General features: G+C 51.7%; 2 protein-coding genes across 9 annotated transcripts; one reads left to right on the top strand and one right to left on the bottom strand.

The window, feature by feature from the left end:
- The first annotated feature begins 29,203 nt into the window (after positions 1-29,203).
- TP53INP2 (tumor protein p53 inducible nuclear protein 2) lies at positions 29,204-52,628 on the top strand. Of its 2 annotated transcripts, none has more exons than XM_063349783.1 (4): positions 29,204-29,387; positions 38,576-38,917; positions 42,612-42,741; positions 44,149-52,628. In XM_063349783.1, the coding sequence occupies exons 2-4, from the start codon at positions 38,794-38,796 to the stop codon at positions 44,399-44,401; spliced, it is 507 nt and encodes a 168-aa protein (XP_063205853.1). In that variant the 5' UTR covers positions 29,204-29,387; positions 38,576-38,793; the 3' UTR covers positions 44,402-52,628. The 2 variants fall into 2 exon arrangements, with proteins under 2 accessions (XP_063205853.1, XP_063205852.1); XM_063349782.1 differs by having other exon boundaries at positions 42,432-42,741.
- Positions 52,629-56,005: 3,377 nt separating this feature from the next.
- NCOA6 (nuclear receptor coactivator 6) lies at positions 56,006-106,901 on the bottom strand. 7 transcript variants are annotated; one of them, XM_063350510.1, is made up of 16 exons: positions 106,811-106,901; positions 99,517-99,619; positions 93,194-93,345; positions 92,816-93,090; positions 89,664-89,819; positions 88,959-89,081; positions 87,349-87,477; positions 84,787-85,602; positions 81,836-81,982; positions 79,781-80,900; positions 70,480-70,601; positions 66,579-69,584; positions 64,758-64,826; positions 62,763-62,799; positions 59,984-60,156; positions 56,008-56,718 (listed from the first exon to the last, which is right to left on the bottom strand). In XM_063350510.1, the coding sequence occupies exons 3-16, from the start codon at positions 93,271-93,273 to the stop codon at positions 56,672-56,674; spliced, it is 6,300 nt and encodes a 2,099-aa protein (XP_063206580.1). In that variant the 5' UTR covers positions 93,274-93,345; positions 99,517-99,619; positions 106,811-106,901; the 3' UTR covers positions 56,008-56,671. The 7 variants fall into 7 exon arrangements, with proteins under 7 accessions (XP_063206577.1, XP_063206580.1, XP_063206573.1 ...); XM_063350503.1 differs by having other exon boundaries at positions 56,010-56,718; positions 59,984-60,132; XM_063350504.1 differs by having other exon boundaries at positions 56,017-57,402; positions 59,984-60,132.
- Positions 106,902-107,186: the final 285 nt, after the last annotated feature.

The following is a 107,186-nucleotide window of genomic DNA, read 5'->3' as shown; positions in this document are numbered from 1 at the left end:
TTATTGGCTATAACACCTGCCTGCTTTCGGTTTTGCCAAAAGTATCCACCTCCCAATTCATATGCATTTAATTTGTGCGAGCTACGTGAGTTCTCATTACTTTTCTTTGGGATTCTTAGGTAAAAACTGCTGTTAAATTGAAGGGTATTGCTATTTTTATAAATTGCTGGGAGAAAGGTGCTTGCCTTTTATTTGCTAGCTTGGAAAACAGATTTTCGTCGCAGACCGGAACAGCGGTGCTGCTGCTGATTGGCAGAAGACAGCGTGAGCTTTATGGTCTTTTATGGAGGTTAGCAGTGGTCTGTATCAAAAATGGAGTCTGAGTGATCAGCTCTTCTTTGGCTTCAAGGAGAAGAGTAAGTTGCACTTCAGATTTCTCCAAGTGGCTTCATACGCCAGGAAATGCCTTTACAGGAAAGACAGATCTCTTTGTAAGAAAGGAAATCAGCTTTTCTCAGCCCCCCCCCAAAAGACTATATTTCTGGTGCCACACTGAACATTTTCCACAACGAGCTTTAAATGGCAACGTTAAAAAAAAAATACCCAAAGAGGAAAGCTGTGATTCCTGCCAGCTAACTTAAGCTAACTAATCACCTAGTGGAAGCTCATCGTCTACACGAGGGAGAGATGGGCTCGGGCAGAGAGCTAAAAACTTACTTCAGACATCTTTCCTAGGTGGGGAAGGGCCAAGCTGATTATGTGAACTGAGCACTGAAACTCCGGACACCGGACTGTTAGACAAGACGAATCTAAAGACAAACAGCACCGTTCAGCTTTTGGGCTTTGTCTAAACAGAGCATTACAAACTACTCACCTTGACAGCAGCATCTTAAAAAATGGGCTGTCTCATCAGCTGGTGTCGACTTTGCCATCGCTCCGCTCAGCCTACTCAGGGCTGCACCACCGGGGCGTGTGATCAGCTCCCGCTAATAACATCGTGATGGACCCGGCACCCTTCTTCTAGGAAGGTCCCTGGTTAAAATCCCTTGCTGGGTTGCAGTGATGATTGTTCATGTCAGACTTGTGAAGGTTTATGGATCTGGTTGTTGGGTTCACTTCTGTCGTGAACCAGTGATTTAGATCGTGTAAAGAGCCACTGTCAAAGGTATTAGCAAGAGTTGTTTTAATGTGGTGTTGTAAACATGCGACTAAATAAAGGTCGATGGCGGGGTTCACTCTGTTACTTGCTGCCTGGGAAAACATACAAAGGAAAACTGAGTTACACTTGAGTTAGAATGATTCATAGAGAGACCGGGGACGCAAAAGGGTAAGGAGGACCCTCCCATTGAGTCACGAGGTTCAGGGTGGACCCCCTTGCTTTCTAAACTCCTGATGGATCTTAGGTGCGGTTAGATCCAAACTTAGCCTCAGACTTGGTCAACACTTTATGGCTAAAGGAAGAAAGAGTACGGAGAACCTTTCCTGTTGAGTCACGAGGTTCAGAATGATCCCCCTTGCTTTCTAAACTCCTCAGAGAAGAGTCTCGGTGCAGCTGGATCCAGATGGACTCAGATGTGGTCAACGGTTTATGTCTTTAGATTATATATGCGCAATCACTCCTTGATATTATTTAGCTAAGATGACAAAGTTTCATTAGTATCAATTCAACATGTAATCAAGTTACCACACTACAAGGTTATGCACAATATCGGTTGCTTACCAAAGATCTGCCATCGGTGAAAGGTCTCCCTGTCTCGAGGAGTAACCTTGAGAGGCGTCCCAGCTCCAGGGGAGATCATCACCATGCAGCCATGCTGTCTAGCAGGGAGAGCTCAAACAAGGCTCGCTTAAGCTGTCATATTTACGGGATAAAGTGGTAGGCTCGTAGTCAAATTACATGTGACGGAGATGGAAAAGGTATGCGTGAGACTCCTTGTACCCACAACTTTCTTTGTTCATTGACAAATGAGTCTTGGAAAAGCCACCTGCTATTCTTGTGTTAATCGCATGATCGGTGATCCAAGCTCGCATGCATCAACGCTCGCTGTGTCAGTCTGCTCCTTTGTGGGTTTTCAGAGAACAGATTGAAACTAGAGGAGTCCACGGCCTGGCTACGGCTCAGGCCTTTACCTCATCCAGAGCCTGCACCAAACCACTGCCAGTCTGGCCAAGGGGTCGAGCGCGCCCGTCACAGCTTCTCGTGCTAGTGCCTGCCTGAGAGAGTCATCTGCTTTGCACCTTTCTTGGCAAGTCTGAGGAAAGACCAGAGGTTAATGTGGTCTTGCAGAGCAGTGGGTGTTTCAGATCTTTTTTACTACAATGAGAAGCGCTTCAGGTGTGATGAGTTCATAGGTTTAACAGAGTACTCCTGTACCAGCATTTCAGCGGTGCTGTACTTTTCCACAGTATTGCTCATTTTAAGAACAGCCATGTACAGTTTGGAACAGTCTGTTTTACGCTCTGTTACATGTACTGTGCTTACGGAGGCCACAGACCCATGTGCAGAGACCCCACTGCCATGGAAGCGTGTCCACCACCTGAGCTAAAGGAAAGGAGAAGCAAAAAGGAGGAGAGGAAGGAACACACGGGATGCGTACACTGCCAAGTTGACGACACGGATTTCCAAATCAACATGATTTTCTTCATTTGCAAGGAACTCAGTGAAAGAATTGAAGCCAACAGGGTGTGATGGATGGAAAAACACTTGTTAAAACTATATGTTCTTCTTCCTTCGCCTTATTCACTCAACTTGAGGGGTGGGAACAGGCAGATGAGGTAACTCAGAGAACGTGCTGTGCACCTGGAAGCTTGTCAGCCCTTCCCATTTAGATCTAACCCAACTTGTTTACCTCTCTCTGGGATCCGCCATACAATCAGATGGGAAAGAAGTGAAAAGGGATCATCTGTGCATAACCAAGACTCTTGCAAACCAGCCCTTGCCTGAGTCCCCGCCCTCCACCCTCCTCCGTATTTCTCTTCTGTTCTCACATGATCATTTCCAGGGTGCGTTGCTAGTTGCAGAAGCGCAGGTCTTTTTCCCCTACCAGACCTGTGCCATGATGCCAGGTTCACCTTTTCCAACTGCAGTAATATGCTGGAGCACAACCATCCCCACTGCAACGGGGAATCACAGGTAGGGGGTTTGCTACTGTCGGCAAGGTTTGGATGAATTCTTTGTAGTTGTTCTGTCTCTTTTCAGCTTTGTGAACAGTCCAGCCAGAGGGAAGTCGTTAAGCGCTGGGGAAAAGAATGCAAGTATTTAAAATTTGGCCGCTCGCTGCAATGGGTTGTCTGCGACGTTAATCAGTGAGGTTGGTAGCTCTTGGCAGGGATACTGGAGCTCTGCCTTCCTAGAGAGGTCTTTCCACGGGAAGCTGCCCGAGACCCGTGTATTTCAGCAGTGACCTGTCACAGAGGCGGGGGACAACATGTGAGCCGTTACAGAAAGCAATGCGTTGGAATGAGTCCAGAGCAGCTGGCTCTCTGCTCCCGGGCTGCGTGTCTGGAGCAGTGTCACATCCTCTGTTCCGTGCGGAGCCATCCAAGGCCTTGAGCAATAGGTAACACGCTGGACTGCACTGGTCTACATACAGTCTACACGACTGCTGCTCCAGGGGGCGTGTGACCGTGACGCGGAGGAATTCAAACAATTACATTTGCACGGAAAGCCCGGGAATTAAAGATTTTTTTTTTAAACAATCGGTGTAAAAGCGCCAAGCCCACAAACCTCACCTCTTTTGTCTCCCTAGCTAGCAAAGGTCTTGCTATGCAGGGAGCCCATTTTACACAGCACCTCTCAAATCCTTCATTTAACCTCTGCCTCAATCTTGAAGTCCAGGTGAAGGTGACAGGGGCAGACCCGGGCTCTTCAAAGAGCAATGGGGATGCTGAGCGTTCCCCATTGAACTTTGCAGTTCAGGGGAAAAAAAACGGATACTTCTCCAGTGGGGAATTTCAGTGGGCCAAGGTATCACGGTACCAAGACGTTCACACTGTCCAGGCTGGGAGAGTATGGTTAGCAGTGAGGAACCCACCCGTGAAATGGAATTATTTCTGTCTCTCTCCTCCTTTTCATGGAGGCACTGACTAAGTCAGTAAACACGGTACAAAGCTTTTCCATCTCCTGCTGCCCACCGGTTACTGATGTAAGTCCAGCTCATCTACTCACCAGTCAACAGGTCAGACCCACACGACCGCATTCACTGATCACTCCTTCACAGACTCACTGTTGACAGAAACCAAACTGAAGAGGCTCAGGCTCCCACATTCTCAGACTGCAGCCAAAAACAAAAGCAACTTAGATTTAGTGGTCCAGGAACAAGGTTTGGTTAATACGTCATTGCCCTAATAACAACCGGGAGCTGAGGCCAACTGAATATAGAGAGATTAGTCCAAACACAACCACCACATGTCGCCAGGAGCCCCGGTTGTAGAGAGAACCCAGCCAAGGACAGTTCAAACTCTTTCTTTCAAGGTTTAAGACAAATTCTGACCAGAACTGCCCGTTCAGAGAGGAGCGAGAAGCTGAGCTGCCTGAAGATGAACAACATCTTGTTGTAGTTTAAAAAAAAAAAAAAAAGAAGAAAAAAAAATATTTAAAAAGGAATAAAAGGGGTATGACTGCTGTGGACATAGGTGACTGGGAGCCAGCAATGAGGCTGTCGGAAAAGCTTTTCGGCAAAGCAGGGGGGTCAGTGCAATCCCTGCCCTCTTTCCATCACCGGAGCTCCCTTGCTCTTGGAGCCAGAAGCGCTGCAGTGACTGAGCCAATCTTGATTAGAAAGTGACCTTTAGGAGCTCTCTGGGGTTCACAAATTTCCCGATTAGCTGTCACTTGAACTTTTTTTTTAGGTTGCTGCTCTAATTGCTGTATTTAGGTAGACCCTGAAGCTGTTAATGCTTTTCTTGGACAATGGGATCACACATTCGGACACGACATCGGTTGCATCCTGGTGGCAGATTAACCTGGCTAACGAAACAATAATGAAACATGTTGCTATCGATTCCCTCCCCTCTCCTTGCTGAGGGAAATCACTTTGTCTTTGCTCTGCTAAGTGCATTCAGCACTTTGACTTCTGCATATTTCTGTGATTTTAATACATCAAAGAGCCTGATAGCAATTTTGACGTGGTAGCAAATTTACAAGCCGGATCTGCAGTATTCAAGACAATATTTGCAACTGAATATACTTCTGGATCTTCTAGATTCACTCATTTATAACAAGCACATGGGGTTTGTTCTGATCAAGTAGAATATTGGCTTTCGAGTCCTTTGTACCGAAAGATTGGGTCAGATCCAGGATCCTGAGGACACAGGCTGAGCGTTCACAGCCAGCAGCACCGTTTCCTTCCTCTTTTCCAAGCAAAAAAAAAACCCAGGCAGGTCTGTAACAGCTGGAGCGAGGAGAGACTGGAAAGGCCAAGTGGGTTATGAAAAGCCACTCTCTCTATCGCCCTCTGTTTTCCTCTGTGGGAGGCCAGTGGGACAACATGGTCTCAAAGGAAAGCAGATCTGAGCTCAGCTTGGGTCAGCCTCACCCGGCTTTGCAAAGGGAGTACGTCACCCAGCTCAGCCCTGTCCCAGCTGCGGAGGAGCTGCTGGTGAGAGCAGGACAAGGAAAGCAGAGGAGAACAAAGCAGACGCTTCCTCGGGTGGGTTCCTTCCACCCCCTAGGAACTGCTGGTCCCCCCCTGCCTGCGGCAGCAGGACCGTGGGTGCAGGAGATGCTGCTGCTCAGCACCGTGCCTTCCCCGGGCATCTCACGCGTCCATCTCCTGCCCTCGCACGGTTCTTGCCGACCGGCAGCTCCGCTGGTAGCACACGCTGTTGTTTTGACGCACATGGCTCGGTCCTTTTGCTTCAGCCTTCGCTGCCAGTGTGATAAAGCGGCCGGTTTGCATGACAGATGCATGACAGATGTTACACAGGAGTCTTAGTGTGTTTTAAGAAAACAAAGTTGATTTTTGGCTGGCAGCTGCTGAACGGTACTGTGCCTGTGCGTGCTGCGGGGACTGCTAGAGCAGGGCGTTTTTCTCAGCCATTTCATTAGATGTGTTTGTTTTCAAGGCAAGCGTGTGTTTTCAGGCAAAAACCAGGTGCAGAGAAGCCCCGTCAGCAGCCCTGCTCTGACCCAGGCACTGGGAACCCATTTCCACTCCATCCCCGAGCAAGGCGTCCCCAGCCTGCCCGTCCTTCACCGCTCTGGCACAGGGACCAGCTCGCACAGCAGAGTTTCCAGTGGAAGGGTGAAAAAGCAACCTGTGACCTCCCAGCCAACTGGGACCTCAGCCTCAGGAGGGTTTTGGGCGGAGGGATGCGTGTGGGTCCTGTAGAGCACCCGAGCAGCCCTTCCCGACTGCTGAGCGTCAGGTCCACCGGCAGACCCGTCCTCTCCTGGCATCAGCCTCTCACACCTGATGCAGCCCCAGGGCGCTGCAGAGGAGGTGTCTGGGGGTTTGTCCTGTCTTTCTCCCTATCCTTCCCCAGGAATGTGGAAAAAAGGCAGGTGGTGTATAATGCTACACACTGTAGGTGCCCCAGAGGTTTCCTGAGAGGGTGGAGGTGGCCGCAGGGCCGTGGGAAGTAGAGCGGCAGAGCCCGTGGGCACTTGTGTGTCAAATCTTGCCAATTGCTTTGCATTGTAGAAGCTCAGCGTTGTCTCAAACCACTGAAGTATGCATTTAGATTCTGTATTCCTTGGAAATAAAGGCATACAGGAATACAGAATCCACCTCCCTGTGTGCAGTTTTGGTTACGGTGAAGTCACGGAATTGAAGTCATGGTTTGAAGTCGTGGAATTGCAAATTCATCCTGCAACAAGCTTTCCATCCGTCCCTGCTACGTAGCAGAAGACAGCAGTGCTGTCCTTAGGGCAGGGAGCAGCCCTCACTCGGAAAGCCAAGGCTAAGCTAGAAACCAGGTAAGGTTCTGGATCAATATTTTTCCAGCTAATTCTCAGAAGGGACGGGAGGGATCAGGCTAAATGATGACATAAAACATTTAAAGTCAGGTGATGTGCAACCTCGTCCACAAAACATAAGCCCAACTGGTGAACAGCTTGATCCTGGTCCAAACCACTACAGCCAAACCAGCCCCAGCCCTGGGAAGCGTCATTTCCATCATTCGGTAACCCTGGATGACACCTAGAAGTCCTCCTCTTCCTACTCCATTAATTCTGTGGATATTGATTTGTACTGAAGAAACACTGTTAGTTCCTGGGAGACCCCCACAGCAAGTCCGTTTTTAAGGGCTGATTGCTGGAAAGTGTAACGTTGCCACCTGGGGTTTCAGCTGCAATCGCAGGGATTAAATCCAAACAAAGAGGGCAATGTGTAAAACCGGATTAAAGGCAAAGGAAAGCACGGTTTACTCTGCAGTTGAATTTCCATGTCCACGCTGCGTTGAACCGTTGGAGGGCTACAAGGCTGTGGCAGAGGGGGCACTTGGTGTGTGGGGCACTTGGGGCCGGTCATCTGTGAGCTGGAGATGGGCCAGGCACAGGCGGGATGGGGAGGGCCCACTGGCCTCTGTGCTGGTCTCGCCTGTAACGTCGGTGGCTGTAACGTCTGCGGCTGTAACGTCCGCCTGCCCTGTGCTCCTCTGTCAGCTCTGCCGTGGAGAGGACACCACGCGTGCAAAGAGCAGCCTGCAGGGAAGAGACTTCTCTTGTTGCCAAAAGGATTTCGTTATCTCAAGGGCGGTGAGCCCCTGGCCCAGGTTGCCCAGAGAAGCTGTGGCTGCCCCATCCCTGGAGGGGTTCAAGGCCAGGTTGGACGGGGCTTGGAGCAACCTGGGCTGGTGGGAGGTGTCCCTGCCCAGGGCAGGGGGGTGGAACGAGGTGGTATTTGAGGTCCCTTCCAACCCAAACCATTCTGTCATTCTCCCTGGAAGGAGCCACGGGGGAATTACATGCCTTTCCTAGCCAAATCTTGCAACTGAAGTTAACCCAAATGTCCTCCTAACGTCATGCCCCCTCAGCGGGCACTACGGGGTCTGAGCCAGCATTTTGTACAGTTTTTGTTACATTATGAATATATTAATTTTTAGCACTACTAGGAGTTGTGCTAACACACTCCCTGTTGAAACAGGCAAAGGGAAGGGTCTGTTTTTCTTTCGCAAAAGGCGAACCCAAGCAGAGAGAGGTGAAGCCGCTCGCCTCAAATCAGCTGGGAGCAAATCTTCAGACCCTGAGCCCAGCTCCGCAATCCTAATCCCCTGGTTCCCTCTGCCTGGGACCCGGTAATTCAAAACAAGTGCCATTTTCTGGGAGGACGGAGAGATGAGTGGAAGATTGTCATAGAAAAGGAAAGGCCACTGAGCCAAAACTGGGTGACTGAGTCATGCCTGTTATTGGAAAATGAGAGCCCTGAGCCCTGCCAGCAGCTCTTGGTGCACCCAGCGTGGAGCAGCCTGTGCCTCGAGGGGAGCCTGAGCTGGAGGAGGAAAGAAAATTGTGGGGACACCAAAAGTCCTCCCCGCACGGTGCCATCCCCTCTTCATCCTCAGGGTTTTAGCTGTGGCGGCTCCTCGCAGCACAGCTTTCCCTCCCGGTGTGGAGCAGGAGGACATGCCCAGAGCGAAGGGTGTCTTGAGCCCTGCATGAAAAAGACATCACGCTTGTGTGGACGATGAGGATATCCGCAAGATAAAAACTTTTCTCGGGGCCCAAGGACCGGCAGCAGGCAGGGCGCTGATGCCACCGGCTGCCGAGCCCCGCTGACTCAGAGAGGACGCCGTGGAGGTCTGCGGGCTGGCCGCCCTCAAGGGACAGTTTCCAAAATTATAGCGGGGGTTACAGAAGCTCAGTTTCAGTCCGTCAGCTGGCGGGCGGTGTGGACAGACGCTTTTGGGTAGCGACCGCCCGCTCCAAAACCTTCTTTTTGGTCGTGTCGCTCCTTCTGAGCAGCTGCAGGAAAGCTGCTGGCGTTACTCTGGGGAAACCCCTGCATTTGCCCAGAAAAGCCCTGCTGTTTCCACCTGCTTCCTCGTGTCAGGTGAGCTTCATAGCAAGCCCAGATCTCTGGCAGTTCTCCGTCCTGGCAGACGTTGCTCTGCTGTAGGAGAAACCAGATCAGGAAGAGATGTCAGAGATCTCTCACAAAGAATTGGATCTCTGCCTAACCATCAAACAGCTTGTTTTCAACATTAAAGCTTTTGATTTACAGATTTATTTAGCTTTAAAGATGCATGCCTCTTTTTTCAGACTCGAGGAAGACTCAGAGTGCCCAAAGCCTATTTTTTTCCACTTCAACAAAGGCATTACCTCTCTCTACAAACCCCACGGCTCCTGCTTTCATATGGATTTGCCGAAATTCCCACTGGTTACATGCCTGTCACAATACAATACATCTTATTTTGTGGGCTAAGATGGACTTTACATCCCTCCCATATATTCACAGAATCACAGACTGGTAGGGGTCGGAAGGGACCTCTGGAGATCACCCAGTCCAACCCCCTGCCAGAGCAGGGTCACCCAGAGCAGGTGGCACAGGAATGCGTCCAGGGGGGTTTGGAATGTCTCCAGAGCTGGAGACTCCACCACCTCTCTGGGCAGCCTGTGCCAGGGCTCTGCCACCCTCAAAGTCAAGAAGTTCCTCCTCATGTTTAGGTGGAACTTCCTATGGTCAAGTTTGTGCCCGTTACCTCTTGTCCTGTCCCTGGGCACCACTGAGAAGAGCCTGGCCCCATCCTCCTGACACCCCCCCTTTCAGTATTTATAAGTGTTGATAAGGTCCCCCCTCAGCCGTCTTTTTTCCAGACTAAAAAGACCCAAATCCTTCAGCCTTTCTTCATCATAGAGGTGTTCCAGTCCCCTCAGCATCTTGGTAGCCCTTTGCTGTCCCCTCTCCAGCAGTTCCCTGTCCCTCTGGAACCAGGGAGCCCAGAACTGGACCCAGCACTCCAGAGGCGGCCTCCCCAGGGCAGAGCAGAGGGGGAGGATGACCTCCCTCCACCTGCTGGCCACACTCCTCTTGATGCAGCCCAGGATGCCATTGGCCTTCTTGGCGACAAGGGCACATTGCCGGCTCGTGGTTGTATTGAAGTAATTCATTCTATATATTCTACATATTCATGCTGAAGCCCAACTATACCTGCGTCCTACTAGCAAACATTTTAGGTTGGACCTTTTGAACCACTAATTAGTTTTTATTTGCATACCAATTACTGCAAAAAGCCTGACCATAGAAAATACTACCAGGAGTGAGGGATTTGGGAGCCCAAGTCTGGTCTTTCTGTGCCCACTGGCCTTTGGGGGACAAAAGCCAGGCTAAAATACGGGGTTCTTCTCGCTGTCTGATGACCTGCAGTACAACAGCGCTTTCCGAGCGGGATGCGCCGTGCTGCCGACGATGCTGAGGAGGGAATGGGGACAGGCTCGTCCCCAGCTGGCTGGGGCCGAGCTTGCTCCCCCACGGTGACGCCTTCTTGTGGATGCTGCCCCTGCGGTGGGGGTGCAGCAGCCTGACCCACAGTGTGGGCACTCTGCTGTCACCCCAGGTGGGTGCGGAGTGTCCAACGTCTTACTGGGACTTTCGGCTGGGGCACCCCACGGTCGTACCCCTGAGCTGCTCTGGCTCTTGGAGACTCCCCCAGGCACAGCCATTCCTGCAGCGAACCTGCACGAAAGCTCCGCATCTACTCCCACCCTCTGTCCCATTTCTGTCCTCTCTGGGGATGAGGAACAAAGGAGTCTCCCCAAAACCACATTCCCACATAAATGGTCCTTCACTGGAGATTTTCCTTTAGCCCATGCTGTCTCCTCCCTCCCGGAGAAGGGGCTGGCCCACATAGAAAATACGCTGGATTTTTTAATTATAAAAGTTTGCAGGTCGGGATGCAGCGTGGATGGTCCTTCCCTCTGCCCACACCACCCTGACGTGTCAGAAGCCCCAGTGGCCTCAGCTCCTCCAGGTGATGGGTGATCCCAGGGGCGTTGGGACCATGGTCTGTGCAGTGCTCTGGGGCTGCGAGCAGCTCCCTTCCCGGTGGTGTGGGTTGCATCAGCCGGGCTTTCCCGGGTGACCACACAACCTCTGGGTTGGCAAACATCCATCTCGCGTGACAAACCCCACCGGACCCTACGGCGGGGAACGTGCTCATGTTTTCTTCCCTGGCAGCAGATGCAGCTCAGGGTGTTCCTGCCTCACCCCAAGGCCTTGTCCAGATGCTCCCAGGCTTTTAGGGTTAAAAAAAAAATATCTCTGCCCTCCTTCTGCCCTGGTTCAATGTGGTGGCCATGAGCAAACCAGCTTAGGGAACCAGCTGGGGTTGTTTTGCCCAGGACAGCCCGTACCGCTGGCTGAGCTGGCTGGGAGGTGCCAGCACCACCATGTTTCATGCCAGCCCTGCCATGGCTTCACGTGCCTGCAGCGTGGCAGCAGCGTGGGTGAGGTGGGCCCTCCGAGCAGAGGACCCCCACTTCCCCCGCCTGCTGCCAGGCAAGCACTGAGGGCTGGCTCCTTGCAGGTCTGAGGGTGATCCTGCCCGCGCACAGGTCACCCCAACCCTGAGTGCTCCTGGAGGTCTCCCCATGACACCAGCATGGTGGGGTTGGAACCTCCCATCACAGATGGGGGGTGTCAGGAGGAAAAGGAGGGGGACAGGCACTGCCAGGGAGGGGGCAGAAGTTCAGTCAAGGTGGGACAGTGCTGTGGGGAGCGGGGCTGGAGGGGAGCTGGTGGCTGGTGCTGAGGACCGTGGTGTTCAGACCTGCCGGTGACTCAGCTGGTGACATCTGGTCCTCCTGCCTCCCCAGGCCTGAACCTGGGGCCATTTGCGGTCATGCATGAAGCCTTCATGATGCATAACTTGCTTGGCCATGACTCTGTCACCGCTCCGGATGCTCAGCGTGGCTGTTGGGTGCTCAGCCTTGTGACCGGCTCTCTGAGAGGAGTCACCCCCTGGTTGTTTTGTCCTGTGGGACCTGTCTCTTTGAAGTCCACACCCAGCCTGTCCTGTGGTGCGTGACTCGGCTGCCGCCTGCCCCGGGGTCCCTTCCCTCGTGCCCATCACGCGTAGCCTGAGCTGCCGACCACAGCCCCATGTTCTCCCCACCCCATGACCGGGTGGTGGGTGCAGGGCCCGGGGTGCTCAGCGAGGCAGAAGGTTTTGCTGCTGCCTCTCAAGAGGTGGTTGATGACCCTGAGGGCAGGCCCCTGCCGTTGCACTCTGGGTGAAGGGAGTGTTGGGGCTCTCTGACCGCATTGGGATCTCCCCGCCCCTGAGCTGTGAGCTGTGGGGAAGCCAGTGTGAATTTCTGGCCATTATTTGGAAAACGGTGTCCTCCCCATCACTGCCATGCCAGAGCATCCCTGCACCCAGAGCTGCTGTGCCCCTGCCCTGCCCTGCACCCCTGCCCTGCCCCGGCCAAACCCCCCCACCCTGTGTCCTGCCTGGTGAAGGATGAGAGCACCGGGGTGCACCCTGTCCCCATGGGGTGTACCATGTCCCATTGGGATGGCCCCTGTCCCATTGGGGTGGACCCTGTCCCATTGGGGTGGACCCTGTCCCGATGGGGTGTACCATGTCCCATTGGGATGGCCCCTGTCCCATTGGGGTGGACCCTGTCCCATTGGGGTGGACCCGGTCCCGATGGGGTGTACCATGTCCCATTGGGATGGACCCTGTCCCATTGGGATGGACCCTGTCCCATTGGGGTGGACCCTGTCCCGGTGGGGTGTACCATGTCCCATTGGGATGGACCCTGTCCCACTGGGGTGTACCATGTCCCATTGGGATGGACGCTGTCCCATTGGGGTGGACCCTGTCCCACTGGGGTGTACCATGTCCCATTGGGATGGACGCTGTCCCATTGGGGTGGACCCTGTCCCGATAGGGTGTACCATGTCCCATTGGGGTGTACCCTGTCCCATCGGGGTGGACCCTGTCCAATCGGGGTGCACCCACTGCCTGCCGCTACCTGTGATGGCTCTTCCTGTCCTTGCAGGGAGGGACCCCAGGGCGCAGGGGGGAGTGGAGCATCAGCCCCCCTGGGGCCGGGGCTCGCAGCCCTCCCCAGGTTGTGGGGGAGTTGTTCCAGACTGTATCGGTGCCACCCCGGCACCTCTGCCACCTGCGTGCCATGTTCCAGACACCAGTGGCATGTCTGCGATGGTAACCACGGTCGTTTGTGGGGGGCTGAGGGAGAGCGAATGCAAGCTGGGCTCTGCCCCCACCAGCCTGGCACCCCTGTGTCCTCCCAACCCGCCTGCCGATGGACTCTTCCCACCTGCTGCAAACGGACGGGGCGACACGGTAGCGAGGACAAACGGACAGACCCTGGGAGTCCCCCGCTCCGCTCCCCCCCACGGCACCCTTTGCTTTGCTGCTCCCCCGGGCAGCCACAGGGCACCGGTGGGTTTGATGGCCATGGTGGGGACACACATCCAGGTCATGTGGCCAAGGAGGGACCAGCCCAGGCTGCGCAGGGTGTTTGGAGGAAGCTCTGAGGAGGTGCTGTCCCTCTCCCAAACCTGTATCTCCGGCTCCTCGCCACCCCCGGCTCTACTCGCCCGGCCGGATTGCTCAGGCCGGCTCTCCCCAGTTTTTGTCCCCAGGTGTTTTTGATCCCGGGCGTTTTGGCCAGTGCCCGCCCTGGCTCGGCTGCCTGCACTCGCGGTGGCAGGAGGCAGCGGGAAGGTCTGCTGGACGTGGTCCTCGCTGCCGCGTGGCCCCTGCGCAGCCCCAGCCGCGCCGTGCCGGTGGCACCCCGCCGTGCCCACAGTGCTGGGCGCCGAGGAGACCCTGACTCGGGTGCTGACCCGCTCGCTCACCTCCGGACCTCAGGGAAGCAGGGCAGGGGTGTACCGCCCTCCTCGGGTTGTTGGTCAAATTAATTCGTCTTCTTTCTGCTCCAGCTTTGTCTCTTCAGCTCGCTGACAGAAAGAGGCGGCGATGAAAACACCACCTTTACCTTCCTGATTATAGGGTGGCACAGGAGCAGGTGGAGTCCCACTGACTTCGGAAGTGTCTTCCTAAAGAGGAGCATGTCCGTGAGCGCTCCTCTATAACGAGAACCTCATGAACCAGCCCCCTGATGCCAGCCCCAGTGGTGGAATTACGACGTTCTGGCTCCATCCCAACTGCAGCGTTGGCGATGCTGAACCAGGCACACCTGAAATACTTTATCACAACCGAAAGCACGGTTTCTATCCTCTCTCTTGCTTTTCCACCTCCTTTCCCCACCACGGCGGAGGTCAGGCCTGGCAGTTGGCTCTGTCCCCAGCTTTACCCTCTCACCGGTTCAGTAAATCCCCCCTTGCCCAACACCCCAAGTACCCGGGGCAGGAGAGCGGAGCTGGCACCGGTGCCTGTGCCTACCCCGGCTGCAATCACAGCCGGCTCTTGCATCACCTCGCCGGCAGCATGCAGTTGCAGAAGAGCAGGAAGTAAAAAGTTTTTGGTTTGGTTTCATTTTTATTTTTTTTTTTAAACGACCCGAGTTATAGAAACACACACACACAAATTATCCAACTGGGGCAAAATGATGGGGTTTGCAGGAGAAGCGGTTCTGCAGGAGCCTTTCCTCTAAGAGTGCGATGGCTCAGAGGTGAAGAGGTTTGCAGCCAGAGAAGCAGTAGCGCTCCTAAACGCGCTCTTTCTGCTGCTGCCCTGCTGTCATTGCTTTCATTCAGGGGAAGAGCTTGTTGAAATAAAATTCCTGTCCGTGGCTTGCCTGGGAGGGGATGCTGCGGGGCCGCTGTAGGGACTTGGGGTTGTTGATGCAGGGACGGGAGCTGGGATGAAGGATATGGGGGTGATTTTTCCCACTGGACCCGTGCTTTTGGTCCCCCTCACTGCGGATCAGCCCCTCACAGCCTCACTGGTGTCTGTCCTTGCGCAGGGGAGCGTTCGCCTAAGGTTACCCTGGGCTCACGGGCGCGATCCCACACGGGTGCCGCTGCCCGGGTGGCAGTGCCGGAGAGAAGCGGTGTCGGGGGAGTTATTCCCAGCGCTGCCTGGCTTCAGCCCAGCTGGCTGCCAACAGCAGCCTTTGCTGGACGCGTGTCACGGTGCCCTCGGTGAGGTGGAATCGAGCCCCATAACTTTGAGAAGCGGGTGGCTGGAGGCGGAGGAGGAAGAGGAGGAGGCGGCAGAGTTCTGGGCTCTGGTCCCTGGTCCTCCGCCTGCCCAGGTCACTGCTGGCAGGCAGAGCGGGCAGAGCCATCCCTGCCCACTGAAGCACTGCCAGCTCTGCCCCTGAATCCCACAAAGTGCCGTTACCTTCTTGATCCATCTCCAACGGCACTTCCAGCAGCAGGTGATCCCGCTCCCGGGGGAGGAAGGGACAAAGCTCAGAGGGACCGTGAACCCCTGGGTTACCGACTCGCGTTGCAGCGGTTCCCCGTCCCGTTCCTCCTCACGCTGTGGGTTCCCCCCAGCCACCGGCCAGCATCCTGCCCCGCACACCCGCGGGCAATTCCCTGCGCCGACCTCGCCTCTCCGGCCCCTTCCTGCTCTCAGCTATAATGATGGGGTGTCACGGTCCCGCAAAGGAGAGGCGAGGATGGCAACGCCTGGCACTGTTTGTGAGAGCTTATCTCTGCCATACCACGACACAATGTTTATGAAAGAAGTCATTAAGAAGGTCCGAGGCATCGGGGAAGGTCCGGTCACAGATCTTGGAGGCGTGTTTGCGTTTCTGATGTTGCAAAACCGGCTTCCTCGGTAGCCGAAACCAGGCTGCTGGGGCTGGAGGTCAGGAAGGGCTGATGCGAGTTGGGAGCAGAAATGCCGGGGAAGCACCTTATCTCCCGAGGGGAATGCCGTGGGGAGCGGCGCCTCTTCCCGTGCCCCGTGTGCTGAGCCGGCTGCGTCAGACGTGCCTGGCAAAGCGTCCATTTACCTAAAAATCCATGAATAAAGTGCACCTGCAAACATCAGCTGATGAAGCCAGCCTCGTGCTCCAGGCGTGACTCTGTTCCCCAAAGAGACCCCGCTGCCGCAGGTGAGGCTGTTTCTTGGCAGCTTGGATCTGCTGCCGGCACCGGCGGAGGAAGATGCCGGGCTGCCGGGGCTCGCTCAGGCTGCAGTTAATGAGCCGTAAGGACTTCAAAGGATCTTGGACCTTTTTCAAGGAGACTTTCCTATCTCATTTCAAAAAGATCACAAGGTTTGTCCTTATCAGACACCTTTTATGAGCTTCCTTCTGCCGTTGTCTCGGTCCTCACGCTCAGGGAATTAATCCCAGGAACTCGTGACCAAAAATCACTGAATGTCAGAGACACGCAGAGCTGCTGGATCTACTTTGGTGCCCACCCAGAGCTCTGGAGATCTTCTCCCGGGAGAGAAGTCCTCTGGTGTCTGGGGACCGCCTGCATGGGCGAAATTCCCTTTCTCCCCTCCTTCTGCCCGCCGGTGTTCACCTCTGCTCCCCCCGGCCGTGCTCGCCCTCCTCGGCAACTGATGTGCCCAAATGGCTTGGTCACTCCTGCACCTCAGTGGGTCAGGAGATGGGGAAGCGGCGTATTTGTCAGGCCAAGATGTTGGCGGGGCTCCGACAGGCTGCGGGAAAAAACCGCCCCCCAGACCTGGCTTTAAAGCCCCAACCTGGGCAAGCAGAGACCCACTGGGGGCAACTCAACTGCAAAGTGCCCAAGGCAGCGGCGCCGCCGCGACTGACCCAGCTGCCGGGCTCAGGGCTGCCGGGAGCCCCTGCCCCCAGAGCTCCTGCAGCAGGTTGCCGTTCCACGCCGTGCAGGGCAGAGGGCAGGGTTAGGCCTTCACAGGGCTGTAAAATGCCGGAAAACTGGACGGCTTCCCACTCTGCCGTAAGCGGAGCTGAATAACCTGCCTCAGGCGGCAGCAGCCCCTGCCCGCACCTTCCCCTCTGGCTTAAACCAACGGCAAAGCCATTTCTGAAGTTCAGGCTCATTTGGGCAATCTGGTGGCCGGCTGATGTCACTGCCGGCAGGACGACCAAGCGCCTACGCCTTCAAAAGGCGAGCGCGGATCTGCTATGGAAATCTCTGGCGCAGGGGACGTGTTTCCCTGTGACCGGGGCTGCGCAGACCCCGGGCTCGCTGCCTCTCCTCCGCCGGCGGGATGCTTGCTCTGGCAGCATTTTGGTTGCCCGCTTTCGGAGTGCCCTGAGAGCTGTGGCAGAGCGACCTGGGCTTGTGTCCGACCGAGGTACGACATGAACCCGCTCTGAGCACATCAGCTGGGACGGACGCGGACCTTTAAAAAGCCTGTCTGTCTGCAAGTGACACTTAGCTATGCGCCGGGCCAGCCAGCGCTGCAGCCGGGAGCCAAAACTTTTTTGTCTATATTTAGTGCATTTTTCAGATAACCCTCTTGTTCTATTTTTGGGCCATGTGCTGACTTAGGGCCCGTTTTTTGCTCTTGCGCTCTGCTGTATCACAGGTTCAATGCCTTTCCATTTTCGGGCTCCTCAGGTACTCAAAGGTTTGGAAGGGGTTTGAGGAGAAGGCAAGCAAATGGACTTTTGGGCTTCTTTATTAATGTTCAAAAAAAGGCGAGAAAATTAATTTTTTAAACATTTGCATGGAGCAGCAAGTCCTGGAAACCGTAAAAGGCCTTTGCCACCTCTCCCTCCTTCCAACGAGACCTCCGGATGAATGGAAACTTGGGCTTCATGTGCGAAAAGGTGCCGGGGGCATCTTCTGCCTTGGGTGGGTTTCGAAGGTTTCATCTCTGTGCGCATCACGGAGAGAGCAGAGGGTCCGAGAGCGGTTTCGGTGACGGGTCCTTATAAGGCTACTGTGGCTGGGCTCCGTGAGAGCCACCCTCCCGGTGGGAGAGCTTGGCCGGCGGGACCAGGGCGCCTGCCAAGACCCAATGGAAACGCCTGAGAGCAGAAACCTTCAAAGCAGCCTGTGTTTTGCTCTTTTTAAGGTCAGCTCCTTGGAAAGCACCATGCCTGGGCAGGCCACCGTCCGAGGAGCAAACTGACAGGCACACGTGTCCCCAGCAGCCCGTGCCGGTGCCGCGGGGTCCCTTGGCTGCTCCCGTGATGGGCCAGAGCAGCGTCTCAGCCCAAGTGCCGGGGCAGCTCCACCCCCTCGAGCGCCTGCTGTGCTCTCCCCGTTATGTCAGAGCTCTCTGAGGTTTGAAAAAGCAGCTACGGCTCCCGAGATCCCGGGGAACAAAGCCACCACGCTTCGATGTGGGGTTGGGCGCAGCCATTGCAGCGCTTCTGCAAGACAAACCGGACCAGTCCCACCACCGTGCCTGGTGCGGGAAGGGCGAACGCCGCAGAGCCGCGTATTGCTGTGTCTCCCACCGTGCTCTGCGCTTACTCTGCGACCAGAACCCAGACGGTGCAACCCAGAGGTGTCACCCAGGCACAGGGTGACCAGGGATTGCATGTCTTTTAAAAGCCCTGTATGTGTCAAAGGTCTTGGGATGGTCCCAAAGAGCAAAGGAAAAACTTTCCCCTTGTCCTCTCCTCTCCTCAAATTTGGAGTCCCATCTCCAATGTCACTGCCATCCTACCTCCTCTCCCGGCTCCCGGGGAGGGTGACACGGTCCTTCAGTGAGGTGCCAAGGTACACACAGCGAGACTCTGCCTTGCGTCAGTCGTCTGGAGGAGGATTTTCGAAATGCCACGGAGTCGTTGAAGGCTTTCAGTCCTCTGTCACCCAGCTCTGCGGTGTTTATCGCCAGCCCAGCCCGCACCCGCTGCGGCCGGCTGCTCACAGAAGGGCAGAGCTGCTGACTCTCGCCTGGCTTGGGGGTGACCTCGGTCCCAGCCTGCAGCACCCCACCAGCACCGGCAGAGCTCACCCAGCACCCAACCGCGGCAGGACCCCCCTCCTGGCCCCGGTGCTGGGCTGCCGGAGGGTGCCCTGCCAGCACGACCAGATGCTTGGCAGCACCTGGAGCAAGCGTGGCCATTAACGCTGCCCATCAGTGACTGCGGGCAAGCGGAGGTGGCTTGTCCTCAGGATTTTAGGAGTCATGTTGCTCATGAAGCGCAGCCCCGTGCGGAGGGGCTCGCTGCCGGCCGCGCCGAAGGCAGCTGGGCTGCGAGGGGGTGGTGATTTGGTGCCTGGGCGCAGCCTGACCGCGGGAGAGGTGCAGCAAGAGGAGAACCAGAGCCACAACCACAGCCAGGATGAGACCAGGGCTCGGCCCTTCTGCTGGCCCTGAACGTTCTTCACTTGTCCCAATTCATCTGGGACCTGCGGGCAGCACAGCCCGATGCCTGTCAACTCATCTCGTGTCAGGCCCCAGGCGCACAGCGGCGGGGTGGGAAGCTTTCCCATGATGGCTGTGCGCCGTGGTCGTGCACACGTGGCCATGGCTCCTGTTCCCATGCACGTGGCCATAGCTCAGCCCAGAAACTCCGAATGACCCCAGGAGCACAGAAAATGAAGCCTGGACGTTCGCAGCTGGGTTCGCAGCCCCTCTCTCCAAATGCCCATCCCATGCCCGGCTGTCCGGAGCTGTGGTCCCAAATCTCACACTGCTCCCCCATGGGAGCTGGGTTCCTTCTCCGGGCTGGGGCTTCGGCTTTGCCGCTGGCGTTGCCGCCAGGGAGTGTTGCTGGCCGGGCTGAAAATAGCCCAAAGCTAATTTTAACCTCGGCCGTGTTGTATTTTTCAGGTCATTGGGGTGTGGGGAGGACGGGGCCGGGGCATGGCGTGCGCGGGGATGTGCGCACCCGGGCGTCTGCACAGACATCAGACCTCGGGGGAGGCGCCCTGGGTGTGACAGCAGGGGATCTGTTCCTATCCACTCAGCGCAAAACCAGACCGCGGATTAAGAGAAGACTTTAGTGTTCCCTTCCTCCCCTCGACATAGCGAAACCTGCCCAGGGCAGGACATTTATAGCCGCCCTCCCTTATCGGGAGCTCTCTTGGGTTTCACTCCCGGCCTTGTGAAAAGTGGGGGGCAGCGCTGGGCACCTGCAGCACCCAGCTCATGCTCCTCGGAGCCGCCCCATTTCATAGAATCATAGATTGAATCATTGAAAAGACCTCTAAGATCATCCAGTCCAACCATAAACCTAACACTGCCAAATTCACCGCTAAACCGTGTCCCGAAATGCCACATCTCCACATCTTTTAAATACCCGCGTAAATGACCTGTCCTTCCTCCTCACCCCAGTGCGTACCCCCTGGTTTCCCATCGCAGTCACTGTCAGGTGCCGTTAAAAGTTGTGTGTGATGGGTGCTACACTGGTTTATTCAGACTCGCAAAGAATTTCAGGGGTCTCCAGTTGGATGCCCCTGGAGCCAGGGCGTTTAGATCATGCAGCACAGAGCAAGGGAACGAGGAAGGGAATGGTTGGAAAAGAAGAATCATAGAATCATAGAATATGTCAAGTCGGAAGGGACCCAAAGGGTCGTTGAGTCCGACTCCGTGCACCTTGCAGGACCTTATAGCAGCCTTCCAGTCCCTAAAGGGGGCCTACAGGAAAGATGGGGAGGGACTATTCATCAGGGAGTGCAATGAGAGGATGAGGGGGAATGGTTTTAAACTGAAAAAGGGGAGATTTAGATTAGATATGAGGAAGAAATTCTTTCTTGTGAGGGTGGTGAGGCACTGGAACAGGTTGCCCAGAGAACTCGTGGATGCCCCATTTCTCTGTGAGCAGCAAGGCGGGGGAGATCTCCTGGCCTGGTATCACACGGCTTCTGTTGGTGTCTGTGCCATAAGACTCCCAAGACTTTGCTCAGTGCTACCATCGCCTTTACCGCAGCCACAGGAGCTGGACAAGGAGGAAAAGCCCTCCCTCGGAGAAATGCAACGCGCAAATTGGGGAACTTGCTCCAGGCTCTCCATCAGCTCCCTCCTCTCCATTTTCCACACCTGGCTTTACAATCTTGCTTCAAGAAGGAGATAAAGAGCTGCTCTACAGGGACCCGAGAGCAAGGGACTCTCCAGGGAGAGACTCCGAGCCAAAGTGCCGAATGGGCAGGGGGATCCGGGGTGGGGGGTGGGGGTGGGTGGATGGGAGCAGGATCATGGAGCCGCTCATTGGAAGCACTTGGGAAAAACTGCAGGCAGCCAGTCCCTGTGTCCCAGGGAGAGCCGGGCCAGGGTGTCTCTTGTCACCCCAGGGCAGCTGCAGAGAGCGGGTCCCTGCCTGGCTGCCCCCTAACCCCAGGGGACAGGGAGTCGGGGGGCTGAGACAGTGTTGTGGGAGCTGCCATCTCTCCCGGCCGGCACCTCGTAGTCTAAAGACACCGTAGAGTGTAACTCACCACAAGGACAGCCATCAACACAGCTGAGACACTACCTGGAACAGGTCCTCCAACAAGTGGTGGATAAACCCGTCCTTGTCCCAGGGATCCTACTGCATCACAAACTCCTTAGATTGCGGAAAACTCATTAACGAGGAGAGAGAAAGTAGAGGTGAGTTGGTGCTGGTGACCTGGCCAGGGCAGCTGAGTGCTGCGTGGCCGTCCCGAAGCTGCTCCCGCCAGGGGTGCTCTGGGGAGCCCTTTCTCTCCAAAATCAGGACAAAACCAAACTGCAGGGCAGAAAACTCCTCCGAAGAGGAGTGATGGGTTCACTTTTCCCCACTTTACTCTGACCTTCTGGGATGGGGATGCCCGTGATTGAGGATTCGGCTGTGCAGTTTGGGTGGGAGCATGGGCACCTGGAGGAAAGCCTCAGGGAGCAGTTTTGTCTTTGCGCCAGAACTGGACCGTGTCACCGTGTCACCGTGTTACTCTGCCACAATGGTGGCAGCCAGCAGCGGTATCCCGCTGCTGGGGAAGGTGTGGTGTGACCCTGTATCGTCAGGTAGAGGGACCAAAAGGAAGGGACATGTCTGGATGGCACCAGCAAAGTGCAGGAGAACCGGTCTGGCTAGGAGACACTGCTCTGGCCACTCTTCAAAAGACCTTAGCCAAGCAAGCAAGGCCGGGCACCCACGGATGAGTGATTTTCTTCCCCCCTATGATTTTCCCATCCCCTGAAATGGAACACCCAGGCTTCATTTTATTTGCTTTTAATTGTTCTGGCAGGAATTTGAGCATAGAAAGTGTCTTGTCCCAGGGAGCGAGTTAAAATAAATTGATGCCAATAAATGGAACTGCGAGCAGATGAAGCTGATCCCGATTAAAGGCCAGCGTGCTGCCGGTGCCCACCATGGGGGGGGAAGCCTGCGAGGGTGCTGCTGTCGTGCTACGTCCTCCGTGATCACCAGGGCCGCCTGCCTCAGCCCCGCCGCGTTCTCATTGAAGTGTGTGCGCTTCCAGGGCTCCAGCTTGACCAGGCAAGTAATAATCAAATCCATACTGAACCGTGGGGCCGGACAATCGAGGGCTTGCCCGTTTATTTGGCTGCAGCCCAAGCAGCATTCTTCACCCTTGCCGTGGGATGGCTGAGCTTCCCCTGCCTGGATGGGTCCCCAGGGCTCCGTGCTGTTCTCCGGCAGGACTGACAGCCAAGACCCCGTCTTGCACAAGACGAATCTGTGGCAGGAGTCAAAAAGAGACAGAAACCCTCTCGTGCAAGAGCTGACAGCTTGCAGGTTGCTAGATTCACCCCGCCTGGACGTGCACAGCGCCCCAGCAGCATCCCGGTGTGCCCTGTCCTGACCTGGCGGGCTGCAGCACCTCCGGTCACCGAGGCATGGCCAGGCTTGATCTTCCACTGGCCTGGGGTCAGCTTAGGCAGGATTTAACCCTGACCTTAAAGGGTCCCTGAACACTGATTCAAATGCTCATACTCCTTTTGGGACACATGGCTGAGCTCGAGGACTTGAGGGCAACCAGGGAGCAATCTTGAGTAAAGCATCACTCGGCAGAGCACTGGCCACCTCATGACACCTGTCTGGAGGGGGTCACTTCCAACCCAGGGTGCAGGCAGAAGAGCCAGAGATGTGTGATCTAACCCCTGAAAAATCAAACTGCCCCAATTTATAAAAGCTGCAAGCCCCCGTGATCGCCGAAGCTACTCAGGGGGTGTCAAATGTCTGGGGGGACTTTATAGTCCTGAGGCACCCAAGGGCCTCCAGGGTCCTTGTCCAGACTGTTTGGAGTCAGCAAGGACCATAGGAAGAGCAAGACTTGAGCTGGGGTCCATTCCTCACCTCTGCACCATGAAGTGCACGCTCACCCCACGGAGCACACACTCCCCTCTATGGAGAACACCCCCCCCATGGAGACCACACCGCCCCTATGGAGACCACACCGCCCCTATGGAGCACATCCCACCCCTATGGAGAACATCCCTCCCCATGGAGAACACACGACCCCTATGGAGCACATCCCACCCCTATGGAGAACATCCCTCCCCGTGGAGAACACACGACCCCTCTGGAGCACATCCCACCCCTATGGAGATCACACCGCCCCTATGGAGCACATCCCACCCCTATGGAGAACATCCCTCCCCATGGAGAACACACGACCCCTATGGAGCACATCCCACCCCTATGGAGAACATCCCTCCCCATGGAGAACACACGACCCCTATGGCGCACATCCCACCCCTATGGAGATCATCCCTCCCCGTGGAGAACACACGACCCCTGTGGAGCACATCCCACCCCTGTGGAGATCACACCGCCCCTATGGCTTGTGGCATGAGGCCTTTCGGGGGTGAGGCCGGGGGCCTGGGAGGTAACTGCTGCTGCTGGAAGCCACACGCGGAGCCCACACAGGGAAGGGCGAGCTCCGGGGCGTATGCAAAGACTGAACTGATGAGGGAGGAGGGAGGACCATCCATCCCCCCCCCAGCAGAGGGGCACAGGGTGGCAGGGTGGGCAGGCTCCTTCTCTCAGCGCCGTGGTGAAGGTGGAAGCTGGCATCAGTCACGTTTGAAGGAGACCCCCTCGCTGAGATGCCACTAAGGATGAGACGACCCACGGCCGGCGGCTGTTCGTGGGGCAGCGGCTGGGTTCCCTCCTCCCTTGTTCTGCAGGGCGGACAGGGAGAGGGCAAACCTTTGCCTGCTCCCGCTGCCCGTGAAACTGCCTGCTCCCTCCACCGGGCTCTGGCCAGAGGTGCTGAGGCTGCCGGGGAGGTGGCAGTGGCAGGGGCTGCCGGGGAGCTGCTGTGCCAGGTCCCTCGCCAGCCCCTCGCTCCGCTGCCCAGTGGCCCTGGCTGCCCGCACCCAGGCCGGCAAGGTTACTCCACGCTGAGACACACACCCCTAAAATCGCCCTGGGTCAAATTACTGGGCTCATCTCACCAGCTGCTTATTTCCTTCTGTCCCAAAGCCAAGCGAGGAGGTTGTAGAAAACAAGGAGGTGTCAGTCAGAGGGCACACTGAGTCAGAGAGCTCCTGGGCTCGGGTCACGCGGGGCTGCTCGCGGCAATGGGCTCTCTGCGGCGTCCCCAGCTGGGAGGGACACCCCACCCCGGCCGGGTGCTGCCGCGGAAGGTGGCCAGCTTCTCCCCTGGTGACTCCCCCAAAGTTATCTGCGTCCCTGGGCAGCCTTCCCAACGGGACACCGCTGCCCCTGGCCAAAAGCCAGTTTGCAACCCTGGTTTCAAAAGATGTTTTGGTGTCTCCTGGCAGAAAGCTGCTGATGACCCAAATTCTAAACATAGAAACAAGTCCATTTTTTTTGGTAACAAATGCAAAACATCCGTACCGTGTTCATTGTGGGGAAACAGGTCTTTTTGTCAGAGAAGTGTAAATATAACACCCAGATGTCTTTCAAGTGAGGTCACCTCCTGGCTGTGGTCATTCTCAGAGTGCTCTCATGGTTATTTGCTCTAGGTAAACTCCTCCATGCTCCCTTGCTGCTGGAAAGCCGTGCTCAGAGCCTCCGGCAAATCCCAGGCCTGGGGCTGCAGCTCTTCATGTGATGGACCATCCCCACCTCAGGTGACGGGCAGTTCCTGCAGGACGAAAGGCTGGCGTGAAGCCTGCCTGCTGCCCGCTCCTTGGCCAGAGCAGCTGGGGAAAGCTGGCGAGCCAGGGCACCCTGTCTCCCCTGCACCCTTGGGTGCCACGCGGGCTGTGGCACCTCTATTGGTGGCGCAAAGAGGTTTCTTGGGGCTGGAGGGCTGTGGTTGTCCTGTAGGTGTGATCGGCACGCGTCCCCTCCACGCTGCGCTCAGGCTGGCATTTCTTGTCCAGCCCCAGCAGCTCCTGCCCACTGCAGAGCACATCACCACCCTCATCCCACGGGCGTACGAGGTGTCCCCAGGGGACGATCTGTCCCCAGCCTTAAAACAATCTCGGGTTCCCTAGTGCCCAGCCCCTCACAGAGCCTGAGGAGCCCCACAGCTCTTCTCCAGCGTGGGCTGGGTGGTGGAAGAAGGTGTCTGTGCCCACCGGGGGCTGGGAGGTGATGCTGGCAGTGGAGCAAGGGCAGGACGAAGCTGCAAAGCCCCGTGTTGGGAGCAGTGGGGTCCCGGCCATCAGGCAGCAAGTGACCAACAGTTGTAACAACTCCACTTTAACCAGCACCTGAGCCACACCATGTCCACACTGTCCTGGCTCCTGCAGGGACTGAGCTGAACCCGTCACCTGTGGTGTGTCTGGCCAAGCGCGGTTGGGTTTCCCTGCCAGCGTCCCTTCAATGCCAGCGGAAAGGAGAAGGGAAGAGGGAGGGGACACTGATGGGGAGCCCCGTGGACCTGGGCTGGAGCCCACCTGGGCCGCGGGTCTTGGGAATCTCAGGGGGAGCGGGGCCATGGGAGAGACCATGTTGGGCCCATTACTGATGGATCTTCCTCTGGCCACTAAACCCCATCAAGATTCCACTGAGATTTCTTAGGGACTGTTAGTTTTGCCCGGTTTAGAGAATTTTGAGAAGAGCCGACACCCACGGGCACACCTCCTGTCCCCAGTGCCACCACTTCAGGAGCCAGAGCTGCTCACAAGGAGAGCAATGAGGATTTTTTTAATGATGTAAAACAGCATGTGCTGCCTTTTCTTGATCTAGGGTACAGAAAACCAGCTTCAGGCAGGAGCTCCCAGGCAAACAGGCAGCGTGGAGGTAGCAGCCTGAGGAGCTGAAGCATGACAGACACCCGGACACTGGAGACGTGCGTTATTGGTGGCACCTCCCAGTCCGCTTTGCTGGGACTGGGTGGGCGTCAGGGTTTCTGGGCACATCCCAGGCCCCTGGAGTTGGCACCCTGAGGGCTCGCGGTGGAATGGGGGTGTGTGGGACAGGGTGTCCTTCTGGGGAAGGAGAAAGAGTAGCTTCTGCTCATTCCATTTTCCAGTTCTCTATTGTTTTGCGCAGAGCGTGTGTTTAGGGACTGTCTCTGTACATCGCACAGGTACTTCTTCATTAACTGCTCTTCCCAGCCCCAGCTGACGAGCACACAACTCACGAAATGGCAGCAAGCCACACGGCTCAAATGGATTGTGGCCTGCAGGCACCTGGGAGCTTCGAGGACTCCAGCCTGCTGTTGACCCATACCCCCAGGACATACAGGGCCACGGTTGTGAAATGCTTCTCCCTGGTGCTCAGCAGTTGCCCGTGTGACCCTGGCATCACCGGGCGTAATGACTGGGCCAGTGCTCCCCAGGCTTGGGGAAAAACTCATGCCAGGGATGGCGGGACCAACATCTGCTCAGGATGCAGCAAGGTGGCCCCAGGGACCCGCAGGGAAACCAGAGCAGACAGCTGGGGCCGGAGGGACGCCTCGAGACGCCCTTGCTCAGTCCATCCCAAACGCTGGCGACATGTTCTTGGAGGGCTTTGCAAAGGCCCAGTCATACTATTGTTTCCCGGTCTCTAATTTTTTTAGAAGTTTTGGGTAGCTGGACCCAGTATCTTTTTTTTTTTTTTTTTTTTTTTTAATAAGGGGCTGGTAAATAATGAAAGCCCTGGCTGATTTGCGTGCCATTTGTTGGGTGAAATGAAGCATGTGGGTTGCATGCCGGCCCTGCACCTTGCCAGGAGCCATCAGCGCTGCTTCCCAAGGCCTCTTGTGTGAAGCAGAAGCCGATGTGATCACCACCCTCTTCCCAACAGTCATCCAAACACACGGAGTGCTGCCGGTTACGCCTCTGAGCAGCAGAGCCCAAGGCACCTGCCGGTGTCGACTGGCGCTGCGACATACCGAGGCTCCAGCTGACTCTCCGTTTCCTGCGGGCAGGTGATGTGCAGTCAGCTGCCTGCTCTCCCTCTCCGGGCGCAGCCATCCCGGGCCTTGCAGGTCAGGTCACTGCAGCGTGACTTTCCTCAGTCACCTGGCGGCCAGCACCCCGCGGGAGCCAAAGCCAGGTCACCCCCTTTGCTAGGGTGAGCGTCCCTGCATCCCACCCTGGGATGCCACAGAGAAGTCGCTCTGGTTTTTTCCCCCTTATTCAGCGTCAACAGACACTGCTGTCGCCGGGGACCCGAGGAGAGGGCACTCCAACGCCCTGCTAGCCCTGCAGCACAGCCAGAAGGCAGAATGACATGGACCCCGGCTCAGGGTGGCAGCGTGGTCACCACAGGCTCATCGGCACACGAGGGCTAGGCGACCGCAGCTTCCTGACCGCTGTTCCCTGCACCAGCGAGATTAAAGTCTCCATTTCCCTCTGCCGCGCAGGCACGGCTGTCAACCAGCGCCTGAGCCCAGCCACCAGGGCACCCAGGGCCAGGCCCGGCAGGTACCGGCAACCTCCGGTGACTGCTCCAGGCTGCTGCGCAGCTCGCTCCTCTGCTCTACCGCGTTTGCAGCAGCGATAAACCCCCCCCCAGCAACAAACCACTGTGGCTAAGAACCGCCCGGGAGGGGGGCTGCCTCCCTTGTTTCGCAGCAAAAGAGCAGGGTCAGGGTGCAGCAGAGACCGAAGCATTGTCATCCCGTTAAAGCAACCCTTCCCGGGACGTGCCAGTGGGATTTGGGACAGTTTACTCTGGGATAATTTTAACCCTCGCAAGATTTGTTCTGGTGCATTTGTTTAAATCCACTCGTGTACGGCGGCGGGATTAAAGGTTAATTTCTGCAGTCCTGCTGCAGCCAACAGCAGCCACGGTGTAATCAGTCTGTGCAAAACGAGCGCTAATGAAAGCAGCAAACTGACACCCCCTGGCAGCATCTCTGGTCTTCAAGCAGGGACCAGACTGGGGGGGTCAAGCTTGAGTTACACCATAATTTCCAGGTGTCTCCTGCAGGTGCTTCCACCGCTACACCCAGCGGCGCTGAGCACCTCCAGCTCTTTGTGGCATTAATGGAAACTGCTGTTGCCAGCTGGAAACGCCCTCCGCGGGGCATCCCAAATAAGTGGATTTTCTGCTTCGAAGTGTTTCAAGCTTCACGGACTTCTGCTCCCCTCCCGGCAGAGTGGGGCGAGAGCTCTGCCAGGTGGCAGCTCTCCTCCTGAGATGGTTTACACCCTTCTGTAAAGGTCCTTCAATTACAGAAGACTAAATGTTATTTAATTTGTGACTGCGAGTTGAATAAGGCTCAATTAAATTCTGCCTCTTGTGAATTTGTGATGGGGAATTCTCACCTGTGGTGCCAGATGAGTCCTAACTGTACCATGCATGACTCAGGCCCCGAAACTGCTCTATTAATGACTGTTTTAATAAATGTTCTATCTTTATACGGACAATTTCCTGCCGTGTGATGAGCTTGGCAGGTTGTCAAACCAAACCTTGGTCCCGTGGTCAGCCCGTGCTGAGGGCGAAGGCGAGCGCGGTGCTGCCGAGCATCGCGGGGGCTTGCAGCACCCGCGGGACGTTCCGGGTTTCGGCCCCCCAGCTACCTGCCGTCCCCCGAGCCCCCCCCCCCCTCGGTGTGGGGGCTGGCTGGCTGGGGGCAAGCGGCTTTCACTTGCCCCCAACGCCCTCCTTTGCGTCCCACCAAAGTTGCTCTTGTCAGGAGGCCTCGGCGGCGCGGCAGGGCGAGGGAAACGGGTGTCGGGCGAAGGAAACGGGTGTCGGGCGAGGGGGGGGGTGGGGGCCGCCCCAAGCCCCGGCCCTCCCTCCCCGCCGCGGCCGGCCCGGCGCATCGCCTTGTCCCGCACCGCGGCCGCGCCGGGCCCGTCCGCGGCTCCGGTTCAATCGCTTTTTCACGCATTTCCTCCCTCCCCCCGGCTGCTTTCGCCGCGGTCCGGCCCCGCAGCTCTCCGGTTCCCCCGGGGGCTTTCCCAGCCCCTCGATCCCATGTGCCCGGTCCCGCGGGGACCCTGCGGAAACCCCCGGGGACACGGGAGGGGCCCGGCCTGACCCCGCGGGACCGGCCCCCGGTTGACACCCCAGCGGGACCCCCCCGGTCCGGAGCCCCCCACACACACACCGGTGCCCAGCTCCCCCCGGGGAACCGCGCTCCCCATCCCGGACCCCCCGCCCTGACCCCGCCCCCCTCCCACCGACCCCGCCCTCCCGCCGCCGCCTCCCATTGGCCGCTTGCCCCGCCGGCGGGCGGGCCGCTTTGTGACGTCACGATCAGCTGTCGGAAGGTCCCGATTTGTGCGGGGGAGCGGCGGGCGCTCGCCACAACCGCGCCAGCCCCGCCGGTACCGGGCACTACCTCAGCGCCTCCCCGCCGCTCCCTCCCGCCGCTCCCCGCCGCTCCCCGCCGCTCCCCGCCGCTCCCCGCCGCCGTGCCGTTACGGGCGAGGTGAGTCTCCCCCCGGTCAGGGTCTGGGGGGGGGGGTGGCTGCGGGGGGGGAGGGCTGGGCGGGCTCTCACCGACCCGGTGTCCCACGGCGGGGGGGGGGGGTGAGGGGGGGGCCGGGCGGCGGGGGGGCCCAGAAGGCCCCCCCCGCGCTTGTTGTTTGTTTCTTCATCACCGGATTAAGATTTGAGGTTGGTCTCCGCTGCTATTGGCTCCCATGTAATGACGTATGCCTCATTTGCGTATGACATTGAGACGTCATAAAGCTGTCGTCGTCCGTCCGTCCCCCCCCACCCCCCCCCCCCCCGTCGCCACCGGTCTCCCCCCGCCCTTCCTCCCTGCGGTGTCCTGCCGTGACCCCGCCGAGCGCAGCCTCTCCTCCCGCCTGCCGTACCCCGTCCCGAGGGGGGGGACACACACAGGGTCCGTGAGGGGGGGGAACGATCGTGGGCGTCCCGCCCGTGTCCCCCGGCGGCTCGTCGGGCGGTCTCTCTCCGCCGCGGCCGTTCCCCAGGCAAGTCGCGAAGGCGGGCGCGTCTCCCAGGGTTTGCCAGGGGCCGTTTCGGGTGAAAAAAACCGTGGCTTTTTGTAAAGGGCAACGCAAAACGTGTAATGCAGAAATATTTCCTATTTGACTGACTGCTTTCCAGTCGGTGCTTTTGAATCCCTCCGTCTTTAGCTCTCCGTTTACTTTGTGAATTCCGGCAGTTTCAATGAGATTTGGGCGTGTGCTTGGATATTTTCGTTGAGTTTAACTGTGATGCCCGCAAGGAGCCCCGGGCCCGTGCATAGCAGGTGAAGGATGCTGGCAGTGGCAGCCTGAGGTCCAAGCTGTGGCATCCCGCTGGGCCACCGGTGCGACACCACTTGTGTCCTGGGATGCTGAGCTCACGAGTCTGTCAGCATCCCGGGATGCTGAGCCCATGAGTATGTCGGGTACCACATGTAGCGGCTACTTTTGTTATTACTGCTCTAAGTGCACCTGCTTTGGGACAGCTCAAAAATGGCCCAAGTCCTAGAAGGTCGGCTTCCGTATGGGTTACATGCCTCTGCCTCGGGACCTCAGCAGCTTGGCTGAGCCTGGGAGGCGCCGGGCACTAAACCTGCTCCCATCTGAGAGGGGGGGGCGTCATCAGCTGGAAAACTTGGACTCTGTGGAGTGTAACTAGAAACGCGTTAAGAAGGCGTTATTGCTTTTGTAATTTTTTTTATACACGTATCTATACGTTTATGTCTCTTGTGTGCCGGGGAGCAACAGCCCTGCTGAGAGAGCCTGGGGAAAGGCACTGGCACCCTGGGGTCCCAAGCTGCTGGCTTAAAGTGCCTCCCTTGGGACCAGCAACACCCACTGCTGACGGCGGCACCAGCGAGGGCTGAGCTGGGCAGGTGCCGAGGGCTGTCACCAATTTGGCCAAGGCTTTGCTGGGGTAGGAAACCATCCCTAAAACAGGTGTTGGGCTCTGGTACAGGACTGTGCTGTACCTTTCTTTCCCACTGGGCTTAGTCTACAAAGTGCCAAGAACAATTTTTTTTTTTCTTTGCTCTAAAATAAATCTTTCCTCTCCTTTTATATCCCCTCTTCCCCCCCCCACCCCCCCCAAAAAAAAAAAGGAAAGCCAAAAGCTTTCTGCGGTAGCTCACTGTCACAATTAGGGACCCGTTGCATCAAACTGGTGCTTAACTGGCTCAACACAAAAGGAAAAACATAATGGAAGTTTTTCCCCTGGAGAATAAACTGATATCACCTACTCATAGCAAGACTGGAAAAACCTGAGATGTGAACTCTTATCTAAGAGCTTTTAAGCGCTAATTGCACGGCGAGCCGTGCGCAGGCAAGTCTCGCCCCGGCACACACGTGGCCCCGGGCGGGCTCGGGAGGAGCTGGTGGGGAGCTCGGGGCTCCTGCGATATTAAAGTCCAACCTGCCGGTTAGTGTTCAGCCTCCTGCGATTTACGGAGGGTGGAACGTCGGGGCCGCTCCCCCTCAATGCGAGGTGAAACATCCCCCCTAGGGATGTTTCACTTCGCGCATCCCAGAGAGGAAACTTCTAAAATTTCACAGGACAGCTCATGGCAAACCTAAAAATTTCCTGGTTGCTCAGATCCTGCCGGCCACTGAGAGATTTTTCCAGGGCTCTGTGCGACGACAGCAAATAGCAGAAGGTCGGGTTTGTCCTTGGGGCAAGGACCTTCCTGCAGCAGTTACACAAGGGAGCTGGCGCGGATGGGGACACCAGCTCCAGGAAAACCACCCCTGTTTCTGCAACCCCAAGTCCCCCTCCTTCAGGCGGGATCTGGAGGAGCGTGTGGGGACTCCAGTCCACACTGAGCTCCTGGGCTGGCAGAGGAGAGCCCTTCCAGGGCGCTGGCGTGGTCTGCCATTAATAATGAGGGTCTCGTGATAAAGAGGTTTTGGGGGGATTTTTCTAACTATTCTCTGCCTTCTCCCCCCTTCGCTTCCCTGCCCTGCAGGGGAAGAGGCTCTGGCTGTGAATCAGCCTTGCGTTTGCCGGAGTCCGTCTGTCCGTGCCGGCAGCAGCCTCGGGGGCCAGCCCTGCCAGCGCTCCCCCCGGGGAACTCCGTGAACGAGGCTGCTGGCGACGCAAAAGGAGCAGCAGGAGCTGTAGCGCGGTTGTTGAGGGACCAAATGCGTTAATCCAGCCCTGCCAAACTGTCCCGGGCAAGCCCCTGCCAGCTCTGGTCCCTTCCTCGATGGGGACAGATAGAGGACAGTGCAGGGATGCTTCACTTGCCATTCTGGGGTGATGAGCAGCCCCCCTTCCCTCTCCCCCTTCCACCCCCAGCTGCCGGACCCCCTTCTCCTTCACTTTGTGTTTCTGTGCCCGGTTTAGGATTTTGGTACATACAGCACGGCGACAGAAGCCTGTGAAACGCTTGTCTAATTTAGGTAAAATGAGTTGAAAATAACATTTCCCAAGTGGGTTGGAGGAAGGCACCTGATTTATACCTCCAACGCCTGCCATGATGACTGCGCGGGGTATTCTTAGCCCTGCCGAGGAAGGACCGCTTCTGCTGCTTGTCAGTAGCATCCCTCCCGCCGCCAAGTATTTATGGAAAGTTTCAGGGAGCCTGTTGCCATTTCCAAGCAGAGTTGCTGTTGTTCTTGCAGCCTGTGACTTTTGGGAGCTGCCAGCCCCGCGAAGCTGCGGCTCCTGCCCGGGCGAGCTCCTGGCACATCCTGGGCCTTTGCTGCCGATCCCTTTGCCTATTCTTAGCTCCTGGGGTTATTTGCAGTGATGGTGACTCAGAAAACTAATTATTGTGCCGAGGTTTCTGAAGGGGGGGAAAAAAAACCCAACTTGATGCATTACAGTTTCCTTACTCCTACTTTAACTTTTAATGTTTAATACCCTCTGGCTAGTTTTAAAAGGCTGTTGGAATTTCTGTAAGGATTCTGATAAACTTCATTCATTAAGAAATTCAGCTGTCCCCAAGTGAGTGTCACCTGCGTGCTGTCCCCTCGTGCTGGCAGCGGCCTGGGATGGGGTTGACATGCCAAGTAAGGGGGCTTGTGGGAGCCTGGCAAGGTGACGGCTGTCCTGCGGGGGTGAGCCCGGCTCTGGCAGGGGACAGGGGATGGGTGTGTGGTTCCTGGGGCCGCTCAGCCTCAAGGACATGGTGCATGGGCAGTCCTCTCGTGCCCCAGCGCTGGCCATACCTCCTCCATAGACGTTGGACGTCTGTCACGTATGAGTGCGCTGGCGGAAGAAAGCACCGGAGCTCTGACCAGCTCTGGTCGCTGGAGGGGCAAAGAAGCCACCTCCTGGTCCAGACTGCTTCTGTGGGCACTGTCTCTGCCTGGTGACAAGGCACTACTTGGGCAGCAATGACTTAAATCCCCTGACAGGGACACGTTCAGGTCCCTCCTGTGCCACAGTTCCCACGAGGCTGACGACCCCAATTCCCCCAGTGTAAATGGGGCAAACGTTTGCCGCAGGGAAAGCGGAGGCTTTCCAAAAACCTTTGGAGCTTGATCTGCCGATAGCTGTGGGCCATCCCAGCTAGAGAAGGGCTTGGTGGAAACTGCAGGGACTGAGGTGACATGTGGCCATCTTGCCATCTGGGTGCTGTTGGTAGCAGCCAGCCAAGGAGCCCTTTGCCTTGCAAAAGGGCTGAGAAAGTCACCCCCAACCTTCCATGAAGGTAATACTGGGAAGCTGATGTTCTCGGTGGCTTGCAGGGAGGGTCTGGAGTGACTCAGAGATGATGCACTGACCACATTGACCAGGAGCTGCTCCCTTCTAGGGTGGAACAGGCTCACAGAATGCTTTGGGTTAGAAGGGACCTTCAAAGATCACCCTGTCCAACCCCCCTGCTGTGGGCAGGGACATCTTCCACTAGACCAGGTTGCTCCAAGCCCCCTCCAACCTGGCCTTGAACCCCTCCAGGGATGGGGCAGCCACAGCTTCTCTGGGCAACCTGGGCCAGGGGCTCACCACCCTCATAGTAAAACTTTCCGTATGTCCAATCTAACCCTACCTTCTTTCAGTTTAAAACCGTTGCCCCTTGTCCTGTCACTACAGGTCTTGGTAAAAAGTCTCTCTCTGTCTTTCTTATGAGCCTCCTTTATATAGTGAAAGGATGCTACAAGGTCTCCCCGGAGCCTTCTCTTCTCCGGGCTGAACCCCCCCAGCTCTCTCAGCCTGTCCCCACAGCAGAGGGGCTCCAGCCCTCAGAGCATCTCCGTGGCCTCCTCTGGCCCCGCTCCAACAGCTCCGTCTCCTTCTGCTGTTGGTGCCCCAGCGCTGGAGGCAGCACTGCAGGGGGGTCTCCCCAGAGCGGAGCCGAGGGGCAGAATCCCCTCCCTCGCCCTGCTGCCCACGCTGCTGGGGATGCAGCCCAGGGTGTGGGGGGGGCTTTCTGGGCCGTGAGTGCACATTGCCAGCTTGCATCCAATTTGCCACCCACCAGTATCCCCGAGTCCTTCTCCGCAGGGCTGCTCTCCACCACCCATCCCCCCGTCTGTGCTGGTACTGGGGGTTGCCCTGACCCCAGGCGCAGGACCCTGCGCTTGGCCTGGTTGAACTTTGAGGTTCACATGGTCCCGCTTCTCCAGCCTGCCAAGGTCCCTCTGGATGGCGTCCGGTCCCTCTGGCCTGTCACAGCACCACTCAGCTCGGTGTCACCCGCAAACTTGCTGAAGGTGCATCTTGGAGATAAGGAGCCTGATCCCACCTCTTTAGCCCAGTGTTGCTGGGGATTTCAGAGCAGACAGGATAAAGTGAGGGTGAGGGTTAAAGCTCGTTTTGGTCCTTGCTTGCCAGGGTCTAGCTCCTGCCTCCACCCCGCGGGGTTGATCCTGAAGGCTCTGCCAGCTGCGCTCCCCTGCAGCTCCCCGAGTGCTACCGCGGACGGCCCTGGCAGGGCTGCTCCGACTCTCAGGAAGCCTTCGCACTCTTCCCTGGAGGCTTGTCTGATCACCCTGTCTGTCCCTCTGCCCAGCTCCTGCTCCGGTCGGCACAGGCAGCCAAGGCAGAGTCTGGCCAAGCACCCCCCGGCAGCCATCCTGCGAGGATCCCGGCCCAGCACCTGGGCTTTGCTGTCTCCGTCCACGCTGCCACCACCCCACGGTGATAGCCGGTGGCTTATTTAAATGCTCTGGGGAAGGATCCTTTAAAACGATCCATCTCAACTTTTGCTTTTGGGGGAGCTTCGAACTCTTTCCTGCTGCGCCCGGAGTTATCACAGCTGCCTGCGAGCCCCCGTCCCCCTTGCCCGAGCCCTCCTGGTGCGCCGTGGGTTTGCTGTAGGAGCAGGATGGCCCCTGACAACCTGTTATCCCAGGATAACGGCAGGGAGGGTGGTAATCCCAGGGCCTTTAATGATAGAGATAAGGAAAATGAAGTTAAATTTGAGGGAGGGGGCAACTGAAATGAATAGTATCTGCTGTGTCTTGTGTCTTCAGGAAAGAAAAGTTATCTTTGGGTTAGGGTGGGCACCTGTGGAGTCCGGACGCTTCAGCGCCTGACTTTCCCATCAGCACCCACTGATTTTTTGGGGACTAGTCTCTAAGTGGGTGCTGGGGGAATGAGCGCTGCTCCCAGGGGAACGGAGGGGGTGATCGGCTTTGCTACTGTCCCCTGATAGCTGCTGTGAAGTTTTAACATAATAAAAACATGAGGTTTTCTGCTCTGTTTTGACTGTCTAATTTATTATTTGGCTTTGACCTCGCTCGAGGATGAACTCCTTGCAGGGGGCTCGCGGGGCTGAGCCTGCAGAGCGGAGGGGAGCAGTGCGGCGCCATCCAGGCGAGAAGCTTCAGCAGGGCTGTGTGTGCCGAGCCAGCCCGCGGGCCAGCAGCAAGCTTGTTCTGGGCTGCCTTTGCTGAGGCAACGGGGAAATTCTCTGCCTGCGTCAGACCTTGGCCTGCGGTAGCTGCTTGGGTGCATTTCTGGGTGACCTCCCCCTTGCAGCCGTACCGGGGCCACCGGCCTCCTCCTGTCCCCAGCTCTCTGCTGTTGTGTGGCGTGTACGTCCGTGGGCTCAGGGCACAGCACAGGGGACCCTACTGTCCCAATCCCCCTTCAGCCCTGGTGTGTCACTCCGGGGAGCTGCACGGTCACGCTGGAGTCAGCTTTGGCTCAACACTTCTGCTGGCCTGGGAATGCCGCAGCTTGAAAAGCTCGGGAACCCGCTCCTGGCCTTGCACTGGGCCAGGGCACGGTGGCCTCAGGGGACCGGAGCCGCCCGTGTCTGCCACGGGCTGCTGGGTGCGACCTGCCCCTCTCCTCCTGCCTGGGGAAGAGCAAACAGCGGGATGCCCTGAGGCATCACCAGCAGGTAGCTGGGAGCAACAGGGTTTCTGCTACAATTAGACATTTAATAAATTTATTTTAAAAAGATATAATGTTAGAAGATATTTACTGAAAAGGCAAGTGCTCCAGGCAGATGCCAGACTTCAGGTGGCAGGCAGGGAGAACCGGTGTGTAATGGAGCCGTGGCTCTGCACCGCGGCCTTCAGGGCTGTCCTGGGTGCCCTGTGCCAGCCTGGCCCCAAGGATGGGCGCTCACGTCGGTCCCGCGGGAAGGAAATCCCCGCTGCGCTCGGCACGGAGCACGCGGGAGAGCCCAACGGGCCAGTTTCTATTCATTGCCCGGCTGGATATCAGCCCCTCTTCATGTTGTTTCCCCAACGTATTCTTACGTGTTAATACCCCCAGGGAAGAGGGGTGTCTGGATCGTTTAATCATGAGCATGCTGGAGGATAACGTGGCTTTGCTATGGCCGTGGTGGTGATGGGGGGGCTGGGGGGTGCGAGCTGCTTTAGCTGAGCCTGCCGCTCTCGCTGCATTCGGAGGAAATGACTCTGTCATGTCTCTGTGCCCCAAAACCCTCCGCTCGGTGCTTCCAGGGGAAGCCAGGAAGCCTCTTAGGGCGCGGAAGGGGGAATCCTCGCCGACCTCGGATTCACCGTGGCGAGAGGCTCTGTGAGTCTGAGCCAAGTCTGTTTTGAACGTGTTGTCCCAGCCGGGACCCAGCTTGTTTAGCTGCAGCCTCTCCCCGCCCCGGATGGATCTGGTGCAGGGTGCGAGTGGAAGGGACGAACCGCAGCGGTGGGGGGCTGCCACCCCACAGGCAGCGAGAAGCCCACGCTGCTGGGCTCCCAAAGACGCGGGTCTGCAGCTGGGCACGGTTGGAGCCGCGTGTGGGGGCACCTCTGGGGCAACTGAAGTCACCTGGGGCTTGAGACCTGCTCAAGGGGACAGATAGTGTCACGCTGCTGCCCGGCCGTGCCAGGGAGGGAGAGCTGGGAGTTGCAGGGCTGGTTCATGCTCTGGAACTCCCTTCTGCGTCCGGGGGTGGCAGAGATCAGGGTGAAAGGCTCCCCTTAATTTTTCATTTTCTGCCTTGCGGAGCAGATGTCGTACCTCACAAGGCACTTAAAAGAAGGCAAAAGGCAGGGAGATCCCACAACGGATAAATACAAGCGTTCCTGAGCCCCAGAATCACAGCAAGCACCTCAGGCCAGGCGCCTTTCCCAGCAGTGCTGAGGCTGGAGAGGCTGTTTTGTTGGTGGGGGGCATTTGGACCAGAATTGGAGCTGTGGGAGAACTGCTACAGATGCATTGTGCCTCCCTGTATCCTTCCCATTCCACGTTGTCCAGAGTAGATGGGGCTTCACCAGGATCCAGGACCACTTGCAGGCTCTACGCCGCCTTGGTTGACAGAGCCATGAACCGGGGGTTTGCCCTCTAAATGCACCCACGGCAACATGCCAAGCAAGGCAGCACGCAGCTGTCCCCTCTCCCCGCGTCTGGCTCTTGATGGCATTTTAATGCCCTTTAATATCTCTGGAACAAAAAGCATTTTCTCGGCACAAATAACGCTCTGCACCTTGTGGCTGCCGTCTGTCTGCGCCTCTCCAAGAGCTTTGCGGTCATTAATAAAATTAGTCAGTCCGAACCTCCCCTCCCCGAGCTGGGGGGAATCTGTTTCCCCGGGGGTGAAACAAGTGATGAGTGTAGATGAGACTCGTCCCGGGGCTGGGCTAACGCCATCCTCGCCCTGCCCCGCTGCGAGGGGTCGGCACGCTCACTGCCGCTCGCTCCCGCACGCTGACACCTGGGGGCTGAGACACGGCCCATAGCCAAGCGCTTTGTCCCGGGGCTCCTCGGAGGGTTCTTGTAAAGGAGCAGTGATGACACGTGTGACAGTGGCATCTTTGGGCTTCCTGGAGGAGCTGGAGGAGGGGAGAGCAGCCACGCTGGCATGGCTGATAGCGGATGGGTGGTGGGTTTTAGGGTCGTGCCGTCGGTCCTCAGATGGTCCAGCAGCATCACACCCTTTGCCCTGCAAAAGCTCAGTGCCACCAGCCATGCTCAGTGCCCGTTCAGTGCCGGGGGAGGCAGGTCCCAGCCTGACCGCGTTTGGCTCTGCCCCTGCCATCTCCGGCGGATGGGTCCCCTGGGACACACCGCCCGTCAGGAAGGGGACAGGCTTGGTGCTGGTTGGGGGCTGCAGGGTGCAGACACCCAGCCCTTCTCCGTTGCTTTCAGAGGTGGTACATGATGCCCTTGGAGATGCCAGCAGCTGGGACAGCCCATGGCACAAATCAGTGCCGGAGCCACCTTTTCACTGTCCCCTTCAGCCCGTCTGAGCCCCCCGGGATGCAGGAGGGCCCCACTGCCCACCAGTCCAAATGCGTTATTCCTTTGTTTTCCCTTTTACAGGCCTTTGCACTGAAGCCAAGTGAAGAACCTCAGAATTGCACTACACCCCATTTAACGCAGCTACAATTTCACTAGCAGCAAAGCGTCTCTGCCACCACTGAGACCTTTGAGGGCTGTTTTTTTCCCCTCCCTGCCCGTCGTTCCCGTCTCCTTGCCTGGAAGCCGGTGCTCAGCAGTAGCTCTAACTCACTGCCCATCCCAGTGGACCGCTCCCCACCATGTTTCAGCGTCTCACCAGCCTCTTCTTCAGCGACAACAACCCGCTGGAAGGCCTGGAAGAGCCCAAACCCTTTGTCGAGGAGGAGGAGGAGGAGGATGGCTGGCTCGTAATTGATCTTGCAGGTGAGAAAAGCCAGGGGACTCTTTTCCCACAGCCTCTGCTACAACCTTGTCTCTCTGGAGCTGGGCAAAACCCCTTGAGATGACAGCAGATGAGGTTCCACCACGTGAGATCAGCTCTGCCCTTCATCCCTCCTTCCCTGGTCCCCCCCTGCCCTGCCCATGGTGCCCAGCGCTGTGGTCACTGCAGCGGCCCCTGACCTGCTCCCCCTTTTTCCCTTCCCCTTCCTCTCCCAATGGTTGTTCCCGACTTTCCACCAGCGTGGGAGCCACAGCAGCATCTTCCCCAGCTGGGGCTGCTCCCGCCTGGGAGCCTCCAGGTGCCTCTGTGCCTGGCGGGACCCTGGCACAGCCACCAGCCCGGGGAGGTCACCCGGGGTTTCGGTGTGATCCTGCCCGCCGGGGGCTCGGTGGGCTGGGGGATGCCAACCCCCGTGGGCTGTCTGCCTGCGAGCTCCGTGTGCCTGCGAGCGGGCAGTACCGTGGCCTCGGCTAAGCTGTGCCCAGAGCAGTGCTTTGCCGGGAGGGACCGGGCTCAGCTGCTCCCCTGGTGAGAGCAAACCAGGAGCCTGTTCTCCTGGAGGAAACTCCAGTCCCCGGGTGCTGGTGGGGGGCCAGGGTTTTCTCCATGCCAGGCCTGTCCCAGCAGGGGTCGCGCCACTGGCGGTCTGGGTTTGGGTCGATCCGGCTGTGTTTGGGTCATTTGAGTCCATCAGGGGAGCAAATCTCAACTCCAAAGGGTTTACCTTCCCAAATCATTCCCAGTGCCCATGCCGACAGCACTCAGACAAGGGATGTTTGGCACAAGGTCCTTGTTCCCAGGGATGGCGACAACCATCCAGAGCCCCGTTGGACACCAACCAGGCGGCTCAAATTCCTTGTGTGCCGAGAGCTTCTCCAGCTCCATTAGGAGCTTGGCGTTTCTGTTGTAGGGTCGATGACTCAACCAATTGCAATGATAATTTTATGACCTTTTGCTTGCAAGTTGAGCAGCGAGCTTAGACAAACAAGCCTGCCTGTGCAAGGAGCTCCTCCAGGGCCACGCTCTGCTTTTGCAGCCTCTGGTTAATTGTGGTGCCCCAGCCCAGGGGACCACAGATGTATCCTGCAGGTGTAGGAGGAGGGTTTCGTTCTCCCTCTTGCAGGCATCTGTTCTCCGAGCAGGTGCTCTCTGCGCTGAGCAGAGCTCATTTTCATGATGCGAGTTGTTTGTTAGGGCTTTTTTCCCCCCTTGCAGCGAGCTGGAGAGGGGACTGGAGCATGGAAAAGCCTGGGATGGGGGACAGGGACAGCCCCGTGCCCGGAGGGAGCACTATGGAGGGCTGGTGGGGGCGGATTGGTGCTGTGGGCACGGGCAGCCGTGGAGGATTCCCTGGGCTCTCTGGTGGCTGTCCCGCGGTGGGGGGGGTCACAGCAGTGACACGGGATGAGGCTGGTTGCAAGGAGGACCCTGGAGCAATGGCCATGCAGCTGCCACATGTCTGGGCCAGCTGGCAACAGCTGCAGCGTGCCCAAAGCATGCCAGAAGGGGCCAGGAGTTTCCCCAGACGGAGGAACGCTGTGCTGTGCCCTCATCCCCTGGGACCGAGACTGCAGCCGGCTCAGCGGGGACCCAGGGATGACTTTGGTACAAAAGGCTCCCATTTTTTTTTTTTTTTTTCCCAATCAAGCTGCCAGGCTGTTGGCGCAGAGCCAGCTTTCGGCAGCGTGCCTGCCCGGGACCTGCCACCCCACTGCTAATTCCCACCGGCCCTGCCTCTGCCTTTTCCCGGAGCATTCCCCGGCTGGTGAAGGAATGATTTATTTCAGCCCTATTTCGGAGGCTGGAGTTATGCAAAGCACTTTAGAAACTAAACCCGCTGGCTCCAGCCCCCATCCTTCACCTTCGAGCCACGGCAGCCAGCAGGCGTCTCCCAGCCTGGCTCCCTCCCAGGAGCGGGGCAGCCTAACGAGCCTCCAAATTCGTTCCCTCTCAGCCAGGTCTTTGACCCACGTGTTGCAAAACGCACCCGAATCCACCAGATCTCCCGGAAGCGTTTCAGACGCCTCTCTCGCCCCATCACCTGGCCTGGCTCTGCTCAGCACCCGGGGCCGGGGGGGAGCAAAGAGCATTGCCTGGTGCTTAGTGATACGGCTGCCAGTCACCCAGGGATTTGGGGATCCTGAAATATTCCTTGTGACATTAAACCCCACCTTGGCAAAGGATGGGGACAGGTAGCCATGGACAGCTAGGGCAGGGTTCAGCCACGCTGGGTCCTCTGCTCCGGCTGCCCACAGCCCCCCCTGTGCGGGAGCGCTGCGGGACTGGGAATGCTCCAGCCGGGCTCAATGGCTGTCTCCAGCCTGGAATGTCAACAACTATTAATAGCTTGATATCCACTGACCTGAAGAAAGACATTCTCATGTTCACAAGGCTAATTGTGGCCTGCCCTAAGCCTCGGGCTGGGGCATCATCATCCGTGGCAGGAGCTGGGGACATGCCGGGTGGCGAATGCCAGCCCCGTGCTTCCTGCGCTGTGTTTCTCCGCCGCGAGAACACGCTCACCTCCTGATTTCTCCTGCACCCTCACCCAGCCTCAGGGTCACACGTGTCCATATGGATACTGCACTGCATCCCCACCCCATGAGACCAGTTCCCTTGAATCCCCCGGGTGAGGCCGGGAACCGGTCTGGGGATCCCGATGAGCCCAACATCGGGTGCAGGCTCCCTTCCCATAACACAACCGGTGATTCCGAGCGCAGGCAGCCCAGAAAAGCAGCAGCCCAAGTGCTTTTGCCAGGCAGCGGTGAGGAAGGGAAGGCGAGGAAGGCTGGGGTGCCTGAGGCGGGTGGGGGGCAGCTCCTGGAACAACCACCCAAAATTTGGCCTCTAATGGACTGAAGCTGAAGGTGCGGTGAAAACCTTGGCTGAAGAATTTAGTCCCCTGATTTCTTCCAGAAAAAAGGTGTGAATTGTTATTTTCCTCTGTGTGTGTGTGTGTGTGTGTGTGTGTGTGTGTGTGTGTTTGTGCTTGGTCTCAATGTTTGCGAAGCGCTGTGTGGTGTTTGCGAGTGCGGGTGGGCTGATGTTCCTCCGGCATGGCATGGCTCAGGTGCCGTAAGAACAGGCAAAAGCAGTATTTCTTGCTGGCTGGATTTCTTCCTTCACTTTGAGAAGGTGGGGGGAAAAAAAAAAGAAAAAAAAATTGCTGTGGTAAAACCTTGCTGGTTTCCCCCACTTTTTTTGGTTAAACTGCCCAACCAGAACCATTTCCATCACTTGCCGGCTTTGCAAAGCCGGACCCGGCAGCCGCCCCGGTGTGGAGGGTGCTGGGGTGGGGTGTTGGGGCACTGCTGGCGTCCCCCTCCCCACGAGGTCCCGTCGACGCCGGGCTCGTCTCTAGCGGTGGTGATGGCGGTGGGGTGTCTCTTGCACTAACGATGCCCCTTTCTCTCCCCCCTCCCCTCCCCACTGTACATGGTATGTGTGTGTGTCCCCGCTGCGCCCCGCATGGCTCTGCACCCCCGCCACCCCCAGGCAGCCGTGCCCGCCCCGGCGCAGCCCGGCGAGTGGGTGCTGGCGGTACCGGGCGCTCGGTGCGATCTCGCCCGACACCCCCCGGTCCGCCACCGCCGCCGGCCGCTTCCCCGGCTCCGGCCGGTCCCTGCTTGATGGACGAGAGTTGGTTTGTCACCCCTCCCCCCTGTTTTACTGCAGAGGGGCCCGGCCCCGATGGCGTGGGGAGCAGCCCCATGGAGGACCTGCTCATCGAGCACCCCAGCATGTCCGTCTACGTCACCAGCACCCTCGAGGTGGATGGGGAGGGCCCCGAGGACGATGCTGCCGGGTGAGTGTGGCTTGAAGGTGCTCTCTGGAGGCTGCCAGCCCCAGCACCCGCTGCGGGACCAGGGTGGATGGTTAGTCCCAGTGTCCCTGATCACCTTATACTCCTGGGAGTGTTTTGCCCGCTCTGCCCGGAGATGGAGTGGGGCTGTGGGAGATCTCAGCGTCCCCACATCCCACCTCAGGGAGCACCCTGCACGCCTGGCAGGTTGCTTCGGCCGGTGCTGTGCAAGGTTGGCAGCCTCTGTGTCCCGAAATAGACTGCTAAGGGGATCTCAATGCCATGTTGAGATGGCCATGGGTGCGTCACTGCGAGCTTGCTGCTGGGCGGCGGTGGGAGACAGCTGTGTCCTTCTGCCCTGTCCCAAGCGGAGTCTCTTGGTGATACCGCCTGTCACTCCACCGCCCATCCAGGGGGGTTCGCCAGGCTGGGCTTAAACACAGGGTTTTCCAGAGGTATGGCACAAGCAAAGCAAATCCAATGGGACAAGGTGGCCTTTGGGCACAGTGGTCCCCACAGGACCCCTGGCTCCCCCAGGCAGGAGGGTGCTGTAGCCCCCCCGATCCCCCTCCTGGCCCAGCACTGGGGTGCCCGCAGCCACAGGGGAGCGGGACACCACCAGCCATGGATGCAGGCATTTCTCCCTGCCCCAAGGTCCAGCTTAGCAGGGGGGACTGAAGTTAAACAGAAATAACCCAAATCTCCCTACTGCCCTCTCCTCCCCCAAGGAGACATGGGCTGGAACCCCCCTGCCATCATTCCCGGGGCCACAGCCTTGCTGCAACCCCTGGGGAGCTCTGCCCTCTCCCCATGGCTGTCCGTGCAGCCCGGCGGCAGCAGGAAAACCCTGATCATGCCCACGCTCAGCCCTCCTGCTGCTGGCCAACCCCCAGGTCCCACTGTGTCCCTGCTGTCCCCCAGTCACAGCCCTCCAGCATCTCCACTGGGAGCTCCTGCCCCAGTCAGGGAAGGAGGAAGAATTTGAGGTGAACCTCCACCTGGGCTAGGGAACACCATTCCTCCAGGGCTTCTCTTTGTAAAGTCTCCCTGAGGGCCACATCCTGATCTCAAGAGCTTCAGAGGAACCTCAACTCTGGAGGGTGCAGAAAGGGGGCCAAAGGGAGCTGGGAATGGGCCGGGACACCAAACGGGTCACAAGCGGGGATGGAAATGGGGCTGGGCTTGGCTTCCCTCTGCTGGGCTCAAGGGGCTGAGTCACTGTGGGGGACCGTGGGGACACCCCGTTCCGGGTGGTGCCTGGATTTCTCCCAGGTGTGCTACAGCCCGCCTGTGCTGGGTCCATCCTTGGGCGCCGTGTGACGGGGAGGGAGTTGGAGACCCCGGTCCCCTTCTCGCTGGGGTGGGGGAGGGCCGGGTGTCGGCAGCCGCTGACGGTCCCTTTCTCCGCAGGGAGGTGCCGGAGCCCCGGCTGGAGCGGCACGTGCCGCACCACAGCAGGTCCCTCTCGGTGAAGGCCGCCATTTTGGAGAAGGTCGGGCAGGCGCGGCGGGTGCAGCGGGCCAAGCAGCTGGCGGAGAAGCACCAGCTCAGCCAGAAGGCGCTGCAGCGGCAGAACCGGGCCCGCCAGCGCCCGCTGCGCCGGGCCAAGCAGTACGCCGGGACCTTCGTCCACCAGCCCTGCCAGCGCCACTGCAACTACTGACCTCGCCGGGACGCCCGCGCCGCCTTCCCCCGGCGCAGGGAGACCTCACACCCCCCCCGCCCCGGTTTCATCCACACACCCCCACACACCTGCGCCCCTGACCCCCCACTCCTCGTCTTCCTTCCCCCCACAACTTCACCCGTCCCTTTGTCCCCGACGCCGGCCAGGCCAGCAACCCCTGGAGCGACCGGCATGGAGGGCCACGCCGCCCCCCCGCCCCCCAACCCTTGCAGCCATGCCAGCCTTCACGCGGGAAATCGGTATTCCCGGTGAAATCACTCATTTCCAAAATCCACGGCGAAGCCTGTTTGTCCTGACGAGCCTGTGACGTCAGTGCCTTTCTTCATGACTCCACGTATAGCCAGGCTGGGATGTCACAAGCGGAGACACCGAGCGGAAGTGAAAAGAGCTACGACGTGACAAGATTTGGGATTTTTAGGAAAAATCTCATCGATGACACTAAATAATGCTTCCTCCCCCCAAAACCAGCAAATAACCTCCTTGATTTCTTAATGATGTTTTTACCGTGCTAAGACAAAAACCCCACTGCCCGTCCCATAAAGGGCTTGTCGTGGGGAAGAGCTGGTGGAAATCTTCGTGGCAGGGTCAGCCGGGCAGCTCGCGGTGCCTCATGGTGGTTTTTTTTTAAAGACAACCTTAAAAGCAATCTCAGGAAACAAAGCACCGTCCCAGCACCTCACCGGAGCCCTCGACGGCTGTGCCGGGAGGGGGTGGCCAGTGAAGGTGGCCAGAAGATGGCCAGCGGGAGCAGCACCATGACCGGTGGTCCCACCGAGCTGCTGGCTGCCTCGTCCGAGCGAGACCCCCTCCTCCTGGAGCCACTCATCTGCCCAAGCCGCACCTATATACGTACATCTATACGTATATGTGTGTATATATTTATGTATATATTCGGAAGAGGCACCGTTTAAGCCAAGGAGCATCGGCTGCCCCAGTGTTAATCCCTGGGAGGGGAGCGGAGACAGGGACTCTGAGCAGCTTCCCCGAGGTGGCAAAAGCACGTCGGAGCTGGTGGTGAAGGGATGCCGAAGAGGAGGCCGGAGGGAAGAGGCTGAAGTAAGGGCAGAGATGGACCTGGGAGCGGTTGCAAAGGGACAGGATGGGGCAGGCCCGGTCGGTGGGGCCGGGCGAGGGGATCGCTGCAGTGAAGCTGTAATGGAAACGCCTTTTTCCTCACGAAAAAATTGCATCCTTTCCCACGAAGGGCCAAATTCCGTCATGGGCAACGCTGATTTTTTAATGCAAATCCCTCCCCTCCCCATGTCAGACTCATTCTGCCTTTCAAAGGACACGGTCCAGGCTTTTCGCCGGCTCCGGCACCAGCTGAGGTGGCGCCGAACCCAGCAGAAATTTGCTGTTCCCCCCCCTCCCCGCCCAGCTCCCTCCCGTTAGAGACTGATTCTGCACTCCGTGCCCTTGGGGAAGATGTGGCCATCGTGTCCTGCTCGCAGCCAGCTCATAGCCCGGATTCCCACCCTCCGAGACAAGAAATACCCCAGCCCCCCCCCCCCAATTGATGATTTCACAGGAGTTTCTTCCATTCACCGTGTTATATCCCTTAATATCATTTTGGGAGCTGATATTTATTAATTTTTTGAATGAGATTAGACACAAACCAAACCCTCTTACAAGCACTAGCCCCCAGCTCTGTGCCCTGGGAGCCTGGACCGTGGGGGAGGTGGCTGCTGATGCTCACCTGCTGCGTTTATCTTCCGCTCCGATGACACGGTGTTCCCAAAAGCACAGAAAGAATGAAAAAAAAAAAAACCAAACCAATTTCTAATAGCTCTTTTCAGCCTTTCCCTTTCAATTCTTCCAGGCCAGTTTCTTGTTTCGAGTCCTCCTGAGACCCAGCACCCTCATCACACGAGTGACGTGGTGCCTCCTGCCCCCCTGGCTGTGGCAGCCGGTGCCCGCTGGGGCGGCAGAGATGCTGGGCCGTATTCTGCGCCCGCCGCACCGGTTTGGTCCGCTGCTTTTTCAGCCTTTCTGGTGAGCGCGGTGGCACCGGAGCTGGTTTTTCACAGCCGGTGGTTTATCAGCAAAGAGTTCCCCCCCCATCCCTCGGCATCGCCCGCCACTCCCTGGGCCTTGCCACAACCACCATCCCTCGCCGCCAAACCTAAGACCATGCTGGAGATCGCCCTGCTTCATCTCGGGTGTCTTCTCGGCGAAGAGACTGATGACTCCGTGACTTGAGGGGACTGTTTACATCCTTTGGCTTCCCGGACTTCACATTAAATGCCTTTTTTTGCCCCCCCCCCCAAAGTGATGCCTGGTATGAACCGGGAGCGTGGCGTTTGTAGGGATGGTGGCACTGGTGCTTGTGACGACAAGCAGGCGCTGAGCCTGAGCTCTCGGGTGTCCGATGGGTGTCCGAGGAGGTGCTGCTCTTTCCCGTGTGTCACTGGGTGATCTGCTCTGTGGCCACCGGGCGACGGCGTTAGAGGAAGCATTTTCTCTGGAGCCTGAATAGACATCGAGAAGTGGACAAGCCAAGCAACGTCCTGCCTCCCAGCCTGTTCTCCATTGCAAATTCTCCTCCTGCACATCTGAGATGCTGACAGTCCTTCCGGAGCACTCCCGAAAGCAGAGGCTGGCTGCGACACCGTCACCCCCTCTGCAGCTCCCAGGGGAAGATGGGCCGGGGGGCAGCGAGTTTGGCTGGGAACGGCATCACCGGGGCCGATCCTGCCACGTCTCTCCTACCAGGCCTTCCCGTGCCCACCAGTCTGCTTGCAAACGGTACCCCAGTAGGAGAAACCCCTCATCGAAATCCTCCTCATCCGTCGTGACCCAGAAACCCTTGGCTGAGCTCCCGGGGGCTCGGCGCAGCCATGGCTGCCGACGGCCGGCGCCCAGCACCCGGTTCAAACGGCCGATGTTGTTATTCCGTCCTGGTTTTCGGAAGCGAACGCAAACTGTTTTCTTCTCCTTTCTTCTTTCTGTGCCAGTCTGAGACATCTTTCGTCACGCTGTGCCCAGCCAGCACAGGACAGGAAGCAGAACGGTTATCACACTTTATATCAAGAGTATGTTTATAAAGGATTAATAAATTATTAATAATGTTTTCATGAAGAGGTTAATCCAGAGTCCTAGCATCCCGCAGGTCAACGGAGTGCGCTTACCACAGCATATATGGGCTCCCGCGACCCCCCCACCCCGTTGTTTGCACACTCGCTCGTGTATTAACGTCTAGTAATCACCTATTAACCCCCCGCAAAGCGACGGTCGATCCACCAGTGTGACCAGCTCTTCTTACGCTGCGGCAAAGGTGTGTTCAAACTGCGCTTTGCAGAAGCCCTGCGATGCGCCTCTCCTGCCCAACGGCGAGCACAAGACCTGGCCCGATACCAAATCTCCTGCCCGGTGTTGCCAGAGCAAGAAAACCCCTTTACACCGAGGTTACGAATCTCCTCGAATCTTAAAACAAACGAAAGGTGCTTAAAAACTGAGAACTTTTCCTGTCTGTGCACATGTGTGCACATGTAGATATTTCACAACATGGCATGGGTGTCCGGTAGGTTGTTTCGGGGTGCGGGTTTTAGTTTTTTAGGGGGTTGTTGATTTTTTTTTCCTTCCTCCCCCCCAGTATTTTCAATCTGTGGCTAGCTGTGCGATGCTCCCGACGGGAAGGCGAAGCAAACACAGCGCTGGCTGGCAGGGAGGCCCTTGGGCTGGTGTCCTGCTTGGAAGGCTGGGAGGAGCCTTGCTTGCTTTTCTTTACTCGCGTAGGGGGAAACTACAGCATGGACTCAGGGACAAACAAACACGCTGGGGTCTTTAAAAATGTGGGTTTGTTTTTTTTTTCCGGGCTTCTCTGTTGGGATGTGGGGTTTGTTTCTGTCTGTGAGGCTTTCGGTTGCGCCGTCCTGAAGGATGCTGTGGGGATGCGGCCGAAGCCTTTGGCAGCACGTGTCCGTGAGAGGCCGCGGGGTTTGATGCTCCCACGTAGCGACCACACGGAAAAGGAGCTGGGGCCACTTGTGGTGAGACCGTCCCTGAGCGGTGGCCCGCTCTCTGTTTGCCCGTGTCCCGAAAATTCACCTTACAGCTGCTAGAACGTGGCTGGTCCCTCCTCGGGCTTGTTCGGGAACAAGCAGGTACGGATTTTAAGCAACGAGCCTCCCCAAGGATTTGGGAAGCGAAGCGGAGCTGGGCTTTCTGTGTCAGCCGCAACTGGCCTGGCTCCCACTGCGGCCCTGGGATGGGGGAAGCCATCGGAGCAGTCACGTGGAGAAACGCTGCTGCGGGTGACAGGCAGGTTTGCGGGAGGAAATGTTTGCATTTCTTGCAATGAAAGCATTAAAAAAAAAAAAATAAAAATGCCAGCTTCGCCTGGGCAGCGCGGCTGTGCTGCCGACGTGGCTGTGGGGGCTCGGATGGCCCAGCAGCAGCTCCCCAGCCCCACGCTGGCACCGCAGCAAGGACCGGGCATGGCCGGGCAGGCGTGGGGACGTGGGGACGCTGCAGCACTGCCGGGAGCTGGTGGAGGCAGCAGACCCCTGTGGTGGAAAAAAGTCCTCTCCACCACTCAAAGTCCCCATGGGGTAGGGCGTCTTCTCTGAGCAAGGCACGAGAGATCTGCATCTCAGTCGCCTTCTTTCGGTACGGGGCAGGGCAGCCCGGCTCCGCAGCAGTGCCATGGATGAACCCCCCGCCCCGAAGCGAGTGGCGAGGCTTCCCCCCAGCCATCGGGACAAGACCAGGAGAGGCCGCCCTCCTGGAGAAGTGCCCCCTCTCGAGATGGAAACCAGATCACGCCAGGACACGGCTAAACCCGCGTATCCCCGTGCGAGCCATCTCCTGGGGCAGCTCCCCGCGCGGCTCCGCTTGCCGCGAAGGCAGGCCAGCAGCCACGGCATGGGCAGGACACCTCGCCGGCAGCCACGTCGACCGCAACAAAGTCCTTTCACCGAATTTTGGCTCTCGCTTGCACTGCAAAGCTTGGGGGAGCTGCCAGGGAAGGTGGGGCAACAGGCCTTGTCACCCGATGCTCTGAAACATGCGCTCACAAATGCGCTTTCCAAAAAAACTCTGCTGTAAAAGCTCGATCTGGAAGGGAAGAGATTCTTCCCACGGGAGTCAGCGTTTCTTTTTCATCACGGATAACACAAACACATGGCTCATCCCGAAGATCGCCGCTGTGGGAATCTTCGCTCTTTGTTTAGGCGTTTTTCTAATCAATAGGTAATTTTACATTTACATCTTACATTCAGCTCTGCTGGGGAGGAAAAAAAACAACCCATTGGATGTCTTGTCGTACCAGCCAGAACAAAAAAAAAGAAAAAGATAAAAAAAATGCTCCAGTGAAGTTCTAGACTTGACTCCCAGCTTTGCAAGCGCTTCTGTGGGGCAAAAAAATACCAGTTCCAGTGCGCCGCATAAAGCGGAAATTAAATTTCAGGTGAATTTATTGAAAAACAAGCACGTCCCCAAAGATGCAACCAGAGAATAATTAGAAACCAGCCAGTACAAAGCGGTAGGACACCTCCAGTCAAGAAAAAGGGTTCTCAGCATCTGCCTGTTGCTGCCTGGCCGAAGGCAGTGCCGAGCCTCCCCCGAGGCTTCCCCGAGTTGTCTGGGTTTAAAACAAGAGGCCACCCGCGTCCAGCTGCTGCCGCGGTGACTCTCTGGTCACCGGAGAGCGTCAACAGCCACCATTTCCCCCGGTGGCACGGATGTACCTCCAGCCTGCCGTGCCTCCTTTGCTCTCTGCGCTCAGAAATAGCTGCTGGCGGTGAGGGGGATGCGCCAGTACCCCGGCACCCCCCCAGTCCTCAGGGTTTCCCCCCCCACCAAGTCCTTCTCCACCACAGGACTGTGTCTGGTGACCTCCTCAGCACAGCGGCTTGCAGGGAGCAGAGCCCGAGGACAGCCACCCACCACGCTCGCAGCCTCTCCAGCCCACCGCCGTAGAATCAATCATAGAATCATAGAATCTTCATGGTTGGAAAGGACCTTTGGGATCATCGAGTCACACCAGCCGGGGACACTGAAGTGGGGGTTGATGGCCTCGGGGTTTCTCTTCTTCAAGACGGAGCTTTCCATCTCTGCCCTTTTCTCCCAGCTCTGCTCAGGACAATGGGAAAGTCATGGATAATTTCCCTGCACCTTCAAGGGCTCAGTCCTCGTCCCATTGACGCGACAAGAGCGGCTGTCAGGCGTCACATGAATGTGGCCGCAGAAGCTGGATGAAGCGGTGGGAGAGGCTCTGCGTGGTTGGGCAAGTCCCTCTTTGGGCAAGGGGCGTCCTCAGAGCCATCAGAGATGCTGCCTTCTCCCCAGCTCGACTCCAGGACGCTGGTGGTGGTGGAAGCACACGTCAGCCGCGGGCCCTGGACCACCAGCCGCAGCTTGGGCAGGAGGTGTCCCCACGGCCACCCGCGTCGTGCCGTTCATCGATGCACCGTCAAACAGCCTTTCTTTTGGCTTCTCGTTAACCAGACCCACAACTCTTTCCTTCGAAGGGTGAAGACGACAAAGATGAGCGGCTCCGTTTAGCAACCAAGATGGCTCTTACGTGCAGTCCTTTTTTAAATTCTTTTTCATAGAGGGGTGACACCCAGGGGTGTGTGTGTGTGTCCCCTTACACTCACTCTGAGCTAACACCTCCTGGGCTGGGTGGGGGGCGGGGGGGTTTGCTTTTCCAGCCCCATACGCAGAGCAGGAGGGATGCTACCGCGTGAAAACACTGCCAGGAAGCTTCGGCTCTCTTACAGCTAACCACGAAAATCCCGCTGCCTTCCGCTCCTATTTTATCACTGGGGGGGTGGGGGAGATTTTATTCCTTGCAAATGGAGGGGGGAAACCACCACAGTAAATTGTAAGCGTAGCTTAAAAACGGGTTGCGCCGGGGAGCCCAACGTCACCTCGCGTATCCCCGTCAGGGACGCCGGGGGCAGCTGTTGCCCAAGTCTCGCTGAAATCTGCTCCTCGGGGTGGTACCGACACAATTACGCTTTGGGAAATCTAGGGGTGAGGAACCAGCGCAAGGCGTTAACAGTGAAATAGTAAGGTTTTTCTCGTGTATCTGAAATATATCCGTACAGAGCCACTGAGCACTGCAATATTTTATTCGTATGTATCGACCTTAGGTATTCCGCTTGTAAAGCTCATCCACGCGCGTTATCCATCTCCACGTCGGACTGACTGTACTTGTGCCTTTCACCCTTTTTCATGGTTGGTCACCTTTTTTTTTTAACACAACTGCAGAACTTGAATAAATCAGTGAACTACAGTTAAAAGTCCTATGCAAGAGGTGACTGGGGAGTCAGTTCTCGAGATTTCTGTGTTTCTATGGCGTTTTAAAAGTAGACACTGGGATTTTCAGAGAAGCCTAACAGAATTAATGCCCTAAAAAGCATTTAGGTTTGGGGGTTTTTTTGTTGTTTTTTTTTTTTTAAAGCTAAAAAGCATTTAGCATTTCGGCTGCTAAATCTCTTAGGCAGCTTTGAAAAGCTCAGCCCAAACCCCAGTTCCTCACCGGTTTGTGCGTGGAGAGCGAGCAGGAGCGGCAAGAACGAGCACCAGCCCTTCGCCAGGACGGACGGCGCGTTCCAGAGCCGGTGTTTTCCTTTCAAGAGAAAGGAGAAGAAAGCGCTATTCGGTCGGGAAAAGGTTGCCTTAAGCCTTCCCTAAAACGTGTCGGAGAACGTTGACGGTCCCCGGCCGCCAGCCCTGCGCCCCCGGCCCGGGGCGTTGCGGAGGACCCACGCCGGGGAGCAGACGCCCAGGCAGCGGGTCTCGGCCAGCCGCGCGCTGCCGGATGCCTTACAACAGTGGGACGAACTTCCACACCGGGATGTTGAGAAGGAAAAAATAAAATAAAATAAAAAAAAAAAAAAAAAAGCCCCACGTTTTTCTACATCACCTATGCTGTAGGACTGCAACCTCGTCCGAAACTCGAAGCTAACAAAATAACGTCCTTTTTGTGTGTTACGTGTTAAATCGGTGTAAGCAAGGTTAGTAGAGAAAGGGTGTCTACTTGTCGTAGGACATTGTTTAACCATTTGCCGTGTGTCAACAGACCGAAGGACACGACTGCCTGGAATACGTTACGTAGCGTGCCTGTGCGTCTGTAACCTGGTTTTGGTTTTTAGGTTGTAATGCTGTCTTTTGACTGAAAAAAAAAAAAAAAAAATCTAATATAAAGAAAACCCACAAGAAATAATAAAAAAAAATAAATATATATATTTAAACTCTATTTTGTGTGTATTCCTCTAAGGCCTGAAAGCAAGCCTGTTTGCAAAAGGGTTGGGGTTTTAAAATAAGCTTTTAAAAGTCAACGCCGTGACTATGAGAGACAAGTCGATAGAAAAAAGTCCCCTCTGCAGCGAAGGACGCACAGGGCAGGGGATGGTACGGGCCGAGTCGCTGGAGGGAATTTTTTTTCCCCTTCCCCATTAACAACCACGAAAGCTCAGTAGATGATTGCAAGGGCTAAAGCAGATGCTGAGTGCCCGGGGAAAGCCGTCCCGCGCCAGCCCCGTCTCTTACAGCATCAGCTGTTCCTCCGAGCACAGGCACAACAGCAGCCTGCTCCCTTCTGACCACCCGCCTTACACCTGAGAGGCAAAGAGGCGCCTCCGAGGTGATTAAGAGCTTGGAGCATCCGACCGATGAGGAGAGGCCGAGAGCTGGGACCGCTCCGCCTGGAGGAGGGAAGGCTCCATGGGGTCCCACCCCTGTGAGCAGATACCTGATGGGGGAGGACAGAAGAAGGAACCGGACCCTTCTCAGCCCAGGGGCAGGATGAGAGGCACAAATTGAAGTCAAAAAGGAGAGAAATTCCACTTAAACGTAAGAAAATGCTTTTTTACTGTGAGGGTGGTCGATGACAGGCGCAGGTTGCCCAGTGAGGTTGAGGAGTCTCCGTCCTTGGAGACGGCCAAAATGAGAGGGGACGTGGCCGTGAGCAACCTGCTCTGGGCAGGGGTGGGACGGGGCTTTCCCAGGCCACCAGCCCCATGGCTGCGCTGGCGCCTCCAGCAGAGCAAAGCCAAGGGGTGCTCCGGGTGTTACACCTGCCATCCCCCAGCTGCTGGGAGAAGCACTTCAAGGAGCCGTCAGGTTAGATATCGGGCGTGAAAAAATAGGTAAGAGCGAGCTCTGATAAAGCTTCTCATGGGAAAACCAAGTCGGCAGCGGGAGGTAAAGCACAGGGTCACTTGGGCCGGGATGGACCTCAGTTCTTCAGCCCAACCTTCTGCTCGCAACAGGGTAAATACCGAATTCAGACCACGTTGTACAGGGCTTTGTCCAGCCAGCTCTTGAAAAATCGCTAGAGAGAGATCCAGCCACCTCTCTGAGCCCTGCTCCAGGCCCTCCCAGCTGTCCCCGGTGAGAATTCTTTGTTCTGTCCAGCCAGAACCTCCCCTCTTTCCATTTATACTAGAGGTGTCCCCTCCTCCCAGCACCCACCTCCTGGCTCCACCTTCTTCTCCAGCACCTGACAGGGTGATGAAGCCCATCACCCTCAATCTCTCCTCTTTGACCAGGTGTTCCCAGTCCCCGGCCATCTTGGTGGCCCTCTATTTTGTCCCCGTCTACGTTTATCAACAGCTTTGTCGTGTGAGTGGGTGGCGCTGGGAACAAGGTGGTAACGCTCCAGGTATGGTCTAAGCAGGGCCAAGCAGAGGGGAAGGATCACTTCCCTCACCCACTGGCTCCGCCTGTGCCGTGCCCCAGCCCTCCTTGAGGGCTTGGAGCATCTCCCTGATGAGGAAAGGCCGAGAGAGCTGGGACTCTTTAGCCTGGAGAAGAGAAGGCCGAGGGGAGACCTTATTAATGTTGCCAAGTATCTAAAGGGTGGGTTGAAGGAGGTTGGAGCCAGACTCTTCAGTGGTTCCCAGTAACAGGACGAGGGGCAATGGGCACAAGCTGCAACATGGGAAGTTCCGAACAAATATGAGAAAAAACTTTACGGTGAGGGTGACAGAGCCCCGGAACAGGCTGCCCAGGGAGGGTGTGGAGTCCCTTCTCTGGAGACTTTCAAGCCCCGCCTGGATGCAGCCCTGAGTGATGTGCTCTGGGCAATCCTGCTTTGGCAGGGGAGTTGGACTGGGTGATCCCTAGAGGTCCCTTCCAACTCGGAAAAATTCCGTCATTCCTTGCTGCACTCAGCCGGGCTTTGCTTGCCGTCCCCAAGGGCTCCGAGAGCGCAGAGCTGCTCCCCAGCTGGTCAATGCCAAGTGCATCAGTGGGCACCAGTACAAGGTCCTTGGCTCCTTCCCAGGCTCCCTCCCAGGCGTGGGCTCTTGCATCTGTCCTTTCCCGAGGTCCATGTCCCTCTGAACAGTGACCCTGTCCACCAGCTCATCTGCTTCCCCCAAAGTGGTGTTTTCCGCAAACCCGAGTGCATCCCCTCTCTTCCCCTAGTTTTTTGGTACATGGTCATTACCTGTGGAGACGACCTTGCCGTTTCATGGACTTTCCCAGCTCCTCGTTTCCCAAAACATCCCAACGGACCTGACCGGCAATAGCAGAGGTGAGGCCAAGCAGAGCGCACGCCAGGTCACCTGCACTCGCCCCTCGCGCTGCGGGCAGAGTTGGTGGACATCAAAGAGCAAGACCCCGAGGGGGCCTTTCCACCCCACCAAAGGCTTCGGCCGGCGCGGGGCAACCCTGCCTTGTCCTCGGCACGACTGACGTGGGGAACAAAACCCCATTTTGTGAACCGGCCAACTAAAACCGAGGGTGAAGAACCGCGACGTGGAGGATGGAAGTAGTAAAAATGGGCCATTTCAGAAACGGCTTCCTCGGGACTGTGCTCAGGCGTGTGAGTGCATACAGAAATACATGCATATATAAATGTGTACGCGTGGACCTATAATCCTAAAAGAGGAGACACTTTTTGTGGAAATCAGCTTCACGCTACGCCCCCCCCCCACCCCGTAAAGTATGAGAAGTGCCAGCCCCTTGGGGGTGCGGGGGCTGCGGAGCAGAGGGGCTCCTGGGGGTTGGGAAGAGGCATCATTCCCCGACCAGCATCCCACTCCTCCCGTGCAAAAGACACAGAACGTCCAAACTCTGACGGTGAGGACCGGAGACGTCAGCCTTGCTCAGTGTCTATTACCGCGTGCACAAAGAGGTAACTCCTGCCATTAGAAGAGGTGACAGCTTATATCGAATCACAGCTTGTATTTAATCGGTCTTTTCATATACGTCAGTAGATTTTTCAAATTCCGTAAGAGAATTAAAAAGGCAGAAGTATCTCTTTGTGCACCAAGCAACGAGCCATCAGAAAAGCCTGGCTTCTCCGCGTCTCACCGCGCGTGCTCCCCGCAACACTGACCCACTTTCCGCGGCAGCGCACCCAGAGCAGCCACCACCCCCGGCAGCATCCTTGTCCTGGGAAACCCGCCGCAGGCTACCGCGGTTCAGAAAGTCCTCAAACCGTTTAACACGGCATTTTTCTCTGCCGCCTTTTCCTGCTGAGAAGCTTTACGCGCGGGGAGTGCCGTCTTCTGGCTCTCCCCACTCCGTCTTCAGCCCGCGGATCCCCAGGGCGGCCTCGGCCGTTCGTTTCTTGCTTTGCAAGAACAGCTGCATCAGTTAATTCGTTTGTGGTTAAACAAATTCCTTTCTAAAGCTCCATATAAGGAGCTTGCGGGCCTAGAGCTCTAAATAATCCCTTCGATCTTCCTGTTTGGAACGATGCTGCCGTTGCTGCTAATAATAATACAACCCAAATTATAGGACAATAACATTTATTTAGAGCATGAGGGATTCCACATTATACAAACCCTTAAATTTATTTTTTCGTTTCACTGGTCCATTTCTACAACAAATACATCAGGTCTACTATATAATAAAATTATTTACATTTCCAAAGGAGATCGGGTTTGTTTATAAACCCTCTTACTGCTATTCACATACAGTACTTAAACAACAGCACAATACATTATTTCAATACCTAAAAATGACAACCCTGTATTCTAATTCGTTTATGAAAAGTGGAAACAAATAAATTTACAATTGTCTTCCCCTCCCCTTCCATTTCATACAAACACGTTAACCTAATGTGCTAACCCTGGACTTCACTTTGTAAATCCAGGGGGTTTTAGAAGAACCCAGTTTTTTATATCTATTTATCTGTTTTTTAGAAAAAAATCATTTGTTGGGAACAGTATAATATTAAAATGACTTACTGTACAGAATTTTATTTAAAAAAAGAAAAATCACAGCTCAAAATTCCTATCGGTAAATTCACACTCATTTACAAGTTTCATGTTTCCATGCAGTAATTTACTTGGATTTTCTTCTTTTTGACTGCATTGCACTGGCACTCGTCTCTGAAATCAAGAGAAGAAAAAAAGCATGGATACGAAGTCGGTAAGCCATTCCCCAGAGGTGCACAGATCGCCCTTTTATTTTTCTAAAATCACCGGGGGTGGAACCCTGTGCCGAGCAGGATCTCGGCGGAACGGGGCACGAGCCGTCACACCGAGGGACCCTCTGCCCCGACGGCCGCCGCCAGCAGCGACACGCACGGAGCTCCCCCACGCTCCTGCACCGACACCACCTCCGAGCCTCGCCACTCTGACGTGTCCGAAGTCCTAATATCACCGCCTTAAAAAAGGAAGAGTCGTGTATTTTCGACTCGTTCTTTAACCTGAGTTCCCCACGTGCCACGACTCGCTCGGCCGCGCCGCAGAAGGAATTCTCCACGAATCGGCAGCGCCGCCCCGGGCACGGGCTGCGAGAAAACCAGCCCCGAGCGGCGGGGAGATGGTTATAGAAAACCTTCGGAAGATATTTTGGAGCCCGCCACGCAAGTTAAGAATCTAGTTGTTTGAGTCCTTGGGAAAGTCAGGGCATTAGAAACCAAGTCTCCTCCGCGGACGTTGTGATCCACCGAGCGACAGCTTACGCAGAAAGGTACAAAACGTCACCGAGCGCCGCAGCAGAACAAGCGGGAGCGCGCGCAGAAGCCCACAGGGAAAGCAGATGACGTTTTCAGTGCACTTACCAAGGCACTACGTTTCCATTTCACAACGACAACAACAACAAAAAAAAAAAAGAGTAAGGACCAAGGGCGTTTGCATCTTTAGATTTTTTTAAAAATATGGTTTTAAATGTTGGCAATGTATCTTTGGCTCTTTACAATATTTTCCAAAAGCTGCTAGAGCTGTGTGTATGTTCGGAGTCAAAAGGGAAAAAAACTCCAAGACGTCTAAAACTAGAAAAGCAAGGGTACAACCCCCCGGCTCTTCAGTGTTGTATTCAAATAAAAAATGCAACGTTTCAAAATTTAACAAACTCGAAGCTACAGTAAACACCGAAACAGCCCTTGCTGGAAAGGCACTCCAAAAAGTGAAAATACCGATAAAGTACCAGTTTTTGGAAGTGACACATCTCAGCAGGCGCGACTGCCCGTCACGGCAGCTCCCTCCGAGCAGCCCCGGAGGCGTTTAAGGAGCTCGGTCAGCGGAAGCGTTCGCTGTGGCCGTCCCTGCTGCGGCTGCGGTCTCCGGGCTTGGGAGAACGAATGGGGCAGCCATCAGCGCCCGTCCCCGTCCCCGGTCCCTTGCGAGCATCACCGGCGTCACCAGCACCTCCCTCGCCTGCCCCTGCCCCAAACCTGCGCCCCGGAGCACGCCCTGGACGGGTGGGCGAGGGCTGGCGTTCAGCGTGTCTCTTCTCTCCCAGCTCTCCCTCTGCCGCCTCCTTCCCAATGCTTAGGAAGGGAATTCCTACACGACCTGGTCAAAGCCCTCTTCTCCTCTCCCTGCAGTATTTAAGTTTTTCCTGCGCGCCGTTTTCACAGCGACCTTAACCAGCCTCCGTCTCCAAAGGCGCCGGCCTCCCAGCCCCGCACTCTCTTTAACGTGAATTAGCGAGTTTCGCGGGCCACGGATAATGTCACCGTCGGTGTCCCGGAGGAGGCCAGGAGCATACCAAACAAATGAGCTTTCTTGAGCTAGGATTCACTAATAAAAATGTAGGACAGAGTAGGCACAAGTGGCAAACCTCGTTACCCTCCTTCAGCTACCTCACGAATCCTCCGGCCTGTCCCCTTCCACCACAGGGCCTTGGTTTGCCCTTTTTCTCTACGCCTTGGAAGCAGCCGCTCGCATGGCGGCAAGCAACCAAAGCCGGGGGATCCACGGCAAGCGGGACCTACGTTTTCAAGCAAAACCCTTAGACGCTGCAGCAGTTTCAGACACATGTTTTAAAAACAATTATTTTACTTACAGAGGTAAAGGAATAATACAGGCAGTACAAAACCCCTAAGCGAGCTCTGGCGTTATTTAAATTTGATGTACTTTCATGTTCCCACGTTTTCAGAATTTGACGTGCCACTGGTTGTCATCTTTAGGTTTATCCGTTACGGTATGTGGGGCAGGTCACGCCTTTCAGATCCCCTCAAACTCAGGGAAAGTATCACCAAATCGGTTTTACATTGGCTTCACATTTTTCAGACTTTTCTTCACAATCACAAAAGAAAACTTATCGTTACAACACAGACTGAGATTCTTCTGCACAATCCTGCCACAAGAAGTAAATTTAATTAAATTCAGCAGCCACAGAAGTGCAGAACGCATAGGTCCCTCCGTGTAATCTTTCAGAGTCATCGCACCATTACGTATAGCTGGAAGTCTTTGAAACTCTTAAAATGCAAATATTCTTACCATCAAATTTTAGTATCTTCAGTACGGAAAAACGGTTGCTGAATTCAGCTTGACTTCCTTTTGTAATAAATTTATATTAATACCTCTGTGTTCTGTCTGTTATCTTTAAAATACTGGTCGAATGTTGCCTCTTGACGGTCTCTCTCTACCCTCTCGCACAACTTTCATCCATCAGAATTGTTCTGACCCCGAACCGCAAGGAGCTGACACAATTAGCTTCGGGAATGCAGAACGGCACCGTGGACCGTGCACTGCGGCAATGACCGCGCGCGTCACGCGAACGCTGCACGTTTTTGTTAGAGATTGTAACCTGTGCGGAAATAAGGCACGTCAGCAACCGCTACTGCCGTGGGTTAATATCTGTAATTTTAGGATTTCCCGTGTTGTTGGGAGAGCCGCCAAGGCCCCGTGCGCGAGCACACGGCACCCCCGGGCGCCGCAGGCGGCGTTCTGAGCCTGCCTCAACCACAGCACTCGGCTCCGCCAGAGCTGACCGTGCACTTGGGAAGACTTAAGCGTTTGTCTGGTGTCTTTCAGGCTTCAAGGGGGGGAAAAAAAAAAAAAAAGGAAAAAAAAAAAAAGTCACTTTTTGACTTGAGTACGGTCCTTTTAATGGCACCACGTTTCTGCCAAGAGAATTCAAGTTCAACTAGGCAAGCTGGCTGGACACTACGTTGGTGAGTGCTGCAGAAAACAAGTTCCACAAATTTAACAAAATGGAAATTCATACAAGATTTACTGCCGGTGCAGACGTCGGTAAATACTTCAACACCAACCTGTGACTAAATCACTGAAACTGGAGTTAACGGCACACAACGTTTACCAGCTGTAAAGCACTGTTACGAGCCGGTTACCGAAAGGGTTATTATTTGGGGAAGAAGTTACTTCCTGCCCTCTCCAGAGAAAGGACGGCCGTGCGTTTTACCTTTTGCAGTGCTGGATGCAGAGGCTGGTCTGGAGGACCTCTTGCGCTGGCCATTCTCTACAGTTTCCTGTGAAGCGGCAGAATCCTCTGTTCTTGAATTTCTTCTATTTGGAGTTTTAGACTTTTCACAATTCTCTTTTGTCTCATTACTAATAAAGTGGGACAAAATATTTCTGATGAAGTGTAAGAAGAATTACGTTTTTCTATGCAACTCAGACAAGCTGGAGGATGGACCGACACAGGTACCAGTTCCGGACTATTAGCACTGAAGATATGAAATGCTAGAGATACCAGAAGGTTTATCAGATGAAGAATGACCTGAGTAAGCCAGAGTATAGTCCGTTTCTATTAAAAATTATCAGAGGATACAGAATTGAGAAGTCCTCAAAGAGAATATTTTCAACATTAGAAGACCAAGAAATTAGATGCATTATAAATTGTCTGCTCTGTTTTCCACAGGCGCCACCATTACTGAAGTCTAGGAAAAGCAAACAAGTTACATTAGAGACTGCTACGATACGGGAATACAGAGTTGAAATTGCAGATGAACACAAGGAGGGATTACGAGCTCTTCAGGGAGCATGCCAGCTTCTGTTTCCACTAAAAAGGCTCGCTCCATCGATCCAACTGATCTCTTTACATAGTAAAAAGCTTAAGGTTTATTTAAAACTTTCTTCAAGCTTTAAAGCTTAAAGTTAAAATGTTTTTTAACTTTTTTTTAACTGTTTTTTTCTATAACAGAAAGCTTTTCCTGCTACAAAAAAATAATTTTAGGTAGCGTGGAAATCCGCGTTTCTTGTCACTGAGACAATAAATGGAGTGCTACATTTTGTAATTAAAATCCTCCTTTATTTTATCACTCTGAACCCTGTAAACTCATCCCGAGGTTTGGGTGTTTTCTCCTTCTTAACGCCAGACAATTTCCAATGACTAAGTTTCTGAAGATTAAGCTAAACTCGTCTCCTGCAAATTCAAAGGTAAGTCACCGAACAAATTATTCTGCTGATAACGGAAAAGGAGAAAGAAAACTCATTTCATGCCCTTTGGGTGATACTTAGAAGATTTTAGGAAAGGCTGCCTTAATCAGAGAACTGACTGAAAACACACAGAGCAGACCTGTGCGTTACGGAGGTTCCGCTACAGTGTCAGTGTTTCAGAGAATCCTGCTTTGAGAGGAAAAACTACTACAAACACTGGTTGTGGTATGTAACAGCTACCTGAAATAAAACACAGTTTGTCAACGAAAGGAGAGACAAACACTCCCAAGCAAGGAGACACGCAGCAGAGGAGAGTATGGAAGCACGCGGATTGTCTCAGATGCAAAATGACTGCTGAAATCTGTGTCCCCGTAAGTCAGTATTAGGGGCAACCTATAAACCCAATCCCCCAAACAGGTCACAAACTGGCCTCCCGCTAAGAAACCTGGGCGGCTGAAACGACAGCCACCTACTTCAGAGGGCACCTGGAGGCGAGCAAACAGGCAGCATCAGCCGAAGGGCAGTTATTACAGATGATTTTGACAGATTCTAGTGACTAATCCATAGTTTGGATTGTCTCATAGGAACCAACACATCACCCCCTCTCCTTTTCTAGGAGGAAATCAAGTTGGCCCAAGTGAAAACATTTCTAGCGCTTTGTAGGTTGCAAGGTTCCTCTAAGGTTTGTACCGTACGGTGTTTAACTCCGGGAGCTCAAAGCTGACCGCTGTGAGTATCAGCCATCACTAGACTCACAGTTTGCCCGAAACCTTCCCTTCTTTTCCGGTCTTGCTCAGAAAAGCATCAGTCTGGAAAAATCCAACCAGAAATGCACTTGCGGTAATTTGATGTGCTGAATGAGTCCGGAGAACGGTCACGCAAGGACACTTCACGCAGAGAATCTGCTCATCTGCCAAGTGTCGCACCTTCAGCTTTTCGGAAAAATTCTACCCTAGAACCAACTTGTCGTGAAATGTCAGTTTGTAAATATAGTTAATTATTCAATTCAGAGTCATTCCTGCTCTGAGAAGGCGTATGGCGTTACCTCCCTTACAAAAGAAGACGCTGTCTTTTTTCCTGATGAACCAACCGAGCGAGTCACGCCTCTTGCCCTGGCTTAGGGGATCGCTCCACTGACGAGGGAGCATCAAAAGCCCGGCCAGCCGTGCCACCACCGTCACTCAAAAACCTGACGAAGGTCTGTCATTACAGCTGCCTAGACTAAGTGTAAGAGCCTGGTGGGTTTAGACTCTAACAGAAATAGATCTTGGAAACCACGTTTGATCTTTTAATTACTGAATGTCTTAATGGGGACAAGATGGAGTAGCTACTTGGCATTCCTACCAGGTTTCAGCAAGGTGTCAACAAGCAAACACGGAGGAAATCGGGATAAAACAGTCATGAAGGCAGAAGAACAAACTTTAGAAAGACCTACTTTCAGAAAACAAAAACTCACGTGACAGCTAAGCTTGGCATGGCTTTGGGGGTTTTAGTTTTGATTTGTTTTCAGAAAATAACGAACAGTGGAACCATCAAGACCCTTCCAGGATGTGAAACACTCAGGCCTGAAGGGATAAGAGGAAACTTTCCCAAAGCATGAAGACAGACACAGGAAAAAGTTACCGTACATTCTGCATTTCATCAGTGTTTTGAAACATTCAACTATCCCAATTTCTTAGCAGGACAGAAAGGGTATGGTCAAGAAAATGAAAAGCAGTAGCAGAAGTTGTGCAATTGAAGCAAAGAGAAAGGGACTTCCTCCCATGAAAGCTTTATCTATTCTACACAAACTATCTCCTTACCTTTGACCAGCAACTACTGGAGCATTTGTTTCAAGTTCTACAAGAGAAAAAGATAATTTTTAAGTCTGCTGTAGAAGTATGTACCCGCTGACAAGGCATGACTATCTCACATTTTTCTCATTATGCATTAGGTCCGAGGAACAAATTTCTCTCATCTATTGTTACTCTCAAAGCAAAGCACGCTGACTGTCAAAGCACCGCATCAGCCAAGTGCTCCTCCTCGTTACAGCCTGCACAGCTACAACAGAGAAAAGTTAAAAGGAACCCTGCAGAAGAAAACCATGGAGAAGCTTCCTGACTGTAGCCCTTGTCCTCTCCCTTTTAAAACTTCCATTTTGGACAGTTTATTCCTTCTAAAACATCTAGGGTTTGTTAGTTTTAAACCTTAAAAATATGAATCTGGGTATGCACGGAAAATTTTGCCTTAACCCAACCGCCTCTCACAGCAATACCTTCTAATGCAAAGGAAGACAATTTTCTGAAGCCCAAATATACTTCTCCTGAATTGGGAAAATGTCTCTCGGGAGATGATGTGAAGGGAAGTCTGAGCTGCCGCCTTTGTCTCCCTCTCTCCTGGTGATTTTATACATAGAGATCGGCTTTCCTTTTGAGTCTTCACCGCAATGAACAGCTCTCCTTTTCACCATGGAAGATTTCTAACCTTTTTACGGTCCATCTTTTCATTCTCCCCATATCCGCCAGATCCTTTGTTGAGAGGGAGTCGCTACACCTAAACCCGGCACCTCTGGTGAAAAACTGCCACTGGGTTAGGGATTGCCATCACCGTGCCACGTCTGAACTCCTCGTCACCTCGCCTCTCGCCCCCTCTCATAGCGTACCCCCTCGCGCCACTAAACACCCTACCAGCTTGGGGGCAGCGGTGCACAAAACCGTGGCTTTAAGATCAATTCAGTAACCCAAAGTTTGCCAGGGTGTGCACATTGAATAAAGGTGTAAAAAAAAGTATGAAAACAAGTAATATCTGTCCCCCTTATGGTAAATACCCCTTACAGTTCGTGTTGTTGGAACACCAGACTCTTCAGCGTAAGCGTGCATAGCGCCGTCTGGGAAAAAGGGACGTCTTGGTAATAAAACAGCTTAAGCAACACAAGGAAAGAGTTGCTTTTCTTCCTACCCAAAATCTGAACAGGGGGAATAGCGAGTAGTAAAAATCAATAACGTCGGTGCTTTTTCCTCCCAGCAGGAAGTCCCTAGTGCAGCCACATCAGCCCTGGGGCAATGACTCAGATGTAGAGCGACCGGGGGCACGAACATCTCTGCTTAAGTGGAAGTTTAAAGAAAGCAATTCCGTGCAATTTTCACGTTCTGAAAGCTCTACTTCTAATCATAATTAGAGATGGCAAATTGACGGAGAGCGGCACTTCCCATGTGCAAGTCCACGTCAATCCATTTGCCCTACTCATTTTGGGAATGACTTTTTGGGAACACCACAGAACCGGCGGTGAAACGCCGTGATAACAGATGGCAACAACAAAAAGTCATCTGCCGGGGCTCCATCCCTGAAACACTGCCGAGGGTTCATTAAAAGCTGGACAGAAAAAAAAAGGATTACAACTCTCAAAATCACATTCCCAGCATGGCTTTTGAAAATATTTTCAGAAGTGTCCCTGTATAAAAGAAAAACTCCTGTTTGCCCTTAACGAAACTTCAGAACTCAAACACAACGTGTCATTACAAATCCCGTCCTTCCAGCTTACGAGCGAGTATCTAAAAACTGCCTTAGTGATTTTTTAATTTGTTTTACTTGATCCCATACTCAATCGCCAATAAGTCTTTGGAGACTTCTAAAGCACAACGTATCTAACAAAGGAAAGCAATCCCAAAAGCACAAACAATAAAAAAGAGAAACAATCCCCAAGCTATCAATCAGGCATATTAGTGACCATTAAATATGCATTAAAATAAATGCTTTTTCAGTTACAAGCATAAAGAGTTTAGTTCACCTATATTCTGCTTTTCCAAAGTGAGATTTACCTGTTCTTTGAACAGTACTTTCTGATGTTGCAACTGAACTTTTTTTCTGTGTTAAATGTTGAGAGGACGCTAGAATAAAAGTAGAGGGAAAAAGCATTATTTTCAAAGGGAGTCACAAGGATTTTCCGTCGTGCGATCGGGCTGCTTTTACAAAATGCTGTATCTTCCATTTCACCGTATTTTTTAATTTACGGATGCAATTTTTTTAACCCACCCTCTACCCTCCCCCCACCACACACACCTCCCCAGTTTAAAAAAAAAAAATTGGCAAAACTATCCCAAGCAAGTTTTCTCACACTAGAGTAAGTGGTGAAACCACCGTATCATAAAACACGTTTGCAAAAGTAAGTTTTTCTCCAGACTGAGAAATTGAAGAAAGTCCTAGAAATTAAAGAGTTTAGTCTCTCTCAGGTTAATGCTCATTTCAAGAGAAGTTCTGGGGAAAACCAGCATCTCCGTTAATAAATCAATGCTCTCACTCTTTCAATTAAATCGCAAGAGTGCAAAATATGCTCCACAGGCTCCCTTGAAGTCCTTCGGCAACATGCTCACGTGACTTCACATTTCTTAGGTTGCCAAGTTAAAAAATGAGATGGAAAAACAATTCTTGTTGGGCCAATGCTTTCTGGTCTTCTCTTACACGTGACAATGAACTTAGGAAGAACACGAAGAAAAAAAGTTAAAGATTCCTGTTTAAATACAGAATATTCACTTCCATTGTCCTCCTAACAAACCAGCATTCCTTCTGTGAAGCTCAAAGGAAGCATTTGCATTCTCTAATGGCACGCAGCTCCGACATACACCCAACAGTCACAGGGAAAGTCACTTTCAAGCCGAAGTTCTCGGTTCCACTGACTTCTGTGGATTTTTTTCTTCCACGATTTCACCTTCTGAGTCTAAATTCACGATGTAAAGCCCAACGGATACTCAGACAGCTTCCTTCAAGAGCGAGGGGTTTTTTCCCCACCGTTTTCAATAGATTAAAAATGGTATCAAGAAATAGCAGGAATGTCATAAATAAAGTCTGTCAGATCACCAAATCACAGAACAGTTTGGGTTGGGAGGGCCCAAATGATCATCTTGTTCCCTGCCATGGGCAGGGACACCTCCCACTAGACCAGATGCTCAAATTAAAATAGTAAAGGGAGAAGACGGTTCACCTGTGAAGGTATTTTATGTTTTTCAATTGGGTGTAGTTCACTTATAAACACTTTTTCAGGTATTTCTCTGAAATGAGCATTTTAATTTTAGCATTTTAATTTTTCCCTAGACGTTAAGTGGGTTTGTGTTTTGATTATTTTTTTTTTTTTCTTCTGGAGGTCATTCAGCTATTTCCCTACAGGGTTAAGCTTATTCCAAGAGGGAACTAGTACGATTAGGATTAACTCAAAAGATCATAAATTAAGTCAATAAATTGAAATAAGTTGTAAACATAAAAAGTCTCCGGCAAGACTGAGGCAGACTACCAGTATATTTACCAGTACAAAAGGCACTTTAAGTATTACTTTTGTCATTACTGACACATCCACTTTTTCTCCCCGCTTCTAACAGTTACGCGAAGTCACTCCTCTATTATTGCATCAGACGCTTGTGACAAATGCCCCACTTACGCAGTAAATGTAAGCTGAAATAAAACGCCTGGAACGTGAATCTTAGTGAAATACAAGCCTGTGTGCCCACTCGGATATTAGAAACAAAAAAGCAGCTGTCAGCCTCGGCTACAGCGTCTAAATTTTATTATGCTCACGGAAAAAAGCCCCTTCGGAAGTTTACAAAAGCGATCTCATTCCTTGCCCTTAGGCCGGGTGGCACTGGACTTACCGGCACTTTGTAGCAGTTCCTGATGTGCTCCTGCCTTTTCCTCGGCCACGCCGACCCCGCTCGGCTCGGCGGGCAAACCCCCGAGGCTGCTGCCGTTAGTGCTGGGGGCGGCGGGAGCGGGCTCCGGGGCGGCGGGAGCGGGCGCCGCCGCCGGCACCGTGCTGGCAGGAGGAGTGCCCGCCGTCACACCTGGGGACACGGAGGCAGGAGCCGCAGCCGCAGCGCTGACGCTCGAACTGCCAGGCCCAGAAGTGCTCTGTTTTGTAAGACTGGGTGCTGGGGGCGTCACAGTTTTATTCTCTAGTTCTGCTGGTGATTGCTCTGTTCCCAAGCTGTTTGGGACCGACGTTTCTACTCCCTGACCTTCCGCTTCTCCGTCCAAAGCATACTGCTCTTCCCCTTTCTCAAGGGAGCCAGTGACTTTCTTGCACGCTTTCGTCAGCAAGAGTTGGCCAATCTTGTCTACTTTTCCCTTTCCCTTACTCGATGAAACAGGACTGCGTCTGTTCCCAGATCCTGGACTACTCGTAAGAAGAGGCGAAACAACAGGTCCAGACTGCGTGGCTGTAACAGAGCCCTGGTCACTTGTCCCGGCGCTTTGAGAAGTCTCCTCCGGGCTGAAGTCTTTGACTTGCTGAGCAGGGACATGCGAAGGAACACTGGAAGAAGTTGTAGCGGGAGAAGGCAGTTGAACAGGAGGTGCCAAGGGATTAAGAACCAGTGGCCTGCTGGTGGGAATACTAGAAACAGGACTGCCGGATGATGTGCTGGGAGGAGCGGGCCCAGAGGAGAACTTTATATTCTGCGGTATATGCAAAGGACCAACAACCGCGACCGACTGAGGCATCAGACTAGAGTTAGAAGTCATCGGGGCTGCTGGAATCGTACTTGGTTGAGAGCCCTTCATAACCTGAATTATTGACGATGAGTTTATAAAAACGGGTGTAATAAACTGCGGCCGGGCGCTAGACTGAGCTGCTGACTGTCCCTCGGAAACCATAACTTTGTTCCCTACGTTGGGCATTGTGACAACAGTCGACACTAATGCAGGTTGCAAGTGAGAAGGCAACGGTGCTGATGTATTAGCAGAGGATGTAATAGGGTTTGAAGTTACAAAAACTGTTATCTGGTTGGGGGGTAAAGGACCTGAAATAGAAGAAGAGCTGACAGGCCTTTGCATTACTGGAGGAACACTCTGTGCAACGCTTGAGTTTATTTCTCCCGGTTCCTGGTGCCCTGGATTTGAACAAGGCTCATTATTTTGAGGCAAGCTAAGTGAATTAGATGGCTCTTTGCTCGAGGATGAATCCTGTAGTGGAGGAATGACAGCTATCTTCTTTAGCTCCTCACCAGTGGTGACTATTGGTGCCATTTCAAGACCAGTCAGCCCAGGGGGCTTAATGGTTACGTTAGGAGCTCCAGAATTATCAAGAAGTTGACTTAAAGAAGTTGGTGCCTCCCTCATAGCCGGAGATACCATGGTTTTACTTTCCTCCAAGACCGGGAGCTTACTGGTGTCTACGGGCGGCCCATCTTTTTTCGACTGTTCTTCTGGAACCAACATCTTAATTTCTGGAGCAGTAGGGATACCTTTTAGGTCAATGCTGGGCTGGTCTTTGTTAGCTTGGACACCTTGTGCACTTGGACACTCATTATCTTGAGGCAGACTAAGGCTCTCTTTATTGTCTTCAGGAATGCCAGTCACAGCAGGTACAGAAATTGCAGGATTCTGATTACTTAGCATGTTATTATTTTGAAAACTTGTAGTCACAGGTGTTGGCAAAGAAGAGGGACCAGCCATCATATTTCTTTGTAATTCCATGTTCTGCAAGAGAGACGGATTCTGCTGAGTTGTCAATGATAATTTAGCTGCTTTTGAATTCTGTCTGCCAGGGCTTGGTGTAGTTTTCCTACTGGATCCAGGACTGGACCTTCGACTATTGCTTGGACTTGCTCTCTTTGTTCCTCCAGTGTTGGTTTGCTTTCCTGAATTAATGACCATGCCTTCCAATTTGTGTGACTGGGGAGCAGCAAAACTAGACTGATTGTTAATTGTGAGATTTGATGGGGCCTGTCCGATGGCCTTCAAAGTAGTTGGATTAAGACCCTGCTGATCAAATCCTCTATTGAGATTAGGCCTGGGAGGTAAAGGAATATTAATCTGGGGAGGGAACAAACCAGCTATAGAAGCATTGAGTCTCTCTGGAGACAAGCTAATTTCTGATGGTTCTGTGCTAGGTGGACGGTTATTCGGCGTCTGAGGATAGTACGGCCTTGGGCTTGCTCTGTTTGGGGTTTTAGGCCTTGAAGTTTGTGACGGGGTGGCAACATTTGGAAAATGGTGTGTAAGAGTGCTAGGCAGAGAATTGGACTGCTGCTGGGGACTCGCACCTTGGGCAGTTGAAAGTGGGGATGGTCCAGGTTTGGGTCCCGTCATCATTAATTGGTTCTGTGAAACTACTAAATGAGACGTCAAATTATTCTGAGCTCCTGATGCTGGGGGGCCTTCAGCTCCACCTCCTTCTGGAAGGGAGGATACTGATGAAACGTCTCCAAGGGGTGAGCTGGAAGGATTCTGTACGTTATCTGGATAAACCATTTTTCTTGCATTATTTCCCAGAGGAGGATTGCCTGGCAAGGAAATTCTTTGTTTATCAGGAGACGGAGGCACTGATCCAGGACCTTGGAGGTTAACCATTACCGACATGTTACCGCTCTGCTGCATTGGCATTCGTTGAGCATCTGGATTCAGAGGCCCTCTAGGTGGGTGAACTCCCTGTGGAACAGGAAGCCTGACTGATTTGGGATCCTGCTGCATCATAAGCATCATCATCATCTGCTGCTGCTGCTGCTGCTGCGGTGTTTGTGGCGGTGCCTGGGCTTGCTGTGGTGGTGGCTGTGGCGGCTGCTGCTGCTGCTGCTGCGGCTGCGGCTGCTGCGCATGAGGCATGAGTTGAGGTGGCATCTGCTGAAGTGGTCTTTGTTCCACTGGCTGAGATGGATAGCCTGAGACGACAAAGATGATACGTTCATGACAACCAGAGATCAGAGAAAGCAGAACTTCTGTAACGAACAGGATCAGAGAGTAGAGCCAGGAGCCTGTTTATCTTATACAAGAGCCCCATTAATGAAACAGGCTTTACAAATAAGGACAGAGATTTTACTTAATTCTTAAAAATATTTTCACTTCATGTATGAATGACTTGCGTGACATTTAACTGGAGATCGCTTAGCGTATTGTATCAGCTACTAGCTATCGCTCCAGATTCATGCCACCCGAAAAGTCTCTGCAACTGTCCATGGGCTTGCTTTCACCTATAAATGCAGAGTTGGACTTTCACTAATTAATACTCCTTAAAACAAACTTAAGAGTTTGACAGGCCCTGTGGTACATGGACTAGTGTATCTCCTACAGATCTGACATTTTTTAGTGTACAAAGTAGAATCTGGCCAAAACGGTGCTAAGAACCACCCGTGTGGCTTAGAAGGCAAATTCCTTGGCAGACTTTGGATTTTTTTGTCCTATGTGCAAAGGATAATTCCAACTGCAACCCCTATTTCTTAATTCTGAAAAATCAGCTATTGGTTAATGCTAAATTTTTAAAGCGTCAGTCTGTGCTGCAGCTAGAAATACAGAATTTTTTATCAATTACGTTACGGGTGAATAACTACGGTAATCAATATGATACCTGCAGGATGATACATGAGAACGGGGCCCCCTCTTCATTTCGAGCTACTTCAAAGAAAACACGTAAACAATGGAACCGATTAGTTACGAGGAGGAAAAAAAGCTTTGGGCTTGAATGCGTGAAAAGACAAATAAAACAGAACTGTCACAAAGATCAGTAATAGCTCTTCTATAGCTACGACATTCAGATAATGCACAGAAAAATCCTACTACCTGGCGGCCGACTTGCAAAATCTGACAGTTTAGGGCCTGAATTATCTAAATTCATTCCTTGTTCTCCAGACATCGACGACTGATCACTCTCCTCCAGGCCAGCTGGACGTGCTTCTGAAGAACTGCAAGAAAAATAAGTGCAATTAACATCCGGCCCTCACGTCAGTGGTTGGCTACTGCTTCCATAATGAAGTACTCAAGCAATTAATTCCTAGCACTTTTCATAGACCTGCAAGTAACTCACTAAAATGCGCCAACGCCTCTAGTATAACACAATAAACTTGAACGCAGAGCCCTGCTCCACTGCCAGTCGCTCCTGTGCCTTAAATACTACCAAAAAGGAAACAAGTTGCATCGTGCTCTATTGATCTTAAACATTTCTTTCCTTTGTTTCTACCTTGAGTCTGAGTTTTATAACTACGAGTATGCCAACGGATATTCCAAATGACACACATATATATGTTTAAATTAAATAGGCTTCTCTCCAATACTGCTGTGACATCTGCAGAGATAAGTATCATGGGTAGATGCAGAGAAATGAATTTTAACAGTAGCACCGTTTCTTCCAGTATTGTACCCAGAAGTGACTAGCTCAGGGTATCAGAGGCCAAAAATGCATGGACGTTATCAGACATTCTAAGTCACCCACCAGAGCACTGACCGTTGTGGGATGCTGAGCCTCTGTAACTGCTCATAGAATCACAGAGTGGTTGGAGTTGGAAGGGAACTTAAAGGCCATCTTGTTCCACCCCCCTGCCCTGGGCAGGGACACCTCCCACCAGACCAGGTGGCTCCAAGCCCCATCCAGCCTGGCCTTGAACCCCTCCAGGGATGGGGCAGCCACAGCTTCTCTGGGCAACCTGGGCCAGGGGCTCACCACCCTCACAGCAAAGAGTTTCTTCCTGATATCTCATCTAAATCTCCCTCTTTCGGTTTAAAACCGTTCCCCCTCGTCCTATGGCTCCGCTCCCTGCTCCAGAGTCCCTCCCCATCTCTCCTGGAGCCCCTTTAGGGACTGGAAGGGGCTCTAAGGTCTCCCCGGAGCCTTCTCTTCTCCAGGCTGAACTCCCCCAACTCTCTCAGCCTGTCCTCAGCAGAGGGGCTCCAGCCCTCGGATCACTTCCGTGGCCTCCTCTGGCCCTGCTCCAACAGGTCCATGTCCTTCTGATGTTGGTGGTCCCATCCCCCCCAGCCCTGCTGGCCATGCTGCTGGGGATGCAGCCCAGGCTCCGGGGGGACTTTCCAGGCTATGAGCAAACATTGCCAGGTCACGTCGAGCTTCTCATCAACCAACACCCTCAAGTCCTTCTCCAGGGGTACTTGATGCTCCTCGAGACTCACTGGGACAATTTAAAATTGTTCACATTCAATGCCCAATACTTCCACTGAATCAAAACAGCTTTTGCGGACCTAGAAAAAACCAAGTTTCTACAGGTATCGATACATATGGTCAGAGGAGGGAAGATAAAGAGGGATGAAGGGTAAAAGACCTTAACTGCTTATCGGCTTCATGAATATACGAGGGCTGTAGGGAGATCTATGTAATAAAAGCTCTGAGTTAAAATCAAAGACATCAAAATAAGCCCACTGCCAACAAAGAGAGGCAGAAGCATGCAGGAATGCCAAGGACAATAGAAATTTTCAGCAAAATAAGAATATGAAGTACATAAAGGCTGAGAGATCTATTTTATAGTGCTACTTGAGAGTAACAGTTTCTGGCACCTGCACAGCTGACATGGAGAGACCCAGCCCTGTCCTAATGTCTTATTTCCTACCTAACCAATGTTCAAAAAGCAGCGTGTGACTGGAAAGTCCCCGAACTTTCACTGGTCAAAACTGGGGAGAACATAAACCAAGACAGAAGAAAGGTAAGGAACGGGGCACACAGAGAACCCTTTCAAGCACGGCCGCTGAGCGGGCAAGTATTGCCAAGGCAAATATCTGGAGTTAAACCTTTTGTCTAATCCAGCAGACCACCAATTTTTGTGACGCAGTTGTTACCCAGAGGAGCTGCAGCCTTTGATGCAGGTGCCAGCACCGCGAACTGCCGAAAATGGTGAATATAATCTTAAATTAGTAATTTTGCCACTTATGTTTCCTTTGTAACGGTGGGAGATTAAAAACGCCACAGTCAAAGATTAGACGAAAAGCTGACGCGGAGCATCACTGCGCAACCGTGTTTAACCCAGAAAACAATCGCGGTGCAAAATGGATTCTCAGAAAACATCTCCTGCCAGGCGGGTCTCGTGGGGCAGGCTCTGCAAGCCCTGCAAAGCAGACACACGTGGCGTTTGCCAGCAAAGGAGAGCAGTTATTGCAGGAAGGACTGCTGCCGTAACTGCTGGCAAATTTAAATACAACTTGCATTTTGAATGTAGCTGACACTCACTGGGCATACTTAACAACCACCAGCCATCCAAAAAGCCCCAAGTTCTGAATGCAAATAACAAGCAAGATGAGAAGTTTGTGTGAGACGGACAAATATTCCGTATTTGTTCTTCTTTCCTATTGCTCTGGACGTAAAACAAAACCAACTGCACATTAGGTACAGGATGCCACAAGCGAGCCTGGTATTAGGACTGTCACAAGGGAACCCTTTGCTCCGCCGGTTGCATCCTCAAGCACAACCTCCAGATACAAAATCCCTCGTCAGAGCGGAGAGAGAACTCCAGGAGTCATTAAAAAAAAAAAAAACAAACAAAACTTGGAAAAACAAACCCAGAAAGGGCTGCAGATGCTGAAATAAGGTGGGCAAAAATAAAATTACAGTACCCACGTCAGCAGAACCAGCCCTGCCAACACGGTACAATGCTCTGCGACAACTTTTGCTTTTACAGAAAGACGTTCACCCTCTGATGCTCGATGACTCTCATTCCCTGTGTGTCCAGGGGGAGCGTGTCACCTCCAGCCCGATGGTTACCAGCTCTCCGAGTTTGGGTGAGAAAAACCTCCCTGCCCCGCAGCGCTGATCACCGTCCGCGCACCACACCTCCCACTGGCTCCTGCCCCTCTCAACGCCAGCGGTGACGGTACCCAGCGGGTTATTTCTGTTCTCCCAGTGCCCACGATGTTCATGGGCTGAGGGGAACGTTAAACAACTGTTTGTGTGTGTATTTAACAGAATTAACGAACACGCTTTCTCACATTTCACCTAGCATCTTTTTCCTCAGTTTACATCCCATTACCTGTCTTTGGGTTCAGAAAACGGACATGATCACTTTTAAACAACCTACTTTTCCGAAACGTCTCGGTTGTCATTCCGATGCTGAGCTGCTCAATGAGGCAAACCCTTCAAACTCAGCTGAACAGACTCTTTCAATAGTTCACTTCTCCTATTTACATTCCAATATGGCTCAGTCTACAAACCGTACTACTAATGGTACTTTTGCTACTATATTATTATACCTCAGAAATGATTTCTAAGAAAAAAAAAAAAAAAACAGAATAATTTTTAGTGTGTTTATCAAATCAGCTGCATTTCCAAACAAGGTTTGCGGCTCCAAATGGTAAAATTTCTGAGGAAGAATACTGGAGAAAAAGCCGACATGAAAAGCATCTTATTTGCTTCTGATGCAAAAGCAAGTGGTCCAAAGCAGATTTAAAAGAACCAGCAATTCCAAGACAACGCTGAGCTTGCCTAACAATGCCAGGGAAGCCAAGAGGGAATGAGGCAGGAAGGTACCAGGGCCAGCTTTCATTGCAGTCGCCCTCCTTTTGCTGGAGAATAACCCCAAAAACATTTATAAGAACAGCTCCCTTCTTAACGCTCCTGCAAGGATAAAGAGATCAATAAACAGCCCGTTAAGAAACAAAATGCTAATCCATATCGGGTGACAAAAGGGCATTCTGCAGGTGGCAATGGCAAGAGAAGATTCACCGAAAACTTCAGTGACAGAGTAAGTGCAAAGTGGTATTTCCATTAAATACCCTGAAATCTTATCAGAAGCCCTATTTAAGAGCTAGGAATTGAGCTGTCATAGCTCGATAGAAAAGCCGTAAACCAGCTGTCTTTTACTGTGAAAACTTTTCAACAAGCACATCGTCTTGTGGGGCTTTGTAAGCTCAGAGGAGAGCTTTAGATGTCCATTCATCCATACTCCCAGGCCACGCTGAAGCTGGGTCATCATCAGTAAGACCACTGAAAACAAAATCCTAACAAGGCTTTTGTTTAACGATTAACACATTTTCTTTTCAGAAGAGAGTGCCAACTCGTCTGCTCCCTCTGAATCCTTTGCCACGGCAAGACAGCTCACTGGAGCGGCGATTACCATATTTTATTGGAATATATTTAGAGTTGAAGCGTTTTCTTTTTTACACGCAGCACCAGATCTTTCCTACCTAGAAACACAAGGCCGTTTCTGTCTTTGATACGGGCCAAAAAAAAAAACCCCAAAAAACTTTCCACCGACTGACTAACAGTGACGCCAGGTTTGCGTATTCGACCCCGATGGAGATGAACCAGCAGTGCCCAGCGGCGCCACCCAGGCTGCTGTCGGGCAGTGGCTCTGCGGCAGGGATGCCCCATCCCTGGAGGGGTTCAAGGCCAGGCTGGACGGGGCTTGGAGCAACCTGGGCTGGTGGGAGGTGTCCCTGCCCAGGGCGGGGGGGTGGAACGGGATGGTCTTTAAGGTCCCTTCCAACCCAAACCGTTCCACGATTCTAGGAACATGAATGCTTTTGATACAAAGCAAAATAAGACATTGTTATCGTTTGAAAGACATCTGGATAGCTTTGAATGTCAAGTGAAAACCAAACAGGAAAATATCTGCTTGCTCTTTATCTGAGACTCTCTGCAGGATCTAGTGTTTCAAAAGCAGGAAAACGCACATTCTACCGTTACACTACTGCTATTCTTTACAACTTTACAACAACACGACACTACCGCGTGCAATATGCTGTCACAAGCCACTGCTGCCAAATTACTTGCACTTAAAATTTCCGGAATTGCAAAATGAAGACACCAACGTGCCCTCGTATCCCTCCTTTCCACGTAGCCAAAGACTATTAAAGCTAGAAAGCCCCACACGCCGTCACCTACGGCCCCTCCTGCAGCAGCACCGCAGCGGGATGGGATGGATGGTGGCTGCTGGGGACTGTCCACCTGAGCCCTCTTCTACACATCTCAGACCCTGACGAGGCGTAACAAGTTGGGCACTGCAAGAGGCGAGCTGGGACCTCAGCAGCGGTTTCCAAGCGTCACGGTTCCAGCTGAGATGGAGTTAACTTTCTTGCTAGCAGCTGGTGTAGTGCCATGTTTTGGATTTGGGATGGGCATAGGGCGATAACGCACCGATGTTTTTGGTTGTTGCTGAGCTCTCAAGGCCATTCTGCTCCTCACTCCACCCCGACAGCGATGGGCTGGGGGGGCACAAGACGTTGGGAGGGGACACGGCTGGAACAGCTGACCCCAACCGCCCAAAGGGATGTTCCACGCCATGTGGCGTCACGCTCAGTATATAAAGCTGGGGGAAGAAGACGGAAGGGGGGGATGTTTGGAGTGATGGCGTTTGTCTTCCCAAGTCACCGTTACGCGCGATGGAGCCCTGCTGTCCTGGGGATGGCTGAACACCCGCCTGCCCATGGGAAGCGGTGAATGGATTCCTTGGTTTGCTTTGCTTGCGTGAACGGCTTTTGCTCTACCTATTAAACTGCCTTCATCTCAACCTGTGAATTTTTCCTCACTTTTACTCTTCCGATTCTCTCCCCCATCAGAACTCGGGGGAGCGAGCAAGCAGCTGCGTGGTCCTAGTTGCTGCCTGCGGTCAAACCACAACAGTCTTTTTTGGTGCCCACCATGGGGCTCGATAGGTTGAGATAACGACAGATTTGATTGGAATGTGCTAGATGGAATTTATAGCTGTTATTGGTGTTTAGCTATTAATTGGCAGACCCCCGTACCTGCCACGGCGCTCGTTTGCCTTACTATATATTAGAGTATTGTGCTCATTAGTGGTTGCTTCTTGCTTTCGCTGCTTGCTGTACTGCCGACTGCTTATCGTCCTACTCCGCTGGGCTTGGGAACGTTCTGATAACAGCAATGGCGATGTGCCTGGGCCGGCGGATGGCCAGGGCCGCTGCTGTCTGTGCTGCCGACAGGCTAGAACAGGGTCGAAGCAACTCTGCAGACACTAAGGCCAGTGAAGGAGGAGGGCGAGAAGGTGCTTTAGGCGCCAGAGCAGAGATTCCCGTGGCGAAGACCATGGTGAGGCAGGCTGTCCCCCTGCAGCCCACAGAGGTTAATGCCGGAGCAGGCGATGCTTGAAGGAAGGGACCCACCCCGGAGCAGCTCCTGAAGAGCTGCGGCCCGTGGGAGGGAGCCCCCGCTGGAGCAGGGCAAGGGTGTGAGGAGTCCTTCCCTGGAAGAAGAAGGAGCAGCCAGAAATGTCCGAGGAACTGACTGCAGCTCCCACTCCCCATCCCCCTGCGCCACTCGGGGGGAGGGCAGGGGGGAGCAGTAGAGAAATCGGGAGTCAAGATAAACCCAGAACTTGAGTTGCGTGTTATGGGAATTACTCCAGCAGGAACCCCTTGTTGCCAGCCACGCTAGGAGCAAGGGGAGGACTTCACTGCAACGTTTAATCCTTTAACCTGGTCCAAAGGGACCAGGGGTGGAGACTGTACTGGATATATCTTTATATTGTTGTAACCCATGATTTGAATTGCGTGTTATAGGAATTGCTACAGCAGGAACCACCTGAACCAAGGGAGGACAAGCCTTGCAAGAAGCAGTGCCAGTGCAGCAGTGACCCGACCTCAGCCGCCTTTGGTGCCCAGCGACTCCACGCAACACACCATCCCTCCTGGCCCGGGTGACTGCGGGGCAGATGGAGCCCAAGGTCGTGGCCTGGATGAACTTAATGGACATTTTGTGGACATTTACGGACACTTGGCAGACATTGCACAGGGGTGGTCCATGGACTAAGGGAACAATATCTGTGTATTATATCAAAGAGTGGGAAGGAGGGTGGTGGTGAATGAGGTTGTAATAAATAGTGTGGGACCCGAGCATGACATAAATGATATGGAGTAAGGGGTGGAGAAAGTCATGGTTCCAGCTGGGATGGAGTTAACTTTCTTGCTAGCAGCTGGTGTAGTGCCATGTTTTGGATTTGGGATGGGCATAGGGCGATAACGCACCGATGTTTTTGGTTGCTGCTGAGCTCTCAAGGCCATTCTGCTCCTCACTCCACCCCGACAGCGATGGGCTGGGGTGGGGGGGCACAAGATGTTGGGAGGGGACACGGCCGGGACAGCTGACCCCAACCGCCCAAAGGGATGTTCCACGCCATGTGGCGTCACGCTCAGTATATAAAGCTGGGGGAAGAAGACGGAAGGGGGGGATGTTTGGAGTGATGGCGTTTGTCTTCCCAAGTCACCGTTACGTGCGATGGAGCCCTGCTGTCCTGGGGATGGCTGAACACCCGCCTGCCCGTGGGAAGCGGTGAATGGATTCCTTGGTTTGCTTTGCTTGCGTGAACGGCTTTTGCTCCACCTATTAAACTGCCTTCATCTCAACCTGTGAGTTTTTCCTCGCTTTTACTCTTCTGATTCTCTCTCCCATCGCAACTCAGGGGAGCAAGCGAGTGGCTGCGTGCTTCTAGTTGCCGCATGGGGTTAAACCACAACACCAAGTTGCCCCAAAGTTGGAGTGCACCCACACGTTGGCCACTGGGTTCTAGGTGAGTTACTTGAACCAGGTTTTCACAGCTGGCCACGGACTGTGTACTCCTTCAGACTTAATCTGAAACCACATGGCCTGTTTTGCAGCAGTGTTGAGCTGACAGGCCGTACCATGACCATATATAATTATATTGCAGGTATTTGAAAGACTTTTTTCAAGGCCCGTTAAGTTAGCATGCTTTGCTTTACCTTTGCTATGCAGCATTTCTGCACCTGTAAAAGGCAAGTAACAGCTTCAGCGTTTTATTTTAGTACTAGTTAAGCCAATTAAGGATTGTCACAAAAGACCACTTGCTATAGATGATGCGAGTCGTTTCAGTCCAGAACTAAAATGTCCATGACAAAATTAATTCCGTCTTCACGAAGGAATCTTGACATTGTGCAGAAAATGCAGGCTGGGGCTACACACTGAATAACCAAAGGGAAAAAAAATAAAATACTGAATAGCCACTTAGTACTCGAATGCCATCCACTCTTTGCACCGAATTGGACATCTGCTCTGGAAAAGGGAGCGTAAACTTCACGTTAAAGATTTATCATGATTATTTAAAGGAGTGGGACTGGTGGAACCAGAGCCACACCAATAACGTAATGTGCCATTTCTACCTTGTTGTTTGTTTAAGAATTTAACTTTGAAATTTGGATATTCCTGTGTTATAATTTTCTGCGCAAAGTTTTTCCCGTTTTTTTTTTTCTAAAGCAAACTGAAAACAATCCCCAGAAGTTCCATCAGGTGGATTCCTGTCAATGCCCCTGTGGCTCATCTGCAGCATCAGAATAATTACACACAGCATATCCGCCTTTACCATTTTAGCTGAATAACGGTATAGCAGCAGTGGTCTGCCACCCTGTGCTGGTATTAGTAGACTGTCAACAGCAAAAGGTTACAGCACAGCTGGCCAGGGAAGAGTATGCTGGCCAAAGAGGAACGAAGAGATTCAGCAACCTCGTATTTCCATTGAACATGTACATTCATTATCTCTCAATATTATGCATTTGCCTCTTCCCTCTCAAAAGCTGGGTTGCTTTTTTTCCTTCCTAATCTCTCCCAGCCCAGGAAGGCCAGCACTTCTTGGGCTTCTTATCCTCATACCCAGAAGATACCAGATTCCTCCCTGGAATCTGCTGGAAAGAAGTCCAGCTCAATTCCAGGCAGAAACACGTCAGGATATACCTACAATTCAGGAAACAACCCCCAAAAAAATCTCTACTGCACATGTTATACAGAGGCTTACAATTCTTCTGAAAGTAATTCCCAACCTTTGTGGCTGTCAGACTGCTTAAAAAAGGGAGCCTCCTCTTCCAAGGGCTGTGGCACCATGTGCCCACTGACATATTGAAACACCTACACTTCCTTTACCCAGTAAATGTAAGGAACGCTGGCGCTATAATTAGGTTTATAACAGAGCTGGGACGTTTGCATGTTTTTTCTTTTTAAATCTTGAACGAACGGTGCGGCGGCAGACTTACCGGTGGGTTATCGTTTAACTCTTGAGAGAAATTGCTAGAATATGAAACAATACGGGTCCTTTCTCACCCCATATTTGCTGAAAAAATATTGACAAGTTGCCTGCGGAGCTTCCCCACGCCCCTTATAAAAACAATGTAATATTAAACCTACGTTGTTTGTTCTAGCTGTTGATTATTTTTCTTCTTCCTTGGAGGCTTCTTCTTCTTCGGCTTGTTGGCATTCTGATTATTTTGTTTGTTGTTCACACCAAAGTGTCCTGCTGATATATCGCTTTGTAGAAGGTTAACCAAGAGCGGACTTGTGAGCGTAACATCTTTGTTGACAGGGAAAACAGGATTCTGCCCACAGGAAATCTGATTCCCATTTGGCGTTCCGCTAAACCCCGTATTGAAAGGCAGCCCATGGCCAGAGAAATGACTCCCTGAAGCATTGTTGTTTCCTTGCATTGCTTGCATATGAGAAGGCACCATGTTTGGCTGCTGCACAGGAACGTCGGGTAACATCTGTGTCAAGTTGACGTCATTATTTGCTGTAGTAGTAGTATCCCCAAGTTGCTGAGATATGTGAGGACCAGGTCCAGTGGGTCTTAAAACTTGCCCTTGCATTCCCATAACCTGAGAAGGGTTACCATTCACAGGGCCCTGCTGTGCCATCATCTGCCCAGTGAACTGCACCATGTTTCCTTGCATGTTTGGGGTTGGTCCTCTCATCAGCTGAGCTGGCCCCGTCATAACATTGGACTGGTTTTGAGTACTAAAAGGCTGTTTATTTCCTTGCATCTGAGTGGTCATCATCTGTTCCATCATTGAGTTTTGCTGTAACAAGACCTGGCCCTGAGGTCCCATCATCTGATTGTGTGTAGACATCATCTGTTGTCCCTGCTGGGGAATCATCTGTTTGGGTGGGGTCATCCTTTGGGGAGAAGGACCCAGATTTTGGTTTTGTGGTGTCACCATCATTTGGCCTTGCGGCATGAGCTGAGTTCGAGAAAGTATCATCTGGTTTTGAGGGTTCAGCGATCCCTGAGCCTGAATGTTTACCATCTGTCCTTGAGAGGATACAATTTGCTGATGCATTCCCATAAGCTGAGACTGTGGTCCTTGCTGAGGCTGTCCCTGCATGTTGCCCATGTTTACTTGCGGCACCCCACTAGCACCAGCCTGCTGGTTGTTCAGATTTCCATGAAGTCCCATTAGATTGGTCTGCATCATATTTGGTGGGCCGTGGGGCGCTTGCATCTGATTTTGGGGAGGTCCGGATCCTTGGCCACCTTAAAAAAAAATTAAAATTGCCAGTAAGAAACTGATTGGGGCGGTATAACAGTTTTCACAACTTTTGATGTTGAGTAAGTACTCCAAAATTGCTCTCCTCCCATTTCCAATGAACTGGAATATCTGACATACTTGCAGTCCTGTGATGCAATGTCTGATGCTACAGATACCGGTTCGTTGCCAAAACAGAACCTCACACTTCTCAAAATAAACACTTAGGCTGGTACTTCCCATGTATATCACTGCAGAAGGTGTAACAGAAATTTCATTTCAGTCGTTATCTGGAAGTAAGTTTGAAAATTTTCCATCACATGCCCTAACTCAACAAAATAACCACAAATAAGCTTCAAACCTTGAGGTTATTTTATAATGGATTATAAAATAAATACATGGGGAACGCTGATGAAATGGCGTTAGCAAGGTATCCATAATTCAGACAAAAGATTAATAATGGAATTGTTAAACGGAGATATTTGTGAACTAAAGATTTAATTTCTACAGGACTGACTGTAGGTAGACTTCCAAAGCTTTCAAAGGAACTAATAAATAAGTTTGCGTATTTTGTTCCACTTCTAAGATAACAATGCCTTTTTTTTTTTATTCTGGGCAGAAAGTTCCTTTTGTGTTGCATCTTTATTGCCCCTAGCCTCCAAATTTCAATGCTACTGCCATTCAGTTTCTTAACAGATACTTCTGGATGCCATATCACAGTCCTAATCAATAACAGTGGCGGTGTTTGAAAAACATGAGCAGCCTCTTGCTTTTCTTTTCCTCATTTACCAATACACACAGAACAGCCCCGCAGCCCGATTAATGACAGCAGTTTGATGTTTTGGTATCTGTGTTACCCAAGTAAAGGCATAATTTTCTACAAAAAAAAAAGAAAAAAAAAAAAAACACAAAAAACCTGAGGAACACCGCATTCCAAACAGACCTGTGTGCTGCACGTTCTGGCTAGTTTGCAGCTGCGGCGCTCCGCTGTTCCCCGCTGTTCCCGGAGCGGTTGAAGGCACCTGCCCTTGCATGAAGTTCTGGTTAGTCTGGCCTGCAGGGAACCCCGGGGGCAGGCGCTTGGGCATCCCTGAACACAAGAATTTGATTAGTACGAAGTACGGCGAACAGGAAGAAAAAGAAGAGAAAAATCTCTCGTTAGAGTACGATAGGATAGTACCTTTGAGTCTGTACTGTCACATTACAGGTTTAGGCAGAAAGTGGTTTTTGCCAATAAACAAAACCCACTGAAGACATTTATAGTTCATACCTGTGCAGTAATTCTGCCTAACAAGGTTCTGGATTCAGTTCAACTATAATTTAGCTACAAAACTTACCCCACAGAGAAGGCGGAAAGTCCACGTTTGACTTTTTAGAAACTAGAAATAAAAGTAACATAGTTTGCTGTTTCCTCATCTACTGCGTCTCAACTCTAACCAAGCCCTTAACTTACTCCACGTGCACAAGCACAAATATCTTGCATTTTCGTTACAGTGATGGGCTCCTCTCATCAGCTGGCACCATAACACACCAGGCACCTGGTCCTCTGCACTGCTGCTGTGTGTACACACACTCAAAATTTTAACTTCTCGGCCCAGAGCGGGCTGAGCAACCTCCCGAGACAGCACGTCCGGAGCCCCCAGCGGCTGCTCATCGAGGTAACCCTGCTATTCCCGCTGCCCTTACCTGGCACAACGCCCACGCTGTGACACATCAAAACATCGCCCTGGGACAGAGAGCAAAACTCCCCTCTACCTACCAACATCAGCAGCAGCATAAACGGATTTAACAGAACCCACTTCTTTTCAACTCACCACCAAACGGTGCCGCAGACCTAGAGGCGACCTGTCCTCCCTTATTTTTCTGACCCGCGATACACAGCCAGAATTTGACCTTAGCTCTTTCTACAGTTACAGCTTTCTTGCGCGCTTAATTGTACCGCTGGTGTCAATCGGGCCTTAGGTTGGCAGTGAGTATTTCAAGATCATCAAGTTTACAGGTCAACCAATAAGACATTTCTGCAAATACGGAACATACACTTCTTGAAACATCACATCACCAGGCTATCGTTTAGTGCTGCTAAACTTTTCGGGAAATTTTGCACGTAGGAACGCTTGAACTGAGAGAAAAGAAGCGTTAACTTAACCTATCCCAAATTTAATAAAAATTCTGATTTGCTAAATTAACTAGATGAAATGGAAAGCATTGGAATGTATTCATCTACACCAAACCTTTAAATTCCAGACGGCTTAAAATTTGAAAAATCTGTAATTACAACTTAGGTAACATAATGCAAAATGGCTTAAGAATTGAAAGATCCATAATTACAACTTAATTAACATATAAACTGCAGCAAGGAATGATCACACAGAGAAGCCAGGCAAAAGTCTCAGCAAGAAGCAACACAGCTTTGCTGAAACCACCGGAATCCTGTCTTTTTAAAATCAGCTGAGGACACAGCTCACAGCAGGATTACTGACTTTAGCAATAAAGTCTACAGTGAGTACAAATAACGTATTTTGAGAGTTTCTTTGGGGTGTCATTTTTAACTCAAAAAGGTAGGGTTTTGCCTGTAGCAGGTTCACGCAGTAAGGAAGGAGAATACAGAGGCTAAACTGCCCAGAGGTCACGGCTTGGCTACCTAGAGGAAATGATTCCTGATGGCGACATATGGCTGGTGAGGCAAAACTGTAGGGAAACGTGACTATAATAAATAATAAATAACTGCTTCCAGATGGAGCCAAGATAAGATATACCGAGTATAGGGCACTGGCAGATCCTAAGAACACTCTGGAAAGAGAAGACCCTTGAAACCGAGACAATTCGTCTGAATCAAATTCATCTGAATTCACATGAGACCCAATGGTACAACCAGTGAAAACAAGAAGCTTGTCCACATCAGCAGACCAGGAAACAGGTATTCCTGTTCTAGAATATATATGTGTGTGCGTAGGTGGATAAAGAATATGGCTCATATTTTAGAAGTACAGAAAGAAAATACTTTAAAGGCTTAAGCAAGAGCTTGTGTATGGGTATCTGAGAGCAGCCATTCAAGAGAAAGACGAACAAATGAGCGAGCAGAGAGAAGTGCTACAAGTCTGGCACAGAACTACAAAGGGTTCAAGGGAAAAAAAAAAACCAACAGGGACACAACAGAGATCTTGGGACTGACAAATGAAATTCCTTCACTAGTAGGAGTAGTAAGTAAAAGATGCGAGGGCGGAGGTCCGAGGAGAAAACTAAAGACAACGCAGCCAAAGGGGAAGTTAAAACATCCCTTGACCTCTTAATTATAGAATAGGGAGTACAACAGCATGGCAATAATAGCTCTTTCCTCTTTTATATGGGAAGAAACTGGTGACAAGTAAAGACAGGGTCAAGAAGAGACATCCACAACTTAGAAAAAGACGTAAAATAATGCCTCAGTTCTGTAGCAGAAAATGTAAACGGTAACAGAGGAAGCTGAAGAGAGAAACAAAACGATCATTTGTTCTTATTACACTCTCTCCCTCCTTCTCAAAAAATAATCCCCCTCCCACCAAAAAAAGAACACCACCAAAACAAAACAAAAACCCCACACCACCTCTGAATATCCCAAACTTGCTTAAAGGCAACAGAAGTGCCAAGACTGGCAGTCACAACCAGCAACAGCACACAGCGGTTTCTCCTTGCGGCGGCCCAGAGCCTACCCCTCGGCCATGGCTGTGACGCTGCAGGACAGAGACAGGTAGTAGAAACGAGGTGACGCTGCTGCTAATTCACCCGTACCCACTTTATATCCAATCTATGCCTTTGTTCTGTCTTTTAAAGGATCTTTTCAAAACTGACAGCAACATTAATTCTAGCTATTTTATGTTTCTTTTTAAAATAAAAGAAGGTCTCAGTTCTTCTTACCTCCTAAGCCAGGATGTAAACCTTGCGGACCTTGGTTTTGCTGCTGCATCACCATGAAGTTGGGGGGTACATTCCCCTGTTGCACCATAGGATTACGACTAGGAGAACTGACAGGCTGCTGAAATCCCTGGGGAAGCGTGCTACTCTGGGGAGGCCTTGGTCCCATCTGCTGCTGCGTCTGGTTAACTGTTGGAGATGATGCAGGAGAGCCCTGCTGGAAGGAGGAGGGAGAGGAAGCAGGAGACTTGTTGGTCAGGTGGGGTTGTTGTAGTGGCGTAGGAACCCGTGAGGGCCCTCCCTGAAGGCTTTTCATTTGAGGAGCAGTAAACTGGCCAGGATTGCTCATTTGGGGAAAGTTTGAGTGAGCCTGGGAAGCTTGCTGGCTTCCAAAAGGATATGGAGGTGGAGGATGAGTAGGAGTTTGTACTGTTGCTAGAGATGGTCTTGCTTGAAGTTGCTGCTGCATTTGTCCAGGCAGCGGGGCCTTTTTCCAACCCTGGTTAACTGTCAATGTACCCAATGCTCCCTGGGTTGGAGGAGGCTGAAGTGCTCCAGAAGGAAGCTGGTTCCAGCCAGGGGGAACTGGAACCTGTGCTGGTGAAGTAAATGAAGGTCGAATACCCTGCTGTGGCTGCTGATGTGGCTGGGGAGGACGCGTCTGCAACTGCGTCTGCTGCTGTAGCTGCTGGAAGTTGGCTGAGTTCATCTGCCTGTTTACTGGAACTGACTGCATTGAATGGAGCTGGGGAGCTAAAGATCCAGATGGATGATTTTGCTGCTGGATATTTAGCCCAGATAAGAGTGGGTCCATTGCATCTATTAAAATAGCAAAAAAAAAAAGTAAAAAAAAAAAAAAAAAAATAACCTACTGTAGATAAAACCCACCCCAAAACACGAAAGGGTAAATTGCTTGTTTGCATTTGCTTACTCTGCACAAAAATTCACGCTCCAGTGTTCCAATTTCTCCAACAGACAGAACAGACAACGCTCTAAAAATTTTCAAAATGTTTGGGAATCCTGAGAAGCCAGGTCTTACAAATTTATAACCTCTACAATAAAGCACAATGGCCCCACAGCGCTTTTTACTACAGACTAATGCAAGCTTTCTACACACTCAGAATCACAGAACCACAGAATATCGTGAGTTGGAAGGGACCCGAAAGGATCATCGAGCCCAACTCCCTGCTCCTCACAGGACTACCTGAAACCAAACCCTACGACTGAGAGCATCGTCCAGACGCTCCCTGAGCTCTGACAGGATCGGTGCTGCGACCCCTTCCCTGGGGAGCCTGTTCCAGGGACTGACCACCCCCTCAGTGAAGAACCTTTTCCTCATGTCCAACCTGGACTTCCCCTGAGGCAGCTTCATTCCATTCCCTCGTGCCCCGTCGCTGGTCACCAGAGAGAGGAGATCGGCGCCTCCCCTCCGCTGTCCCCCTCGAGGAAGGCGCAGGCTGCCATGGGGACACCCCTCAGCCTGCTCTTCTCCAGGCCGAGCGTGCCAAGCGACCTCAGCGGCTCCTCCTAAGTCTTGCCCTCGAGACCTTTCACCGTCTCAGTCACCCTCCTCTGGACACACTCCAATAGTTCGATGTCCTTCTTCTATTGAGGTGCCCCAAACCGCGCTCCGAGCTGGAGGTGGGGCCGCTCCAGTGCGGTGCAGAGCGGGACAGTCACCTCCCTCGTCCGGCTGGCGATGCCGTGCTTGGTGCCCAAGGGGCACGGCTGCCTCTTTGGGCTGCCCGGGCACACTGCTGACTCCTGCTCAGCTTCCACCAACCCAAACCCCCAGAGCTCTTTCCGCGGGGCTGCTCTCCAGCCTCTCCTCCTCCAGTTTGTAGGTAAAACCCACTTGTTGGGACTATTACCCCCATCAGTTAAAAAGAGTGACATAACAAGGAACTAAGGTAGTATCATAAACCAGTATTCCCAGAATATTTAAAACATTTATGAAAAATGCTTGTCTGTAAGAATAAATACTGCAGAGATCTAGTGAAGTTGGCAAGTACCGCCACCATTTTATGGAGGGACAAGTAATAATCCCCTCTCTTTTTCTGTAGTCCCAAAATCCAATTAACTTGTACCGGTACAAGAGGAATAAAGTGAAGAATAAAGCCAAAACATTCTCACCCCCTAGATCCCCAATCCTTAAACTTCCAGCCGGCCTACCCCTCCTGAAAAGCGCTTGTGCTCAGTCTGCTGCATTTGCTTCCTACCGGAGACATCTGCCTCCTTCAACCCGTCCTTTTCTCTCCCTTAGCTAAACGCGAAGCTCAGTCACAACAGCTCTACTGCAAAATTACCCGCTGCTGCTGCTGCTCAACGTGTTACAAAATACCAAACAAGCTGGCGACTTATTAGGCACCCAAATTATTTTCGAAAGTTTTACCAGATTAATGGGGGCAGAGAGGCTTCCACAGACAGCGTAACTCCCAGAAAGAGCAAGGGAAGCACTCCAGGACAATCCCGGAGTACTCTTATGAGTACAGGCTCAAGCCTGCGTGCTGAAGAATAAAAATTCAAGAACATTTTCAGGTCAGTACTGTGACTAAATTTTACCACCTGGCTGTGAGGAAGGCCGAGGTGTTCTTGGCTGCAGCTCAGCACTAGCAGCGCTTGCCACCATAGAGGAGGGCACATTTCCACTCTGGGACATCATGACAGCTGCAGCATTGCTCATTCTTATTAAACCTTCAAAAATAAAAATAAAAATCATCAAGTCTCGCAGTTTTCACATAGAGAAGAATTCTAGATTTATTTGTTTTTTTACAAGAAAAGAAAATTCTATTTGTTAATAAAACGTTTTGGGTTTTTTTAGACTTTAAGAATTGTTTGTTTGACACATGTCTCTGTCTGAAAGCTTAGATTCCCTGGTATAAAACAAACAAACCAGTTAAGGTCATGCTGAAGCGTCTCCTTTAGCACCAAACCTTTAGAAAGGCTACCGAAGGAAACACCACTGTGCATCATTTGAGCCTGACTTGCCACCAAAGTCACTAAGTGACAAGACTGTTTCACAGTTATACAGGTACTAAGGTTTTCTGCAATATCGGATACTGGAAAGTAACTAAGGTGTTGCAAGAGAGAAAAATGTCAATGTTTCACTTCTACAGGCTGCTATTTTTATAAAATGGCTTACACTGTTGACCTGTTGGTTATATTGTTGTCGTATTTATACCGTTTACCTTAATATTGTTGACCTGCAGGCAGAAAATGAAGCTGATGACGGTCACAGTGAAGATTAGAGCAGCTGAATTCCAATTAAACCTTTCTTTAAACGTTTTACGTTCCTTCTTAAGCACAACAATTTTACTACCGTTCCATCAGGTTTCTACAGGGGTGAAATGCTCTTCCCGTCCCTTATCAACGGCCACACACGCATCTCACTTTGACAAAAAATGCTCCCAGTTTTTTAATTGCTTTAAATCCTGAGATACTAATTAGTTTATTTTGCCTCATGATTCAGCTATTAAAATGATTTACATAGCAGCTTACTTTTAACTCTTCTTAAAAATCTGGCTTGTGTAGTTAAAAATTACTTATCGTGCCTATACAATGCTCTAAAACCTAGAGCTTAATAAAATTACACCTCTCCACAAAAATTAATTCTCTATGATTAGATCTCAACAGTTTATCGGAAAATAAAGAGAGAGACTAACAATGTCAGTGTCCTGTCCTTCCCTTAATTATAATGGATTTAATCGAAAATAATTTATTATTATACACTGAATAAAGGCTTATGCTCCCTTTTCATAAAGGTAGCCAAACAGAAAACTGTGATAATTTGTGCACGTTTCAAAGTGAATTCACTAGATGCATCTGCTTTAACAGTCTTTATGCAAAAAAAAAAACCCAAAACCAAACCCAAACAACCAACCCTAAACCACCAAAACAAAAACCCAAACCACCAAACCCTCAAAAAACCCCCAAACAAACCAATCCGCCGCGCCCAAATTGCTCCGATGTTTGTGGGACAAAATGCAGCCAATTATTTAGTTTACATAATGCGGAACACGGTTTGACAGTACAGAAACAAAACACACACATTAATTAAAACGGCAAGTATAATTCTACAAACAATAGTTGCTATGATCGGTGAAGTTTTAGGATTAGCTTAGTAGCAAGATTTCAAAGCGTATAAAGCTAAACAAATAAAAACCAAAGGAATTTACCTTGTCCCCCTTGCATGGGAAACCCCGTTTCCATCCGCACTGCGCTGCTGGCTCCCAGGGGCCCGTTGATTCGGACATCCTGGCTTCTGTTTTGAGCTAACGCCAAATTGATAGCACCTTCCCCTAAAAGTAACGCACAATTTGGGGTGAACTGAATGATATACGGCAAAGCAGAATAGAGACATTTTCCAAAAGACATTTAAAAGACGTCAAGGAAGGAAGAAGAAAATTTACCTATAACGAGCACTTCAGAAGGAGAGTTATGCATCGTATTACCCTTATCTTCTGGGTTTCAATTTTAAGAGGAAGAAACACCACGACAAGCATTAAACGCCCTGGGTTTCACCCTGAGTGAGCTCTTGGACAATTGTCCAGAACAGATATTTTAATTGTGAAATCCACTGAAAACTTGTTTTTAAGAAAGCCCCATACGAAACACTTGGGGAAAAGAAAATCAGTGCTAACTAACCCTCAAAAAACATTTTTCAGGAAGTTTCCTGACGCTCGAGAGGCTTTTCTGCTATCATTTTTATTATTAAACCTATTCTTGGAAGAATAGAAGTCTTGAGCTACCTTTTCCCTGGTGTCGTTCTCCAAGTTACTAAATCGGAAGTTTTGCAACATTAACGAAGTACACAAAATCGCTTGTTGAGCGTCCTTCAGTTTTAGCTTGATACCTTTGGAAGCAGATTAGGTGTGAAATACCTTCGATTTGAACTGAGAGAATTCCCAGGTCACGAAGCTGTTGGTTATTATTCTGAGCCAGAATTCGCAGCCGCTCCGCAGCTTCCCGAGGTATATTGAAGGTAACGCGGACACTGTTCCAAGGCTCTATCTTCTGCAGTTTCAACTTGTTGGATTCTTAAAAAGAAAAAAATGGTCAGAGTCAGTGCAAAGGCGGTTTTCAGACCCCTACGATGAAATAACTTGGTAAAAAAGCACAGCTGAAAAAACTTAAACAATTATTTGTCTTTGAAAATTATCAGTGGTCAGTCTCAGGTCCAGGAGATTTCTCCAGCGCAGGCGTACGGTGACCGACACTGTCAAACCACTTCAGGTACTTTCCAAAAACTAGTAATACGGACACAACCCAACTGACAACCACCACAACAGCCAGCACAATCACTTGATAGAATCACTCAAAAATTGATATATCCTGTGGATAAACTACTTTGGAAAGATAAAAAAATATCTAATAAAGCAGATTTAGTCAATCTGTTAGCGAACGCGATGGATGTGTGAAAAAACTGACAAGAATGAAACCCTCATTATTGAAATATTTGCTCTACAAACGCTTGTGAAACCATCTTTTTTTTTTCTTTTTTTGTTTTTTTTTTTCTTAGAAGGCCAGTGCCAACAGAGCCCTAGCAGTATTTCATTAATTTCTACCATATTATTTAGTTTTTCTGAACAGGTATGTTCAATCTACTGCAAAAAACCGTTACTTGAAGTCATGCAAAACATTTAGTTGCACGTTTTCTGAAAACCTCTTCTACATATGAGTGTGTCTACACAGATCAGCTGTTTTAAAAGTAACAGGTGGGAATTAGCAAAAACGTAGGTCAGTCAGGTTGAATATATTTATCTGAAATGATACCCAACTAAATCATCGCTACAAAATGTATTTAAGGATAATTAAAAATACATTCCTAATACAGGTTTATAAGCTTCCAGTTTCCAGCTTTCCGTGAAGGAAGTCCCTTCAAAAACAGTAAACTTCGGTCCAAATTTTAATCAGTCAGTTCTTCCACTGTTAACATCAGATTTACTAAAAGTTTGCTAACTTTTTGACTCTGAAGAAGGCGTCATTTAAGAATTCCAATAGCTAATTTCTATTTAGGAATCTCTTGTCCTTAACTAATTCACCAAGTCCCTTCTGCTGCTACAGTAATGGTGTTCTTAAATTCATCCTCTTTCTACCTATAAACACGTTTTTGGCTGGAAACATGACGGGAGTAGTTTTAAAACCTCCTCTTCTGGAGGTTTGAGCAGTCTCGTATGTACTGATATTATTGTTCCAAAATTTTACATATAAAAATTGCATTATCAGTTTCAATATTTCTAGAGATGAGTATCTGAGTTTCTTGTTTTTCAAACACTGCATCTGCTAAGCCTAAACCAATGTTATTCAATGTTATTCTGAATATCCTATTTTGCTCTGAATCAGCTGAAATCACTTGTCACGTTTTCAAATTAATTTGACATTGATTTTAAAAACGTGCTTTCTGCTTTCTCAGCTGAGATCTGAAGCACGTTCATTAATCCTGCCATTAATATTCATAACAAACCCAGCGTGCGGATGCCTCCGTGTAACAAAGGCAACTCCATTCAGCTACAGATTGAATTTGCTTCCATTCCAAAATTACGCAGTTCACCTCCAGTATCAACACACATCCTTTTACACCAGGAACTATCTGTTAGTTTTATGTTCAACCATTTACAAGATACAGCTCAAAACTGCGGTATTTCTTCATAGTATTTTCATCTTATCCCAGCATTTTATCCCCCTGAGGGATAACAGCAAGGACCCCGACAACTGACACCAGACCCAACTGATGACAACTGGGCAAAATGGAAAGAACAGAACAAAGCGACACGGAAATTCAGTTTGGTTATTCAGAAGTCACGGGTTATTCTCCTGAAAAGGTATTTTACATAGCAATGCAATGAACGTTTTAAAACCTAATCTAGAAAATTAGTTTCCTTTAAACACGAAGACAGGAGAAGAAAGGTGGATTCTTCGTTGTAGAGCGTGACTTCAGAGGACCACGCAACAGAAAAGCAGCATGCCGGCATGGCGACCTACAGTTACCAGCGAAAGCTTGGTTCACAAACCGCAGACAGGAGGAGGGAGAAAGACGTGGCTTTTAGACTGCAGTTATATGACGCCATCCCAAGTGGTGTGGCCCAGTCTCCAAGGCTCTTCTGGTTACGTGTTCCTGCCACCGCAGTTAAGGCAACCCTCCTGGCTTTAATCTGTTTCTATAGCAAGCTCCACTAAGAAGAAATTAACGGCAAGAAATTAAGCCGTTAAATCTGACTGTTCAAGTAATACCAGATGAGGGGCATTGCTGGGGAAACTGGCGGTGGGGAGGGAGCACATCACTGATCCACACAGGCTGACCCGCGCCACCACACCGCTGCACCCCTACCAAGGGAGGGCTGGCTATCGAGATTGTACTTGTACAAGCAAGACGACGTAACCCAGCAGCTCTAAGTAATCATCGTAAGACCCTTTGCAAAGATGCTCAGACAACAGTCTTTTTCCAGACCTAGATGTGCTGGTAGAAGATATTATTGTCCCAAAAGCCTATTGTCACACGCTAGCTACACAGCTGTCCCCAGAGCTCGGCGGGCATACAGGGGTACGTGAGAGCACTCCAGGTCCCCCAGCAGAAAATAAACCAAAAATCAGGTAGGGTAGGTCAACGCAGCAGCAAAGGGGCAGTAACATCTTGAACTCGCACAGTTACTTGAGAGTGAACCTATTCTCAGATGAACTGCAGTGGTTTAAATTGGATGGGTTTGGTGGCAAAAAGCATCTCCTGGTTTCATTTTCATTTAACAGAGCAATGTGTAACGGAGGGAAATGAAAGAGGAAAAAAAAACCAACAAGTAAAACAAGGGAACTGAATACGAATGAACGAACTCACTAATGACATCAGTTTTAACCAATGAAACAACTGCAGAAATTCATATTCTGTGTTTCCAAGAAGAAAACCTCCCAAATTCACTAAGAATAACCCCCCAAAATCTTATTACAAACTAAGTAACTCGAAAACAATATAATATAAGCACCTTGATTATGTAAACAAATATTTTAAGGACAGTTGAAAAATGACAAGAAGGTACATTACCCATGTGTAAAAGGCCAGGCACATTCTCCAGTATGATATCAAGTTTCTGCTCAAAGTCTCTGTCACCTATATTTCCTTTAAAAGCTACAAAGATCGTGGAATCCTCAGGAGCAGCCTCCTGTTTCAGTTCATCTTCCTCCAGTCCTGAATCAAAATCCACCTCTGAGTCTTCCATAGCTGAGGAGTACGCGGAGGCATATGTATCTTTTAAGTTAGATAGGTCATCCAAAACCATTGTTTCCAACAATGGGAGCCTGTCAGACGTTAAGATGATGCTTGGAAGGGAAAAAAAGAATTATACTAAGTATAATAATAAGTGCGTAAAGACATTAGCAACTGCTTTCAATGGCACGTAAGATCATTGACAGAAAAACTTACCGGGTGACCCAATGCCAGGGTCTGTGAGACAAACTGTGCGACTTTGAAAACCGTGGCCATCGCAGTACCAAGCTGTTCATCCACTAGAACAAACAGAAGCGGTTTCCGGACAGAATGCTGCTGCATGTGGCTTGAGAAGTATTCCAGTTGACCTAAACAACAGTCAGGGAGAAAGGAAGGTAGAGGGGGGGAAAAAATAAGAAAATCAGTTACACTCATCTCCCTATCCTGCAGAGGATACGCAAGCACCCAGTACCAGTTCTGTAGGGAAGTTATACGGCTCACAGCAATACTTCAATTAGAGAAAGATAGGAACAAACACCAAATTTAGTTTTAGGGGCTGCAGATGCAATAGGCACTCCGTTGTCCAGCAAAGCAGTAGGAAAGCCATAGCATTTTTTCCAGGAGAAATTTAGCGTTTGACAAATATTTTACTAACATGCAGGGAAATCTCAGGCATACTATGTCGTCTTTCTAAAAGTTTGTAAAGATTTAGGTGTTTTCAGCTGCTTATGCACATTACAACCTGAAATTTGTTCCCCTGTGCTAGCCTGCAATGCCCCCCGTGCCCCTGTTGAGCTTGGATAAGAATGAATTCAAGTAAATCAAGTCACACACCTGATGTTTTTCACTTTACAAAACGTCTAGACTTTGCACGAAATTTTATTCGACATCATGATAGTAATCTAAGCTGTTACCTGTACAGGTGTACAACCTGCGATGGAAGTTAACCCGACAACTATGGGAAACAATACCAACGTTGAGTTAAGACAGACATTTTTCCACTCCATCACCAGCCGTTCCAAGGGCTCTGTCACCGACTCCTCCAGGCAAGAGACCTCTAGCCTCACACTCAACACTTTGCAAGTATTGCTAAAAGATTAAAACCATCTACACCAGCAGCCGAAGCTGACGCCAAAACCGAAAAAGGGACCTGTTCCTGACCACCGCTGTCAAAACCAAACCAATTCAACAGCCAGGACCGTCACGACCTCCTAACTCCAAAGCTGGCGATACTCAGCGGAGCCCACCAGAAAGCGTTAGGACATACCCTTGAAGAGCATCCAGACGGGGGGGGTTGGCAGAGGTTCAAGTTCCCAACACAAATTAAAACACTGAGATTAAAGGTGAGCCACAGAGATGGGCCAGAAAACAGCCTTTTTTTAATAAAAAAGATAACTACGTTAGACAAGCCTAGATTCAGCTCTACGTTGTTTGCACGCTCACATACATGAAGGAAGAATGCCAAACACCAGTATATGTTAGGGGCCGACATGCTGGGAAGCAGCTCTGAGGAGAAGGACCTGGGGGTCCTGGTAGACAGCAAATTATCCATGAGCCAGCAGCGTGCCCTTGTCGCCAAGAAGGCCAATGGCATCCTGGGCTGCATAGGAAAGACTGTGGCCAGTAGGTCGAGGGAGGTCATTCTCCCCCTCTACTCTGCACTGGTGAGGCCACAACTGGAGTACTGTGTCCAGTTTTGGGCTCCCCAGTTCAAGAGGGACAGGGAACTACTGGAGCGAGTCCAGCGAAGGGCAACCAAGATGATTATGGGACTGGAGCACCTCCCTTACGAGGAAAGGCTGAAAGAGCTGGGACTCTTTAGCCTGGAGAAGAGAAGGTTGAGGGGGGACCTGATTAATGTTTACAAGTATCTAAAGGGTGGGTTGAAGGAGGACGGAGCCAGGCTCTTTTCAATGGTTCCCAGCGACAGGACAAGGGGCAATGGGCACAAGCTAGAACATAGGAAGATCCGTTCAAATACACGGAAAAACTTCTTTACAGTGAGGGTGACAGAGCACTGGAACAGGCTGCCCAGGGAGGGTGTGGAGTCCCCTTCTCTGGAGATTTTCAAGACCCGCCTGGATGCAGCCCTGAGGGATGTGCTTTAGGCAATCCTGCTCTAGCAGGGGAGTGGGACTAGATGATCTCTAAGGTCCCTTCCAACTCTGAAGATTCCGTGATTCCGTGATACCACTCCTGAAGGGACACTATTACAAATGAAAAAAACCAAGAACCCAAAATACCCACAGTTTTGGTCAGGTCTCTACACACGCGCTTACTGTGATTTTACAACACAGGATTTCTTTTCTCCCTTGCAACCCTACACCACACTAGGCAGGGCAAATGGCATTAACGAATAATCACCTATTTTACACATAGTTACTCTCTTCACACTGCAAAACCAGGCCTTCATTCTCAAACACGACTCAAATCTCGGATTAAAACAAACCTAATTTTGTCTCACAAGCTCTTCTGCAGTCCTGCAACAGGAAGTAAGCAAAAATGTTTCCCGGTCACCGATCTATTTCCATAGCGCTTTCATAAGTCACTTATTATTACCACAGAAATTTTAAAGATGGGGAATAAAGGCAAAAATTTAAAAAACTCATTACCAGATGAACGTGGAGACAATTAAATCTTTCTTTTCCCCCAGAGCCGCTCAGCTCTGTATCTAAATTGGGGGTTTGAGCACTTGACTAAGTCAAACTATTCAGTTGCAAGTCAGAACATGAAAATGATAACTAATAACCATTGTGAAAAGCTGTTTTAATTTGATTTTCACACACAAGTTCTTGGAGAGGGAAGTTCCTTACCAGAGCTGGCTTTACACCAGCCAGGAGAGAATTCCTGCTGCTGCTGCATTCCTACATCAGTCATTACACATACACTGACTTCAGGGAGAAAGGAGCTGGGAGTCCTACACAAATTATCTTTTTAACGACCAAGTAGAGTCATTCTAGGCACCGAATGAGGCAAGCAGCCTGCGAAATATCAGCACTATATTTCGAAGAAAACGACACAGAAAATTATTTATCTGAAAATCTTCAGTAAGTTTTTCGGGGAGAGAGATCTCAGCTCAATATGTCGGCTCTTCTGTGTTGAAAAAGCACAATTGCTCGGAGGGGATGTGGTGTTCCACCTGCAGCAGGAAACATGAGTACTTCTGACAAACCCTGGCACCAAAGAAACAGAAGTTTCTCTGTAAGAACACAAACATTTCAAATCTTTTTTTGAATGGAAGTGTCTGAAGCATCCATCTTCTCTGTGAACGAGCAGAAAACCCCCAGACTGCTTACACCAGGGTTTTAAAGGCTTCATAAAAATGCTGCGGCTTAGACCAGACTCCACCAACCTCACCTCAAAGTGTCAAAATCTGACAGGATTTGTTGAAATTATGACTATTCATGAACATTATTAAAATACAGTTTGCTAAATCATGAAGGACCACAGGCTTTGTTTCATTTGAAAATCACAGGACTGCGGGGAAAGCTTGAATTAAGGAAAAAAAAACCAAAAACAAAAACAAACCAGGATTGAGCTTTAAATTTTTCTCTCTGGCTAAGAACATGTAGCTACGGCTCCCTTTGCAATTTATTTTTTTTTTTCCACATTATGCTCCTCAGGGATCTCTGCTACATCCATCTTCCCCCTCTCCCCCTCAAACACACGCAGCTTAGTCTGCTCCTGTATTCAAGTATAATTTATCTCAAGTATGACAGGAGGAAGTAATGATCTGCGAAATCTTCCTCTTCAGGCAGAGCACAGCACGCCGCCCATCTCCAACCAAATGAATCCCAGCTGCATCCCTCGTCCTAACAAATTCTGTAATCTCCTGGTTATAGGGTTGACTTCCATAAATCACGGGCCAGCAAGTCACCGTAATTAGCGTGTACCTTCGCTCAACACTCCTCCACGCAAACACAAAAAGCCTTCAGCATAAGCACAGGCAGGTAAAACTCTGCTCATTCAACAATTCCTGTAAAGCAGATGAGCTCCCAGCGGGCTATAGAGTAACTCTGATGAGCAAGAACCACCCCTGAATTGATCTGCATAACCACAGCACGTTTCAGGAACTTCAGCATTCGTGCTCTCATGGCAACACAAAAAGGTCTCCGAATATCATCCCCCCTTCCTGCCCTTGCACCCCTGTTGTTTTAAGAGTTTCCAATTCAGTATTTCCCGTTACACAATTGTTTCTAGAAACTCGGAGCAAGTCCAGTGGCTACCACGTGGCAACCATCTACCCGTGAACCTGGGCTGGGAGAGGCTACAGCAGCGTGAAAAGTATGATGCCTGTCTGCTAGAAAGTTATTCAGTATAGTTTAATTATTAAAAATATGTAACTGAAGTAAGAGAGATGGGGATAAATAGCCAGATAACAGACTAATAACAAAAATGCACCTGCAGTATCTCATGGGGGTAGTGGGTGGCAAGGGACAGCCCATGGAGACCAGAGTGTCCAAACTGACGGACACAGGGCACACCCCGGGCTGCTGGAGGCTGCAGCTCCCGGGTACGCTCAGCATACGGATAAAACAATTAACCGACTAAAACGTGCAAGACGGAGACTATCCAGAGGAGGAATTCATGTAGGATACAGCAATGCTGCTAGATCTGGGCTGAAGGACAGCTGGGTCCCACCGCGTGCCACCGGGGACCCAGAAGGCGGTTTGTCACGCCATGCGTTGTACCCCACCGCCAGCCCTGACCGCGAAAGGCAGCCCGCACGCCAAACCCAGCGCTGTGGGACTGGGCAACGCTGAGAGAATCCCGTCCAGTCCCTGGGAGAGATGGGATTAGAGCAAAATCTGCAACAGCTGGTTGTCGCTAACTGGGGAGCAGCTGAACTCTGGAAAGCCGGCAGGCTCTGGAGGGCCAGCACCGCCAGATGGAAGTGCTGGTCTCTGGGGTTAAAAAAAAAAAAAAAAAAAAAAACAAAGAAAGGGAAAAAAAAAAAGCGCTGGTATCTTGGTATCCTCATCCCAAGATCCCCTCAACTGATCCAAACTTAAGGTTATGTCAATTTGTTTCTTAAACAGAAGTTGAAACTTCTTGCGTTGCTGTCTTCTAACCATCGCAGTACACAAAGGGAATAAACCAAAACAAGGCTCTGTCTAATAACTTGTCCCAGGTTTTCTGCGACACAGGCTATTGATTTACAAGCTGTTTCTACATTTCGGGCAACTCAGAATAAACACTTTCACAACTGATGTCGCACCAGAACATGCAGCCTCTCAAAACAAATACGCAAAGAGCCCAATTAAATAAAAAGTACCAAAACCCTGCTCTATGCCTGAAAAAGTACTCTTCCAAATTACACCAGAGACTGGAAAGGGCAAGAGCAGAAGGAAGGATGGACTGACATCCTTCACTAGAGCAGAAGGAAGGATGGACTGACATCCTTCACTAGCAGATGGCAGAAGTTAGCACCGCGCAGGGTCCTCATCCTCACCCGGACCATTATTGAAAGCTGCAGCGGGGAAGAGGAAGAAAAATCAGCCCAGAAATGAGACTACAGTCACGTCCCTTGGGGAATCCAGACCTGAGAGTGAGGAGAAAATGTCTTTAAAAGCAGTAGCAACATAATTTCTGAAGGACACGGAACGCTTCTTGCTTTCTGCCTTCATTGAAAAATGCTTTTCAAGCAACTTAATAAGAAAAAAAAAAAAAAAGAAAATCAGAAAAAAAGCATGTCTTGAAAAATACATTTGAAAGTTTTGTTTTTTCCTTTGTTTTAGGTGCCAGTGAGAAAATACATAAAGATATTTATTAAGTTTTTCAGGATGGGGACAGAGGAGCTTCAGCATTGTCAGAACACTGTTGAGAAGATGGCTGTCCATCAATACGTAACATGTACACACATCCAACCACACAGGCATGCTTTAAAGTGTACCACCTATAAAAGCCAGAAACTCGCTGATAGTAACACTGGTTTTATTGCAAATTCGTTAACAGTGTGTTATCATCCTACAAGTGTTTCAACCGCTTTGTTGCCTAGCATAGTGATCTTGGAGCTTGTTAAATCTGACTAACGAACAAACCTATACACACACAACCATTCTATGATACGAAAATTAAAATGACGTAATTGTTTTTGGCAAAATTACACAAAAAAAAAGACTTTTAAACAGATTCTGGACAAGTGTCATATCGTTACACAAGAAGATTAAATAAGGCTAAGAATAGCTGTTATAATACGAAAAAACGCAAAAAAATAAACTTAAACGTGCAGTAAAATTTCCGCTGAAACCACTTAGCTAGGGGTAGTTCCAGTAATTTGGAACTTCAAACTTTAGCATTAAAGAGGGATAACACCACAAAAGCGTCCCAGCTGTCCTCTTTGGGAGGAAGGTCTGAGAACAGCTACAAACCCGATGGCAAATGCCCGTAACCCTCTACGGCAGCCTGAAAAGTCACCTCTGGAGACAGTCCTTCAAACACGTGAACCGGAGAGGCGAGGACCTATTAGTTGGAGAGTTAGGAGGAGAATATAGAGGAACGAGAGCTATTCAAATGCATCATATGCTTATTTTACCTACCAAAACGAATTCCACAACTTCAGTATTTTGTGGCGTGCAACAGGTCTTCAGGTAATTCCAGACTGGCAAACATGGTTAAACAGCAACTCCCAAAAATGTAATCCTGAAAGAAAACCATCACGTTTCATCAGATAGCAAGTCAAAATAACAAAAATACTGCATATAACACAGTGACTACCTTGATTTTTAATATGCAGCTTTGGACCAAATCCAACTCTCTCCTTAGTAATGTAAAAAGCACTTTTTACTATATTCAAATACTAACAGCAAAAACTGAGGATCTAGGAAAATCAACCTTTCGTTAGAAGCAAAAAACTCCCTTTGGCTGGAAATAACATTATATTCTTCTAACCAGGGCAAGTTTCATCTAGAATAACGGATTTATTTAAGTCTTAAGATAAACTCTTCCAGTTTAAATTCACCTTCAGAAAAGAGAAACCGGCACAAGGAGGATGCACTTCGGCTCATCCTAAGGAGGCACCTAAACCGGCTCAGGTTAAGCTCGTTCCAGAAACACGTTACGAGCCCACAGGACCACCTCACCTGGACGTGTTTACTGCAGGTGGCCAACAAAGCGAGGGGAATCCATCCTCAGAACCTGTTCCTGTTCACGGCCTCATCAAGCCGCACTCAAACTTCTCAGGGTAATGAAAACGCAGCAGTAAAGCTAATGGCTTCAGAGACAACAGAACACCTCCCCTCGAATCAAGATGATTTATATTAACGTCCCCTTGCTGTTTTTCAAGCAGATTTTCTGCTTACATCCCAGCCTGTGCACCAGCGGAGAAGAGGACTACCCAAAACCAAACTGGGGAAGCAGAAGAGGGAAGACGACTCAGAAAGACAAAGCAGAAATCCGCTATCTTCCACCCAGGTGACAAAGTAAAATCTCTTTAAAAGCCTTAGTATTGTGCCACAGCCTTTGCACTTCTGCCAGCCCACCAACTCACAGGGAAGGAGAGTACTCACGTTAAATCAGATCATATATGCTCTGCAGCACTTTTAATAGTCATCTAACACTTTTCAATCACTGGCATCTTCTTGCATTTCTAAATAAGGGTTGTAATTCAAGCAGCAGCACAGTGCCAAGCAGGAGACCTGAGTGGCTACAAGGTAAGCAGTAACTCCACTGTTTCCAGCCATACGCAAACCTGCCTCAGTCCCAGGACCTGACACCAAGCTGACAAGCAAAACCAAAATCCAGAGTAAGAAATTTTAACATTGTTTATCAAGCGTAAGCCAAAACTAAAAAAGCTTTCCACGTTCTATAGCAGATACTGCATTAGTTCTAGTTTTTCCCTCTTTTCATGAAAGGATGCTCCCCTGAGTATTTGAGACAGCCTAAAATTAAGTCATGTAAACAAACTGGCTGGTTATCTAAACAGCCGTGCCAAGAGTTCACGTGAAAGGACAGTCCTCACTCGCCCAGTAAAAGCTGTTTTTAAGAAGGCCTCAAAACCAACGGAGTCAGCACCCATTCAAACCCACCGGGCCTCGGCAGGGCAGGGCTCTTGGCTAACGGTGGTGAACCGACGGGGAAATCATCTGAACTCCTTGGTGCAAGGAACTGAGAGGCTTTTTGTTCCTCCAATTCTCCCTCACCACGGGTCTGCAGACACCCAGCTCCTCCAGAGACGAGAGGACCGGGAAAGACGGGCTCCAGAGTAAGAAACTGAGCACGGTCAGCCTGAGCTACGGGAAGAGGAGCAATCAATTGCTGCTGCCTCCATTCCCGTTGTACGCGTGAGACGATACCAAATTTGGTTAAGGAAAATAACTAATCAACCTTGGCTCATTAACTCCAACTTTCATTACAATAAGTTATCCAATAGAGAGCCTGGAAATGCCTAGAGACTGAACGTGTAGCTTAGCAAGGAATCCATAGAAACAGCCCCGTGAAAAGCGTTCCATCTAGAGAAAGAGTTTTGTTTAGAGCTTACGGTTTCCCAAATGTCAAGAAAACAAAACACGTCAGTCTACAGGAAGGCAGGCTTCATTCACTCATTCTGATATGGAACTACTCACCGCTGTTCATACCGCTCTGCTGCACTCCCATAGCCCTCAAGCGTGAAACTCCTAAACCCAAGTGTTTCTGACAAGGAGAAAATTACAGCTTGTTATACGGCATATGACCTTCTGCAGGGATATCTTGATGTATTTCAATAGCAGCTGTGTTATCAGTGTGTTAAAGTTTCATAAAGTTTGTTGAAACCCCACAACTAATGCCAAGCTGCAACGGACACGGCTCAACTGAGCCATTAATTTTTATTTCAACAGAATTTGAGGGATGAGATCATCAGGGCTGCTTTATGATAACTCCAGAATGAGTTTTAACTGCAGGTAAGTTAGCCACGGAGAAGTTCCCACTTTTGGTAGCTGAGATACCAACACAAGGCGCTGCCAGTCTTCTCCCTAAGTCACAAGTTATCTCGGAATCAGCAATTTTCTCGGAAGCTGCCATCTACACAGTGTAATATTTGATCAGTCAATTCCCATTAGCTGAACTATTAATTTCACACGTTAAGGATATTTCCATTTGGAAGAAATACACCACAGCCCGTAACAGACGAATACTGTAACAGAGCTTTGCAGTACGTAACTTTTCACAAAGATCCATCGATGCAACCAGCAAACAAGTAAAATGAGATGCTATTTAAAATCAGATGCACCTTGACAAGAAACTATATTTTATCTTGCTTTCCAAAGGCTATGAAAAAACTCCTTTTCAAGTAGCAATCTATTAATTGCTTGTGTTGCGACAAGCTTTTTACTTAAAGTTGAATTTAACCGCTACCAGACCTTTCTGGGCTGACATGCCCCACAAGGACTCCTTTATCACCAAATTCTCACTGAGCTGCTTAAGTGTCGATATAACCAGTGCAGGTATTCTTGTGATTACCAGTCCTGAACTAAGGTCTCCCTGAAAACCGCACCTCTTGCTTACTGCAACATTCTTCCTTCTTGCATGTAATACAAGTCGAGGAAATTTCACTAAGTTTTTAAAATTCTGAAATGTTATAAAGCATGAAGAAAAGATTTAAGCTAAAACAATAATAAAGACACCGTTCTACCTGACCAAAAAATATCTTCATATAACAGAGGCAGGTACAGCTTCTGTTAAAATCAAGATTGTTCTGAGAGTTTCCTGTTCGTATAAAAGCTCACAGGATATTTTGTGCTACTCTGGGCTTTTGGAAGAACCAAATTTCAAAAGCGTTATTTATTGTCGCTATTAAGAGCCATGTTAATCACTGGTCAGCCTTGCACCTTCTGGTAAAACTAGGGCACAACACAACCAGACAGCAATGCCTTCTTGCAGGGATGGGAAAAGCCCCCCCCAAATCCCTTAGAAGGAACACTGTCCCCTGCTGCAACCAAAAGCTGAGACACTATTTCTTGTCCAGTATTATTCTTAACTGAGCCTCACTAAAAAATAAAACAGCGTTTTTGCCTTGGGAGGTTCAGCTCCTCCAGCCGCAATCCCAGGGGCGCAACTGCTCCCTGCTCGCCTCCGCTGGGAGAGACCCATAAGAACTGCCACTATGAGCCTCCTGTCTCATCTCTCACCTGCTTCCCACTCACCGCCGGAAAAAAACAGGGCGTTAGAGATGCCAAAACTTCCAGCTTACCAGGAAGCAAGGCAGAAATAATTCTTCACCTTTTCCTTGCCTCACGCAGGGAGGAGGGAGGCTGGCGAGAGCGTGCCTGCACACATGCACACAGAACACAGCGGGTCACATCTCGTTCAGTCAAAGTACTGCCCAGGAACCACGATGAGAAATGTAACCTCATACCAGCTGCACAGTCTTGGTTAAGTCATTTGATTTTTTAAAGAGTAAAAATAAAAATGAAGGCATAGGGCACGGAGAATTTAATAGCATGCATCTGTTGGTAGGAATAACTAGATCATTCCCTTCCATACATCAAATCTAAGCAGGCTCCCACATATCCAACTCAGTATAAGCAACTTCCAGTCCCAAATTATCGCTTTACATGAAGACAAATGAATTAGACAAGGCATCATTCATCTCCTGTACTATTCAATTTTCATACAAATCCGATTCAGGCCCCGGCGCAGGGCTATGCTTCAAGACTACTCATTCCAGCGGGAGAAGCGGGCAATGTTCCTCCTGGTTCCAAAAAGACGACAGCTCTCAGGAGCGGAGGAGTCCCCTGCGCGCCCCCCCCTCCACCCCAGCTCCCAGACCAGCTACACTGCGACATGCACTGGTCACCTTTCTTTTTTCACAAAGACATAAAGAAGGGCTATTTTCTGTGACACAACCTCAAGGCCGCAATATATACATGATAGAATTCACTTCTTGTTTCTATTTTTAATGACAATAGCAGTTTTTGATGTGCTACTCAGGGCGCAGGTGGGGTGCTGTTAATAGCATCAGCTAATGCCAGGGGACACACTGAATGGAAAGTGACCCCCAATGGACTGAGAAAAATCCCAGGCTCCTGGACCTCAGGAAAACTTCCACTGTATCCCTCTGTGTAATCCAAAGCGTAGATGAAATTTCAACTCCAGCAGCATCACTGAAAAGACTTTTTTTCTTCCTTCTAGTTAGTCAGGACACTAGAAAATCTTGAGTTTCATACACTGTCTTGAGACAAACCTTCAGCTATTGATGTGTCCAAACTAAGGAGCACATGGACTATGTATCTGAGATGCTCAGTTATCTGCAATGGGCAGTTCGGGCTGAAGAACATCACTGATCCCCTTGGGAGGGGACAGCAGAGCATGTGGCGGTGTCAAGACAAAATACAAAATATCCATGGCTTCAGTAAAGCAAAGGTGAGTTGGTCATCCAGCCAGCAGATGGAAAATCGCTCACCTGGAGTTGGACAATGCATCTTCCCTGCCTCGTGTCCGTGTCACCTAGGATGATTTCTCCTTCCGCTTCTGCCCCTTAACTTTTCCCAACCCTTTGTGTTGTCTCCCATTACTTCTGCTCCAGCCCAGCCTAAGGAACAAGTCGACACTTGGACCCGGTTTTTGCAACACACGGGGTTAAGTCTCGCTGTTCAATGGTCTCCACGTTCTGCTCACTGTATTCACTCCACGCCACAGTGGTTGTGTTTCTCAATAGCGACCACATGATTTTGAAACGGACACCACCATCACGCCTTCTGCCCTTCAGAGGTACACTAGTGACCTACAAAATTTCAATATTCCCAATGCAATCAAACTGTTACAGCCACGTTAACTCTTCGATATCTTCAGTGGCAAGCTCTCTGCCACTGCAAAGCTATTGAATTCGGTATGTCTGTGTAACTCAGTTGTAACTCCAGGTTCCACCCAAAAGAATCAACATGGTATTAGAAAATAAAAATACACTGTAAATCTGCTTAATGGTTTAGTTATCAGTTTGAAATATTTAACATCTACTACAAAGGCATGCAATCTGTGACAGCATCATAAACTGAAACAGAAGAAAGAGTGGCACCCCGATTGTTCAGTCGAATTTACCTCTACATCCCTGTATTTTCAAGTATTTAAGCCACTAAAAAAAAGAAAGTACTAACACTTAGTTTGGAGAAGCATGGGGGGTGTGTGCGGATTTCTCAGGTTTCCCCACACACAATTGTTTTTTATTTTAAGGAAACAGCTATTTTTTTACCGGAATAGTGTAAAATTACTGCATTGGTTGGAAACCTGTTGTAAACAACTCCTGCCTGCAAGTCCTATAGAAGAACAGGTTTTCCGGACAGAATGGCTGGAGAGCGCTGGGAGTTCTTCCAGCCCAAATCCAAAGCCTAATGGAATATCCTTCTGTAGGTTTAAAATATTAAGAAATGTCATTTCTCGATAGAAGATCAGGTCTGTGTGCAGCCTCCCCCTGTTTTGATTTTCTTTTTTCTCTCAGGAGAGTGAGGACAGTGTTACTGTGAAAAACGTCCCGGCAAAGCCGGCCACCTTCCAAAGGAAGCTGCAAGGCTCAGCGAACATTTGAAGAGCGTATGAATTTCTCGCAAACACCTGATGCCTTGCTGCAGGTAGTGCATTTAGTCTGGCAGACCTGGCCATTTTGGATACATGTCTTGAGACCTTTGTTTCCCTCTCTCTCTTCTGTGTACAGAAGCTGGGAATGCTTGCTGTAACTGGAAAAGAGCTGCTAAATCCAAGACTTGCGGTTATTACACATGGTGACCTTCTTTGAAAACGCCAAATTTGTTCTCTGTCGCTGTTTTCTGCTACATGAAAAACTGAAAGATGCTTTAGCTACATAAAGAACCAGCCAGAAAGACTACAGTGCACGGTAATTATAAATACCAACAAGAGGCACTGTCTTTCCTCGAATAAAATTGGAATGAGAAAGGTTTTACTATATTTTTCAGTTTGGGGAATGAGCACAAGCGTGAGTGTCCGGAAGCTGAGGGGTCGTGAAGAGACAAAGCTCATAAAGCTCCAATTTGGGACCAGCCTTCAGAGCCGACAGAAGAGCTCTCTGCTTCCCATGCCCCAAAGAAGTCGGAGGGAATCGGAACCCGGAGTTTTCTGAGACCTTTTGAGAGTAGATGAAATTCGGAGAAAGGGAGAAATCCAGCCGAAGGGATAAGTTAAGAAGCCCTTCTCTATTCTAAAGAGTTACCGAGGAATTCAAACAAAAGCTCGGGTTCAACGAAACGTCAGCGCATCCTCGCTGACATCTCACAAAGACGTCAACGCCCGCGGGAGCTCGGGGCCGGGGAACCGGGATCAGAAGCGGCCTCCCGGGCGGCGGAGCGGCTCCGGGGCTGACAGCACCCGCCCGCCCGGGGCCCGCCTCACGGCCCCCTCCCCGGGGAGCGCCGGCCCCCCCGGCGCGGCCCAGCGCCCGCTCTCCCGCCGGGGGCTCAGCCTCGGGCCGCCCCCCGGGGCTGAGCTCAGGCTTTGACCGGCTACGGCGAACGGCTGCGATCGGAGCCGCGGGAGGAACGGGGCCGGGGCCGGCTCCGGCCCGGCGGGGCAGGCAGCAGGCCGCGCCCGAGCGGGCTCACCCGGCGCCGGCGCCCAGGCCGCGGCTCCCCGCAGAACGCCGAGAAGCCCTGCGGGGCCCGGTGCCCCGCCGCCTGCGCGGCCCGGCCCGGCGGGGCGTTCCGCCGCCGGCGGGCCGGGCCCACGCACCGCTTCGCGCCCCGCCAGGCCCCACCGCCCCTTCCCGCCGCGCCACGGGCCCGGCCTGCTCCGCTCCCGGCCCGGCCCCGACCCCGCTTCCGCCCCGCCACCCCTGTCACGCCCGCCGCTGCGTCCCCGCGCCCCCGCGGGCGGCGGAGAGGCCCTGCCGAGGGCCCGCCCCGCCCTCACCTGGCGCTGCCGCCGCTGGTGGCGGCCGCGGTGGCGCCGCCGCCGCCGCCGCTGCCGCCGCCTCCTCCTCCGCCGCCGCCGCGCCCGCGCCGCGAGCGCGCGCAGGAGGGCGGGGGCCGCCGGGGCGGGCGGGGGCGCGCGCGGGTCCGGCGGGGGCGGGGTGGGCGGGGGGGGGTCGCGCGCGGCGCGGGGACGCCCAGGACAGGCAGCGCGGCCGCTCCACCTCCCGCCGCCGCCGCCCCACGTGACCCGGCCCGCCCCGCGCGCGCCTGCGCCCGAGCGCGCGGAGCCGGCGGGGAAGGGGGGGGAGGTGAGGGCGCGGAGCCGGTACGTGGGCGGGCGGAGCGCGGCGGGACCCCCCGGGCACCGGCACCAA

The sequence above is a fragment of the Chroicocephalus ridibundus genome, chromosome 12, assembly GCF_963924245.1.
Source record: "Chroicocephalus ridibundus chromosome 12, bChrRid1.1, whole genome shotgun sequence".
NCBI lineage: Eukaryota > Metazoa > Chordata > Aves > Charadriiformes > Laridae > Chroicocephalus > Chroicocephalus ridibundus.
The sequence above is the reverse complement of the archived record's forward strand: the minus strand, read 5'-3'. Positions and strand labels throughout refer to the sequence as shown.

Bases quoted from the DNA above. Each gene is read 5' to 3' on its own strand.
- TP53INP2 (XM_063349782.1), top strand. From the start codon at position 38,794: ATGTTTCAGCGTCTCACCAGCCTCTTCTTCAGCGACAACAACCCGCTG. The intron at 38,918-42,431 runs GTGAGAAAAGCC...CGCCACCCCCAG, and splicing joins GCTCGTAATTGATCTTGCAG to GCAGCCGTGCCCGCCCCGGC. The intron at 42,742-44,148 runs GTGAGTGTGGCT...CTTTCTCCGCAG, and splicing joins CCCGAGGACGATGCTGCCGG to GGAGGTGCCGGAGCCCCGGC.
- NCOA6 (XM_063350510.1), bottom strand. From the start codon at position 93,273: ATGAACAGCTTGGTACTGCGATGGCCACGGTTTTCAAAGTCGCACAGT. The intron at 87,478-88,958 runs GTAAATTCCTTT...TTATTTTTGAAG, and splicing joins TCCCATGCAAGGGGGACAAG to GTTTAATAAGAATGAGCAAT. The intron at 62,800-64,757 runs GTAAATCTCACT...TTTCTCTTGTAG, and splicing joins AAGTACTGTTCAAAGAACAG to AACTTGAAACAAATGCTCCA.